The following is a 144,179-nucleotide window of genomic DNA, read 5'->3' as shown; positions in this document are numbered from 1 at the left end:
TCAGGACTTTTTGCATCTTTTATGAGCACTAAATTAGCACTTTATTGTATACATATACACAAATTTTTATGAGCACTTTAATTTATTATGAATGCTTATATATTTTTAGTATTTTTCCATATTTATCACTGACTATTATATGATTGTTGATTATGCCTTCACATGAATTTCTATTCTCTGGTTAATGTGGTTGTAAAGGCGGAAGGTATTATTTATCTTAATGCATTCTATGCATTAGGATAAAAAACCTTGTGCAGCAGCCCCCCTAATCAGCACCTATTACTTACCTGAGCCTCATCTCGATCCAACAATGTTGCACGAGGAACTCAGCTGTCTGGGACTCTCCCTCCTCATTGGCTAAGACAGTAGCGAAGCACCATTGGCTCACGCTGCTGTGTATCAATGTCAGTGAGCCAATGAGGAGAGAGAGGGGGCGGGGCCGGGCCGCAACACGCCCCCCTTGTCTGAATGGACACAAGGAGCTGTGGCTCCGCTCAAGTGCCCCCCCCCATAGCTTGCTGTAGGAGCACTCAACAGGAGGGCGGGGCCAGGATAACAGCAGACGGACCCGAGAAAAGGAGGATTGGGGCTGCTCTGCTCAAAACCACTGCAACAGAGCAGGTAAGTATAACATGTTTGTTATTTTTAACAAAAAAAAAACCAGGACTTTAGTATCACTTTAAGCATTTTACATTGTGAACTTATTGACCGCGCAACACAATTTTATTATGGGTTGGTTATATCAAGGTGTGGATATATTGTGATTTTGTTACTTTTTTTGATTTTTCACAGATTGACACTTTTAGCACAAATTCCTTTTGTTTTTGTGCTATATAAATCCTGTATAATAATAATAATAATTGGCAACAGAGTTAGGTGATTTATGTGGCACCCCTGTGCTTGCTTTCAGCCATAGAGATGCTTATGTGTGTACAGTGATGTATTTGTACATGTTGATCATACCCCCCTTAATCTCTAAAGATTCCTCTAATCTTTCCTCATAGCTGAGCTCCTCCATTCCTCTTATCAGTTTGCTTGTAAAAACTAAGTTCCTCAAAAAGTGGGACTTTAATGGACCAGGAATGCTCAAGGAGTAGGGAATTTTATAAAAATACAAATTTATTACAACATGTCAGCAAAATTTATACAGTTGACACACATGATAGTGATGAGAATACACATGAAACACAAACAATACAAATAATAGAAAAAAGGATAAGGAAGGCCTAAATCAACTGTCAGAAAGACAGAAGAAATCCAATGCGTTTTAAGGAATGAGGTAGAGGTCTTCTTCAGGGTAAGTGGGCTGACATTTTCCAGATCAATACATACAATCTATAATAACAATAGATACAAAATTAAGAACATATGTCAAATTTCATAATGTAACATAACTTATATCATAAAAGTTATAACAAAAGAACAAAATGTGCATGCAGGTATCCATACTGACCTCACGTGTCTTATGTGTCAATCAAAATAGATTCCTAGCTCAACAGATAGAAGGAGACTAAAACGCCAGTAAAATGCCATGTAACCAAAGCAGGAGGAAAAACTGAGCCGTGATCCCATACAAGATCCCCCTCTTGTGTTCGCCTGAACCTGCCTCCCAAAAGGGGGCCTGAGCAGCGTCAAAGGAAGATCCAACAAAAATCTTGGTATATAAAAAATATAAAATATAAAAACGTATATAACAAAAACAAAAGACATAGACCAATAATGAATAGATTCTACAATAAAAAGTCATACTATAAAAACAAAAATTTAATACACCAAAACAATGGACGCTCAATAGTGTCGTCCAAACAGGTGATAATGATAACCATACCTATCATTTAGAGGTTTGTAAGATGAATCTATCACCATGGAAGTTGCTCCATAGTGCAAAGACAGATCCCACTGTAGAAGGCCACTGGTAGTCAAACAAGGCTTGGTTTGAGAGCAAATAATGCTCACCAGTATCCAAAAAAGGCTGAATAAACAGCAGCCAGACCTACATTAAAAAATATAATACATTTGTATTGTACCAGGCAGGGCTTTTTTTCTCAAACAATAGGTGCTGGAACTCAACCACGACCCCCCCAAATCCCCTCCACCCACACACACCCTCCAAATCACATCGAATAGTGGGTGTGGTCAGTCAAATTTCACGAACAGGAAACCCTACTGGCTTTGAAACAATTAAAGCCGGGCAAGACCCTGGGCCCAGACTAACGGTCAGCTATTATAAGGCTTTCCCCGATACACTTATCCCACAATTACTTAAGGCCTTTAACAATTTGACTCCCTCCAGTATAGCCAACAAAGACCTCTTAGAGGCACATATCACCTTTATACCGAAACCTGACAAAGACGCTACGCTAGTATCCAACTATCGCCCCATTTCTCTTCTAAACGTTGACATAAAACTTTACCCAAAGGCGCTGGCCAATCACATTCTTCCCCTAATCCCCAGATTAGTTTCCTTGGACCAAGTTGACTTTGTCCCCAGCAGGGAAGCCAGGGACAACACCACAAAAGCACTGAATGTCCACCATTGGCTGTCCACCACCTCGACTCTGGCTTTTTCTTGTCCCTGGATGCGGAGAAGGCGTTCGACAGGGTAGACTGGGTTTATATGGAGGAAACACTTCGAGCAGTGGGTATACCACAACACTTCCTACAGATGATTCTAGCTTTGAACTCCTCCCCCACAGCAAAAATGAGGGTAAACGGTCGCCTGTCGGATGCCTTCTAATGGTACTAGACAGGGATGTCCCCTGTCACCCTTACTCTTCATATTCACCATGGAACCCCTACTCTGTAAACTTAGAGAGAATACGGATATCAAAGGTCTCAAGATCAATCATAAAAACTATAAAGTAGCTGCTTACGCAGACGATATCTTGCTCTTCCTCACTGACCCGATCAATACTATCCCCAATTTGCTTAAAGACTTCTCACTTTTCAAACCTCTCTCAAACCTACAAATACATTTTTCCAAATCTAAAGCCCTGAACATAATATTACCAAACACACTGGCCACACAATGCAAGAACAACTTTCCATCCTAATGGGAACCACATGCCATTACATATCTGGTCATTAAAATACCTACCAAACTGACTGATTTATACACTCAGAACTTCCAACCCGTCCTACAGACCATCCAAGGAGATCTGCACAAATGGCACACAGGTCCTTTCTCATGGTTTGGCAGGACAGCTATTTTGAAAATGAATGTCTTGCCCAGACTGCTATATCTTTTTCAGGCTATACCCATCAAGCTCCCATCATCCTTCTTTTCAACTTACGAAAGACTGTGCAGGACTTTCATATGGTCATTCAAAACTCCCAGATTGAGTTGGGAGAGGCTGACGCTTCCCAAATTACAGGGAGGCTTGAGTCTACCTGACATCCAGAAATATCACTGGGCGTGTCACTTGACCAGAATGATCGACTGGCACATACATGGATGTGACAAGGACTGGATTCAACTTGAGAACGCTTTTTCCCGAATTCCGCTGACACACATACTTTGGCTCAGTCATTCTCACGTCCCTAGAGAACTTAAAGTACATCCCTTAATCAACGCAACACTGCTACACTTCAGAACTGCATGCACAAAATTAAACTTGAGACCCACCCATAGACCCATGACCCCCCTAGACGACAACCCAGAATTCCAACCGGGCATAACCTTGAGCTCTCTGATGACGGACCCACCCAGACCACATCTTAGAGCTCATCAACTGTTTCACAACAAAGCAATCCTCTCACACCAAGCTATGACTTCTCAAATCCCGAATCACCATATACCGTTCTATAAATATCTACAAATCCGACACTTTCTTCAAAACTCGACACCTAATACTCTTTGGTCCCGGGAACTCTCACCTTTGGAATCCATATGTAACAGCAAAGAACCCCAAAGACGCTTAATATCGGCTGTATATGCGCTCCTCTTCTCAACACACAACATCAAAGACGACAAGCTGGTCAAACAGTGGGAATCAGATCTCCAGTTGGACCTAAACACGGAGGAGTGGGGGCGCATATACAGTCATATATACAAAGGCTCACTTAATGTCTCCACACAAGAAAGCAGATTTAAAATATTTTGAAAATGGTACAGAACTCCTGACAAGATTCACAAACTCCACCCCAGTGTGCCCCCATTATGTTGGAGATGCAATGCAGCCCATGGTACACTACTTCACATCTGGTGGGAGTGCACACTCATACAACCATTTTGGACAGAAATCCACGGCCTACAAAAAATCCCTCCTACTCCACCTTATAAACGCTGCCAACCAATGCATCCTGGTACACTGGAGAATCCCCCCCCCCTCACAATCACAGAATGGATACAAGGTGTTGACAGGACAGCACAAATGGAATGCCTCATACACCAATCCAGAAATCAGCCAACAAAATATTGGGAAATCTGGGTATGCTGGGCACACTTTAAAGAGAAGCTGACAGAAACCACCCCCAATGGAACCTCTTCTTCCACATCACAAAGGCAACACGTAGATATTTTTGCTAATCATACCCCACTCCTCTGCCTTCCTACTACTTGTACCACCCCATCCCTCCATCCCCCATTACACAACTACCTTATGCTGAGTATATTACACAATGCAATCCGTACACTCTCTGAAACTACGACTCCCAGAGCTCACACAGACAGACGCACATTGCTGAAGGGCTCTCTGAGATAGTCTATAATTCACATATATAGTCCTCTACTGCTTAGGACCCTACTACCTATACATTGGGCTCTTTCACACAATACAAAATACCGACCCTACTCACACCATCACTACACATATGTATACTCCCAACTCGGCCACAGTCAAGAACCCCTTCGGGAAGGGAGTTGATATAGTTGGGAAGTGCACATATCTTGTACAGGGCCCATCACATGAACAAGATATCACGGCTTGTTATAGAGCATTATATCTCACTTCTTACCTATACCATTCTTATCTAGATCATTTCCCATACACAACCCAAGGGAATAGATATGTCATATGCTTGCAACATCGCATTGACTAATAACAATGTATTTGTCACAGTGGTTCGATGTAATGACATTGTGTTATACGATATTGTTGTATTCCTTGTAAAACTGTAAAACTTCAATAAAATTCCTTTAAAAAAAAAAAAAAAAAATTCACGAACAGTAGGAGGGTCTTATAGGGGCATTAAATACCAAGATTGCATTACATACAGAGTGCAGAGTTCAGGGGGGTTACACACAGAATGCAGAGCTGTCACTTGTAAACACAGAAACCGGACTTCTGTGTTTACAAATGATTGTGGTGAGAAGGCCCCCCTCTGAGCCAGAGGTAGTGGAACTGAGTTCCACCAAGTTCCCCCTAAAAAAAACCCTGGTACCAGGGGACCAGAGAATTAATCCGAGTTAAAGTTAAAGGATAATAAGCCCCAAACATCGGAAAATATCACAGACCTTGTAAGCCTTATTGATGTCATAGGTGTGACAGTTCCTCGTGTCTCCAAAGAGCTGCCAGGAGCATATGAGGTTGCCTGTTTTTAAATGGTGGCCATAATGAGAAAGGGAGGTGTGGTGAGTAATGTCATCAAAATAGGCCTCCCAAATGCAGCCACACGATTGCCCCCCCTGAGCCAACGGCGCACCGCATTACAGCGCCGACACAGGTGTACCTGATCACGGTGACGCTGGGTCATGGCGCCGCCCGCAAGTCACATCATCGTAAAGAACTGACCTGAATGACGTCATTGTGGGCAGACGTCGAATTGGATCACATGACGGCACGGCAAGCTGCGCCGCCTGCCCACTGACGCATGAAGGACAAAGGTGCATGGAAACAGACCATGCACCAAAGCCGCCATCATAACCGTCACTCCAGGGGGCGGTCCGTGCGGCCTGGGTGCGGCAGCTGGGAAAGCAGAACCAACAAACACAAGGGGAAGGGGGAAAAAAAGGGCTCAGTTAGACTGTGGACAACCATGGGCAAAGATGTATACAAATACATAAAAAAAAAAGGCAGCCATTGGAAATGGGATTAGATTAGCCACATTGTGTGCCAATAAAGAAAAAGATACAAAAAATAAAAAAATAAAAAGTAATGGCAATTGACACGTATGGTCCAAATGGAAACCCAACCACATTGATGACAATATAATTGGTCAGATAACTGAGTAACTACACATGGTACAACACAATTGATGGACCAGCAAGCCAATACCGTATATACTGTCAAAAATAGTATAAGTCATTATTACAGAAATTACACACATGGGGGACTATATAGTAACAAATAAATCTGAAACAGAACGGCTAAGGGAGTTGGTCATTTTCTGGACCACCCGAGACAAATCCTTCCAAAAAGGGCTTATAGGATATCGTCTCGTTTAGGCTAGGAAAAGTAGTGGCATTGAGTTTAAAGATCCAGCGTTGTTCACAATGCAACAGTGTCTTATTCCAGCCCCTGCCTCTAAGGCCTGGGTGTACTCTATTAAGTATTAAAAATTGGATCCGTTGGAAGGAACCTCCATGGAATTGAGTCACATGTTGACCAAGTGGCAGATCTGGATTGCATAATTGCATGCTACGAATATGACGGTATGCTCTCTGCCAAAATTCCATTTTGGTCTTACCCATGTAGAAACAGGAATAGTGACACTGCAACAAGTAAACAACGCCTTGTGTTCGGCAATTAGCATAATGCCTGGGTGTGAATTTAACCTGATTGGGAAGATCTGGGTGCGTGGAGGTGTTCATATATTGACAGTACCCACAGCCCCCCATATCGAAAAGTACCCAGCCTTTTGCATGGATCCCTACTGCCACCTTTAAACTCACTTGAGACCAGTTTGTCTCTCAAAGACCTAGCTCTCAGAAATGTGAAAGCCGAACATTCAGGAACACAAGATCAAGTGTTAAAATGTGACAATATTTGTTTATAATTTCTTTGAAATGTTCCTGCTGGTTAGAAAACTGAGTGATAATCCTAAGAGAGTTGGTGTCAAGTTTCTTGGTTTTGTTTTTATAGAGCAATTCTTGTCTAGTCTAGCTTTTTTAAAAGCTCGCTTTAGACACTTATTAGAGTAGCCATGGGCTAGCAATCTTGCCCACAGTTTGTCTGCTTCCTCTTTGAATGTATTTTCATTCGAACAGTTTCGTCAGATCCGAAGATACTGGCCAAAAGGGATGGATTTAACCAAATTGCTGGGATATAAAATGCCATTACCGGCAGTTGGTTTACAGTAAAGACTACTAGGCAAAAAAACGTCCTGATCAATGTGAATATACACATCTAGAAACTCAATTTTAGCTGGATCACAGGACAGGGTGAAACTCAGATTAAAATTATTGGTGTTCAGACACTGCACAAAAGTATGTAGCAACTCATCGGGGCCGCTCCAGACCATGAAAACATTGTTGATGTAACAAAGCCAAAGAACTACATGATCAAGGAATGGAGCCAGGTAATTTTCAGTTTGCTTGCCCTTCTCTGCACTTTCTCCAGTTCCCCAATATCCTAAAAACACTCCTCTAATCTTTCTTCATAGCTGAGCTCCTCCATGCCTGTTATCAGTTTGGTTGCCCTTCTCTGTACTTTCTCCAGTTCCCCGATATCCTTTTTGTGAACTGGTGCCCAAAACTGAACTGCATATTCTAGGTGAGGTCTTACTAATGATTTGTAGTAGTTAGTCACATTCAACTGGACTTGTTCTGTAATGTGGAAGCTTTTTTGTAGTGTAGTGCTACGCCGTTAAAAAGATGCCCAGGGTTCCTCTTTCCCAACAGTTGCCTTGCAGCCAGGCACACCGTCACAGTCACTTTCCGGCTCAATAAACAGTCCAGGGATTTTCCTTTTGGTGTTTTTGTTTTTGGGAAACTTGGGGTTAGGAAATTGAGTGGGATACTCCAAAAACGAACTTGAGGAGATTTATCTTCCTCTGGTGAACATTCCAAGCAAAGTCCTTTCACAGGGAATTAAATAGACTAAACTCCTCAGGACACTGGACACTATGTCCCCTCTACGCACACAGCTGCCTCTAACACACAAGGGATGGCCTCAGCCCACAGTCTCTAGATCTCTCTCCAGCCTGCACTCACAAATGTCCTTGGAAAATTGGTTCCCTCCTTCCAATATCCTTGTGACACTCTCTCCAGTGACACCAGACTAGATCCTCAGATGACAGTCCCTCAGTCAGCTCTATGCAGCTTCCAGCAAAGCAGACCTCCAGGTAGCCCACCTGAGACATCGGCACCCCGCAGGTACATGGCAGGATGGCCTAAGGAGGCAAGCAGCCCCCCTTAGGCTATCTCCTTCTAAGGAAAAAGACCTGAATGCTTTATGTCTAAAGTGGAGTTCACACAATAAGAAAATTGGACAAATATTTGTCGAATGTTCCTCGTTGTTTCACAGCAAATGGGAACCGATGAAGGAAAATTCGTACTAAAATTCTCGTACAACAGGCTTTTTTTGTTGTTGTTTATTTCTTCTGATCATGCGCAGTCTTTCTTTTCTGATTTTTCTTGTATGAAAATCATACAAAAATAATACACATTATTCTGTTCCTGTTCGAGAAAATTTTTGAAGTTTGTCCCTTTGGGAATTTTCAGTACTTATAGTATGTACGAGGCATTAGAGTATTTATACAGACTCCCAGCTGCCATCTGGGTGACTCTCTCCAGGGATTGGCCAGGGCTGTATGAATAATTAGTTGCTGATTATACTCTTCCTGCCCATTAATTTCCAAAGCTATCTGGACTAATCAGGGGGAAGAATTCAATCCTGCAACTACTGAAACATAAAACAGACCAAAACAATCAACACAACCACACTTTTTACAGTGAGACATAAATAAATTTACCTAATCCTAGCACCTATATAGGAGGGTGCTGCAGTAGCTCCCCCAAACCAGTTCTTCAGTTCCAAAAAATGTCAGGAAAATACTCCAACGTTTATATTCAAACAGGTATGCTGGAGAAATTTCCTGACACTCAACACAGAACTGAAGATTTGGACAAGCTATGAAACATCTTCAACTCTACAGAAGAAGTCCAGTTTAATGTGACTAATTGGCACTAGATACAGTACAAGCAATTTATTGTGTTATGTTAAGTGACTAGCAAACATATCACCGCTTCTTGGCAGATGTGGGTTTCCAAATATTTATCTCACCAGCTTTGCATGTAATTGTGGCTACAACATTTAGGGCTATGCTAGGACAGTGAAGCAGGACCAGGAAAGGAAAGGAAGGAGCAGAAGGGACATGTTCCCTGGGCGCAGAGTTGATATTTGGAAGGGGGGAGACTGGGAACTTCAGCTGGCACGTTCTCCTGCATTTCTTGAAAGGGGCCACACCTTAAAGGCTCTGCAGCCCGATGCAATGTGTGGATCCGCATTTTAAAGGTGAAAGCAGGAGGTTAGGAGGCCACATGTTGCCTCTGTACTGTCAAATATCCTCTGACAAGCGATCCACCACAAATCGCTTTTCAGAGGGGCAGCAATGATAGCCACACATCTGATCGAGCCCTTTCAGCCCTTCAGTCTCCCTCTATGCCACCCACATTACCTAAATTTCACTGTACCGCTATTATCCCCATCCCTTTCCACCCTCCTCCTCCAGTTTGCCATTTTCACTGGCACTGGAAATGGATGACCAACACTCAGCACTGGTCTGAAGTACTCAATAATGCTCACAGAGATTTCCCAACTTGTTAGACCCGACTCATACCTCCCAAATTTTTGAGATGGGAATAAGGAACACCTATTAGCAAAAGTATATAGGCATGAGACATGTACGGATGCAGCAATTTAGAAATTGGATGAAAGGTTTGGCACTGGGAAACACTTTTTAAAAGATAAATAGTGCATTTTATATACAACTATATAGATCAGAGCAAAATGAGGGACAAATGAAGAGGAAAAAGGGACAGAGGGACTTTGTTCTAAATCAGGGACAGTCTTCGAAATCAGGGATAGTTGGGAGCTATGCCGACTCGTGTAGGCAGGTGCAATCTATTTTCTCCACTGCAGGTGGCCCACAGCAGCATTGCAGATAGGGGAGGAAGTTGAGAGAAACTTGGTTCCTCTATGTTTTCCTTGGTCGCAGGGAGGCAGCTATCCGATTGGATGTTGTGGTGGCCATCTTGGGTCAGGCAGAGTCTATTTAAGAACCCTGGCTCCCGGGCTTGGTGGGATACCCATCTGTCAGGGACAGTGCTTAGAGTCAGGGAAATATTCTGGAGGATTAGGAAAAGCGCAGGGACTACACCAAGCTGTCAGGAAGCCTCCCCTTTGGCTTCAGACTGGCCAGGCCACATTTTGCTCCCTGTGGCAGACACGGTCGGCATCTTCAGGTCTCCAGTCAACTGTCCAATCGCTGTTACACTCAGTAAGTGGCTCCGTATGAGTTGCCTCCCCAAAGGGCCTGTTTGTGTATGGTTGAACATTCTGCAGTATACCACTATTGCTGAACTTACTGCCCACCGCATCACACTGAATCTAACCCGCATGCATACTCACACTGTGAAAATCATATCTCCTGCTTGCCATTATCTTCTTTGCCTGTATATAACAGGTACAAGAGGTATAACTAATATTATGTAGCTAACACTAATGATACAGCTGAATGGTTGCTTTAATTTAATATACTCAACATTCAATATTTTAGTATAGTCCATTTTTATTTCAGATTCCCAGATAAATTAGGTCCATATTGTTAATATCATGCATGGCAGTGAAACAGTTACAAATGTCTGGTATATGTGAGGAATATTGCTCTAGCGTTAATAAGGTCCCTGGTGACTGCTAGAAGCAGTAGACACTGGATTGACTGGTCTTAATTGTGTTACATTGGATTCTGTATTGAATTATTAGGTGGGGGGTGGAATATCACTGTGTAAATTCAGTTAAGATTTATTGCTGAAATTAATTATTTCGTAGAATTGATGTGTAGTACAAATGTTCAAGTCCCTAACAAAATGTAAAATCTTATGTGATTAAAATATGGTTAAATGTATGATTTTTGTTAACCCTTAAAAATGTATTATCAGTCACTGATATACAGTCACAGACCAGTTTATACAGGTTGGGTGGATTACAGATAAATGGAAAAGTGCAGCCATACAAAATTCAGTTTGCACTGGGGTCCTCGTATTGAATCTTGGTCAGGACACTATCTGCATGGAGTTTGTATGTTCTCCTCAAACTTGTATGGGTTTCCTTTGGGTACTCTGGTATCTTCCACACTCCAAAGACAAGCTGGTTGGGTAATGCAGTAGTAATACATGTGAGATGGGGAACTAAGGCCCCTTTCACATAGCCATTTCCAGTCTGATCAGCAGAGATCCATGAATAGATCCCCTGCTGAAGCAGAGCAAGACACAGCGGATGTTACTTTTGTGACATCTGTGACTGCTCAGTTTTTTGCTGCATGAACTTTCAGGACCCATGTAAGATCCAGGGGGTCCATGTTAGATCTAGGGGGCCTATGTTAGATCTAGGAGGTCCGTATTAGATCTTGGGGGTCCATTTTAAATCTAGGGGGGTCAATGTTAAATTTAGGATGACCCTATTAGATCTATGTTAAATCTAGGGGGGGATGTTAATTCTAGGGGGCCTTTACAAGTGCTCCCTGTCTCTTCCTGTGTCTCGATACTTCAGCTCCCGTCGGGGACATTCTCAGTGGTCCTCACCCTCTGGCCGCACATAATAAGCCAATGTAAGTATCAAGGAATGCTATTCATTCTCTGCATCCATTATCCCCCTTTCCCTGGGTCAACTACTAGACTAGTCCTATTTATTTTTATGTTTTAATATAGACTCATGCCACATCCGCCCCTGAAGAGTGGGCGTATATCCCTCGAAACGCGTCGGGCATACACAGATGCTACATGCCCTACTGTTGGTCCTATTTTTTAATTGCAATATACTTCAGACTTTACCATAATATATTGTCCCAAGTGATCTGTTGATGTGGAGGGCAGTTTCTCTTATTGTACCATGTAATATGTTATGATATGATCGACTTTGCTATACTACGCTTTTCCATGCTTTTATCCATGTATGATATTACTGTTATAATTATTTGCCATTCATAGTTGTAGAAGAATAAAATGTATTTTTTCTACATTGACTGCTTGCCAACCTTGACTTCATGCCTCATTTAAAGTCCCAAACCAGACTTTTTCTATACAGAACCAGGGATGGAGATGCATGTTGTCATGCATCTCATTTAAAGTCCCACCCTTTTTCCTTGTTTAGATCTAGGGGGCCCATGTTAGATCTAGGGGGCCAATGTTCAATCTAGGGGGGCATGTTAGATCAAAAAGTCCATGTTAGAGATAGGGGGCCCATGTTAGATCTAGGAGGTCTATGTTAGATCTAGAGGGCTCATGTTAGATCCAGAGGCTCCGTGTTAAATTCAGTGAGCACATGTTAGATCTAGGAGGTCCACGTTAGATCCAGGGGGCCCATGTTAGATCTAGGGGGGGCCATGTTAGATCCAGGGGGACCATGTAAGATCCAGGTGGTCCATGTTAGAACTAGGGGGTCCATGTTAGAACTAGGGAGTCCATGTTAGAACCAGTAGATTGACTTCTGTCCAACCAGCCTGCCCATACACAGATCAAAATTTAGTGAGTCCCTGCTGAACCGGCCAAATTTTGGTTCATGTATGGCCACCTTTAGGCTAGGTTTTCCTGTAGCTGCGTTGCTTGTGCACAGCAGCCCATTCATTTGAATGGGCTGCTGTATCCTCTAAAAACGCAGGGAAAAGGTCTCTGCAGCTTTTTTGAAAACACAGCTGCAGAATAAACCACAGAGTACAGTGTTCCAGTGTGTGGGGGTGCCCTTAGATTAATGGTATTCCCACACATCTCCTGAGTGGCAGCGCATTTTTATGTGCAGGTGGATACAGCTGCAGGTCCAGGTGTGGTCCCGCAGCGACAAACGACAGCGCAAATGTGAATCTAGCTTCAGATTTAGCACAGGGACTGATGCGAATGTGCAATATGTAAATTGTTCACGCTGTATAAATGCCTTTAATAAATAAAACCAGAGACTCTTATAAAAAACAGCACAACTGAGTACTCGCCACAATCATTTATTACTACAAAAAGAATATATAAGATAATTCTAATAAATGAAAAATGCAGCCATAATCCCCCTACAGCGTAAATCAGCACTCCACCAAATGAAGCCTACAATATCCCACAAAAATATTAAAATGATGCAATAGGTTCAAAATAATTCTATCTTATTGAGGAACTGGTAATCCCTTGCTGGATGCAAAAACTATAAATAGTTTTGTGGTTCTGTTTTATGACAGCCTCTCAATCATAATGGGTAATCATATAGTAGAAGGTTCAACAGAACTGATAACTAAAAAAGGATCATAGACACTGTTGAGAAGGTAGACAGGCAGGCATGACATGGCCACACCCAGGATATCAGATCTTCCTAGCACTGCAGAACGCTCATTAACTACTTCAGCCCTGGAAGATTTCACCCCCTTCATGGCCAGGCCATTTTTTGCGATACGGGACTGTGTCGATTTAACTGACAAATTGCGCAGTCTTGCGATGCTGTACCCAAACAAAATTTTTTCCCACAAATAGAGCTTTCTTTTGGTGGTATATGATCACCTCTGCAGTTTTTATTTTTTGCGCTATAAGCAAAAAAAAAAGGCCGACAATTTTGAAAAAAAAAACAATATTTTTTACATTCTGCTATAAAACACATCCAACAAAAAATGTAAAAATAATCAAATTTCTTCATCAGTTTAGGCCAATATCTATTCTGCTACATATTTTTTGGTAAAAAAAACCCCCAATAAATATATATTGATTGGTTTACGCAAAAGTTATCGCATCAAACTATGGGATAGTTTTATGGACTTTTTATTTTTTATATTTTTTATTTATTTATTATACATTTTATATTTTTTTTCTAGTAATGGTGGGAAATCTGACACTGTGACACTTTTTGGGGACCAGTGACATCAATACAGTGATCAGTGCTAAAAAAAAAATGCACTGTATAAATGACACTGGCTAGGAAGGGGTTAACATCAGGGACGATCAAAGGGTTAAATGTATGCCTAGGGCAGTGATGGCAAACCTTGGCACCCCAGATGTTTTGGAACTACATTTCCCATGATGCTCAACTACAATGCAGAGTGCAGGAGCATCATGGGAAATGTAGTTCCAAAACATCTGGGGTGCCAAGGTTCGTCATCACTGGCCTAGGGGATGCTTGTTAACCGTGTGGGGGATGGTTTGACTGGGGGAAGAGAGATCCATGTTCCTGCTTAGCAGGAACACAAGATCTCCCTCTTCCCCACTGATAGAACGGCGATTTGCCTTGTTTACATAGGCAGACCGCCGTTCTGCCTCTCTATGAACGATCTCTGGGTTCCCGGCAGACATTGCGTCTGCCCCAGAACAGGAAAAAGCAAATGACTCACAGGTACGTTGTTTCACGCAGCCAGGCCGCTCTGCCGCAGTATATGTGCGGTGGGCGGTCCGGAAGCGGTTCAGCATGCAACCCGAACTCCCCCTCCCTCCCTACCTTCCTAATAGATCCCAGATCTTTCCATAAAGAGGGCCTGTCACAGCCCATGCGATCACAAGAGGTGTTGTAAAAATAAATTATTAAACAAAATTCTAAATTTTTTAAAGCACCCAGCCCCCTCGTGCTTGCTCGTGTCAGTCCTACGCGCATATGTAAACGGCGGACGCACCACACATGTGAGGTATCACCGCAAATGTCAGAGCAAGAGCAATAATTCTAGCTCCAGGTCTCCTGTATAACTCTAAACTTGTAACCTGTAAAGGCTTTTAAAACGTTGCTTGGGAAGATTTTTAGGCACTGTACTTTGGCTCTATTCCATGGATGAACGCAGTTTTAAAGCGTGACATTGTTGGCAGTTATTTATTCGGCATAACATTATCTTTTATATTGAAAAGAGATTGCTTGTGCGCTACTCTAATGCCCTGTACACACGGTCGGACTTTCCGACGGAATATGTGCGATCGGAGTTTGTTGTCGGAAATTCCGACCGTGTGTGGGCTCCATCGGACTTTTTCCATCGGAATTTCCGACACACAAGGTTTGAGAGCAGGCTATAAAATTTTCTGACAACAAAATCCGATCCTTTAAATTCCGATCGCGTGTAGACAAATCCGATGGACAAAGTGCCACGCATGCTCAGAATAAATAAAGAGATGAAAGCTATTGGCCACTGCCCCATTTATAGTCCCGACATACGTGTTTTACGTCACCGCTTTCAGAACGATCGGATTTTCCGACAACTTTGTGTGACCGTGTGTATGCAAGACAAGTTTGAGCCAACATCCGTCTGAAAAAATCCATGGATTTTGTTGTCGAAATGTCCGATCAATGTCCGACCGTGTGTACGGGGCATTAGTGTGATAAACAAGGCACTATAGAAAAAATGTATATAACTGCTGGAATCCTAAAGTGTCACCAACACCAGTGTAAATAATATTATAATCAAAATGGAGGAGCGCTAAATGCATATATCATTATAACATTAAAAATGAAATATAATGTAATCTTCTCAAAACCAGCTCATAAAGTGCACAGCCGAGACCGGAAGTATCTGATTTACACGCTACTGATTGTTGCAATTTTAAACTCTGAGTTACTACGTTTAATAAATTGATTTTTTACTTGATTACTACACAGTGGAGGTTTCCTTTATTCCTACATAATGTTTACTACCCGGAGGGGATCTGGAAAGACGTCTTAAAAGACGTGGATTACACAGGAAAATATCTTCTTTCATTCATAACAACTGTTGTCTCCCTGTTCCATTGGGTCACCTCCAAACGGAGAAGAAGGTGATTGGATATTGCCATTAAGGAGTATTTGGAGACTAGACCTATTGACTTGAATTGAGGTGAGAGGCTGGAACACACTGGTTAAGGATTACCAAAGGGGTCTACTATTCTGATGACGTTCACGTTCTAAATCTTTTTGCACTTGGTCACTTTTTTCTTCATCCTCTTTTTTCATCCTTTTTGCACATTTTGGAGAGACTATTTTTTGTTTTTTGCATACATATGGTACAACATGTCATAACAGTATGCATATCTCCATGGGAGGGGAGATTTAAAAACAGTGAACAGGTGTATCTCCAGAGATCATAGCTCCTTGAACTGTTTTGGCTTCTAAGTCCACCAGACAAAGTATGTCATACATTCCACTTCCCCATGAGAGCATGTCTGACTACATGATCATAGAACGAAAAGTTTTCCCATGGGTCTCGTCTCTTACGATTTTCCTTATTTACGTTGATAAGAATAGGGAGGAAAAAAAAGAAAATAAGGATATAGACTAGAAAAATTAGAGAAGATAAGAGACAAAGGTAAAGAGAGGAAAGGGGGGAGACCATAAACATGGGCCCACAGAGTGTCCAGGGTATAGCTTGGTATAACCTGGTTCAGGACATTCGTCGCATTGCAGAGATACAAAAGGAGAGGTGCCTTGAAATTTAGGCATCTGTGTCGTTTACCAGGAGGGACTGGCCCTCGTCAGAGAATACAAACAGGTTCCACAAGGTCCAGGTTTTGGAGTATTGGTCTCTCTGATGTCTGGCAGTGAGGATAAGGTCTTCCATTTTGTTTATGTTTGCAAATTTTCTAAGCCATAGGTCAATGGTTGTAGGTGTGGGGATTTCCAAAGGAGGGGGATACATGCCTTGGCAGCATCAAGGAGATGCAGGTCACGGATTTCTTATACACTTTCGCCAGGGTTTCTGAAGCATGTAGGAGAAAGAAAGCCGGGTCATCTGGGATAGGGCCTTCTGTAAACTTTTGCATGTTTTGACATACTTTCTTCCAAAAGTCTGCAAGTTTGGGGCATGACCAGAAGATGTGTAGGAGGGTTCCTCGATAACTCTGGCATCACCAGCAGAGCTTGGAAGTCGAGGAAAAGTATTTATGTAAACTAGACAGAGAGGGTTCCACCACTCAGGTAGGCTCAAATCAGTGGGAAAGAAAAACAAGCAAAATCCTTCAAAAGGAGAGTCCCAGGTGCTGGCTGATACAAAGTAAGGCAGAGAAGAACGGAGGGATCTGGAAGCTGCACACCGGTCTGATGATAAGTGCCTTTATTGATAAAAAAGCTGGATCATGGAGATATACAAAACACTACAGCAGAAGTGTATAGGGATCAGTTGTGAAGTATTTATGTAGTTGTGATGGGGTTCTATACCATTGCGACAACATTTTAAAGTTAGTCTCCTGTGCTTTTGTACAGATGGAAGATTTGTGTACGAAACGGATGATGTGGAGTCGCTGGCTTGGGTTAAAGTGGCAATCTAACTCCTGTTCCCACCTGATCAGACCTGGGGGTTGGAAATCATCTGGGGGCATAATCAACAGGTTGTAAGCAAGTGAGAGTGTATGTGGTAGAGCACCAGTGTCTGAGCAGTATTCCTCAAAGGTTGTGACAGGTTGGCTAGAGTCTCTAGGGTGTGGTATGGATTTTAAGAAATGACCTAGCTGAAGCGCTCTCATAAATCCAAGCGGAAGAGGCCCGCAGGGTCTGTGAGTTCCAATATGGACACCCATCTTCCTATGGTCCGGAAGTGTGAGGCCTGGTAATGGCCTGATCTGATCAGAATCTGAAAAATCGCAGCATGAAGTCCGTGCATGAATTGTGGGATACCCAAAATAGGGGCGAGTTCCTAGACGAGATAGGGGCCTGGGAAAGTAGATTAGCGCAAATGCGTGAAGTGGGACCAATGGGGGGGTGGCATTTGAGACAGGTAGGAAGCGATGTGTAACACCACGGTGCTCTATTGAGAGGTATGAGACTTTGTGCCTGTTCCAAGTGAGGCCACAGTTTAGCATTGTGGTGTTGGCACCAGTCTATGAGCCTACTGAGATGTGTTGCATAATAGTAGGTGCGTATGTCCGGCATTGCCAAGCCTCCGTGTTGTTTGGGTAGTGAGAGTAATATCCTGCTTAGACATGGTCGTTTGCGGGCCCAGATGAACTCTATAAATAGTGAGTGCGTCAGTTTAAAGTAACTTGCAGGTATATGGATAGGAAAGGCCTGGAGAATATATAGAAATTTAGGGAGGATGCTCATTTTCAGTATGTTACAGTGGCCGAACCACGAATGGATATAAATTAATTTTGCACTTGCACTTTGATAAATTTTTATGCACTTTATGAGCTGGTTTACATTATATTTAATTTTTAATGTTATAATGATATATGCATTTAGCACTGCTCGATTTTGATTATAATATATCTTTTATATTGTACCATATATTGTTTTTGTGCATTAAAATTCATGAAAGTGTTTTTTTTCCCAAAAATTTCCCAAAAATTTGCACAAATATCGTGTGACATAAAATTAAGCAACAGCATTTTTATTCTGCATTGACTAAAAATGTCTAGACTCCTAAACCATTGGTGTGGTGCTTTTGTTTTCTCCAGCTCCTGGATTATGCTTAAGGCGCTTTTAGAGGCCCTATTTGGTTAGAGCCAACCAACCAGATCTATTGTGTTCTACTGTACATCTAACAATGAAACTTTTGGATTTGTGGCCCTGAGGAAAGGGTTGTTCTGGCCCCAGAAATGTGAGACATCTTGTGGCTGTAAAGAGGTTGTATTGGGGGGGGGGGGGGGGGGGCAGCAGCTCCAGATTGCAGGTACAGCTGCTTTCTTGTTTTAAAACCAACATAAAAAACTGGAGTTGCACCTTAAGAGAAACGGTACTTAGATGACCCATTGAGCAATAAAAGGATTGAAGTAGATTTCTGCGCTATAGCATTGTCTGGAGAAAATACTGGAGCCCTGAACAGATAGCGTGTACCCCCTGTATGGATTATAGGGCTTCATTTACATTTTTTACTTTTAAAGCCTGACACCAAACAAAATGTTTAATTTTGTTTTGGATAGAGCATAAGAGGAGGGAAAGCCTCTGTCAGGTATTAATTGCTATATTTGTCCAACTAGGAACATTTCTTCTCTTCCTGTCCAGACAAGGAAATCCCTCCAAAAGGGGCACATGCAAAAATAAAAAAATAAACATTTAGAGTGTAGCACCCTCCTAGGTTAGAGTAGGTTGTTAGGTAAATTTAGTTTTGTCTCCTCTGTAATTAGAGGAGCAGGGCTCGATTGATTTTGGATGGGTTTCCGAGGATGCTGCTCTGCTACTTCCCTGTTTTCAGTGTATTCTGGAACACAGTGTGAATGAGGGCACAGTATGCAGCCCGAATATTTATGGGCCTTCAGCTAATCCCTGGGGAGGTGTACTCAGGAGGTGGTGAAGAGCCAATAAATAGTCAGAGGCCTGAGCAGCAAGGGAGTTCTTGCAGCATATGTGTGTAGGGCAGTGTACCTGATTCCAGTCTGCCGGAGGAGACCCTGTTGAGGGGCCTTACCCTCCTGGGCAGAAGCCAGGGAGGAAGCCAACCTGAAGACACCAAGGTCCCAGCTAGGGTTAGGGGTCCTATTTACAAAGCCAACCCAAGAATCCAGAAGATCAGGAGAGAGCTTGTGGGATAGGGCCAGGAGGAAGATGTAGGAGAGATCCCAAATTGTCCAGAGGTTGTGTGAGTTTACATCTCCCTCACTAGGAAGAGCCTGGAGGGATATCAGCAGGAGGCAACTGTTGATCCTTGTGGCTAAGTGGGTACAGGACCCCAGTGTTGCAAGGGTGTCAGAGAAGTATTTAGGATTATTAGTGAAGTACAGGTCACAGGCAGCTGGAGATTCTAAGGGACTTTGTTGGGAGTGCAGCCAGAAGTTGTGCAGTACAGCCAAGCAGTTGTGCAATACAACCAAAGTTGTGCAAGGCCTACAGGTGTTCACAGCCAGAAGTCCTCAAGTTGTACATTTTTTTTAAGTTCTGGGGTATCCCATTCTCCCCATCCTTATCCAAGTTCATCCTTCTCCAATAAAACACAAAAAGAAACCCCTAGACTGATCTTTCGAGCCAGAGGGAGAGGAGTGCGGGGGGATGCTGTGTGCCTGGCTGTGTGTGCTCTAAGGGGGAAATAGGCCTAAATTCACCAGCGGCTCTTTAGGGGGTGCGCTACAAGAGTAAACAAGAGTTAAAACCAATCCTTCCTGTCCCAGTAACAGTGACATTTCTTGCATGGGCATCACATAATGTTGGGAAAATGTTCCCTAGTGGAGTCACAGACAAAAATAAAACCTGACAAAATACTGTCGGGAGTTTGGCTTTAATATATTTGTTCGCTTGCTTATTTCTTTCTACATAAATTCTTGAACGTCATAATGTTAGATTTCAAGTGATTTGGTATTTTCTCATCTTGAGTTCAGCGTTTTTTCAGTCCGGGATAAGAGAAGACATCAAACATAACCAAATATGGAAGAAACAAAGAGGAAACTGACCAGGCTGATCACTCAATCATATTGTCCTGGAAACCGATGTCTTATAAAGAACAGCAGTTCTCTGTTAACGAGAAAAGCACTTATTATTTAATCAATAGTCTACTTCAATCACCTTTGTGCTCAACTCATTAGAAGATCCATCAAACCCTTCTTCACGTAATGTGACAATTACCACCTGTGATTGCGGTCAATGGAAAGAAGTAGTTAACCCATTGATGCACATGACAAATTTGCTGTTAGACAGATAAGATGGAACAAGAGCCCTTACGGAAACCCTGGTGTATTTAGGACATATAAAAACAAGAAGTTACATTGATGTACTTATTATAGATGCAATCTAATTACCTAATGTCTCTCAGATACAGTCTACTGTCACCTGATCCAGACCATTTTGTCTGCACTGGATGGTGGTCATCCTGAGAATACAGTAGCTGAGTCCAGTTTTATTTCTATTATTTGGCTAGAAATCTGTCTGTGTTTGTTAGCTACATGGGGCGTATCTTCCTTCCACAAACATTAAAGCGGAATTTCACCCAAAATGGGATTTTGGGCGAAGCCCTAGCTTGATGAAGGTGCTGCCTTGCAAACAGGTTGCGGCCCGAACCCCCCTCTACTTGTTGCGGCTCCCTGGAATCGGTCAGAGCGAGGGCTTCTAAGGCCTCTTTCACAGGCGGACCTGATCGGACAGCCCATGTGAAAGGTCTCTAACACCGCTCTTCCATCCGTCATGAGCGGGGTTTTTTGCCTGTGTGTTTAGACAGCTGTTCATCGGTCCTGCCAGAATGCCACCTACTTGTTGCTGCACATTCTGCCTTGATCACTGTTTATGAGTTATTTACATGCGAGTGAGCTACATTTCTAAATTGTGGTTTTTTTTAATCTATTCCTAACTTGGCACACATTTTTAAAATGCATGACACAACGTCATTCGAGGGTCACACATGCACACACAGTTATAGCGCTCTATGTGTGGTTTGCTTGAACCGCCAAAATTCCTTTTTAACTACTTCCCACCCGGCAAATATACATAAATGGCCGGGTGGGAGCTTCACAGTTCTGAGTGGACATACCCGCGAGGCCACGCAGCGGCACAATCCTGTGATGGCTGTGATTACAGGACACAGCCAAGATGGGATCGGGATATAGGCGCTGTGAGGAACCTGATCACGTGAGGCTGTCTCCAATCACAACCTTCACACTGTAAACAGAGACACGTGTCTCTGTGTCAGTTCTCCCCGCTGAACTCAGTGAGAGCTTGGGGGGGGGGGGGGGGGGGGAGCAGGGGAATCTGCAACCTCTGTGTGACAGCTCTGTGTGTAAAGATAATTTTCCCCACACACAGTACACCAAGCACCACTGTCCCCATAAACATCTGTCACAGTGCCCTCAAACATCTGTACGAGTGCACAAAACATCTGTCACAGTGTCCCCCATCACACCTGTACCAGTGCACAAAACATCTGTCGCAGTGTCCCCATCACACCTGTACCAGTGCCCCATCACATCTGCACCAGTGCACAAAACACTTGTCACAGTGTCCCATCACATCTGTACCAGTGCACAAAACATCTGTCGCAGTGTCCCCCATCACATCTGTACCAGTGCCCCATCACATCTGCAGCAGTGCACAAAACACTTGTCACAGTGTCCCATCACATCTGCACCAGTGCACAAAACATCTGTCGCAGTGTCCCCATCACATCTGTACCAGTGCCCCATCACATCTGCACCAGTGCACAAAACATCTGTCACAGTGTCCCCATCACACCTGTACCAGTGCCCCATCACATCTGTACTAGTGCACAAAACACCTGTCACAGTGTCCCCCATCACATCTGTACCAGTGCCCCATCACATCTGCACCAGTGCACAAAACACTTGTCACAGTGTCCCATCACATCTGTACCAGTGCACAAAACATCTGTCGCAGTGTCCCCCATCACATCTGTACCAGTGCACAAAACATCTGTCACAGTGTCCCCATCACACCTGTACCAGTGCCCCATCACATCTGCACCAGTGCACAAAACACTTGTCACAGTGTCCCATCACATCTGTACCAGTGCACAAAACATCTGTCACAGTGTCCCCCATCACATCTGTACCAGTGCCCCATCACATCTGCACCAGTGCACAAAACATCTGTCGCAGTGTCCCCATCACATCTGTACCAGTGCACAAAACATCTGTCACAGTGTCCCCATCACACCTGTACCAGTGCCCCATCACATCTGTACTAGTGCACAAAACACCTGTCACAGTGTCCCCCATCACATCTGTACCAGTGCACAAAACATCTGTCACAGTGTCCCCATCACACCTGTACCAGTGCCCCATCACATCTGTACTAGTGCACAAAACATCTGTCACAGTGTCCCCATCACATCTGTACCAGTGCCCCATCACATCTGCACCAGTGCACAAAACATCTGTCGCAGTGTCCCCATCACATCTGTACCAGTGCCCCATCACATCTGCACCAGTGCACAAAACACTTGTCACAGTGTCCCCATCACACCTGTACCAGTGCCCCATCACATCTGTACCAGTGCACAAAACATCTGTCACAGTGTCCCCATCACACCTGTACCAGTGCCCCATCACATCTGTACCAGTGCACAAAACATCTGTCACAGTGTCCCCATCACACCTGTACCAGTGCCCCATCACATCTGTACTAGTGCACAAAACATCTGTCACAGTGTCCCCATCACACCTGTACCAGTGTACAGAACATCTGTCACAGTGTCCCCCATCACATCTGTACCAGTGCACAAAACATCTGTCACAAAGCCCCATCACGTCTGTACCAATGCACAAAACACCTGTCACAGTGCCTTATCAAATCTGTACCAGTGTACAAAACACCTGTCACAGTGTCCCCATCTACATCTGTACCAGTGCAAAAAACATCTGCAATAGTGCTCCATTGTGACATCAACATCTGCTAGTGTCTGCCGGTGGACGATCAACATCTGTCACAGTGTACAAAAACATCTGTTAGTGTACCAGTATCCGACCAATAAATAAATAAAACATTGAAAGCACCCCCATCCCCCTGTGCTCGCGTGCATAGGCACACGTTGGTCCCGTACACATACGTAAACATTGATCGCACCATACATGTGAGGTATCGCTGTGAACGTCAGAGCGAGAGCAATAATTCTAGCCCCAGACCTTCCTGTGTAACTCTAAACTGGTAACAATATGGAGATTTTTTTAAATACAGAAGTTTAGTGCCATTTCACAAGCATGCACAATTTTAAAGTGTGATATGTTTGGTATCTATTTTCCCGGTGCAACACCATATTTTATGCTTTTCCAAAAATTTGGGTATTATATTGCCTCCGTGTGCATTGAAATTCATTAAAATGTATTTATGCATTACTGTGTAAAATTGCGTTCAAAAAACTGCTGCGCAAATACCATGACATAAAAATTTGCAAAACCCACCATTTTATTCTCTAGGGCCTCTGCTACAAAAATATATAATGTTTGGGGGTTCTAAGTCATTTAGCAAAAATACAGATTTTTACGTGTAAACAAAACAGTATAAGGTCTGGTCTTAGGCCTGGTTCACACCTATGCCTTTTTTAGTGCGTTTTCAGTTTTGCAGAAACACACTACAGTCCACTTAACCTGGTTTCCTATGGATGTAGTTCACATCTGTGCATTTTATGAAAAGGGCCAGGGACAAGGGTGTGAAAAAGTCCCACACATGTGGTATCGCCATACTCAGGAGGAGTAGCAGAATGTGTTTTGGGGTGTAGTTGCACGTATGCCTATGCAGTGTGTCAGAAATAACTTCTTAATATGTGAAAAAAATTAAAATAAATATTTTTTTCATTTTCCAAAGAATTGTGGGAAAAAATTACAACTTCAAAAAACTTTTCATACCTTGGACTGTCTACTTTCCAAAAAGGGGTCATTTGGGGGGTATTTGTACTGTCTTGACATTTCAGGGTCTCAAGAATTTAGATAGGCCATCATTACATCAGGTGTGATCAATTTTTAATGATTGGTGCCATAGCTTGTAGACTCATAACTTTCACAAAGACCAAATAATATACACTGATTTGGGCTATTTTTTATCAAAGAAATATATCAGTATAATTTTTGGTCAAAATTTATGAAGAAAAATTACTAATTTGCAAAATTTTATATAACAGAAATGAAGAATAATGCATTTGTTTTACAATTTTTAAAAATAAAAAAAGCTACTGGTGATTAAATACCACTAAAAGAAATTGTGTGGAAAAAAATGATAAAAATGTAATTTGTGTACGGTGTTGCATGACTGAGTAATTCTCATTCAAAGTGTGACAGCGCTGAAAGCTGAAAATTGACCTGGGTAAGAAGGGGGTGAAAGTGCCCAATACTGAGGTGGTTAAGAACTATACAATATACCATACCTCCCAACTGTCCCTGATTTGGAGGGACTGTCCCTGATTTGGAGCAATGTCCCTCTGTCCCTCTTTCCTCCTCATTTGTCCCCCATTTTGGTCTGATCTATATAGTTGTATAGAAAATGCACTTTTTATCTTTCAAAAAATGTTCCCCAGTGCTAAACCTTTTCTCCAATTTCTGCATTTGTACATTTTAAAAGCCAATATAAAGGAATAGTAGTGGTAAAAAAAGCACTTGTGGATTTAATTAACCTTTTTTTTGGGTTAATTCTCCTTAGAGGGGGCGTGTCCTATGGCTACAAACATTTGCCAGTAGGTGTCCCTCATTCCCATCTCAAAATGTTGGGAGGTATGCAATATACCAGTTCAGAGTAAAAACTTTTACAGATGATAACCGGCAAAATATTACTTCCGAAGATACAATTAATAAAGGAAGGTATTTTTTTATATCTTACGTTTTATATTATTTTATTATTTATCCACTTCCAGACCGGTTCACGAAGATATACGTTGGCACTTTGAAGAGGAATATTGTTGTTATGGCAGCAGCTAGCTACCATAACCCCGGTTTCCTCTTCTTCAGCGGGCGGTCTGCCTTCTGATAAAAGTGGTCTCTGCAGTGGATTTGCCGCGAGATCACTTTTATCAGAGGGGGGAGAGGGCCCCCCCCGCCGCGCTCCGGGGGTCTCCGCCGCTTACCAGACCCGCCGGTAGCAGCAGAGGCGATCGCATCCTTCCCCCTGGTGGCCTGGCTGCCGATTGAGGGGAAGATGGCCCCCACTCAGCTCCATGGCATTGACGTCACTTCTGCCCAATGCACTTAAAGGAGAATTTTTTTTTTACAAATGACATTATTTTTTATTTTATTTATTTTTATTGCATTTTAGTTAAATATGAGATCTGAGGTCTTTTTGACCCCAGATCTCAAATTTAAGAGGTCCTGTCATGCTTTTTTTCTATTACAAAGGATGTTTACATTTCTTGTAATAGGAATAAAAGTGACCCAAATGTTTTTTTTAAAGGGACAAAAAAAAGTAAAGTGTCCCGTCAAGCTTGTGCGCAGAAGCGAACATATATGTGAGTAGAGCCCGCATATGAAAACGATGTTCAAACCACACATGGTATCGCAACGATCGTTAGAGCGAGAGCAATAATTCTAGCCCTAGACCTCCTCTGTAATTCAAAACTGGTAACCTATAGAAACTTTTAAACGTCGCCTGTGGAGATTTAAGGGTAAAAGTTTGTCCCCATTCTACGAGCGGGCGCATATTTGAAGCGTGACATGTTGGGTATCAATTTACTCGCCGTAACATTATCTTTCACAGTATAAAAAAAAAAACTTTAAACTTTACTTTTTTTTAATTAAAAAAAGTGTTTTTTTTTTTTTAAAAGAAAAGTGCGGATGTAAGACCGCTGTGCAAATACGGTGTGATATAAAGTATAGCAACGACCAACATTTTATTCTCTAGAGTGTTAGAAAAAAATATATAATGTTTGGGGGTTCTAAGTAGTTTTCTAGAAAAAAACCCCTGATTTTAACTTGTAAGCACCTAGTCTGAAAAATAGGCCTGGTCCTTAAAGCGGTAGTAAACCAGCTGACTTTTTTTTTTTCTACACCTGTAAGGGAAAAGACATAATGAGCTAGTATGCACCGCATACTAGCTCATTATGAAATACTTACCTTAGAACGAGGCGCCGGTATCTCACCCGGTCCACGCCGAGGGAGCTGACATTTTCCCTCGGCGTGTCTTCCGGGTATCGTGGCTCCGGCGATGTGAGTGGCCGGAGCCACGATGTCATCATTCCTGCGCATGTGCGTGGGAGACTTCTTTCCGGCAAGGTCCGGCATCTGCCGGACTTTCAGCCGAGAATCCCCGGAGCGCTTGTGCCGCTGAAGTCATCGGCTCATTGCGAGGGGAATATCTCCTAAACCGTACAGGTTTAGGAAATATTCTTTTTACCTATAGGTAAGCCTTATTATGGGCTTACCTGTAGGTAAAAGTAAAAAAAAATTACTTTACTACCGCTTTAAGTGGTTATTGTCTAACATTTTAAATAATTTTATTGTTTTAGTCAATTTTTGTATGGGTGGGGGGGCTTCTGCCAATAGGGCCCAGGACAGTTGCCCCTTTTGCCCCCTAATAAATCCGGCACTGGGGGAAGTGCTTGTATTCCTAATCGGGAGAGCAACCCAGGGCGACTCCATAGATACAGTTCAGTTTGTGAAAGCTGTCACCCTATGAGAGGTAATGAGTCCAGTTGAAATTAAAGTTAAAAAAAAAAATAAATAAAAACCAATGCAGCTACTTCATCTAAGGATTTGTAAGCTGCAATATGTTGCATTTTGTTCTTAGATTTAGATAAACTTGAATGAGCTACTAAGAAAGATAGATTGAATGAATCCCTATAGCAGGGACAGCAACATAAACTTGACAGGGTTGCTTCTTATCTCCACGCTATTCAAAACTAAAAAATAAGAAGTTTTGGCTTTAGGTACACTTCAAAAAAATGTAAAATGGTACAGCAAAAACACCCCACATTCCCCACCATCCTTTTATACCCCAGTAACCCTTAAAATTTAGGGATATACCTGCAAATATACACAAAATGATAGGAGTACAGCTAAATACACACATTGCAATCGCAGTGTACAATCTGCCTGATTGGATGCAAACTGGATGGATGGTAAGGGAGGTCCTCATATTACAAGGCTTTGGAAAATCTATAAAGAGGATTAAACAAAGATTGTACAGATTTGTACATTAGTGGTGAGCTTTTAATGGAAAAAAAGTTGTCAAGTGCCAACATAGCCGCCTCCTTATTTATCTCCTTATCTGGAATTTTTTTTTTTTTAAGAGACCCACTATGTTTACGCATTTTTGGCATGTTGGTGCTACCATCAAACTGTTCTGCCAGTGGGCAATTTTTACCCACCCAAACCAGAGGGCTGTAGTTTTTTAGGCAGACGCTTCCCCATAGCTTCTCTCTGTGCTTTTAAATCTGTTGATGCTTTAGGCCAGGGGTCTCCAAATTTTCTAAATAATCTTTAGAGGAGCCAGCCTATGGGCAGTAGGTGTTAAAAATGTCCTGGCGTTAGTAACAATGTCCCTTCATTGGTCTCAGTGAGAGGAATAGTGCCCCATCAGTGGTATCTGTGAGATGAATAATGCTCCAATTGGTGTCAGTGGGAGGAATAGTGCCTCCTCATTGGTGCCAGTGGGAAAAATAGAGGCCTATCATTAGTGTCATATCATATCATATCATTGAGAGGTATAAGGCCCCATCATTGGTGGTGTTCATGAGAGGAATAATGCCCCATCATTGGTGTCAGTGGGAGGAATAGTGCCCCATCATTGGTATCTGTGAGATAATAGTGCCCCAATGTTGGTGTCAGTGGGAGGAATAGAGGCCTATCATTGGTGTCTGTGAGAGGAATAGTGTCCCATCATTGGTGTCAGTGGGATAAATAGTGCCCCATGGTTGGTATCTGTGGGAGGAATGGTGCCCCATGGTTGGTGTCTGTGGGAGGAATGGTGCCCCATGGTTGGTGTCTGTGGGAGGAATGGTGCCACATCATCAGTGGGAGGGATATTGCACCATCATTGGTGCCAGAGGGAGGAATAGAGCCAGGGCCGGTGCTACCACTAGGCAGCCGCCTAGGGCGCACTGCCACCTAGGGTGCAGCCATGGCTGCGGATTTCCCTGCTTTCCCTACCCAAGACCAGCACCAGCATAATCCTGGTTTCCCGCAGTCCTACCGCAAGTCCTGGAAGCAAGAATGCAGGCTCCAGTACCCGATGCTGATAACAGAACTCTCTCCGCTACGACTCCCCCAAGCTACATCACGGATCTCCAATTACTGTTAAATTATGACAAAATAATCATCCATCCCCATGTGTCACTTTCTAAACCAGACCTCTTCAATTGTCACTGGTCACCTGCCTCATGAACATGCTGTTGCCATTCACTGGGTCCACCTTCCTCCTGCAGCTCTTCATCCACTTCACACCCTGGCATACAGTATGTAATCTCTACAAATTCACTCCACGTGCATTTTTTCTCAGGATCCTCCCCCAGTGTGTACAGGAAGGAGGGGGTGAAATGTTAAAGGGGGACAGTGTGTGCAGGAAGGGGGTGTAGAATTAAAGGGGGGCAGTGTGTGCAGGAAGGGGGTGTAGAATTAAAGGGGGGCAGTGTGTGCAGGAAGGGGGTGTAGAATTAAAGGGGGGCAGTGTGTGCAGGAAGGGGGTGTAGAGTTAACGGGGGCAATGTATGCAGGAAGGGGGTGTAGGGTTAAAGGGCACAGTGTGTGCAGGAAGAGGGGCAGTATGTGCAGGAAGGGGGTGTACTGTTAAAGGGGGCAGTATGTACAGCAAGGAGGTATAGCATTAAAGGGGGGCAGTGTGTGTACAGGAAGGGGGGGGCAATAGCTGGTCTTGCCTAGGACGCAAAATAGTCTAGCACTGGCCCTGAATAGAGCCCCATCATTGGTGTCCTTGAAAGGAATAACACCCCATCTTTGGTGTTCATGAGAGGAATAGTGCCCCATAATTGGTGCCAGTGGGAGGAATAGTGCCCCATCATTGGTGTCAGCGGTAGGGATAATGTCTCATTATTAGTGTCAGTGGGAGAAATAGAGCCCCATCATTGCTCTCAGTGAGAGGGATAGTACCCCATGATTTGTGTCCTTGAAGAGGAATGATACCCCATTATTGGTGCCAGTGAGAGGAATAGCACTCTATCATTAGTATCAGTGGGAGGAATAATGCCCCAGCGTTGATGGCAATGAGAGGAATATTGACCCACTGTTTGTGCCAGTGGCAGGAATTATGCCCCATTGTTAATGTCAGTGGGAAGAATAGTGCCCAATGGCCACATAAAGGAAAGCAAAGGGCCGTAGTTTGGAGACCACTGCTTTAGGCAAATATCCAAGTCATCAAAATTGGATTTTGGTAAATTGGCCTATTACTAAACGTGATTTGGTAGGAAACCAATGCTCCTGATGGAAATCCACACAGACAAGAGGGAAAAAAAGTTTATTTTTTGCATGGTCACATTAGTATTAGTATACATATGCTGTACCTGGAGTTCATCGATTAGTTGAGGTGGAGAGGTGAAGTGGTAACAACATGATGTCCATCTCATCAAATCAGAAAATTCCTTGTATTCATTGATTGAGATACAAGGCGTTCGCTGAATCACACCTGTGCTGAGTGGTTTGGTTACTATGTTGCAGGGACACTTGGCACAGGACCTGGAAGACAGCAGGAATCATGGATCACAATAGGGTGCCACCTCATCCCTTTAACCACTTCAGCCCCGGAAGGTTTTACCCTCTTCCTGACCAGAGCACTTTTTACAATCTGGCACTGCGTCGCTTTAACTGACAATTGCGCGGTCATGCAATGCTGTTTCTAAACAAAATTTACAAATAGAGCTTTTTTTGGTGGTATTTGCGCTATAAATAAAAAGATAGTGACAATTTTGAAAAAAAAAACAACATTTTTTAGTTTTTGCTATAATAAATATTCCCCAAATGTTTTTTTTAAAAAACAAATTTTCTCATCAGTTTAGGCCAATATGTATTCTTCTACATATTTTTGGTTAAAAAATCCCAATAAGCGTATATTGATTGGTTTGCGCAAAAAGTTATAGCGTCTACAAACTATGGGAAAGATTTATGGCATTTTTATGGCGTTTTTATTATTATAATTTTTTTTTACTAGTAATGGCGGTGATCTGCGGTTTTTAGCGGTATTGCAACATTACGACGGACAGATTGGACACTTGACACATTTTGGGGACCATTGACATTTATAGAGCGATCAGTGCTATAAATATGTACTGATTACTGTATAAATGTCACTGGCAGGGAAGGGGTTAACACTAGGGGGCGATCATGGGGTTAACTGTGTGTTCCCTCACTGTGTTCTAACTGTGTGGGGATGGGACTAACTAGGAGAGATGACAGATCGCTGTTCCTACTTTGTAGGAACACACAATCTGTCTCCTCTCCTCTGACAGTACAGGGAGTTGTGTGCTTACACACACACAAATCCCCATGCTGGCTCTCGTGCACGCAATCGCGCATGGCCGGCAGCCACGCGCATTGGGTCCCCTCTGTGCAGCGAGCTTTTCCCCCCTTCGGCAGTGCTCGTGCACCCTTTGGTGGCTCTCCTGGGCAAAGCCGTATATATACAGGATTTCGCCAAGGAGAGCCATTCCGCCGCAGTATATCTGCGTGATCCAGTCGGGAACCGGTTAAAACTGAACACATATGAATTACACAGGTTCTGTGGCTGATTAAGGTGGTGATAAAACTCAGTTGGTGCCTTATCTGCATTACATTAGCCTCAGAACCTGTGTAATTCATATGTGTTCGGGTTTAAAGGGATGAAGTAGCACTGACTGCGACAGTGATTTTGCACTTTCACCAGGTAAGTTCCTCCAGGTATGGAATGTGCATAACTTACACTATAATACCAAAAGTATTGGGACACCTGCCTTTACACGCACATGAACTTTAATGGCATCCCAGTCTTAGGCCCCTTTCACACTGAGGTGTTTTTCAGGCGTTTTAGCGCTAAAATTACCGCCTAAATACCGCATGAAAAACGCCCCCCATGTATCTCAGTGTAACCTTTCACACTGAAGCGTTGTGCTGGCTGTGCGTTGGAAAAAATCCTGCAAACAGCTTTTTTGGAGCATCTTTGGGGCGCATAAAATAGCGCTGTAAAAACGTCTATCCCAATTGAAATGAATGGGAAACGCTGTAAAGCCGCGGTAAAACCGCGGTAATAACGATTTAAAAACGCCCAGAAACTGTGGGGAAGATCACATGACCGCATGGTCACATGGTCAGGTTTGCTGACGCTAACGCTTAAAAAATGCTATAAAAACGCAATTAAAACGCATGGGCATTAGCGCTATTTTTACCGCTAATGCAGTAAAAACGCTGCAAAAACGTGGCAAAAATGCGGTAATAACGCTCATCGTTTTTACTGCGGTTTTGCAACCCCTCAGTGTGAAAGTAGCCTTATGTAACTACGTTTTTACGTCACAAGGGGACGGGTTCTCTGGGTGATGTCATCGGATGGCTACGCCCAATGGCTATATAAGAGGTGTCAAACAGCGAGGGACTTCACAACAGGGGAAGACAGCCTCAGGACAAGAGTGGCCTTTTTTTTGTTTTTAGCGGGTAACCGGCAGAGAGGAAGAAGACAGCTCCAGGAAAAGACGGCAGTGGGAGAAGACGGCTCGGGGAGAAGACAGCACCGGGAGAGACGGCGGCGGGAGAAGACGGCTTGGGAAGTAGACAGCTCAGAGCTATTTTTTAATAAGGGACTTGTCAAAAACTGGCTCCTTTTTTTTTTTACATTTCACTGTTAAACTCGCAGTAATATCGAGCTAAAATCGCAGTACTTGTGTTTTGGATGCGGGTCCATTGAAGTCTATTACATGCAAAACGCTGCATTTTGTGGGAAAAAAAAAAGTCCCCAACCCTTTCCAAAAACGCAGAGGGTACAAAAATGCATTGATGTGAACGTGTTTCATAGGAACCCATGTTAAAAGAAATTCCCTGCATTTCTGCAAAATGCAAAAAAACGCATTTGCGTGAATCAAGCCTTTAGCCATAGGGTTCAATATTGAGTTGGCCACCCACACAAACTGGCGTATTTGTGTGACTTGGAGCTCCCGGTGCTGCGTCCTGTCGCCCATAGACATGAATTGTTGCAGGCAGCTGTATGAAGATGGGTACTGCTACCTGTGCAAGGCTGCACACAAACGTAATGCAAATGTTCTGGGTTCAGGATCTTACACCTGTGTGCAGGTGCCGCTTTAGGAAAGTTGTGCTGCACAGGTTCATGTACACTATATTACCAAAAGTATTGGGATGCCTGACTTTACATGCACATGAACTTTAGATTTTTTTTCCTTTAGATTTACCAAAAACCATATAATATGAGGTCAAACCTAAACACTTTCTATTTATATACAATCAGGAAGGCCCTTGCACTACATAGTTGACGGTAAATCTAAAGGAAATCGAACAATAAAAGTTCTATAGTGTGTATCCAGCCTTAATCCATAGGATTCAATATTGAGTGGGCCCACCCTTTGCAGATATAACAGCTTCAACTCATCTGGGAAGGTTGTCCACAAGGTTTAGGAGTGTGTCTATGGGAATGTTTGACCATTCTTCCAGAACTGCATTTGTGAGGTCAGGCACTGATGTTGGAGAGAAGGCCTGGCTCACAGTCTCCGCTCTAATTTATCCCAAAGTGTTCTATTGGGTTGAGGTCAGGACTCTGTGCAGGCCAGTCAAGTTCCTCCATCCCAAACTCGTTCATCCATGTCTTTATGGACCTTGCATTGTGCACTGGTGCGCAGTCGTGTTGGAACAGGAAGGGGCCATTCCCAAACTGTTCCCACAAAGTTGGGAGCATGAAACTGTCCAAAAATGTCTTGGTATGCTGACGCCTTAAGAGTCCCCTTCACTGGAACTAAGGGGCCAAGCCTATCCCCTGGAATACAACCCCACACCATAATCTCCCCCCCCTCCACCAAATGACCTGGACCTGTGCACAAAGCAAGATCCATAAAGACATGGGTGAGCGAGTTTGGGGTGGAGGAACTTGACTGGCCTGCACAGAGTCTTGACCCTAACCCGATAGAACACCTTTGGGATAAATTAGAGACTGCGAGCCAGGTCTTTCCCTCCAACATCAGTGCCTGACCTCACAAATGTGCTTCTGGAAAAATGGTCAAACATTCCCATAGACACACTCCTAAACCTTGTGGACAGCCTTCCCAGAAGAGTTGAAGCTGTTATAGCTGCAAAGGATGGGCCAACTCAATATTGAACCCTACGGACTAAGACTGGGATGCCATTAAAGTTCATGTGCGTGTAAAGGGCGGTGTCCGTGTGGATGAGCCATTGACTACCTTCCGACATTCTGGCTGAAGTGAGAATGGCGCACTCCCCGCAGCCACCCCAAGTCAGGCATTTAGAACACTGTGACCTCAGTCATTGGGTGGGGGGGCTACAAGAACCACAAAGAGACAGTCAGCTCCTGGTACATCAGCAGAGATGATGGCGGCGTGCCACCCACCATTCAGCGAGCGATTACAGCAGGAGGACGCTGGTTTTGTTATTTTATGAGCATTTATTTCAGCATATCACAGAGAAAAATATATAAAAGATAAATTATGGGGGGGGTGGTGAAGTTTCTCTTTAAAAGTAGTAACTTGACAGATTATATGACATAAGAATACAATGACGTCAGCTGTGATCACAGAGGAGACCAGTGACCTCCCCCCTCCGATCTAGCACAGCGGCGCCGCTGATCGCCACATCTATGTTGCTAAGTGGGAGTAAAATCTCTAAATTTTCTGTCTCCGTTGCTATGGCACATCTCCAAGGCGATGCTGCCCCCCCAGTCAAGGGTTAAAGAGCCGCGCCTGCGCACTCAGCCCGCAATTGCTGAGACAGCAGCCTGTCGCGCGCCAGTTCAAAAGGCACCGGGGAGTGATGGAGAGCGGACCGCCAACCTAGACCATGGCGATCTACTACTTCTCATCACCGGGACACGGGAACTGAGGAGGATGGAGGACACTGGGGGGACAAGTACGGAACACACAGGCCTCCCACCGCACTTCTACAGGGTAAGCCGAGCTTTCATCACTCCCCTCTTCATAGTACAGACAGATGTAGAGGAATTCTTCCCATGGACCTCGCACCTCCTTCCCATGGACCTCACACCTCCTTCCCATGGACCTCACACCTCCTTCCCATGGACCTCACACCTCCTTCCCATGGACCTCTCACACCTCCTTCCCATGGACCTCTCACACCTCCTTCCCATGGACCTCACACCTCCTTCCCATGGACCTCACACCTCCTTCCCATGGACCTCACACCTCCTTCCCATGGACCTCACACCTCCTTCCCATAGACCTCACACCTCCTTCCCATGGACCTCTCACACCTCCTTCCATAGACCTCACACCTCCTTCCATGGACTTCACACAGACCTCACACCTCCTTCCCATGGACCTCACACCTCCTTCCCATGGACCTCACACCTCCTTCCCATGGACCTCACACCTCCTTCCCATAGACCTCACACCTCCTTCCCATAGACCTCACACCTCCTTCCCATGGACCTTCCATGGACCTCACACCTCCTTCCCATGGACCTCACACCTCCTTCCCATAGACCTCACACCTCCTTCCCATGGACCTTCCATAGACCTCACACCTCCTTCCCATAGACCTCACACCTCCTTCCCATAGACCTCACACCTCCTTCCCATGGACCTTCCATGGACCTCACACCTCCTTCCCATGGACCTCACACCTCCTTCCCATGGACCTCACACCTCCTTCCCATAGACCTCACACCTCCTTCCCATGGACCTTCCATAGACCTCACACCTCCTTCCCATGGACCTCACACCTCCTTCCCATGGACCTCTCACCTCCTTCCCATAGACCTCACACACGTCCTTCCCATAGACCTCACACACGTCCTTCCCATAGACCTCACACACGTCCTTCCCATAGACCTCACACACGTCCTTCCCATAGACCTCTCACACGTCCTTCCCATAGACCTCTCACACGTCCTTCCCATAGACCTCTCACACGTCCTTCCCATAGACCTCACACACGTCCTTCCCATAGACCTCACACACGTCCTTCCCATAGACCTCACACACGTCCTTCCCATAGACCTCACACACGTCCTTCCCATAGACCTCTCACACGTCCTTCCCATAGACCTCTCACACGTCCTTCCCATAGACCTCTCACACGTCCTTCTCATAGACCTCTCACACGTCCTTCCCACAGACCTCTCACACGTCCTTCCCACAGACCTCTCACACGTCCTTCCCACAGACCTCTCACACGTCCTTCCCATAGACCTCTCACACGTCCTTCCCATAGACCTCTCACACGTCCTTCCCATAGACCTCTCACACGTCCTTCCCATAGACCTCTCACACGTCCTTCCCATAGACCTCTCACACGTCCTTCCCATAGACCTCTCACACGTCCTTCCCATGGACATCATCACTCAGCTCATAGCTTACTACAGCTTCATTGTCATCATTGCTTTCATATAGATTTATGTACTGTACTGTTATCATTCATTATATAACAGAGGATGGAAGAATCAGGGTGATAGCGCTTCCATGGAATTGTTGGATTAAAAAAGTGACATGTCCAAGGTCATGATTCCATGTGTCCATCCCAAACCTCTGGACAGCCCGGTGTGAGACTTTACAGCAGTCTTTCTCATCCAGGACTCTGTGTATTCCTAGGAAACCTAGAGCAGCCCTTCCAGGATTTAGTGGAATCCAATGGATCCTCCAGAGCAGCCTTTCCATGGATTCCTAGGGATCCTCCAGAGCAGCCTTACCAGGGTTCCATGGATTCCAAGGGATCCTCCAGAGCAGCCTTTCCAGGATTCCAAGGGATCCTCCAGAGCAGCCTTTCCAGGGTTCAGTGGATTACTAGTGATCCTCCAGAGCAGCCTTTCCAGGGTTCAGTGGTTTCTAGGGATCCTCCAGAGCAGCCTTTGCAGGGTTCAGTGGATTCCTAGGGATCCTCCAGAGCAGCCTTTCCAGGGTTCAGTGGATTCCAAGGGATCCTCCAGAGATTCCAAAGGATCCTCCAGAGCAGCCCTTCCAGGATTCCTTTGATTCCAAGGGATCCTCCAGAGCAGCCTTTCCAGGATTCAGTGGATTCCAAGGGTTCCTCCCGAGCAGCCTTTGCAGGGTTCAGTGGATTCCTAGGGTTCCTCCAGAGCAGCCTTTGCAGGGTTCAGTGGATTCCTAGGGATCCTCCAGAGCAGCCTTTGCAGGGTTCAGTGGATTCCTAGGGATCCTCCAGAGCAGCCTTTGCAGGGTTCAGTGGATTCCAAGGGATCCTCCAGAGCAGCCTTTCCAGGGTTCAGTGGATTCCAAGGGATCCTCCAGAGATTCCAAAGGATCCTCCAGAGCAGCCCTTCCAGGATTCCTTTGATTCCAAGGGATCCTCCAGAGCAGCCTTTCCAGGATTCAGTGGATTCCAAGGGTTCCTCCCGAGCAGCCTTTCTAAGGTTTTTTTTGGATTCCCTGAGATCCATCAGAGCAAGGTTCCATGGATTCCCAGTGATCTATCAGAACAACCTTTCTCATCCTGGGTTCCATGGATTCAGAGGGATCCTCCAGAGCAGCCTTTCTCATCCTTTGTTCTGCAGAGTCCCAGGGATCCTCCAGAGCAGCCTTTCTCATCCACAGTTCCTTGGCTCCCCCAGAGCAGCCTTTCCGGGGACCCTTGGATTCTTATGCTTTCTCCAAAGCAGCCTTTTAAGGAAACAGTGGATTCCTATGGATCCTCCAGAGCAGCCTTTCCAGGATACAGTGGATTCCTAGGGATCCTTCAGAGCAGCCTTTCCAAGGTTCCATGGATTCCCAGGGTTCCTCCAGAGCAGCCTTTCCAAGGTTCCTTGGATTCCTAGTGATCCATTAGAGCAGCCTTTCCAAGGTTCCATGGGTGCCTAGGGATCCTCAAGAGCAGCCTTTCCAAGGTTCCCTGGATTCCTCTTGATCCGTCAGAGCAGCATTTTCAAGGTTCCATGGATTCCTAGGGATCCTCCAGAGCAGCCATTCCAAGGTTCCATGGATTCCTAGTGATCCATCAAAGCAGCCTTTCTCATTCTGGCTTCCTTGGATTCCCAGGGATCCTCCAGAGCAGCCTTTCTCATCCAGTGTTCTGCAGAGTCCCAGGGATCCTCTAGAGCAGCCTTTCTCATCCAGGGTTCCTTGGATTCCCAGGTATGCTCCAGAGCAGCACTTCTCATCCAGGGTTCCTTGGATCCCCTAGAGCAGCCTTTCCTTGGATTCCATGGGTTTCAGAGGATTCCTATGGTTTCTCCAGAGCAGCCTTTCTTATCCAGGGTTTCATCCAGACTTCTGTGGATTCCTAGGGATTCTGCAAAGCAGCCATTCTCAGCTAGGTTTCTACAAACTCTTAGTGTGCCTCCAGAACAGCCTTTCCCAATACTGTCTCAATGGATACCTAAAGTTCCATCAGACCAACCTTTTCAGAGTTCCATGGATTCCTAGGGTTCCTCCAGAGCAGCCTTTCCTTATCCAGGGTTCCTTCAGAGATCGCTAGGGGTTTCTTGAGAAATGAACAATTTTTGCTTCTTAGCTAAGTAGCTACTAACCACTAAAAACAGTTATCTGTAAGGGGTGGATTATTCTGAATGACCACAAGAGTAAGCGGTTTCTGCTCACTGACCATCACGGTAATCTATTGTGAGCTGCAGATAGTAATTATTAGCAGGGGTTCCCTGGGATCAGGGAGTCCTCCATGTTAAAATGGTTGAAAGAGGCTGCTCCAGAGGCTGGGGTTCTTTGAGCATTTTCTGACTTTCAGATAAGTGACTATAAAAAAAAAAACAATGATCCATTTTAGCTATCTATAAGGGAGGATTCATCCCACTGACACAAATGTAAAGAGCATTCTTCTCACTGACCATCGCGTTAATGGATTGTGAGCTGTAGATACAGTAATTAGCAGAGGTTCATTGAGCCCAGAAAGTTATTTCAAGGGTTCTTCTATGTTAAAAAGGCTGCTTTAAAGTGTAACCACGCCTTTGTGTGTTATGTAAGGCAGTAGGGCAGTAAAATAATACTGAGGTTTTATAATTTAATATGTGGAAACCTCGAAGCTCTTTTGAAAGCTTATTTTTTACAATATGAGGAGAGAAATCTATTTACAAAGTTGATTATATTGCTGCCCTGTATTAGAAGACCAATTTAGCCATACATTTTACAAAGGCGGTGCTATCGGTGTGTTTTTTTTATTTATTTTTAGGGTCCATGATTTCAGTATATTTTCAGTATGTTTTTGAGTTGTATACATTTTCTCGGATTCTGTTGAGAATCATACCTTTACTTTATCCCATAGCCCTCTGGCACCTGGTGCACTACCAACGAAAGCATTCTGCACTTCTGATTTAATGGCCAAATATTATAGCCAAAACCTTTTTTACAGTTTTGGATAGAGTAGGGAAGGATTCAAACTTCTATAAAGTGTATACTGCTCTCTCCCCATGAGAGATTCGTTCTTTTTTTGTCACTAGGACAGGAAGTTAAGGGAATTCCAAAATTTTAAAGTTGTCACTAGAACAAAAGGGTATCTTTTAGAAGACAGTCAGAAATCAGTTCATGTGACAACTCTAACATCTCCTACTTTTTAGAGCTTTCCCCTCACTTCCCATTAGGCGTTGAGGATGGGAAGTGAAGGGAAATCTCCTAAAAGGAGTAGTAGGGACAAAGCTTTTTTGGCCCTACATCTCCTATGGATCACAGGAGTGCACTTAGTTCTGCAGTCCTGTGACCTGTTTTCAGTCAACAGCTGGCTAAAGTCCACGGTCAGCTGATGTCACGGAGCTGGTCCAGGTTCTGAAAAGATCCCAACGATATGGTCAGATCCACCCAAAAGCCTGAACCGGCACCTGTCTTGGACTCTCAATGCGCTCAGAGACTGAGCCAGCCCCTTCCACCCCCTCCACAGCCCAATGCTGCACTGAGTGCAGGAGGGGCAGAGCAGAGAGCCGGAGACTGACAGTCATGGCTCTCTGCTCACTGAAGACTAATCCCCTAATATCGGCAGGGGACAGATGCATCTTAGACCAATGCTGCATCCACCTTGGTGAGTATAATGGGTTTTTTAAAAAAAATTTTCTAACACAATACTTATCTCTTAAAGCGGAGTTACAGTCTGAAAAAAATAATTAAAATACTGTAACTGCTGACTTTTAAGGACACTTGCCGTCCAGGGATCCCGCGATGTCGGCACCCCGAGCCAATTCGTCCCTCGGCTTCGGGTGCAGACACTGACATTGTAAGTAAGGGAAACCGGCAATGAAGCCTTCAGGCTTCACAGTTGGTTTCCTACTGCCCGAGTCACGCTTCGTTTGGAAACGTTCCTGTCTTCTGGGACATGCACAAGTCCCAGAAGGCAGGAGGGAGGAGAACGCCGATCTTACCTAGAAGTGGGTACTTGTCGCCCCTTCCCAAAAAAGTGCCAAATGTGGCAATGGAGGGAGGGAAGGGTGTTAATAAACCGTGCTTCCACTTCTGGGTGGTGCTCCGCTTTAACAGGACACACATATACTTTATCTAAAACTTTAAAAAGTTTTGGTTATATGTACACTAAGTGTCAGCTCAACCAAATGTGATAAACAGTACAATGTATAAGTGGCGCAAAGAAGGTGGATGCCATTATTCTAAACGCTAGGAAGGTTTGGGGGTTTCTGCCTACATTTGCCTGCAGGGTGGATTTGATTTAAATCATAATTTTTAAAGAGCAACTGTCATATATGTCCCGCAGCGCCTCCTCCTCTAACCCCCTGTTGACTCGCCAACAGTCCCATTCACTTTAATGGGACAGCTGGTGATGCGGCAGTGACACAACAAGGTAAGGGGTGTGGTGGATAGATTTTTACTCCAAAAGCATTTTATTAAAATAAATTTGATAAAAATAAAAAAAATAAGATTTAAATAAAAAAAAAAAATGTTTTTTTTTTTTTTTTTATCATTGATTTTTATCTACCCTGTTTGCCTGTTCCAGGATCCCCCTTTTTGTATTCCTCCTCATATGAAAAAAAAAATCAACAGGTAGGATGGGAATACTTATGAGCACAGCTATGTAAAACCAAAAACGTAGGTTAGGATTTCACCCGTTGAGTTTTCAAAGATGTAAAAAACTATCAGTTGGCTTAAAGAAGAACTCCCATTTTCCTTTTTTTTTTTTTTTTTCTTTCGGTGTTGTGCCCCCCCCCCCAGGGACCAAAGTACATTTAGTACTTTGTCCCATATTCCAATGTGCTTTATAAGCTTAGCTGCAAAGCTTAGACACTGTGCCCCCCTCCACACCCACAGCCATTCGACAAAGAATTGATAACCAACACTTCTGTTGGTTCCAAGAACTTGCCAGAGACAAGTGACGGCAAGAGGAATTCAGAGAGACAGGCTCGTGTCTGCATTCCTCTTGCTGCCATTTATCTTGGGCAAGTGGGTGGAGTCGAGACAAGCACTAAATAGCACTCAACTAGCCAGCTCCTTGCTAGCTTTGTTGTCGGATGACTGTGGGGGGGAAAGGGAAAGGCATCCTGTTTGACCTTATAGCTAGGCTTACAAGGTACATAGGAATATGGGACCAAGTGGTACAGTTGTTCCTTGGGGACAGAAAACTGAGAAATTGAAATGGGAATTCTTTTTTAAGGACAACTTCACAGCCCTCCCAGCCTAGTGCCTTACCTAATCTATCCTTCCCAGTACCACCTAGTGTTTCCAGGTATAGAAAAGCATGGGACTTCCTGTGTGCCAATGCTCATGTGTAACAGCCAATCCCTAGGCTTAGGCAACATCACATGACCACGGCAGTGGCGTCACTGCACCCCTTAGCATCCGAAACCTGTGCAATAGGGATTTTAGTAGCAGTTGTGATGTAGGCAGGTGCTATGGTGGCTCTCTGACAAGGTAAGTATTGGCAGATAGGGTTTGGCCATTTACAAAGACAATGTCACTTTACCCTAAATGGGCAAGGTGACAGTGGGGTTTATTTACTAAAACTGGAGAGTGCAAAATCTGGTGCAACTGTGCATGGTAGCCAATCCGCTTCCAGGTTTTTTTTGTCAAAGTTTAATTGAAGCTGAAGTTAGAAGCTGATTGGCTACCATGCAGAGCTGCACCAGATTTAGCACTCTCCAGTTTTAGTAAATCAACCCCTATGTCTCTTTAAATGTGCTAGCCTAATTCTTCTTATAGGTGAACACTGCTCACAAATAAAAGGGCTGCAGTCCACATATTTGCGAGACTACAGTGTGTGTATATATATATATATATTATATTATTACATACATTTTTTTTTTTTTAAATGTCTAACTTCTCACAACTTTCACGCCTTGTGACATATTGAAACAAGCAAGTCACATGCGTAGTTGTGTTTGATATCCTGACGCTCTTCCTCAGTGTGATACTTACACAGCTCACAGTCATTCTATTATATTTCAGGTTCCACCAATGGCTTGGGGATTTGTCTGGTGCCAGCAACTGTCGTAGAATTTGAACGTTTGCAGGTCAGCCTGTAAATGAATGTCCAGTTTGATGTTTAAGTCGGGATTATCAGTCTTCCTGCACAAAATGAAGAAGCAGAATATAAGGACTCTCTCTCTGATTCTGTGCATGTTCTCCTATCTCTTGGTGGGAGCTGCCGTCTTTGATGCCCTTGAATCAGAGTCTGAAACCTCTAGAAAACGGATCCTGGAGGAAAAAAGAACTGACCTGAAAAAGAAATATGATTTTTCTGACGAGGACTATCGAGAGATTGAGCGCGTAGTTCTGCAGTCCGAGCCTCACCGTGCAGGCAAGCAGTGGAAATTCGCTGGCTCCTTTTATTTTGCTATTACAGTAATCACTACCATAGGTAAGAGTTTGCCTCCTTTATTCAATCACATTTATTTCAGAGCACAACCTATATTCTTATTCTTCATGTAGAAGATTGTAATACATGTTGCATTATGTCCTGAAAAGAAACATTTTACTTTTCATACTGATTGCATGCTGTTCAGCCTTTGAAAGCTTTTACCTTATTAAAAAAAAAAAAAAAAACCCCTTTAAAATAAAATCTAATGCCGCATACACACGATCGGAAAGGCTGCCAGCAAAACTCCGATGAGAGCTTTTTGTCGGAAAATGCGACCGTGTGTATGCTCCATCATTTTGCTGGCAGAATTGAGAGCATGTTCTCTATTTTTCAGTCAGGAAAAGTTCCTATCCGAAAATGCTTTAGTCTGTATGCAATTCGGACACGCAAAAATCACGCATGCTCGGAAACAATTTGACGCATACTCGGAAACATTGAACTTCATTTTCTCGGCTCCTCGTAGTGTTGTACGCCACCGCGCTCTTGACGGTCGAAAATTCAGAGAACTTTTGTGTGACCTTGTGTATGCAAGGCAAACTTGAGTGGAATTCTGTCGGAAAAACCATCCAAGTTTTTTTTTCTCACGGAAATTCCGATGGTGTGTACGCGGCATTAGCCTTAAAGAGGTGTTCCAGCTACCCCATGAAAACTTTAAAGTCAGCAGCTACAAATACTGTAGCTGCTGACTTTTAATATTAGAACACTTACCTGTCCAGGGAGCCCACGATGTCGGAACCCCGGCTGTCGGGTGCTGCTGCTGCCTTTGAAGCCTTGCGGCTTCTGCGCATGCGCGAAGCACGCTGCGCTTTCTAATTGGTCTGGCGGCGGAGGAAGGAGGAGGGGGGCCGAACTTCCATGGCGCTGCTCCTGGAAGCGGGATATGGGTAACTGTCAAAAACAGGTGTAGGTAAATAGTGTATGACACCGTGAATTCCTGTGCTAAACAAGTGATTAAAAAAGAATAATTGGTGATAGGAATTACTTATATTTATATTTAATTTTATTTCTAACATTCAAGGTTGCTGCTCTCAAAGTGCATGTGCCTTTAAAAATGTGAACCGGATAAGAGCGTTACTATACACTATACTAATACATCACCAAATAAATCATAAAAATCTCATATAAAATAACAATATATAAAGTCCATAAATTCCAGTGAACAAATTAATAAATATATAAAGTTGTGAATCTAAGGAGGTTTTTCCAGTGCAACTTCAACTTAATCGGATGCATTATAAAGTGCCAAGACAAACATCGGTGCAAAATTTGTGCTCCCCTCTGTGTGCCCTCTCACTCACCAAAGATCCAAGACTCCCATAACAGAAGTCAAATGCGCTTTGAGAGGGTGGCTGGGCTTAGTAGTCCCACTGACTGTATCACTGCAGCTTGCGTTGTTCTCACTGAGCCATCAGAAATCCCGGAATCCCATTGAGAAGTGTGTAAACATTATGAGGACTGCTGGGCTCTGTGGTCCCACAGGCTGTAACTCCAGCTACAAAAGGTTTTGTCCTCAATGAACCTCCAGGGATGGGTACAAATGGCAAAATAAGCTATATAGTGTAATTCTGTATATTTATTGTATAACATCCAAAATTCCAGGTACTCCACTCATATAAAAACAATGTAAAACCGAAACCCGAAGTAGCTGGCCGGAAATGATGTCACCACCTATGGTCACCTGACCGGTTTCGTCCCGCCCACGGGTCGTTTTCAAAGGTACCCCTCCCCCCTGAAAGTTGCCAAATGTGGCACCAGAGGGACGAAGGAGACAGATAAGCGTAAATTCCACTTTTGAGTGGAACTCTGCTTTAAGTTGTTGCCATTGTTCTAAACAGTTAAAATAGTTTGTCTTCGTTTTTTATTTTTATTTTTGCTTTTTATTAGTTGTTCAAAAAATAGTCTATTATAGAGGAATTTAAATGTTTCTAAACCCAGTAAAATCAGTCTGTATATGCTGTATCTGTTTTAACCTGTCTTCTCTGATCCTCCCCTTCTTCCACTGTCCCCAATCCATCTCCTGATAGAACAGAGCCTTGGGGGCAAGCTACACATGGTCAGTTTGGTGTGTATTGCTAGAGTTTTTTTTTTTATTCTTGGGAGGGTGCATGTGATCAGTACCGGGCCAATCAGCAGTGTCCAAATGGGGTCATGGGTCCTGCAGCCTCATAGGACAATCAGGGGAGAATGAAGACTCCTCCTACAAGCTTTAAAGGAGAAGTTCAGCCTGGGCTCGTTTGGCTGGGCTTCTCCTATAGATCGCAGGAGTACAATTTGTGTTGCACACCTGGTACCCATTTTCAGCAGAGAGCGGGTTGAAGTCTGCTCTCTGACGTCACAGAAATCAGTCCAGGCACCGCGTCATCATGACAATGGGAGTCTGGATCCGCCAGGTACCTGGATTGATACCCGTCTCAGCCTCTCATCGAACCACTGTGAAGCTGAGACGGCCACTTCCCGCCCCTCCACAGCTCAGCACTCCTGTGAGTGCAGGGGGGTGGGCAGAGCGAAGAGCTGTGATTGACAGTCTGCAGCTCTCTGCCCAGAGAGCTGGGAGAACTGAGCCATCGGCAATGTTCGATCGCTTGGTTGTCAGTGTAGAGGTGCCGGGGGACAGATGTAGCATCAGACAGATGCTGCATCCACCTAGGTAAGTATGAAACTGAAAAAAAAAGAAACCCCTTTACTTCTCTTTTAACCAGACACTGATAGAAGTCACTGCTGATGTAAAAAGGTATGTAGCAGTTTAAATTTTCTAAAACTATTGCATTTCCATGTATTGTGTACTGTGGGAGACCAGATATAGTGAATGCAGGCTCCTGGGTTTAGTTTATTGTGGCTCTGCACTGGCGCTGCCATTATTGATAGTCCAGCAGATACGCCGAGGGCTGTGCCCGACCTTTGGGATTTGGCAGAACCCCGTGCTGCATCTGCGCACATGCTAAGCAAGAGAAGTGGAAAGGTCTCTGTGGGTCCCAAAGCCTGGCAGAGACCTTCAGCACATCTGTGTGTGCAATGTCATTCTTGCCCAGGTGAGAATGGTGCCAGTACAGACCTGCAGCACCAAGAAATAAGAAAGCAATGGAAAAAAAAATAAAAATATTTAGTTGTGGTAGAGCGAAGGGGCTGGAGCCAGGTACATCCGCATTGTTTTTTAGGGTGAAGATTCACTTTAAGGTGGTACTAAATGCTTGGCAAATTAACCTTAATGCATTCTCTGCATTAAAGTGATCGTAAAGGATGTTTTAAAAAAACAAACATGTCTATACTTACCTGCTCTGTGCAACGGTAGTGCACAAAGCGGCCCTAAACTTCCTCTTCTCGGGTTCCCCCGACAGCGCTGCTGACTCCTTCTCCTTGTTCAGTGTCCCCATGGGAAGTGACTTCTCATGGGGGCACTTCTGATCCCTGCTGCTACTCCCTTCGCTCCCTTGTCACTGGCTTTGATTGACAGCACTGGGAGCCAATACTAAAGGTTTTTTTTTTTTAATAATAAACATGCAATAATTACCTGCTCTGTGTCGTGGTTTTGCACATAGCATGCCTGATCCTCCTCTTCTCAGGTCCCCCGCCAGTGCTCCTAACCCCTCCGCTGAGTGCCTCCATAGCACTTGTGCAAGCTCACTCCTGAGCCCCGCTGTAGACAGAGTGGGGCTCGGCCTCACTTCCGCTCATGGCTGTGATTGACAGCAGTGGGAGCCAGTGGCTCCTGCTGCTGTGCCTGAGGCAGCAAGAAGGGAAAGAGTCGGGAGAGCAGCTGCTCTTGTATACATTGCTGGAACAAGGTCAGGCTCAGGTAAGTATTAGGGTGGGGGGGGGGGGGGGTTAGCTGCACACTGAAGGTTTTTTACCTTCATGCAGAGAATACAGTAAGGTGAAAAACCTTCAGCCTGTAGAACCACTTTAAGGTAAAAAAAAAACTACCAATGACCTTTTAATGCCCCCCCCCCTCCTCAAACACTTACTTTTAGTATCATGGTGCCGCCACTAGGTCCTCCACAATTTACACGCTTTCCTCCACTGCTTCTGGGTTATAGAGGGGGCTGCCGTGAGTAAAATTGCTAGGTGTAGGGAGCAGGGGCGTGGCTAAGGAGACACCCGCAATCAGGCAGGGGAGGCCAGCGTCTTAAGGGACTGTCCAATGGAGAAGAATAGCAATAATTATAAAGAAACAATCTTCCTCCAATGTAGTTGTGGACGTCCTCTTCTTCCCCTTTTTTTTTTTTTTTTTTTTTTTTGTTAAGGTTTATTACAACTGTAATAAAGGTGTCTGGGCTGCTTACAGTAGCCTTCAGAATTCCAATTCCAATATGCTTTGGGTATGGATGGACCTTTTCTCAGCCTGCACCTTCACTAGCCAGCATCATCCAACTCATCAGACCCTGACAGCCTGAGCGGGGACCGTTAAGCATTTATCATGGGTCACTTTTGGAATTCCAGTTCATAGTTTTCTCATGCAAGTTATGCTGGCACACTTCACAAACTGATTTTACAATTTCCTCTATGGCTTGTGATTGAACACAGTAATCACTTGAGAACTTTCAGGTACTCTTGAGATGCATTGACTCACATTTGAAATGGTTTGGCTTCTCTTTCAGTTGCTCAGAGAGATGCTTTAAAGCAGTGGTTCTCAACCTGGGGGTCAAATGATGATTTGCCAGGGGTCACCGAATCCTGGGCTGTTCCTGAAGCCTGTACCGCTCTCCCAGCCTTTTTGTGGCCGCCTGTTCCTGGAGCCTGCGGCCACCCACTCAGCCTCTTCGCAACCGCCCATTCAGTTCGCAACATGGCTGGGGGGCGGAGACTAGAGGTCAGCTGACTGGTGCGGAATATTAAGAGGGAGGGGCTGGAGGAGACCCTATCTCCTGATTTTGGCATAGGTGTCACTGCTACGAGACACCACAAAGTCTGAGACACAGTGAAGCCGGAGACACAGTGAGTAATACTACCTGTGATTAGAATTGCCATTAAAAGTCCCCACTACAGCAGATGACCTTGATCAAGAGCACCAAAAACTCCCCCAGCACTGCCACTGCCCCCTTAATGACCAGGCCATTTTTTACGGCACTGCATCGCTTTAACTGACAATTGTGCGGTCGTGCAACACTGTACCCAAACAAAATTGATGTTATTTTTACCCACAAATAGAGCTTTTTTTTGGTGCTATTTGATCACCTCTGTGGTTTTTATTTTTTGCGCTATAAGCGCTATAAAAAAAGACACACAATTTTGAAAAAAAAAACATATTTTTTTTACTTTTTGCTATAATAAATATCCCCAGAAAAAAAAAATTCTTCCTCAGTTTAGGCTGATATGTATTCTTCAACATCTTTTTGGTAAAAAAAATCGCAATAAGCGTATATTGATTGGTTTGCGCAAAAGTTATAGCGTCTACAAAATAGGGAATAGATTTATTGCATTTTTATTATTTTTTTACTAGTAATGGCGGTGATCAGCGATTTTTAGCGGGACTGCGACATTGCAGCGGACAAATGGGACGCTTTTGACACTTTTTGGGACCATTGACATTTATATAGCGATCAGTGCTATAAATAACCACTGATTACTGTATAAATGTCACTGGCAGGGAAGGGTTTAACATGGGGGGGGGGGGATCAAGGGGTTAAATGTGTGTCCTAGGGAGTGTTTCTAACTGTGGAGGGGATGGGACTGCCTGGAGGAGACTGACTGATCGCTGTTCATAATCAGTATGAACAGCAGAGCTGTCTCCTCTCTCCTGACAGAACAGAGATCTGTCTGTTTGCATTGACAGATCTCCGTTCTGTCTCTCTTAGGAGCGATCGCGGGTGCCGACGAACATTGTGGCCACCAGGCACGCGCATTGGCTCCCTCATCGCGCTGCGAGCACGCACGCGCCCCCCCTAGTCTAGTCGTTGACCAACTGATCTCATTAGCACACAGCCTACATCATCTACCTTCAGCTGGTCAACTCCTTCCTGTGTCATGACCTAAAGTCTGTCCAGGAAGTAAGGCAGAAGTAATCGAGCAGCGTGTTTAAACATCCATGAAGAGAGTGAGGTAAGCGTCTGTACAATTAATGGAAAGCGTTTTTATTTTTTGCAAAATAGGTACATTAATGCTATATTGGTACATGGGGGAGCTGGAATTTAGAAAAAAAAAGTGAATAAATTTGAACTTAGCCTTTAAGCTACTTTTTTATTTTCTTTGATCTACTTGGAGTTGCTTTTGCATTCACATTGGTTTGCCTGGGGAAACTCAGAGGCAAACAAGTGTCCATGTACATGAGCCTTATAGGGTTACCATGATATGTGTAACTTGAAGCCCAAACGCATTACCACATTTTGTTTGCATCTGGGTTACTTTTATTGCTCAATAAATAAATGCTAAAGCAGTTTTTATTCATGTGAAGAAAGTGTTAACCCCTTATCTTTTAAGGAACTATTACCCACTTTGTTTTAATGGTGGCCATGTAAGCTTGGAAGGGTGGGGGCTGAGACTACTAATAACCATCAGTTGGGCCATGTAGGGGGACATAGACATGGAGTCCTGTGGGTCCAAGAGAAGAAGGGATGTATCCTGACCCGACTAGCACTGATTTTTTATTTATTTTTTGTTTTGTTAGAATGGTCAAGAACCAATAGAAAGTCCAAGAAGGCTGACAGGATCACCAGGTATTTACAGGTGGTCCCCAACTTTTAAAATGTCGGTTTACATACACTTTAAAGAAGAATTTCAGGTATGGCATTTTTACATAGTTACATTATTCTAAGTTGGACCAATGTACCAAAGACCGGCCATAGACAAAGCGAAAAAAATGCCCGATTCCCTCCATCAATACTGACTGACTGTCTTGATGGGGGGGGGAATCTCTCTCGCTGAGCCATTGTGTTCCCTCCCCCCTGCTGGGAGAACACTGTGATTTTTGCTAGTGGATATATTAGCTGCTAGGAATAACCACATGTAAAATCCGACAGGCTGGTTGTGCCCAAGTTGATCAACTTGGATATGTTCAGCCTGCCCATACATGGTTCAAATCTTGGCCAGTTCCTGCTGAACAGACTGAGATTCGAACCATCTATGGCCGGCTTAACTATGCATATACCATACCTGTGGTATCTGTCTAGAAGCTGGAAAACATTGTGGTAGAGGACACTACTCCAGTGTTCTCCACTAGCTTCCAGGTCCTGTGCTGAGTGGCTGCCCTGCTGCAGTGTGAACACAGGAGGTTGGCCGCTTAGCACATGCGCCATTTAGAAGGAGCTTTCCATTATCTCAATGAATGCAAAACCTTCTCTAATTGGGCAAGGTGGAGAGACAGGTCAGTGACATCATACTCCCCATCTCATCCATGCAAAGCATTCTCTGAATGGTGCATGTGCGGAGCGACCAACCTCCTGTATTCACACTGCACAGGACCCTGAAGCTAGTGGAGATCACTGGTATAGTAGTGTCTACTTCAGTGATTTCCAGCTTCCAGTGGCGTTAGCTAACTATGGTATATAAATAGTTACCTTGGTCCAAGTGTGAATGTTGTAACTATGAAAAAATTGCTATACTTAGAATTCTTCTTTTAGCCCTCGTTCACATTGAATGTGGCTTTGAAATCGTGCGACATCATCTGAAATCGCACAATTTCAAAGCCGCATGTCAGTGCGGCTTCATACACAGATGTCTATCCAAGTTACACCTGAAATCAGCAAAAGTATTGCAGGAACTACTTTTTCAAATTGATGCGGCACCGAAGTCAGCGTTGCATAGATTTGAACATTGCCATTACCAAATGTAGGGTGCGCCTTGTCATGGGATTTGACCTGTCAAAATCGCTCCAGTGTGAACGGGGGCTAAAGGTCAACCTGTATATCAAAGCAAATCATTTGTGACGTCAGAAGTATCAGTATCCGATACTAGTATTTGCCCGAGTACTTGTACTCGAGCAAATGCCCCGATGCTTGATCCAATACTTGGGCAGTCAGGGATGATCGGTGCAGCAGTGGGGGGAGTTACAAGCACCTATCCCCCTGTATAGATTTCAATATAGCAGCTGACAGCCACTTCTCATCTCCCCCCCCTCCCCCCGTGGCCTTCAGCTGCTACAGTATATTGAAATCTATACAGGGGGATCGGTGCTTGTAACTCCCCCCACCTCCGCACCGATCACTCCTGACTGTCCCTGTATCCTCCTCCAGTCCCCCTCTGCTCCTGCCTCCGTGCTCCGTTCCCTTGTCCTTGCTCCATTCCCCTGTCCTTGCTCCGTTCCCCTGTCCTTGCTCCGTTCCCCTGTCCTTGCTCCGTTCCCCTGTCCTTGCTCCGTTCCCCTGTCCTTGCTCCGTTCCCCTGTCCTTGCTCCGTTTCCTTGTCCGTGCTCCTCCGCCCCCTTTGTCCTGGATCTTTCAGGATGGAGAGCGGAGGGAGAAGCCGGTAAATCTGTAATTTACCGGCTGCTTCCTTTTCCAAATGTGTTTACTATGCTTCAGTTTATGAATGGAGAGGAGCCACTGTCTCTTGTCCATTCATCTCCAGTGCAGCTGAGGCTGCAGAAAAAGGGACTGGGGAATCTGTGTCCTCAGTCCCTTTCTATGTCTCAAAGGGGAGATGTCAGGGGTCTGTTTAGACCCCTGATATCGCACCAAAGCCCCCCAACAGGGCTGATAAAAAAAAAATTAAAAAATTGTAATAAATATTTAAAAGGTTAAATTGTAAAAAGTGAAATAAAAAAAAACACAATGACACGTCCACTTCTCTCTCCCCCCCCCCCCCCCCAAAAAAAAAGATTGTAAAAAAAAAAACTGAAAATAAATTGTATAAAAGAAAATTATAAAAAAAATAAAATAAAAATGTAAAACTACTGACAGTCCACGCGTCATCAGTGCTGCATATTAGTGCCACTGTCACATGAGGTTAAAAAAAAGTATCAGTACTTGTACTCGGTCTTAAAGTGGTATCGGGACAACCCTAGCCAGAAGCACCTAAATGCATTTTGCATTTGACTCGCCTTTGAGTACGAAATGTGTCTTCACAAGCTGTTAAAGCAGAACTCCATGTTGACAAAAACCCCCAACATGCACACACAGACTTTCTGAAAGTTGATATTTGCATATACTTGGGCATGGTCCGCCCCTATGTTGCAGCCCTGGCAATATGTGTTTTCACAGTGCATGTTGTATTCCGGGATGGAGAAAGGGGGTGTTGGGAGTTGGGACATTTTAGGTAAGTCTTGTGCTGTAGTCTGCAGGCTGTTTTAATATAGGGGCAGATCTGGCACCTTGTGACATATTCTATCCATCACTTGCCATGTATTGGCTTAATACCTATTTTGCATTGTGCAGCTCTGCTTTAACCCTTTGTGACCAGAGACGATTGCTTTCCCAGGCTAAATTTTGCATCATCAGAATGCATCAGTTATCATAACAATCTTCCCATGACTAATTTACACCCTTAAATAATTTGTATACATATTTATTATTTACTAAGGACATTTAAGGTTTTTTATTTGGTACACTGCTCTGTTTTTATTATAGGCTCTTATAAGTTCTATACGAAAATGTTCATTATTTTTAATAGTGTACTTGTATTTGACAATTGCTCTATTAAATACATGACAGTGTTTGAAGGTGATGATGTGTCATCTGCAAGCTAAAAGCTTTCATTTTTGTTAGGAGAGCCCCCCAGCCTGCATGCAATCTCTGTGCTAGAGCTGACCTAGTAGTCATATGATTAGAAACCACTAGGGATGCACCGATATATCGCTGGCCGAAAATGGGGTTAACTGCGCTTTTCTGGTAGGAAAAAAGGTGCCGATAATGGTCACTGAAAATGCACGCGATTTTGACGTGATTTGCAAAGGTTATGTGACTCACAAACCATATCAAAAATGCAACATGGGTGCGTTTTTGATGTGTTTTCAATAGGGAGGTGTGTTACACCGCAATGGAAGCGAAACGGCCCAGTGTGAAGACATACATAGAATTTAAAGGGATGCATTTTTTCTTAGCTGTTTTGTGTTTTTTTTGTTTTTTTTTTTTAATGCAAAAGCGCTTCAAGAACAATTAATTAAAAAGTCGAATATAATACAATTATATATAAAAAATATATATATTTAAAATCGTCTATTTTGATTTCTGGCCAAGTGCATCCTGAATTTTTGGTTTCTGTCCAGAATTCTCATTTTGGTGCACCACTAGAAACCACGCTGATTGGTCAGTGGAGACCTTGGTTTGTTGGCAGTCAGGATTGGAAAACTACAGCAGTGTAAAAGTCAGCTGCTAGGAAACATTTATTAACCCTTTCTTTCGCATGGGGCATTGTGATTGGGAATGTTAATTTACAAGTTGTGGGCAGGAGGGCTATAGGTGTTTTTTCATTGAGACTACTGAATTTAGTGAAGTTGGGCTACTTTTTTTTTTTTTAAAGTAATCGTTTTTATATTATAAAAGCTAAATAATCATGGATGCACTAAAATAGAGATCGTATTCTATAGTTCAGCACTTGACAGCTGACCATGTACCATACAATCTGATTGTACAATCTCCTTTAGATCTTCAATCAACTATGTAGTGGAAGGGCCGGCCTAATGCAGAAATTCACTGTAGTATCCTGTGCTATATACAGTCGGTGCCTGTTTTTTCTAGGTGCTGCTCAAGCTATTTTTTTTTTTTTTTCCCAATAAATACAAAGCGTTCTCTGATTAACCGAGGCAAATAGATCATGACGTCATTTGCTGCGCCTCTCTATCACATTTAGGCCCCTTTCACACTGGTATGACACGACAGTCGTATGACTGTGGATCCGACTTTGCCCTGCGACTTGAAGTCCGACTTCAATGAATAGGGATCCGTCTTTGATCCCCGACAATACCAGGCACTGTCTCTGGTATGAATCTTTAGGGGGAACTCCACGCCAAATAAAAAAAAAAAAAAAAGGGGGGCATGGGTTTTCCCTCCAAGAGCATACCAGGCCCTTCGGTCTAGTATGGATTTTAAGGGGAACCCCCATGCAGAAAAAACTGCGTGGGAGCCCCCCAAAATCCATACCAGACCCTTTATCGGAGCACACAGCAAGGCAGGTCAGGAAAGGGGGTGGGGACGAGCTAGCGCCCCCCCCCCCCACTCCTGAGCCTTACCAGGCTGCATGCCCTCAACATGGGGGGGGGGGTGAGTGCTTTGGGGCAAGGGGGCCCTGCTCCCCCCACCCCAAAGCACCTTGTCCCCATGTTGATAAGGACAAGGGCCTTTTCCAGACAACCGTGGCCATTGGTTGTCGGGGTCTGCGGGCGGGGAGTTTATCGGAATCTGGAAGCCCCCTTTATCAAGGGGGTCCCCAGATCCCGGCCCCTACCCTATGTGAATGAGTATCGGGTACATTTTACCCCTACCCATTCACCCAAAAAAAAAAAAAAGTGTCAAAAATAAAATGCACTACACAGAAGAAATCGGAAGCGACGCCGGAGCTGCCTAATAAATTACTTTAAAAACCTGTGTACTGTGTTTTATTTTTGACACTTTTTATTTTTAGGTGAATGGGTGGGGGTACAATGTCATACTCATTCACATGGGGGGGGGGGGGATCTGGGGGCCCCCTTGTCATACGACTTTGCAGTCCCAAGTCACAGAACAAGTCGTACAAGTGTGAAAGGGGCCTAAATCATCGAAAACCTTGTATTCAAAAAGAACAAAAAAACAAGACTTTCTCTAAATTGCGGAGGTTCTGAGCAAGCAACCTTCTGTGTTCATACTTGCCTAAGCCCCATCTCGATCCAGTGATGTTGCACAAGAGCCTCAGCTGCCTGGGACTCTCCCTCCTGATTGGCGGAGACACAGCAGCGGGTGCCATTGGGTCATTTAAAGTCAGTGAGCAGTGGCGGTCCATCCATTAAGGGCGCCTGGGCGCCGCCCCCTCTCTCCTCGCCAACCCCTATATGCAGTGGATATATTCATGCATAGCATGAATGTATCCTCGGTCGCCGGGCACATGAATTACAGCGGCCACGGTTTTTTGCCGCCACTGTCAGTGAGCCAATGAGGAGAGAGAGGGGAAAGGGCTGAGCCACAGCTCAGTGTCTCAATCCGCATGCTCCCATAGCAAGCTCCTTGCTGTGGGGGCAGGAGGGAGGGGCCAGGAGCGCCAGCAGGGGACCTGAGAAGAGGATCCAGGCTTCTCTGTGCAAAACCACTCCACAGAGCAGGTAAGTATGACATGTTTGTTATTTGTAAATGAGGAAAAAATGTAAGACTTTAGTATCACTTTAACTTAATGACCACCCACCTAATATTGAGGAGGTCCCCCTTTTGTCCCTGAACCAGCCCTGACCCATCAAGGCAAGGATGTCACTAGATGTCTGAAGGTATGCTCGTATCTGGCACCAAGCCCTCCCATCAGTAGCAGATCCTTTAAAACAACATACCTGTACGTCATTTCGTGCACTAGATACTGTGTGCGCATGTGTCACTGAACGGCGTGGTAGCCAATCCGTGAGTCCGGCGGACCCGAAGTAGGCCGGCCACCCGTGATCGCTCTACAGAGAGGCAGAACAGGGATCTGCCTATGTAAACAAGGCAGATCCCTGTTCTGACAGGGATGTACACTGAGATCTTCTGTTCCTAGTAATCAGGAACAACGATCTGTGTTCTTCCTGTCAGTCCATCCCCCACACAGTTAGAAAACACTAGCAGGGAACACTGTTAACCCTTCTATCGCCCCTGAGGTTAACGCCTTCCCTGTCAGATTTGTCCGCCACAATGTCACAGTCCCGCTAAAAATCACTGATTCTCGCCATTGCCAGTAAAAACAATACAAATTTTTTTTAAAAATCCCTAAATCTATCCCATATTTAACGTGAAATTGTGTAAATGCATCAATGCAGTGCATGTTATATCAGCTTGCAGAGCTTTTATTCATTGAATGAGTTTACCAAAAATGTAAATATTGCAGAATATACGGCCTCATCTACATATCTAAGCTCCATTTCATGCGGAATAAACAAAACTATTAAGGTATCTCAAATAGAAAACTATCTTTTAGATAGATTTTTCCTCCAAAAGCATTTTATTAACATAAATTTGATAATCTAAAAAATCGATTTAAATAAAAAATATCAGATTTAAATTTAAAAAAATCCAATTTTTTTTATTTAAAAAAAAAAAAAATCATTGATTTACATCCACCCTGGGGTGCACTTGGTCAGCAACAATATTTAGGTAGGTGGTAAGAGTTGGTCACATCCACATGAATGGTAGGAGTCAAGGTCTCCCAGCAGGCCATTGCCCAAATGATCTTCATGCCGCTGTCAAGCTTTATTTCTTTACTGCATCCTGGTGCCATCTCTTCCCCAGACAAGTGACACACGTGCACCTGGCCATCCACATGATCTAAAATAAAATGTGATTCATCAGACCAGGTCACCTTCTTCCATTTCTCCGTGGTTCGGGTCTGATGCTCACATACCCATTATAGGTGCTTTTAGCTGTGGACATGGGCTAGAATGGGCACTCTGACCGGTCAGTGCCTACGCTTCCCCATACAATAACGTGAGATACCCTTTTTTTTTCTGCTTTCAATACATCAACTTCAGGGACAACATGTTTACTTGCTGCTTATATATCCTACTGACATTTTGGATGCCATTTTAACGAGATAATCATAAAGTTATGTCTGATCAGTGTACAGTATATAGTGCCGTGCAGTCCTGAAATCCTACTCCCTTCATGCTACCCCCCCCCCCCTCCAAATAATTAACCGAGATGTTGAGATAAGTGGAATATACTAGACAGAGCGGGCGCTATACTATTTGATCGTGGTTCACAGAGCTGTCACCACAGCTACAGTACAGTATATAGTAACGGCATTGACAGATCCATTTATATACACCCTTAATGCCGCGGGAAATTAGGTTTTATGTAGACTTGTTTGCCCATTACTTTGTGTAGCTATAGGAAAAATCTACCATAAAATATGGATGAAGGTTATCTTGTTATTTTGCAGTGATGAAAGTTACGTGACCATGGAAACAAACCATGTCTTTGTTATCCTATATCCTTCTGGTTCTCGGGCTCCCAGAACGCTAACATTTAATGTGATCACTCAAGATATGGAAATCCAAGATCCAATACAAGGATGGTCGTTAGTCGCCTTCCTCCCAATTAGTCCATCTGCCTGCAAAGAAACAGCGTCACTGCCCAGCTTTAAATGGCAGCCTAGCCCTGCGCCAACGGTGATGGACAGTGTTACATTAGTACGGCCTTTAAAGGGGCAGTTTGTTGTTCACCCCTTATGTAATTGTACGTACTCTGTATCATCCCATGATGGACCTCCAGTTTATTTTATGCCTATAATGAAAGTATATGCCTATATTTAACCCCTTCATGACCACGTTATAGCTGTACAACAGCTACAGTGCGCCCGCCCCCTGCGGCCTGCATCGGCAGTGATCTATGATTACTGTGTCCTTCAGACTCAGCTGATCCCAGATCAGGGTAAAGAGCCAATTAAGGCAGCTATTTAACACGTGATCAGCTGTGTCCAATTATGGAGGTAAACAGGATTTGCCAGTTATCGGCAATCCTCCCTTCACGCTGATGGGGCGAGAGGAGAGCTGAAAACCGGCAAATCCACACAGGGGACATCTGCACTGACAATCAGGGCACTGATCATCCGTATCCTTATTATCAGTGCTGCCAATCTGTGCCCAGCAGTGCTGCCAATCTGCAAATCTGTGCTGCCAATCTGTGTCCAGCAGGGCTGCCAATGCTGCCAATCTGTGCCCAGCAGTGCTGCCTCATCTGCGCACATCAGTGAAGTTATTTACAAACTTTTATAACTAAAGAAACTAAGAAACATTAGTTTTTTTTAAAATTGTCGCTCTTTTTTTTTAATTTGTTTAGCAAAAAAAAAAAAAACCCAGCGGTGATTAAATACCACCAAAAAAGCTCTACCTGTAAAACATGATAAAAATGTTATCCCGCTCCTTGGGATAACAGCCGAGTGGCTGTCTGGATCTCTATTTGCTTTCAGTTCTGAACGGTAAGGCAGGGAGAAATCCAGCCAGATCTGTGTGTTGTGTTTACTAACACACAGATCTCTGTGCTGTGATTTGGCCACAGCCGATCAGCAGGTATACACCAAAAATGATTGGCTATAGCCTGCTGACAAATTTGTGCTTTGTCCAATCACAGCACAGGTCAGCAAGGGGCGTGCTCATGCACGCCTCTAAACCAGGATGCATGAGGTTAAAATATGTACACATTGGAACTAGCAGTAAAAGTGCATTAAGCCTAGCCCTCATTCACCTCTGTAGCTTTTGTGGGGAAATTCATCATCTTCAAAGTTCACAACAGAAGCACTGAAATCTTAGATTTGTTCTTATTAGTGTTACTAAACCCAGGACCCTGCATTCTCTATATCTGGTCACAGAACATGGAAATGCAATCGTTTTAGTAACTATAAACTGCTAAATACCTTTTCTCATCAGCGGTATATAACAGTCTTGTGACTTCTGTCAGTGTCTTGTTAAAGCTTGTAGGAGATCTTTTGTGTTTTTTTTTTTTTTTTCCTTGGACTGCCCTATGAGACTGCAGGACCCCTGACCCTCTGTCTGCACAGTGCTGATTGACCCTGTGCTAATCACGTGCACCTTCCCAAAAAAACCCCTCTCTAGCAATACACACCAAACTGAGCATGTGTAGCTTGCCTCCAAGGCCCTGTTCTATCAGAGGTGGATTGGGGACAGTAGAAGAAGGGCAGGATCAGAGAAGCTAGGATCAAAGTGATTGTAAGGCTTTGTGTTTTTTTTTTTTTTTCTAAAATAAGAAACACATCATACTTACCTCCACTGTGCAGCTCGTTTTGCACAGAGTGGCCCCGACCCTCCTCTTCTGGGGTCCCCCGGCAGCTCTCGCGGATCCTCTCCGCCTCAGATATCCCCCTAGGAGAAGCGCTCTCCCGGGGGGTTACCTTGCAGGCGCGCTCCAGCATTTGCGTCCATAGACACGAATGCCAGACTCGGGCCCCGGCGCCCGCGTCATTGGATTTGATTGACAGAAGGGAGCCAATGGCTGCGCTGCTATCAATCTATCCAATCAAGACCCTCTGCAGAAAGGGAGAGCGCCGGGGAAATTTACGGGGCCCAGATAAGTGAAGTTGGGGGGTCGGTCACTGCCAGAATTTTTTTCACCTTAATGCATTGGATGACTTTTTATACAATGCGGAGGATTAACCCCTTAGGTTCCACATTGAGTATACCAAGCATGTGTTACTGCATATACACACTGATTTTACTGTTGTGGTTTTATTAACACTTTAATTTCTATTGCAGTAGAATCTTACCAGCCCTGTTTTGTAACTATACAGCTGGTGCTCCTTAGCTGTTAGGCCTAGTTTACACTGTTTGGGGGGGGTAAAAATTGGTGGTCGTGATTGTGGACACAGCAAAAATTATACCCCCATAGTGTCCGGCGGGCAGTGCTGCAGCTAAACGCACCATTCCAGTGAATGAAGCTATGCTGCTACCACCCTGCAACTGTGTGCAATACATGTGTTTGTGGTGTGGGGGTGCGGTGAGGAAGGGATATATCTCCTCCCAGCGGCCTTGCAAATGCCCTCTGATCGCTTTTCAGAGGTGACAAGGTATCCTACAAGTGTAAACCTTAGAAAGGTTGTGATATCTAAATGTGAAATTTTGTTGTGATCATTTGATCCACTTCTAGCCTGCTCAGTAGACAATGAATCAGTATCATGACCTCTGTTCAAAGACCAGAAAGGTGATACAGGGAACAGTAATGCGTAACTAAAATGTAATGCCGCGTACACACGATCGCACATTCCGACAACAAAATCCATGTTTTTTTTCCGACGGATGTTGGCTCAAACTTGTCTTACATACACACGGTCACACAAATCTTGTTGGAAATTCTGATCGTCAAGAACGCGGTGACGTACAACACGTACGACGAGCTGAGAAAAATGAAGTTCAATAGCCAGTGCGGCTCTTCTGCTTCCGAGCATGCGTGGAACTTTGTGCATCGGAATTGTGTACACACGGTCGGAATTTCCGACAACGGATTTTGTTGTTGGAAAATTTGAGATCCAGATCTCAAATTTTGTTTGTCGGAAATTCAGACGAAAAATGTCCGATGGAGCCTACACACGGTCGGAATTTCCGACAACAAGCTCCCATCGAACATTTCCCATCAGAAAATCCGACCATGTGTACGCGGCATTAGAGTGATTTTTCTGGACATTTATTATAGAAGAGGTATGCCGCGTACACACGGTCGGAATTTCTGACAACAAATGTTCGATGGGAGCTTGTTGTCGGAAATTCCGACCGTGTGTAGGCTCCATCACACATTTGTTGTCGGAATTTCCGACAGCAAAAATTTTAGAGCTGGTTGTCGGAAATTCCGAGTGTGTGTACACAATTCCAACGTACAAAATTCCACGCATGCTCGGAATCAAGCAGAAGAGCCGCACTGGCTATTGAACTTCATTATTCTCGGCGTGTTGTACGTCGATGCGTTCTTGACGTTCGGAATTTCCGACAACATTTGTGCGACCGTGTGTATGCAAGACAAGTTTGAGCCAACATCCGTCGGAAATAAATCCAGGATTTTGCTGTCGGAATGTCTGATCGTGTGTACGCGGCAGTACTGTATGGGAATCACAAGACTGAATACTCATATGTGTATTTGCCTAGAGTTCCACTTTAGACTTGGGTTTAATATTTTTTTGCAGTGGTGGCATATTTCACTTTCTTTTTTATGTTTGTTAGCTTCAGGCTATATTTTTAAACAAACAAAAAAAAGACCGAAATTAAAAAAAAAAAAGTCTTTTTGTTTGTTATAAAAATTTGTTCTTCTTCATTGATGGGCACTGATGATCAGTATAAATGTCCCCTGTCACAGGATAGCCAGGTATGAGCTTTCCTTTCCTCACAGTGACAGCGCTGAGGAAATGCTGATATCCAGCTTTTGTTTACATGGGATCAGCTTTGATTGAACACAGCTGATCACTAGGTAAAGAGCCAATGTCCTTGGCTCTTTAACCTAAACTGTGATGCGCTGTGTCTGAGTGATATGGCTCACCACCCATTGCTACACAGCGCCCCCCCCTCCAGGGTTGCGCATGAGCGGTGCTTTTGGGAGGACATCATATGACATCCACCCAGAGGGAGAAGAGTCCCACCCGGCCTCAGTCTGCTATAGGCCGGGCGGGAACTGGTTAAAGTTAAACTTTCGTCAGAAAATTAAGTCCCACTAGATGACATCAGGCTGGCCCCTTTTGCAGGTATAGCTATGTAAAACATTAAAAATAAGTGGCTATACTGTGTAAAATCCAGTAATACACCATCTCACCCTGCTCTGCACATGCTGAATTGCTCTCCATTTTTGGTATTGTGCTCAAAATCACAGTCATTAGAAGCCAAACTGCTGACATACTAAAGATTTACTGCTGCTCAGGGCTCTGGGCTTCAGCAAAATGGCAGCCTTCTGCAAGAAGAAACTGGAGTATGCTAAAGGTAATTGTGAAATGTTTGTTCTGCAAGTTTCATCAAGTTGTTATGGTTAAAGTTTGGCTTTAAGGGGTGGGAGGTTGTCTTTGGAAAGAATTTAGAATAGGTGGCAATGGGATTTTTTATCGTACACAAAAAGTAAGGATCGTCAAGGCAGGTGGGAATATTAGATTTCCAAATAAGGAGGTCATGTGACCATGGATGGAAGAAAGCCCTGATTTGAAGTGGATGATATGGCACGTGTCTGAACTTGTGGTCAGTCCACAGGGGGGGGGGACACCAGTAGACCATAAGGAGATATGGTCTACTGGTCCAAATGAACAGGCCCTAAGGAGATAGATCCTGTTCCATTTGGACCAGTAAACCATAAGGAGATAGAGCCTGTTCCATTTGGACCAGTAAACCATAAGGAGATAGAGCCTGTTCCATTTGGACCAGTAGACCATAAGGAGATAGGACCTGTTCCATTTGGACCAGTAGACCATAAGGAGATAGGACCTGTTCCATTTGGACCAGTAGACCATAAGGAGATAGGGCCTGTTCCATTTGGTCCAGTTGTTTAGTAGTCTGGCAATGAAAGCAGTCTACCAGTCTTGTGGAGATGTGCATTTCCTTTTTTTTTTTTTTTTTTTTTTTTACCGAATACATAACTGCTTCAGTTGGTGTTTTATAATATCCGACCAGACTTAAGCTTTAATAAATAATATAAGTTCTGATTTATGCAGATCCTACTTCAACCTTCTTAAATCATCTGCCAGGCACACCAGTACACCTCATACGTCTTATAAAGTCTGTGGGTTTTCATTTTCATCCATAATAATGACATCCCTCTTCCTTTCCAGAATCCACATTCCTAATATGGTTAACATTTTATCGTAAGATTTTCTAATTTTGCTAAACGAATTTTTAGCTTTGCTCCCAAACATCCTTTTATGGTCCCATCTGTTCAATATGTCTTGTGACATCAGAATAGCTTAGCGTTGCAGGCCAGTCATACCCCATTTCTATTTATCTCTTGCTGCGTGTCAGAGGGTAAGAGAACAACTATTTTTGGACAGAGGAAATAATGTGGAATAACAGAATGCATGGCTTTAGTTGTATGTGCACCCGGGCACTTATAAAACTCTGGCTTTTTCCTGTTTTTTTTTTTTTTTTTTCTGTTGAAAGCTTATAGGGGTTGTAAAGGTATTTTTTGTATTTTTTGTATTTTTTTAAAATAACAAACATGTTATACTTACCTTCACTGTGCAGCTCGTTCTGCACAGAGTGGCCCCGAACCTGGTCTTCTGGGGTCCCTCGGCGGCTGTCTCAGCTCCTCCCCGCAATAATTAACCACCTTAATGCGAGCTCCCTCGCATGGTGGTTAGTTATTGCGGGCGCGCTCCCGTGATACAGCCGGCGGCTATAGCCGCTCGCTGTATCACTCGGCCCCGCCCCCCCCCGCGCGCCGCGTCATTGGATGTGATTGACAGCAGCGCGAGCCAATGGCTGCGCTGCTTCCAATCCATCCACTGTAGCCAATCAGCGGCCAGGCTGAGCAGCAGGATCGAGGACGTGAACGAGCAGCCGAATTTCGAGGGGTCAGGAAAGTAAAACGGGGGGGCTGGGGACAGCGGTATGGTTAGTAGTTTTTTCACCTTAATGCATAGAATGCATTAAGGTGAAAACATTTTTACCTTTACAACCCCTGTAAAGTTTACCCTGCTAGAATAGCATAACAGATGCTATAACAGAGGCAAGGGAATCCACAAATGAGCAGGTATTGTACAATACAGACATTTTACTTGCACTACTGTATTAAAGCTGAACTCCGGATTAAAGTGGTTCCAAAGCCATAAAGTAATACTAATCTCGTGTTTTTTTTTTTCTTTAAAAATAACAAACATGTTATACTTGCCTGCTCTGTGCAGTGGTTTTGCACAGAGCAGCCCTGATCCTCCTCTTCTCGGGTCCCTCGCTGGATCTCCTGGCCCCTCCCTCCTATCGAGTGCCCCCACAGTCAGCAGCTTCCTATGGGGGCACTGGAGCCGAGTCACAGCTCCGTGTGTCCATTCAGACACAGAGCCCCGACCTGGCCTCGCCCCCCCCCCCTCCCCTGATTGACTGACTTTGACAGCTGCGGGAGCCAATGGTGCTGCTGCTGTGTCTCAGCCAATCGGGAGTGTCCCAGACGGCTTAGACATTCGTGGACATCGCTTCACACAGATGGTTTTTTATCTTAATGCATAGAATGCATTAAGATAAAAAACCTTCTGCCTTTACAACTCCTTTTACCACTTCAGTCCCGGAAGATTCCCTTAATGACCAGGCCATTTTTTGTGATACAACACTGCGTCGCTTTAATTGCGCGGTCATGCGGCGCTGTACCCAAACAAAATTGATGTCCTTTTTTTCCCCACAAATAGAGCTTTCTTTTGGTGGTATTTGATCACCTCTGCGGTGTTTATTTTTTTCACTATAAACAAAAAAGACAGACATTTTTGAAAAAATATTTTTTACTATAATAAATATAAAAAAAAAATGTCTTCCTCAGTTTAGGCCAATATGTATTCTTCTACATATTTTTGGTAAAAAAAAAAATCGCAGTATTGATTGGTTTGCGCAAAAGTTATAGCGTCTACAATATAGGATATATGCCATTTTTATTATTTTTTTACTAGTAATGGCAGTGACATTTCCCAGACAGAACAGGGATCTGTCTATTTACATTGACTGATCCCCATTCTGACTCTCTGTGGAGTGATCGTGCATCAGCACCCCCACTGTGGAGCGGGCTCAGGCGCGCGCATCTTCTATAGCTGTTAAAGGGACCAACGTACAGCTACGGCGATTTGCGGGATCGAGCCAACCTGCAGCCGTTTAATGATGGCAGCTGGTCGGCAAGCGTTTAGGATGAAAAACCTTCTGCCTTTACAACCACTTTAAGGTTTTTCACCTTAATGCATTCTATGCAATAAGGTGAACAACTTTCTGTGCTGCAGGACCCCCCCCCCCCTAGCCTCCCCCCCTTTTTCTTACCTAAGCCCGATCCGATTCAGCAATGTGCATGAGAGCAGCGGCAGATTGACATCAGCTGGAGCCATTTGCTGAGCCGAGCGAGCAGAGGGGAAGGCCTGAGTCGACCACTCTGTGTCAATAGACGTAGACAGGGTGGCTAGGGAGCAAGCAAGCACAGACTTTCCATGGGGGCACTGGGCCGGGGGGGTGGAGCCTGGAGCCCGAGCGGGGGACCCCATAAGAAGATCTGGGCTGCTCTGTGCAAGACCTTTGCACAGAGCAGGTAAGTATAACATGTTTGTTATTTTAACCCCAAAAATAAAGCTTTAATGTCGCTTTAAGTTATAAAGTCACCCTTGAAGCATGGACCAGTAGAAGTATGTATGTGCCATACCTGTGGGATCCCCCAGAAGCTGGAAATTACTGTAAGTAGGCACTGCTACAACAGGGATCGCCATTAGCTTTCGGGTCTATGCCACTTGCTTGGCACAGGTGCCTTTCAGGGAACACTGCATTATCTCAATGAATGCAAAGCATTCTCTGTTTGAAGGAGGTGGAGAGGCGTGACTGTGGCTGCACAATCTCCACCTCCAATCAGAGGTTACTTTGCATTCATTGATAAATACTGTACAAAGTGTTCTATGAATGGTACCTGTGCTAAGCTTGTGACCTCCTATGTTTTACTAAACAGCAGGACAGCTGCTTGGCACAGCACCCAGTTGCTTACGGTGATCACTGTAGTAGCAGTGCCTACTACAGTGATTTCCAGCTTTCAGGAAGATCCCACAGGTATGGCACATACATACTATTTGTAAAAATTGGCTTAGCTAAACTTCAGCTTTAAATGGTAATTACATCTTGGGAGAACTGGCGAGGAGAGATTTTTTTCTCAGCTGTGTCCTATGGTAAGTCCGAGCTGAGGAGGAGCCTAGGGGTTCCTGTAGCACTACTACTCTCATCTGAGGTCTGGCAGGGAGAAGGGTACTTTGCTGTTATGTGGGAGTCCCTGCATAGTAACGGGCAAAGTGATCCACGGCTGTGCAGAGACACCTGTGTGGGGCATCGCTGACCTGTGACCCTGGCCCCAGTGCCCAATGAGCGTTGCCCATGGAATTGCCTATTGGCTGTTGAATTGTTCTTTGATTTCTACAGTCCATTTCAGAAAAAGTGATTATAGAGTAATATTATTCTGTCCCCATACTGTATTTTTGTATGTGTTGTATTGAAGCGCATGAGGTTTTTATTGTTCTGTAGTATGCTGATATCTAGAGACGGTTTTGGGTCATTACAACTTTGTTACTAATGTGTAGTTTTGGTTTCTCCCTCTGCCCGCCCCTCCTGCTAGTTACTGGTTAGCCCTAGTTAGACCCTCTATTTCTTCCATGTTTCCTCAGTCAGTGTTAGTGATTTGCAGAGACAGGGCTTAGGAAATTCATTGTCTTCCTAGGGCCAGTTCACACGAGATGCAGTTCCGTGCGCCTTTTTTCTGCACTAAAAATGCATGCACAGTGTTTGCCATGTATTCCAATGGCTCTAGTTCACACCAGTGCAGTCAGTTCCAGTCAATTTCGAGTGCAGAAAAAAAAACACATGGAACTGCATCAGGTGTGAACTAGCACTAATGCCCCGTACACACGGTCGGACTTTGTTCGGACATTCCGACAACAAAATCCTAGGATTTTTTCCGACGGATGTTGGCTCAAGCTTGTCTTGCATACACACGGTCACACAAAGTTGTCGGAAAATCCGATCGTTCTAAACATGGTGACGTAAAACACGTACGTCGGGACTATAAACGGGGCAGTGGCCAATAGCTTTCATCTCTTTATTTATTCTGAGCATGCGTGGCACTTTGTCCGTCGGATTTGTGTACACACGATTGGAATTTCCGACAACGGATTTTGTTGTCGGAAAATTTTATAGCCTGCTCTCAAACTTTGTGTGTCGGAAAATCCGATGGAAAATGTGTGATGGAGCCCACACACGGTCGGAATTTCCGACAACAAGGTCCTATCACACATTTTCCATCGGAAAATCCGACCGTGTGTACGGGGCATAACTCTTCAAAAGACATCCTCTATATTGCAATTTGCTGAAATAAAATTGCATTTAAAACTGACCTGATCTTGGTGAAAAGTTTAGGTGCCTGTGGATGGTGCCAAGTCACCAGGTGACCATACTAACAGATTGGGTCTAGGAAGGTGTATGTCTGTGTATAAAACAGCATTTGAAGCAGAACAGTAAGAAGACAGATTTGAGATTTTGAAAGAGAGGTCATTACACACTTAAAACTCCCAAACAGAACAGTGTTCAAAGCAATCCTCAATAATCAATAATTCTGCAGGTGATGTGAGACTAAAAGAGAGAAATGCTCCAACAGTGCAGCAAGATATTTTATTAAATTCACACACCAAAAATTAAAAGTGTAAAAGCTGGCATAGAACACTATACATGGAATGGTGTCACCAAAAGAGAGCACGTAGCATCAGTAATCGACGCTCCGCCCTATGTGTTTCATCCTACAGGACGTCATCACGGACTCTGTTCATTTTTGTGAATTAGCTTAAAGGGTTAGTTCACCTTTTCAGACAAAGAGGTGAGCATTCTGCACCCTCCCCACCCCTCTGCTAGTCCCTACTTTTGTGTATGAGGATTTAAAAAACCCTCACGCCTCTCCATCTTCGCTGTGTGCTGGCGCTGAACCAGTCAAAATTGATGTGATCTGTCTTGGAAGCCCTGCAGAAAGATGGGGGGAGAAGAGCAGGGATTTCATGAATTTTTTTCTGAAAAGGGGAACCTACACTTTAACTGCTTCATCAGTTCCACCATCCGTTCCACCCATCAGTGCTGCATATTAGTGCCTCCTCATCAGTGCCACCTCATCAGCGCACATCAGTGAAGGAGAAAAATTACTTATTTACAAAAACAGGAAGGGGGTAAAAGTGCCCTGTAGGGAAGTGGTTCCATTGGAGCCTTGTAGCTTTAGGTTGTCATGCTGACAGTAGGTCCTGGCTGGGGCACACATGGGAACACACTCAGTATAGAGGGGAATTGACTATTTCCCTTGAAGTGTCTCAGAGATTGAAGTGAAATCTCAGGATGTTTCTGTACTGTAGAAGGTCCTGAAATGGTTAAAGTCTGTCTGCTTCTTCAGTTTGTCCTTCACCATCGTCTGATTTGTTCTTGATCCATAAAACGGGTTGACTTTTAGCAAGTAAGATTGCGTCTGACGACAGAGACTGAAAAATCTAACACATCACTTAGTATGATGTTCGCTGATCTCAAGCATGAATATGAGAAGTTGACAGTGTATTAGAGAAGGTCCTTTGTCAGCAGCTGTGTTGGCCGCCTTTTGATAAACTGGTGAGTCAGTCTGAATAATATCTCGTAGTTCCATTTGTATTTCATATCACTGTGACTATTACATGCACAGATTTCACACAATGCTGCTTCGTTTTTTTTTTTGTGTTTTTTTTTTGCTGTAGTTTAATAAATGGTAACAAATGTATATAAAATGTTATAGGCTATATATGTTTAAGGCAATTTGGCAGGGTGAAGGGCTTATTCACATGGGTGATCCTTGCTCTACAGTACAACAGATTGGCTGCTTGTGCTGTTCATTGGCTGTTTGTACTGTTTCTCTGAGCTCTGTTGTACAGAGAATACAAGAAGCTGATATCAAGTCAATCCCAGGTTCTTAAGGCTCGTTCTCACATGCAATAGCCTTTGCTGCCACTCTGAAAAGCGATATACTGCGGGCATTTCATAAGCAGTGGGGAAGCGAAATGTCAACCTCCTCACCACCTGTTTTAACACTGAAAATGCCAACCCACCATGCCCGGTGGTTACGGCACAGCCTAAAGGGGTCGTGTTTGGTAGTGGTACTGCCTGGCTAATGCAACATGCCGGTGTATTAATGAAAACACAGCTGTAGTCTATTAAAAATGTCTAAAGTTCAATTTTAGGGCTTATTCACATGGGTGCAAAGAGCCATAGAGCGTAAAATAAGAGTATTTCTGTACTCTGGAGGCAAAGGTGTTGCATACAAATGACTTCATAACTCAATGCGGCGGCTGTATGCTGGTAACATCTAAACATTTACATGTCTACACTCACCAGCCATTTTATTAGGTACACCTTGCTAGGACCGGGTTGGACCCCCTTTTGCCTTCAGAACTGCCTTAATTCTTCATGGCATAGATTCAACAAGGTGTTGGAAACATTCCTCACAGATTTTGGTTCATAGTGACATGATATCATCACGCAGTTGCTGCAGATTTGTTGGCTGCACATCCATGATGAGAATCACCCATTCCACCACATCACAAAGGTGCTCTATTGGATTGAGATCCGGTGACTGTGGACGCCATTGGAGTACAGTGACCTCATTGTCATGTTCAAGAAACCAGTGGTGAGATTATTTGAGCTTTGTGACATGGTGCATTATCCTGCTGGAAGGAGCCATTACACCGTCACCACCAGCCTGGATGGCAGGATGGATCCATGCTTTCATGTTGTTTACACCAAATTCTGACCCTACCATCTGAATGTCACAGCTGAAATCAAGAGTCATGAGACCAGGCAATGTTTTTCCAATCTTCTATTGTCCAATTTTGGTGAACCTGTGCAAATTGTAGCCTCAGTCTCCTGTTCTTATCTCACAGGAGTGGCACCCGGTGTGGTCTTCTGCTTCAAGGTTTGATGTGTTTTGCATTCAGAGATGGTATTCTGCATACCTTGGTTGTATTGAGTAGTTGCCTTTCTATCATCTCAAACCAGTCTGCCCATTCTCCTCTGACATGAAGGCATTTCCATCAACACAACTGCCACTCACTGGATATTTTCTCTTTTTCGGACCATTCTCTGTAATCCCTAGAGATGGTTGTGCGTGAAAATCCCAGTAGATCAGCAGTTATTGAAATACTTAAATCAGCCCGTCTGGCACCAACAACCATGTCACGTTCAAAGTCACTTAAATCCCCTTTCTTCCCCATTCTGATGCTCAGTTTGAACAGCAAGTCGTCTTCACCATGTCTAGATGTCTAAATGCATTGAGTTGCTGCTGTGTGATTGGCTGATTAGCAATTTGTGTTACCAAGAAATTGAACAGGAGTACCTAATAAAGTGGCTGTGAGTGTATAGGGATGTATGAACCACCCTGGATACAAACTGTCTGCGTTCCAGGGGAGCACATGAAAACTCTCAGCCTGTCATTGGCCCCCACACTGCAAGGATTAAATGCTTGTTAAAGGAGACGTATAGCCAAAGCTATTTTGGCCATACTTATGCATCAGAGGAGTGGAGTCCATTCTGCACTCCTAACGTACTAATCCCAACGCACACGTTCCTGTTGAAATGGCTCTGCATTCTGCATTCCTGTGACCCTTTTTTAGCCAACAGTAGCTGTTGGCTGATGTCACTCAGCCAGTCCAGGCTTGGGAAAGATCCAGACTTTACAGTCGGGATCCACCCAGATGCCTGGACCGGCAACTGGCTCAGCCTCTCACTGCCCCTTCCGCCCACCTGCACAGCCCAGTGCTCCAGTGAGTGCTGGAGGAGCAGAGCAGAGAGTGGTGACTGACAGTCACCTCTCTCTTCTCAGAGTGGAGAGGGAGAACTGAGCGATGTTAGATTGTTCAGTTCTCTGAGCAGAGCCGGCAGGGGACAGCTGAAGCCATCTAGGCAAGTGATTTTTATTTTTTGCTATTCCCATACTTCTTTTAACTTCAGGGCATGAGGGGCGTCTTACCATATTTCCCACTTCAGCACTCTCCTCTTCTCCCTAAAGCTCTAGACTGTAGGCAGTCCCCTGGCAGGACTGTTCTCCATTGTATATGATGAGATAAATGTGCAACCACAGGCTGGAGCAACTTAGAGAGGAGCCTGCAGGGGACTGGTTGCACAGATGGAGGAAGCCTTTTGCAGCGAGGAATAAAGTAGGTATTATATCTTATTCCTCTACTCCTAGACTTGAGGTGCATTTAACTCTTGCGGGGGGGGGGGGGGGGGGTTCTGTTTCTTTCTTGTGCCCAAAGTTGGGCTTTAAGCTGTTGGTGTATCGGCTTGATCCATTCAGTTGTTTTGCTGGTTACAATTACCTAAAATTACATACTTAAAGTGTCACTAAACCCACATCATAAAAACTTTTAATAAATGGTGTATTACATGCAGTTCATACTCAATAACTATGAGATTCATTTTCTGTATTCTGCAACAAACGTGGTTGATCCTGCTGCTCTCTATCTCCACCTTCTGTCCAAGTCCCCAAATCAGCCAGGGATTTTGCAGTTGTGGTGGCAACTATGCACATGCTCCGTTTTCAGTGAGCATTTCCTCCCTATCGCATCTGAGCAGCCTATGTGACTATAGAGTCACACATGTGGGCATACACACAGTGGTAAATGACAGCTCACTCCTTTCCTCCACCTCCATGCCAACTAACCAGCTAAACACAATGAGGGCGGGATATGACATGTAGATTAGTGGAGGAATCACCTCCCTGTTATTCTAGGGCACAGGCTGGAGGGGTGTGATACAGCCTGTGACTGGCAGAAATCCACCCACACAGTGTTATTTCCATAAAATAAGAAAGATTTGATCTCAAATGTATACAGTATGTTTACTCTATATTACAAAGCCTTTTTTTTTTTTTTTTTTGAACATGTGACCAGCAGCAGAGGACTAGAAGCTTCTCCTGCTTACACGAGCATACCAATCCATATGCCTGTGCGAAAGGGTCATCTTCAGCTTCTCAGGATGCCCAAGTATCTGCCTTTTGCACGAGCGTACAGATCGTTGTCTCCATGTTCTTTCCATCCCTTCTGATAGGGACACATGGCAGTTTTGTCCCATTATTTACCCGGCTGGATTCCAGTAGTTCTGGTTTTCTTGGGGCCCGAGGTTTTCTGGGAAGTGGTTGCCTAGTAATCATGGTGGTGCTGGAGAGTAGGCCTTCTGTTCCCTTGGGCTATGCCTCCAGCAGAGTGAGGTAGATATCATGGATTATGATGTTGCCCATCACTGGAAATAATGAAATTCCAGACTCTTTCATCTCTATACTATAAGGGGCCCATATTTGCCCTTGATCTGCTCAATATTGAGTAAGCGCTGTACCCATGTGGTTTTGTTGTCGGAATGTCCGATCGTGTGTACGCGGCATAAGACTTTTCACACCTCTTTATTTTAATTGCCCCTAGAAAGTAATGAGGTGATTTTAAAAAGTTCAGCTGGGCTTTAATGAGGCCCTGCAATAGATATCAAAGCTCACTAACAAAAATGACTACTTTTTGATGATAATTAGGTCTGTCTAGAAGAAAAAAAATCATTTCAGACAGAGATGTGGAAATCCCTATAAGGTTTTTTTTTTTTTTTCCATCTGTGTCTAATTGGGAATATTTTTCCTTAACATAGGGCTTGTAAACTTGCAGTTGGATGGTGTTGAAAATGCACTGTTAAACCTCATTTTTACCACCCCCACTTAAAGTGGAACTTTAGTCAGAAAATGAAGTCCCGCTAGATCACTTCAGGTTGGCACCTTTTGCAGGTATAGCTATGTAATTATTATTATTATTATTATTATTATTATTATTATTATTGTTATTCACGATTCATATAGCACCATCAGTTTATGCAGCGCTTTACAATGTAGAGGGGGGGCAGCACAATGACAGTACAGTTCAATACAGAAGGGACAGGAGGGCCCTGCTTGTAGAGCTTACATTCTAAATGGAGGGGGTAGTGGTACAAAAGGTAATAGTGTCATGACTCTGCAGTAATACTTTCATGACCTGTCTGTCTCTTTCCTGGTCTGTGTATCAGCCTTAGGGCTTGCACTCTCACACCTGCATGGTTAAGTGATTTTCCTCAGTGTGGCTCCACCCTAGCCTCAACAGGAACCACTTTTTAACACTGTGTTCTCCAAGCCTGCCTTGCCAAGCAATATTGTGTGTTTGGTTTCCTGTCTCCTGCTTACCGTGTGCTCCATGTCTGTCTCTGTTATCAATCTTGGATTGTTCTTTGTCTATCCCTGCCTGCTTGTTACCCTGACCTTTGGTGTGTTCTCTGTCTATCCTTGTCTGCTAGTTGCCCCGACCTTTGGCTTATCTCCTGACTATCCCTTGTCCTGGGCTGCTGCTTCCTCTCTATCCTCCTGTAGCCTACCGTGAGTGTGAGCTGGAAGACCCTGGGGGCCGCGACCTGGAGCCAGTTGCAGCGCAGTCCATCCTCACCACTTGAGGCTCTAGTGAACACCTGCTGTCTCTTAGACTCCGTGCCCTGGGGAATCTATGCTCTAGCTCCCAGTGGGATCCGTGTTGGTGCTCCAGTGGACCTGCCTTCCTGCCTTGCCTAAGGTAGGGTCCACTACCTTAGCGCTCCTGACTCCAATAGTGTGCATCTGTTACCTTGACTCAGGTGACCCGACAAATAGGGATGCACTGATCCTTTTTTTTTTTTTTTTACTCGCCGATACCAATTACCGATACCTACCGCAACTGTTTTGTTTACTTCAGCTGTCAGCAATGGTACAAAGCATTGAAAAGTGATTTACAAATTTAAATACATTGTAGTTTTTTTACATTTTGTGCATTTTTCAATGTGAAACGTGTAAATATATGTTAAAGGTGTAAAAATATTAACAAATAAAGCAAAAAAAAAAAAAGTTTTAATTAATAATAGTTTATAAAATAATATTGAAGTGAACAAAAAAAAATCAGCAGGGAAATAATAATTAAATGGAGAAGGAGAATAAGGAATTAATTAAGGCTGATTAGCGTAAATTAAGGGTTTATAAGGGGGTTAAAATAGAGAAACATTTATTAAAAAACAACTTTTACTTGACAGGTTGCTGTAAACTGACTTCATCTGCAGATGGAAATTCCATCCCTTTGATCTGTAGATGAAGAAACAGAAAGATACAAAAAACAATGTTTCTTTGTATCTTTCTGTTTCAGCTATGCAATGGTGTGTTTTTTGTTTTTTTTTGACAGCTCCAATGTTTACACTTCAGCTGTCAACAGGGGAACCCCACTGACATCTGAATGAGTCATCAGTTGTTAAGGACGCAGCAGCCCCGCTCCTTAACCGTTTTCCAACCGGCTCACGAAGATATACTGCGGCAGAATGGTTCTCCTGGTCGAAATCCCGTGTATGTATGCGGCTTTGCCCAGGAGAGCCACCAGAGGGTGCGCGAGCGCCGCCGGAGGCACGCGCGCTGCACAGCGGGGGACCCGATGCACGTGGCCGGCGGGCGCGATCGCCGCCAGCCACGCGCGATCGCGTGCACGAGAGCCAGCACGGGGATTTGTGTGTGTGAACACACAAATCCCTGTGCTGTCAGAGGAGAGAAGACAGATCGTGTGTAAACATCCCTTGTAATAGGAATCTATGTGACAGGTCCTCTTTATGGAGAGATGTGGGATCAATAAGACCCCACATCTCTCCTCCAGGCTGGAAAGCATGAGATTGGGAAAAAAAAATTCACCGATCTCATGCTGACAGCCGCGATCACAGCTTCGTTTATTTCCGGGTACCCGGGCGTGACGTCATAACGTCGTGCCCGGGCCTCCGACGGTCATAGAGTCACCAGTCATCTCTATCGTCTTCATCCGGCGCCGGCTGATTCTTTCTCCAGGCCCCCGGTGGCACGGGAGAGCCCGGAGAAGCTCCGAATGGCGGAGGGAGGGGGGGGTTGTCCTCTCCCGTTGCCTATAAGAACGATCAAGCGGTGGAACTGCCGCTATGATCATTGCTTATCGTGCACAGAATCGCCAGCTGCAAAGAATGATATCTGAATGATGCATCTAGCTGCAGGCATCATTCAGATATCACCCCACAAAGTAGAGGATGTCATTTGACTATAGCCGGGTATTGAAGTGGTTAAAGCAGAATTAAACCTTCCTATCCTTTACAGCCAAGGAAGTTGCTTCTGTTTTGATCTGCAACTGCCATGGTGCTGCACATGTGTTCAGTTATGACCTAGGGATGTGCTCAGACTTGTTCGGATCGTAGTCCGAACCCACCTGAGCAATCCTGCCAAGAAGCCCTCACTGCACACCACCAATCATAGGCAGTGAGGCATTTCCCAGCCCGCAGCTGCACATACACACACTGCCTATGGTTGGCTGTGTGCAGACACGGCTTCCTGGTGTGATTGCTCGGATGGGTTGAGACTACGATCCGAACACGCTTGAACACCTCCCTAATTATGACACCAGCCATATGAGGGTTTGACAGTTTGGTTGAGGACACAGGCAAATGTGACAGTTAGCAATCCTGGCATTTCAGAAATGCATCTGTTTTTTGAAGCCGTTAAATCGATGAATTTACTTCCACTATATGAATTACTGCTGTTCAGGGGCTCTGGGCTTCAGCGAAAAAATCAGCCTCCAGCAAGAAGAAACAGGAGCAATGTTGGAGGCAATTTACAGCACACACTACGTTTATTAACCAGTTGCCAACCGGCCCATAGCCGAATGACGGCAGCAGGGCGGTTGGATAACTCTGGGATCACGTACTATGACGTGATCCCGGGAAACCGCTCCCGCGCGCCCAGGGACCCGGCGCAACACGGATCGCGGTAAAGGGCCAATGACAGCGGCCCTTTACCATGTGATCACTCCGTTCAATGACGGAGCGATCACAAATGTAAACCAAGCAGGGAAAGCAGGGTCATCAGGAGTTCACAGCTCTCCTCACACCGATGCAGCGTGAGAGGAGAGCTTTAGGGTGACATCTGTGAGTGTTTCAATCTTTATCAGTGCCACAACAGTGTCATCTGTGCCATCAAGTGAATGGGAAAGTACCACAAGCGCCCTGCAAACACATACACTGCATTGTTTGTTGTGTGTTGGTGGAGCGATAACAGGGTTAAAACAGGCTGTGAAGAGCCATCACATCACCACCATGCTGATTGAAGTAGAAACCACCGCGCCTCTAAAAGCAATTTAAACCACAATATAGACAACAACATGTGAGAGGAAATGTCTCCAAAGTGAGGTAAATCCTTTCTGAGATGGATGTCCCCACTGGAAGATTTCCATTCTATTCCTGGCCTGGTGAAAGCTCAAAATTTGGGATTTTTGGATTTTAATCTCCCCAGCAGGAGAGACAAGAATATAAACCTGATGGCGGTTTTAACCCTTTACTCCAGCATCGAAAACTAAAAAAAGGTTTTGCCCTTAGATACACTTAAAAGATATATTTGACAGTAAAATAGAAGCTTCTTTTAATAGGTCCTCCGAGACAGCTTCAGCATCTCTTTGTCTGCTACATTCATTACTAGAGCATAAAAAGTCTGGCTTAGAGAACTGGTAAATAGAATTCTGATGGTACTTTCTGAGAGAGGATTATGGTGTCTATTCTTGTCCTTTCCTAGCAGCTAATGGTTTGACAGCTTCGCTTTAAAGTCAGAAATATGGAATTTCGAATACAGCCAGGAAGACCTTTATATCTGAAGGCCTGGGATGGACAGATTGGCTCAAAATCCATATTATATGTTCTTCCCTTTGAAAGTGAATTTCTTTCTTTTTAGATTTTTATTGGTATTTCGGGTTTTTAAAAACAGCACCATGATGCATGAGGACATCTAGACCAGTGATCTCTTAACTCCACTGCCTTTGTAGCTTAAAGTGGAACTCTGCCCATAACAACCTTATAAAAAAAAGAATGTTCTTTAGCAAGGAACATGCATTCCACATTAATAAACGTAGTGTGTGCTGTAAATTGCCTCCAATATTGCTCCTGTTTCTTCTTGCTGGAAGCTGCCATTTTGCTGAAGCCCAGAGCCCATGAACAGCAGTAATTCATATAGTCCCAACCCACCTGAGCAATCCCTTTGCTTGCCTTTAGCTGGCCCTTGGGGCACCATTCCTCTTACTGATATAAGACACTATTCATCCAACTGACACCAACAATGGGGCACCATTTCTCCCACTGACACCAATATTAGGACCACTATTCCTCCCAATGATACCAATGATGGGGCACTATTCCTCCCTCTAATACCAAATTTGGTGATATTTATGCCCACTAATGCCAGGAAAATCTCCACTGCCACTGGTCACAGTTCAGCCCCCCTAAAGTCTGAAGAACAATAAACTTCCCCTTTGTTTAGAAGGTTTGGAATTTGTATGCATCTCAGCCTAATTTATAATGATTTAGCGGTAACTGCAATATCATTGTTGACATGGGTGAAACTAAGGTAAAAAGGTACAGAGGTAGCCAATTAGTATATAAAATAAGTGCTAACTACACAAAGTTTAGGACGAACAAAAAAAAGGGTTCAGATGGAATATCTCAAAACATTCTGGTGCTCAAGAAGAAGTACTCTTAGACCCCTTTCACACTGGAGTGTTTTGCAGGCGCTATAGCGTTAAAAATAGCACCTGCAAACCACCTCCGTTTACTCCAGTGTAAAAGCTAGAGGGCTTTCTCACTGGAGCGGTGCGCTGGCAGGGCGTCAGAAAAAGTCTTGCCAGCAGCTTCTTAGGAGCAGTGAACTCGCCGCTCCTCCACTGCTGCTCCCCATTGAAATCACTGGGGCAGCGCTGCGATACCGCCGGCAAAACACCCCTCCCGTAGCCGCTTTGCGGGCGGATTTAACCTCTTTTCGGCCGCTAGCGGGGGGTTAAAACCCCCCCGCTAGCGGCCGAATAGCGCCACTAAAACGACAGTAAAGCGGCGCTAAAAATAGCGCCGCTTTACCGATGACGCTGGTGGCGGCACAGTGTGAAAGGGGTCTTAATGGTGTCCAAACATAATGCTCCATCCAGGGCAGCCCTTAACAGATTGGGAAATCTTCAAGTAACAGCAAAAACATACACAGGAGGGTGCAAACGCCTAGTGCATTACTACCATACAACTTTAATATTCACAAACAAAAGCAACAACAGGTGTATCATGTGTAATCTGCATGTGTAAGTGATGTTATCTACGTAGCCATGTAACGCACGGTTAGAAGACAAACACGTTTTGGTAGATATACCCGCTTCCTCGGAGCTAAGGGGGCTCTAGGAAGGGGGCATGTCCACGTCAGCCTTCCAACCTTGCATTACATGGCTAGATGAGATCGCTTATGGCTGGAGATTACATGTGATACCCCTGTTGTTGCTTTCGTTGGTGAGTATGCAATTGTCTGTTGGTATTTAATAAAGTGTGACAGTCTTGAATAGAATAATGGATAGTATCTAAAACTACTTATGTACTTATTGGAGTGCCCATTCTTATGGTTGGTTGGGCTCACTGAGAGTGACAATTTAAGGGTATGGCCCATGGTACGGAACAAAGTATGTAAAAGCTTTTTTATGCTGTTAAGGTATAGGTGGAATACCTATACAGTATAATAGGCATATTGAAAGTGTTAAAGTTACAGGTTGGCCTGCTAGTTGTGCCACCATAAATGTAACACTGTGCTGTAAAGGTTAAAGCAACCTACAACTCCAGAAGATATGTTCAAATCATTTCTGTAGAGAGACAACCCCTGAAATTTGTGTGGGACCCTCAAAAAGATCGTGTGAAGGCCCCCAAGTTTCTAAGGGGTCAGATACCATCTTGTCCAGTTTGATAGCCATTTCTCGAACTAGTGAGCATTTCATCCCATTGTTGGGTGGAGAAGAGTTCACCACAGTCCATTTCCCATTGGGTGATCTTGGGTGTTTTCTCTGGAAGGTGAAGGTGGTTCCGATAGTTCTGAAAAGCGAAAAGAATGAGCGGACAAAGCCACAGCAGCAAACCTCCATCCCTAGTATCATTGATAAAAACAAAAAAAAAAAAAATAAGTAGGACTTGGAGGTGTGCTACTGCTGGAATGTATAGAGTGTGTGTGTGTGTGTGTGTGTGTGTGTGTGTGTGTGTGTATATATGTATATATATATATATATATATATATAATTTTTTTTTTTTTTTTTTTTTTTTAAATAAAACCTTTATTCTGTCTGATGCAGCTCCTTGGGTCTAGAGCTGCATGACATGGTTTACTAATGTGCATAGGTTCAGATAGTAGCATAAGGTGGAATTAACACCTTTACTTCTGGGAAAGGAGTGGCAAATCTATTCAACCTGTTCCTCTAAATCTCTTGGAATTAGATGGATATGTATGGCCACTAGTATTTCTTGAGCGCAAAAGCTATTGTGGGGTAGATGTAGCTAAGAGCTGCATCAATCTCTGCATGGAGGTGCCTGCAGTATATACTGTATGTAGATACATTAATCAACCATAACATGATCACCACCATAACGCGTCAAGGCATGGACTTCACTAGACCTCTGATGTGGTATCTGGCACCAAGCAGTCTGTAGCAGATCCCTCAGTCCTGTAAGTTGTGAGAAAGTGACTCCTTGGATCAGACTTATTTTTCCAGCACATCCCACAGTTTGTGTTGAGATCTGGAGAATTTGGAGGCCCAAACTCGTTGTGGGTCTCAAACCATTCTTTTTTTAATCAAATTGCTCTTTCAATGTATACAATAGTTGCATCCAGTGAGTGTAAGAATAAACATGTTATACAAATTGCATCGAGTATCCATAGTACATGAGCAATATTAGAGGGCAATACAGATATTGTGATTTTTCAACTAAAACACCAACTAGCACTTTCAGTCCAATTTATTAGAACAGTATTAATCATTTCTTCAACTAGCTGATCATGTGGATTCTAGTGCTTTACCTGCACACATGACCTAACTTGTTTCTCCTACCTCCCTCCTCCTCTCTCTCGTCAACCCCCCCCCCCCCCCCCGAAATCAATGGCGGGTCTCTAATGCAGAAGTCTGTCCATCACCAATTGTGGTGGGGCAAGATTGGGATCATCCAGCCATGGTTGCCAAATGAGCTCAAATCTTTTCACTGCTTTCCTGCGGCTATAAGCTAGTCGCTCCCTGAGAAGAAGTGAATTAACATAGGTAATCCATTGGTAGGGACTGTAGATGCCATCCAATATCTAGCTATAAGTTTTCTAGCCAGGTATAACAGCCTGGTTATCACGTGATACATTCCCCTCGGGTACATCTCCTCGTCAATTGCCCCTAGTAAGTACACCAGGGGGTTTAGGGGTTCCGTTACCTAAGCTAGTCTAGAGACGCATTGGGATGTTTCTGCCCAATATCGGTAGAGTTTGGGGCATCTCCAAAGTAGATGTATAAAGTCCCCCGGTGTACTTTACATTTTGGACATTAGAGGAGAGTCCCTCCTGCCCCATCCATGAAGTTGTATGGATGTTCTATAGGCTCTATGTAGAATAAACAGTTGCGAGGGTTTGTGAGAGGCTGAGACAGAGGTTGCATGTATTGATTCCAAAGCCATGTCCCATTGATCCCCATCTATATCTCCAATATCTTCCATCCACTTGGTTCTACATTTGAAAGAGGCGTGATCTTGGATAGAGGACAGCAACTCCGCATATATGTTAGATATCAGTCCCTTCCGGGTGTCCGCCCGGAGGACTTCCATCAGCAAAGAAGAGGATGATACAACTAAGGAGTGTTTTGCTGCTGTGCCCTCAGGGCATGTCTAAGTTGGAGATATTTATAAAAGCCCCTTGAGGTGAGCTGGAATTCTGTGCATAGCTGTTCGTATGTTTTCAGGATGGTCCCCTCATAGAGTTGAGGGAAGAACCATATCCCCCTCTGTCTCCAGGGAGAGAATCCTTGCAATTTTAAGAGTTATGGATACCTGAGATTGTTCCACAAGGGTGTAAAGGGCAGTGGGCCCCTAATAGTCAAGGCTTTTAGGAATCCCTTCCATATTTTCCTAATGAGGTCACTAGTCGGGGCGGGGATGGGACACTGGGTAAATCCATCTCCATATGGGAAGCGGCCTTTAATGTGGGGTAAGACATAGTCACCAATTTAGCTACAGGGTCCTCACCTGCATCCTGCCCCCACCCCGCTAGTTGTTGAATTTGTGCAGCTAAAAAGTAAATTTTGAGGTGTGGTACTTCCAGTCCTCCCCGGTCCTTCCCATATTGTAAGGTGGTCAAACTAATTCTAGCCTTCTTTTTTTTTTTCCATATTGGGCCTCGCATTAAAGAGTCAATGCGTTTGAACCATTTATTTGAGTTCCACATAGGGGAGTTGTGAAAGATATACAGGAGTTGAGGTGCCCATACCATTTTAATTAGGTTCACTCTGCCTACCACCGACAGAGGAAGCTTACACCAGCTAGTGCGTTTGGCTTTCTGTTTGTCTAAGAGTGGACCCAGGTTCAGCTGCAAGTAGTCAGCCGGATCTGGGGTAACTATCACCCCCAATTATTTAAAACTGTTTGCTATGGCAATTTGGCTTGCTCCCGTGGGTAATGGTGCTGTCAAGGGGTCTATGGGTATTAATATTGACTTGGAGCAGTTTATAGTAAAGCCCAAGAACCTGCCAAAATCTGTGATAATCTCCATCACTGCTCACAAACAGGCCGCTGTGTCTCCCTGGTAAATGAGTGCATCATCTGCATAAAGGGATATTTTGTCTTCCAGCGGACCTCTACGGAACCCCACAACCTCAGGTGTGTTACGGATCAAAATGGCTAGAGGCTCTACTGCCAGAGCGAACAGCAATGGGGATAATGGGCATCCCTGATGGGTGCCCCTGTGCAGATTGAAAGATGGGGAAAAATTGTTATTAATGCAGAGTCTGGCTCTAGGCTTTGAGTATAGGACCTTCACCCATTCTATGAAAAGACTCCCCAGACCAAACCTTGCCAGGATCTCCAGAAGGTAGGGCCACTCCACGCTGGCAAAAGCCTTTGCGGCTTACAGCAATAGAATGGCCCTCCCTCCAGGATCATCCACTGGTATCTGTAGATTCATGAACAGTCGCCGTATGTTGTCGGCCGTGGAACGGGTGGGAATAAACCCAGATTGGTCTTTATGAATTAGTCTGCCTATCACCCCAGAGAGTCTAGTGGCCAAAACTCGCGCCAGTAGCTTAACGTCCGAGTTCAACAAAGAAATCGGGCGGTATGAATCCGGCAGGAGCCTATCCTTACCTGGCTTGGGAAGCACCACTATAATGGCCTCTTGCATGCTATCCGGCAAGTAACCTGTCTCAACAGCTTCGGATAGGGCCTGCAGCAGAGGTGGAAGAAGGATTTCACCATAACATAAGTATACCTCAGCTGGCAGGCCATCCGAACCCTGAGATTTATGGTGCGGGGCCCCCTCTAATGCTTCCGTTAGTTCCGCCAGGGTAATTGGAGAGTTCAGTGTGTCCCTCTCAGCATCAGACAGTTGGGGAAAAGGACAAGCCTGCAAAAACAGTGTTAGATCATATGGAGCATATTAAGCTTTAGAGGAATATAGGTCGTCGTAAAACTGCTGGAAATCATTCAATATGTCAGGGTTAAGAGTGTGTATTTCCCCTGTTGTGGACCTTATAGCTGTGATAATAGAAGGGTCCCGTTGCTCCCTGGCCACTAGTGCCAGGAGATGCCGGTGTTTCCCCCTCTTCAAAATAGCTTTGTTGGAGAAAGTGTCTCCTCTTCTCTGCTGCGGACATTATAACGGAATAATACAAAGATTGAGCCTCAGTCCAAGCCTCATGATTGGACTGGGAGGGGTCAGTGATCAACGCCTGTTCCCTGCTCCGAATCTCATTCCGTACTCTGTGTTCCCATTCCCTAGAGCCGTTCTTGATACCTGTAATCTCCTGAATAAGGCAGCCCCTCAGGAAAGCCTTGCGTGAGTCCCATATCACTGCTGCACTGGCAGAGTGTCTATTAAAAGTCAGGAACTCCTTCAATGCACCTAGGATGCCGTCCGAAGGCGGAAATAGTGTCATCCAAAAGGGGTTCACTCTCCACAGTGGGCGGCCCAAGAAATCAGTAACATCCAGTCATGCCCAGAATGGGGAGAGATCAGACAGGTGCGGCTCGTAGGACGAGTCCTGAACCTGTTGCAGAAGCAGTCCATTACCCAGACCCAGGTCAATATGTGAGAGTCCACCATGTGTGGCCGAGTAGCAGGAGTAGCATTGGTCAGCGGCATGTCTCTCTCGCCACACATCGTGGAGTCTCAGTTCTGTAAGCAAGGACGCAAAAGCAGTCTTACCCACAGTGGGTCTAGTGGATCTGGGCGTCATGGACATACTGTCTAGGTGTGAGTCCAGAGTGTTATTAAAGTCCCCCAAGGCCAGTACCAGTAAGTCAAGGTGCAGTGCCATAAATTGAGCTAGGCTCTTGAGGGAGACCGCAGAAAATGGTGGGGGGATATATATTGCAGCAATAATACATCTGAACCCATTTAGCTTGCATAATAAGAAGACAAATCTACCTTCTCTGTCAATCTGCTGTTGAATGCATTCAAAGGAAACGTTGGCTGAGATCAACACACTGACCCCCCCTAGAGTAGGAAGAATGTGTGGAATGAAATTGCGTTGGGAATTTGCGGGAGCGCAGCAGATGGACAGAGTCAGCCTGTAGATGCGTCTCTTGGAGACACACCAGGTGGGGTTGCAGTCTACTAAAGTACTTAAATATTGCATTTCTCTTAACTTTGTCTCCCATACCTCTTATATTCCATGACAGGAGTAATAAGACCTTAGCAACTGTATTTGTCATTTTTTATATTGTTAGATAGGGAGAGGAAGCCTGCAGCCCCCCTCCTCTATTTAATATATGCAATACAATAAACATGGTAAACCTTGGGTAAATGAATATGTAAAAAGTGCTTAAGCACAACCTCTGTACCAGACAGTCAGAGGTAGAGCTCTTACACCATCTATTGGGTGCTTGGAGAATGATCAGCAATGTCCAGATCATCAAATGTTCCACCTGTGAAGAGAGAGGTTTCAAGGGGAGAGAGAGTATGGCACGGATTAGGTCTGAGTTAGTGCAGTTTGTGGCCAACAGGGCCCAAATAAGAACCCAATAACACCCTCAGGACCATCTTGTGGGGGCACAATAGCAGCCTCGGGGGTAGTAACCAGTTTGTGCTGTAAAATCTAAACCGTTAGAACAGTGTGCAGTAACTATGTACAATTTGGGGAAGTTAAGCTGCTAGAGCTGTCCCCGCTGGGTAACATCAAAAGCACCATGAAGAAGAATGTGAGGAGCGTGGTTCGGCCCAGCCCCCCGCTCTCTCTTCGTTGGCTCACTGGCTGTGATTAACAGGAGCAGGACCCGATTGCTCCCGCTGCCGTGTGAGCCAATGAGGAGAGAGAGACCCGGGAGAGCCGCTGCTCTCATGCACATCGTTGGATCGAGATAGGGCTCAGATAAGTATAAGGGGGTGCTGCTCCCAGAATGTTTTCACCTTAATGCATAGAAAGCATTAAGGTAAAAGACTTCTGCCTTTAGAACCACTTTAAATCATTTCCTTCTCCTGTTCAGGACTACAGTATGTGTCCCACGAGGCATTGCTTCTCACACATTCACATTTACAAGTTCTCAGGAACTTACTGACATGTACAGACGGTGTACTGAGCTGTATGTGTGCTGCACTGTGTATACTGACATGTATGGATGGTGTACTGAGCTGTATGTGTGCTGCACTGTGTATACTGACATGTATGGATGGTGTACTGAGCTGTATGTGTGCTGCACTGTGTATACTGACATGTATGGAGGTGTACTGAGCTGTATGTGTGCTGCACTGTGTATACTGACATGTATGGATGGTGTACAGAGCTGTATGTGTGCTGCACTGTGTATACTGACATGTATGGAGGTGTACTGAGCTGTATGTGTGCTGCACTGTGTATACTGACGTGTATGGATGGTGTACAGAGCTGTATGTGTGCTGCACTGTGTATACTGACGTGTATGGATGGTGTACTGAGCTGTATGTAAGCTGCACTGAATTTCTGCATATGCAAACAAATAATGCATTCTGTATGCAGGCCAACTAATCAACTGACCAACTAATCGATTATGAAAATAGTTGACAACTATTTTTATAATCGATTCTGTCGATTAGTTGTTTCAGCCCTAATGGGCACCCTGACCGGTCTGCAGCTACGCCGCCCCATGTGTACCACCTCTCTATAGGAATTACATGAACTTTTTCAGCAGTTTGAGCTACAGTAACTCTTCTGTTTGGATTGGACTACAGCCAGCCTTCGCTCCCCACGTACATCAGTGAGCCTTGTTCACCCATGAGCTTGTCGCCAGTTCACTGATTTTCCTTCCCTGGACCACTTTTGGTAGGTCCTGACCACTACAGACCGGGAACATCCCACAAGAGCGGCAGTTTTGGAGTTCCTCTTATGCTGGTCATACACGGGTCGAATTTCGAAAGAACTTTCTTTCGAAAATCCTATCTAAGAATTTTCGTTCGTATTTCGCACCATTAGTGGGCTGCAGCAATGGCCGATTTTCGTGCGGCCATCAAATTCTAATAATCGGATATGTTGGAAATTTTTTGAAACAACGAACGATTTTCTAATCAATGATGGGAGAATCGTGCGAGAAATGTAATTGAAAAAGAAATGCGCATGTGCAAGAAAAGAAAATTCCTGGAAAGAAAAGAAGATTCCCAGGCACGAAAATTCTTTTCTGTAGTAATTGAGGTGAAATTGAAGGTTTGGTTGGTCGAATTTCGAAATCAATGGTGGCACCATCGGATCACAAAACGCACAAATTTTCTCGACCTGTGAATGGCCAGCATTACTCAGTCATCCAGTCATTACAATTTGGCCTTTGTCGAAGTCGCTCTAATCTTTATGCTTGCCTATTTTTTCCGCTTTGAAAACATCAACTTTAGGGACAACATGTTCACTTGCTGCCTAATACATCCCACCCACTTTAACCTCTGTGGCAGATCACGCACCTGGTAGGTGATCTTACACTTCCGAGTCTGGGGCGCGAGCCGTGATTGGACACAACGGGAGCCAATCAGAGGGTCAGGAGAAAGGCAGAATGGCAGTCTACCTATGTAAACAAGGCAGATCTCCGTTCTGTGAGAGGGGAATGTGCTGATCCTGTGTTCCTGCTAAGCAGGCACATGGATCTTTACATTTCCCCAATCTAAGCACCTCATCACTCCCAGGGCCACATTTAACCGTTTGATCACCCCTGATGTTAACCCCTTCCCTGCCAGTGTCATTAGTACAGTGACTGCATATTTTTTTTAGCACTGATCACTGTATTAGTGTCACTGGTCCCCAAAAAGGGTCAAAAGTGTTGGTTGGGTGTCAGTTATACTCGCATGATTAGTTCCAGTGTTGTATTGTAGGAAATTACATTGGGAAGAGCAGAAAACCAGTGAGACAGTGACAAAAGCAGGAAATTGCATATCTAGTGAAAGTTCTGTACAGGGAAGCCATGTCTGAATTTTTTTTGCTGTTTATTAAATCATATCTGGCAGAAGATTAAACCAGAAAGGTATTTTTAAAAAAAAATTAAATTCAGTATAATTCATAAAAGGCTTGTGGTTTGATTTTACGTTTTGTTTAATTGAATTATGACTACAGTTAGAATTAGAATGACAAAAAAAAGAATTTTGTAGCAATTTTATATGTTGTATAACATATAACCGGGATGTGTGTGCGGTTTTCTCAGGGGAGAAGAGAGAGATGCCAGTGACATTTATACAGTAATCAGTGCATTTTTATAGCACTGATCGCTGTATAATTGTCAATGGTTTCAAAAAAGTGTCCAATTTGTCCGCCGCATTATCGCAGTCCCGCTAAAAATCGCTGATCACCGCCATTACTAGTAATAAAAAAATGCCTTAAATCTATCGCCTATTTTGTAAACTCTATAACCTTTGCGCAAACCAATCTATATACGCTTATTGCTAAATTTTTTTTTTTTTTTTTTTTTTTTTTTTACCAAAAATATGTAGAAGAATACATATCGGCCTAAACTGAGGAAAAAATTATTTTTTTAACAAAAAAGTTGGGATATTTATTATAGCAAAAAATAAAAAATACTGTATTTTTTTTTTTTTCAAAATTGTCACTCTTTTGTTTATAGCGCAAAAAATAAAAACCACAGAGGTGATCAAATACCACCAAAAGAAAGCTCTATTGGTGGGGAAAAAGGACATAATTTTGTTTGGGTACAGCGCCGCATGACCACACAATTGTCAGTTAAAGCGACGCAGTGCCGTTTCGCAAAAAATGGTCATTGAGCAGCCAAATCTTCCCGGGGCTGAAGTGGTTAATATAAAGCTGGAAGAATATTTACGCTTTTATACACGTACACGAAAATGCGCACAAATATGTGCAAGTGCTATACAGCCCATCGTTGCATTTTTTTCTGCAAGGAATGTCTAATGTTCTAACATCATTACAGTGTGCAAGTACCCTAAGGCTACGTTTACACTAGCCTGCACGGTAAAACATAGCATTTAACCATGCAGGCTAGGGCAGTGCTAGCTCTGGCAGGGAGCATTGCGATGCACATGTGAGTGCATCACACTGCTTGTGGTGTTTATTTTTTTTCTTATGAATGAACTTTATTTATATCATAGCACAGCAGCTTAGGGACATGGGTGCCATTACATCACACCAGCGTTGCCTTGTGAATGTGGTGCATGGAAGCAATTGTTTTCTATGTGCCCCTGTGGTGATATGCATTTATTCAGTGTGTCAAAATGCAGGTCACTGCAAATAGAGTTAACAAGCCTTAAGGCTGAGTTCCAAGAAAACCGCTTAAGCCTGGGTTCACACCATACCGGACTGCGGATCGCACAGGAGCGCTGTGCGTCCCTGTTCCCCGTCTCAGGGACGAATCAGGGCCGATTCTATGCCTGAATTCGGCCCTGAAACGGAGCCAAAGACGCACAGCGTTTTTGTGCAGTGTGCTCCGCAGCCACCCCGGAGATATGTGAACTGGCTCCATAGGGAGTCAGTCACATTCTCCTACTATGCAAATTAGATGTGGGGAAACGCACATCTAATTCGCATAGGTGTGAACCCGGGCTTAAACTGTACTCAGCTCCCCCTGTTTTTTTCCGTCTTACATGCACACTTCAAAACGCATACTCGCCCACACAGCAAATCCAGCATTGTCCCATTTCAATCAGCTGTTCAGCTCATGTGCAACCGTCTTGGTCCTCTTCAGCTTGGCAGCCTTTTCAGGTGCAGGCAGCCATCTAATGATGGCGTACCCTACAGCTCAACCCTGGCCGTTCCGTGTGTCCGATCTCAGGAGGCCGCAGGACCATGTATGTCATTGTTGCAAAAACAGGGGTGCTTTATTTCCAAATAATCAATACAGCATAATAAAATACAAACCAAAGCCCAGTACAATGTTAGATAAGGGAACATACACACATAGCCTTTCTTGACAGGCAAACGTGACCACCACAGAACCACTAGACAGTGAAAGAAAGTTAGTTGTAACAATTAGTACAGTACAGTACATGCAATACTACCCAAGAGGACCATACCTTTTCAAATTTCAATGGGCATCCCCTGTTTAAATACGTCATTTTATACAGAGGTAGAGCCACGTCCACCATAGCCTCTGAAGAGGACACTTCAGGAGGGACCGAGCACAACCACCATTTTATCAGAATTTCTTTCTTGGCATAATAATGGAGATATGATATTAGTAGTTTAGAATGATGAGAGCGCTGCTCATCATCTGGAATCCCCAAGGGATTCCCGAAGGGCCAAGGAAGGAGTGGGCGATAAGGTAAGTTGTAACCTAAGATTTATCTTATCACAGATAGCCTTCCAGTAAGACACAATAGAAGGGCAATCCCAAAACATATGTAGGTATGATCCCAGTTGGAGTCTACAATGGGGACAGAGAGGGTTGCGCTCAGGGAACATTTTGTGGAGCCTTGAGGGACTAAAGTACACCCAGGGAAGAAATTTGACTTGAATTAATTTATCCTTACCAGAAATTACAAGTTTTGGTCCCTGTTCTATACAGTCTTCCCAGGCCTCCCTGTCCAGAGAGGAGATCTCCCCTATCCAGTGCTCCCACAATTTTTCAATTGTGGGTGAATCAACTGAAAGAAGGACACTATAGAGTGTTGAGAGAGGCTTATCTAAGTCTCCAGGGGCCAATAACTCCTCAATTGGATCAGCTTGAAGGGTAGATGACTGCGGGAACTGGGACCTAACAGCATGTTGTAACTGAAAGTACCGAAACAGCATCTAGCCCGGCAAACAAAACCTCTGAGACACTTGTGAATAAGTAAACAGGGTGCCGCTAGGCATTATGTCCCAAATGGTATGTCATTCTGGCCTAGGCCAGAATGACGGTGGGGTCAAGGTCAAACGAAAAAATAAATAAAAAGTTGATAAGAAAATGCAACTCTGCTTGGGGGAAGAGGGAAGGGAGTTTTTAAATGAAAACAACTCCCTTTCAAGCGTTAAGTTCCGTTTTAATACAGTTACGTTAAAATATATTCAACCCCAATTCCAAAAAAGTGGGGATGCTGTGTAAAATCTACACAAAAACAGAATGCAATGATTTGCAAATCTCATATTCCCATATTTTATTCACAATAGAAAATAGAAAACATATCAAATGTTTAACCACTTGCCCACTGGGCACTTAAACGCCCTTCCTAACCAAACCAATTTTCAGCTTTCAGTGCTCTCACGGTTTGAATGACAATTACTCAGTCATACAACGCTGTACCCATATGACATTTTTGTCCTTTTTTTTTTCCACACAAATAAAGCTTTTTTTGGTGGTATTTAATCACCACTGGGTTTTTTATTTTTTGCGATTTATAAATGAAAATTTTGTAAAAAAAAATGCATTTTTCTTCCTTTCTGTAATAAAACTTTGCAAATTAGTAATTTTTCTTTATTTATTTTGGACAAAATCTATACTGCTACATAAAAGTTATGTCTACAAGCTATGGTGCCAATCATTGAAAACTGATCACACCTGATGTACGGTGACAGCCTATCCCATTTCTTGAGACCCTAAAAAGGCAGGGCAGTACAAATAATAAATACCCCCCGCCCCCCCATTACACCTTTTCAGAAAGTAGACAGTCAAAGGTATTTAGTAAGAGGCATGGTGAGTGTTATGAAGTTGTAATTTTTCCCCACAGTTCTTTGCAAAATGAAGATTTTTTTTTTCCTTTTTTTTTTCTTTTTTTTACAAAATTGTCATATTAACAGGTTATTTCTCACACATTTATACCACAAATTACACCCTAAAATACATTCTGCTACTCCTCCTAAGTATGGCGATACCACATGTCTCACATACCTGGTGGAGTTCGAGCTGTAGAGAGGGCTTCTCTTGCATCTCTTGTCCAACTCCCCTGATAGAGATGACATAGAGTGGCACGAGGGCCGATTGAGCAGGTGGCACCAGCTGAGGCTTGACAGGAACCCGATGGCCGTAGATCAACGGACAGGTACTGGAAACCGGAATTCCGTGTCGCTGGAGCAGGTACAGGAACGTGATGCTGAAGCAGAGACAGGATACAGGCCAGATTTGGTACACAAGCCAAGGTCACAGGTAGGCAGGCGGAAGTCCAAAGGAAGGTACAGGGGAAGCCGGGTCAAACACTGGTAAATGGAACAGATCATGGCACAGGTTAACAGGAACAAGCTGAAAGACCACTCGGCAATGTGTGTGTTTCAATGCTTGGTTTAAATAGGCTGACTGGCGCAAGTGCGTGCACGTGTGTGCGTGCTCACGCATGCGCCAATACATGCTTCTCCTTGTGCATATCCTAGTATGCCCATGCCTGCGCGCCAGTGTGCACTTGCCAACTGGGCTTCTCTTACAACATGTGTGAGACTTTTACACAGCCTGGCCACATTCAGAGGCCCAACATGCAGGGAGCACCATCAGGTGTTCTAGCGACATTCTAGGGTCTACACATATAATTTCTTGATGACCTCTTACACTTTTGAAGGCCCCGGAGCACCAGAACAATGAAAACGCCCAAAAAATGACCCCATTTTTGAAAGTAAACACCCCAACGTATGATCTATGAGGCATAATGAGTCTTTTGAACATGTAATTTTATTTTTACACAAAGTTGTCCATTTATAAGATATTTCTAACACATAGCATGTACATAGCAAAAATTACACCCCAAAATACATTCTGATACTCCTGAGTATGGCGATACCACATGTGTGAGACTTTTACACAGCTTGGCCACATACAGAGGCCCAACATGCAGGGAGCACCATCAGGTGTTCTAGGGACATACATTTCAAATCTAATTTGACTTCCTTTTACACTTTTGTGAGGCACTGTAGTGGCATGGATGTGGCACGGATGAGCACTGATGTGGCACGGATGAGCACTGATGTGGCACGGATGAGAACTAATGTGGCACGGATGAGAACTAATGTGGCATGGATGTGGCACTGATAAGAACTGATGAGCACTGATGTGGCATGGATGTGGCATGAATGAGCTGATGTGGCACGGATGAGCACTGATGTGGCATGGATGTGGCACGGATGAGCACTGATGTGGCATGGATGTGGCATGGATGAGTACTTATGTGGCATGGATGTGGTGCGAATGATCACTGATGTGGCACGGATGATCACTGATGTGGCACGGATGATCACTGATGTGGCACGGATGATCACTGATGTGGCACAGATGATCACTGATGTGGCACGGATGATCACTGATGTGGCACGGATGATCACCGATGTGGCACGGATGATCACCGATGAGGCACGGGTGAGCCATGAATGAGGATGGATGAGCCAGGGAAGGAGCATGGATGAGCCAGGAATGGAGCACGAATGTGGATGGATGAGCCAGGGATGGAGCATGAATGTGGATGGATAAGCCAGGGATGGAGCATGAATGTGGATGGATGAGCCAGGAATGGAGCATGGATGTGGATGGATGAGCCAGGGATGAGCAAGGATGAGCATGAATGAGGATAGATGAGCCAGGGATGGAGTATGAATGTGGATGGATGAGCCAGGGATGGAGCATGAATGTGGATGGATGAGCCAGGGATGGAGCATGAATGTGGATGAATGAGCCAGGGATGGAGCATGAATGTGGATGGATGAGCCAGGGATGGAGCATGGATGTGGATGGATGAGCCAGGGATGGAGCAAGGATGAGCATGAATGAGGATAGATGAACCAGGGATGGAGTATGAATGTGGATGGATGAGCCAAGGATGGAGCATGGATGAGCCAGGGATAGAGCATGAATGTGGATGAATGAACCAGGGATGGAGCATGAATGTGGATGGAGCATGGATGTGGATGGATGAGCTAGGAATGGAGCAAGGATGAGCATGAATGAGGATAAATGAGCCAGGGATGGAGTATGAATGTTGATGGATGAGCCAGGGATGGAGCATGGATGAGCATGAATGAGCTAGGGATGGAGCATGCAACTAATTAGGTTAATTGGCAACAGGACGACTGTTGATATGCTTTTGTTAGAGAGAGTAAGGCCTCATGCACACAGGGCGTTAAAAAAAAAAAAAAAGCTGCAAAGCCAGTACCGATGCTTTTAGAAGCGTTGTGCATTGGCTTTAATGCACATTTAGCCGCGTTACCATTTAGCAGCGTTTCTCTGCCCTTTTCTATTTTCCACTCCCAAATCCAATAAACTACAGCTTAAAAACACTTCATGCTGCTTAATGCTGAATGGATAGACGGAGCTGCAGCTCAGCTCGGGTGCCCCCCATAGCAAGCTGCTTGCTGTGGGGGCACTCGACAGGGAGGGGCTGAGAACTCCAGCCAGGGACCCGAGAAGAGGAGGATCTGGGCTGCCCTGTGCAAAATCAGAATGCTTATTCTTCCAGAAGCGCATTTGTGAGGTTAGGCACTGATGTTAGACAAGAAGGCCTGGCTCGCATTCTCCGCTCTAATTCATTCCAAAGGTGTTCTATTGGATTGAAGTGCAGGCCAGTCAAGTTCCTCCACCTCGCTGATCAATGTCTTTATGGACCTTGCTTTGTGCACTGTTCCAAATCATTTGGTGGACGGAGGATTATTATGTGAGGTTTCTCTTCAGGGGTTGGGCTTGGCCCCTTAGTTCCAGTGAAGGGAACGCTTAAAGTGATTGTAAGCCTTGTTTTTTTATTATTTAAAATAACAAACATGTCATACTTATCTCCACTGTGCAGCTCGTTTTGCACAGAGTGGCCCCAATTATCGTCTTCTGGGGTCCCTCTGCGGCTCTCGCGGCTCCTCCCTGCATCAGATAACCCCCTAGGAGAAGCGCTCTCCCAGGGGGTTACCTTGCGGGTGCGCTCCCAAGTCCATCATTTGGCGTCCATAGACACGAATGCTGGACTTGGCCCCGCCCCCCGGCACCTGTGTCATTGGATTTAATTGACAGCAGCAGGAGCCAATGGCTGCACTGCTATCCATCTATCCAATCAAGAGCTGGGACCCCGTGCAGAGATGGACAGCACGTCTCCGCCGAGGGAAATACGGGGCTCAGGTAAGTAAAACGGGGGGAGGGGGCTGGGGGGCCATTCACTGCTAGAAGTTTTTTTACCTTAATGCATAGGATGCATTATGATGAGAAAACACGAGGGTTTACAACCCCTTTAAGGCGTCAGCATACCAAGACACATTTTGGACAATTTCATGCTCTCAACTTTGTGGGAAAAGTTTGGGGATTACCCTTTCCTGTTCCAACATGACTGCACACCAGTGCACAAAGCAAGGTCCTGACCTCAACCCGATAGAACACCTTTAGGATGAAGTAGAGCAGAGACTGCGAGCCAGGCATTCTCATCCAATATCAGTGCCTGACCTCACAAATGTGCTTCTGGAAGAATGGTCAAACATTCCCATAGACAACCTTTTGGACATCCTTCCCAGAAGTTATGCCATGTACACACGAGCGGACTTTTCAGCATCAAAGGTCAGACGGTCTTTTTGATGGAGTTATGGCGGACTTTCGAACGGACTAAAGTCAGTTCGAAAGTCCGTTCGTTTGAATGTGATGACGTATGAAGGGACTAGAATAGGGAAGTTCACAGCCAGTAGCCAATAGCTGCCCTTGCGTCCTTTTTTGTACGTCGGACTAGCATACAGACAAATGGAATTCTCGATCAGACTCGAGTCCGTCGGAAAGATTTTAAACGTGTTCTATTTCTAAAGTCCGTCTGATTTGTCGACAGCAAAGGTCCGATGAAGCCACACACATGATCGAATTGTCCGGCGGATTCGTTCTGTCAGACCTTTGCTGTTAAAGGTGATTATAGCTGCAAAGGGCGGGCCAACTCAACATTGAACCCTACGGACTAAGACTGGGATTCCTTAAAAGTTCATGTGTGTGTGTAAAGGAAGGCGTCCCAATACCTTTGACAATATAGTGTATACTGTAGGTCAGTAACATGATTGGCTATAAAGAGGGCATCTTAGAGAGTCAGAGTGTCCCAGAACCCACCTCATTGTAGCATGAACAGGTTACAGTTGTTGTCCTTGCGGTGACTGGCATTTATTGGTAAAGGAAAACGGCATGAATGTGAATGAGCCTCAAGACCCCATACACACTATACAACTTTTGTTGTTTGGTTTCCTTTAGATTTACCAAAACCACGTAGTGTGAGGGCCTGCTTGATTGCATACAAATTGAAACCATTAAAACGGAGGTCTGCCCACCCCTGCACAAATTAAAAGCCAGCAGCTACACATACTGCAGCTACTGACTTTTAATAATAGGACACTTACCTGTCCTGGAGTCCAGCAATGTCTGCACCACAGCTGATGTTTCCATCGTCTGTTGGGTGCTGCTGCTGCTGCCATTGCCAGTGAGGGATCCTGGCAGTGCAGCATTTTGGCTTCACGCCGGCTCTCTACTGTGCATGTGCGAGGCACCGCTGCGCTCTCCTACGGTCCAGTGGGGGGGATGAGAGGAGGAGGGAACCGAGGCGCTGATGTAATTCACCGCGGCCCGGTCTCCCGGAAGTGGGGACAGGCTACCTGTCAAAAACTGGTATCCGCTCCCCCCCGAAAGGTGCCAAATGTGGCACCGGAGGGGGGAGACAAATGAGCGAAAGTTTCAGTTTTGGGTGGAACTCCACTTTAAGGTTTGACCTCATATTACGGTATGTGGTTTTAGTAAATCTAAAGGAAAAAATATAAAGAAAATTGTATAGTGTGTATCCAGCTTAACTGCCATAGTCTATTTTACTCTGTAACCAGAAATCACTACCGGTTGCAGTCCTGCTGCAGGTGCTCAGCACTTTTATTAGAGCGTAACAGAGAAATAATATTTTCTTAGCCCAGTTCATGTTCCTCGCGACGAAAAAATGATCAACGAGTCACGGATGATGTGTGTATTGATACACCTGTTTTTAGAAGCCCTTATGCTTCCACCATCTGTCACAGTGTGACATAAGTGCTTGGTATGACTCGGACATTTATGACTGTGCTCGCATGAAGAGTCTTTAAATATGCCACCCCAGCATTAAAAGGCGCTAGCTGTGCCTATCTACATGACTGATTTCTCTTGAAGTGGACACAAGTAAATGCTTTTTAGCTGTGTACATAAAAAGGAGAGAGGCTTTGTAAATTTGCACATGTAAAAGCTCCATGCTCCCTTAACAAGTGCTTACTTATTACAACAGCCTACGCTATTTAACAAGGTATTTATATTGTTCATTGTCATTGGCCCTGATTGTCTGGTTGCAGAGATCACAGATGTTCTATGGATCGGATCTGTTTAGTATTATCCACAGTCGACCAGGGTTCCTCCAGAGGTTAGGGGTTCCTTGAGCTGTGGCTGATTGACCTTCTATCTGGTGGTGCATCCATGGTTTTAAAACCAACGCAACTTGGCAAAGCCAACGGCATGACACCAGTGATCATTTTAGCTTTCTGTAAGGCTAGCATTCTGACCACCACTTTAACCACTTGCCCAACCGTATACATTAAAAATATGGTGGCAAAATGGCACTGCTGCACCGAATCACGTACCTTATACGCGATCCAACACTTTTGGGCTTGGGGCACACATGTGATAATACACAGGGGGAGCTGATCTGCGGGTACCGTGGACTTTATGTCTGCCAGCACCTGTTGTAAACCTATGTAAACAAGGCAGATTTCCATTCTTTCAGTAGGGAAGGCATGGCTCCTGTGTCTTAGCAAAGCAGGGGCATAGATCAATGCCTTCCCCTAGTAAAAGCACCTCCCACACTGTACAAAAACACTGGCTAGGCACACAGTTAAGTCTTTGTTTTTGTTGGGGGGAAGACTAGAGCTCCTTTTTAATGTTCTACGATGGTGCACATAAAAAGACACCAAGCAACTTGAGGATTAATGAGATTATGGCACTATTAAAAGGGTAAGCAAATGCAATGCATAAAACAAATAAACAAGACAACAGGGTACATTAGATAATCTGACAGGCAGGCTACCCTCACCCACGACCATTAACTTACGCCGCAATAAGGGTAAGGCCCATTACACAAATCTACACAGCATCTATAAATGTAGCATCAATCATGAAATGGCATAAAAGAAACCTCACTGTATTTCTTGGCAATAGGTACTCAATTCTATTTCTTTTGGTGGCGCACGTGTCCCTGTAAGACTGTACACAAAGGATGGCCGATGGGCTGTAAAATAAGGGGTAATCTCAGTAAGCATTAACTGTGGGAAGGGGAGAGGGATGTGAAAGGAGAGAGGCACATTTAATCAGCAGTACACCTACTTCTAATGTATATATCACTAGCTTATTGTGCAGGGCATCATGGAATGCAGTACCTACATTGTCTAAGGCCCCTTTCACACGGCCGGACCGTTCAGGTCCGCCTGTCAGTTTTGACAGCGGACCTGAACGGGCACTCCATGCTAGTCTATGGAGCGACTGATGTCAGCGGGGACATGTCCGCTGACATCCGACTCGGTCCGATCCGCTAAAAGCAGATGGATGCCTCTACGTTCAGATCCATCGCTGGCGGATCGGATGAGATCTGTTGAAAACGGACATGCTGTCCGTTTTCGTCCGATCTCTCCATAGAAACCAGCGGCGCTCGACAGGCCCCTCCCCGCTCAGTGAGCAGAGAGGGACCTGTCATCCGCCGGCTCAGCGGAGATCAACGGAGATCAACTCCCACTGAGCCGGCGGATCGAGGCGGACTCCGTGGAAGCGGATCTGCCTCGTGAGAATGAGGCCTTAAGGTAATATTAAGTAAGGCTACAGTTGTACAGTAGGAACCATCGTGTGATGTATAAGAGCCCTTGCACACTGGGGCGGGGGGCGGCGTCGGCGGTAAAACGCCGCTATTATTAGCGGCGTTTTACCGTCGGTATGCGGCCGCTAGCGGGGCGGTTTTACCCCCCGCTAGCGGCCGAGAAAGGGTTAAATACCACCGCAAAGCGCCTCTGCAGAGGCGCTTTGCCAGCGGTATAGCCGCGCCGTCCCATTGATTTCAATGGGCAGGAGCGGTAAGGGAGCGGTATACACACCGCTCCTTCACCGCTCCGAAGATGCTGCTGGCAGGACTTTTTTTACCGTCCTGCCAGCGCATCGCTCCAGTGTGCAAGCCCTCGGGGCTTTCACACTGGAATGAAAGCAGCGGCACTTTCGGGGCGGTTTGCAGGCACTATTATTAGCGCAATAGCGCCTGCAAACCGCCCCAGTGTGCAAGGGCTCTAATACATTTTGCTCTCACATCTCTTGCTCTCCCATAAGCTGTGCCAAAGCCCCTTAAGATCCTATATTCAGAGGCTCATTCTCCCCATACCTAAATGTTCTGATATTCTGGGATTTTTCTAGACGAATCAAGCTGGGAGAGGTAATTAACCACTTGACTACCGGAAGATTTATCCTCTTCATGACCAGGCCAGTTTTTGCAATATGGCACTGCGTTACTTTAACTGTATTTATGTGATAGACCAGCAAAAACAGGCATATAATTGTGAAGTGGAAGGAAAATGATAAATGGTTTTAAAATTTTTTAACAAATAAATATGTGAAAAGTGTGGGGTACTTTTGTATTCAGCCCCTCTGAGTCAATACTTTATAGAACCACCTTTCGCTGCAATTATAGCTGCAAGTCTTTTTGGGGATGTCTCTACCAGCTTTGCACATCTAGAGTGACATTTTTGCCTATTCTTCTCTGCAAAATAGCTCAAGCTCTGTCAGATTGGATGGAGAGCGTCTGAACAGCAATGTTCAAGTCTTGCCACAGATTCTCAATTGGATTTAAGTCTGAACTTTGACTGGGCCATTCTAACACATGAATATGCTTTGATCTAGACCAGTGATGGCGAACCTTGGCACCCCAGATGTTTTGGAACTACATTTCCCATGATGCTCAACTACACTGCAGAGTGCATGAGCATCATGGGAAATTTAGTTCCAAAACATCTGGAGTGCCAAGGTTCGCCATCACTGATCTAGACCATTCCATTGTATCTCTGGCTGTATGTTTAGGGTTGTTGTCCTGCTGGAAGGTGAACCTCCGCCCCAGTTTCAAGTCTTTTGCAGACTCTAATGCCCCGTACACACGAGCGGAATTTCCGTCGGAAAAATCTTGGATGGTTTTTCCGACGTAATTCCGCTCAAGCTTGGCTTGCATAGACACGGTCACAATTTCTCTGAACTTTCGACTGTCAAGAACTCACAACGTACAACACCACGACGAGCCGAGAAAATGAAGTTCAATGCTTCCGGGCATGCGTCGAATTGTTTACGAGCATGCGTGGTTTTTTGCGTGTCGGAATTGCATACAGATGAACGGAATTTCCGTCAAGAACTTTTTCCGTCGGACAAATAGAGAACCAGCTCTCAATCTTTTGCTGGCGAAAATTCAGACAGAAAAAATTGGATGGAGCATACACACGGTCGGAATATCCGACCAAAAGCTCCCATCACACTTTTTTTGAGGGAAATTCAGCATAACAGGTTTTCTTCTATGATTGCCCTGTATTTTGCTCCATCCATCTTTCCATCAACTCTGACCAGTTTCCCTGACCCTGCTGAAGAAAAGCATCCCATCAACATGATGCTGCCACCACCATGTTTCACGGTGGGGATGGTGTGTTCAGGGTGATCTGCAGTGTTAGTTTTCTGCCACACATAGCGTTTTGCGTTTTTAGGCCAAAAAGTTAAATTTTGGTCTCATCTAATCAGAGCACCTTCTTCCACATGTTTGCTGTGTCTCCCACATGGCTTCTCGCAAACTGCAAACGGGTCTTCTTATGGCTTTCTTTCAACAATGGCTTTCTTATTTCCACTCTTCCATAAAGGCCAGATTTGTGGAGTGCACTACTAATAGTTGTACTGTGGACAGATTCTCCCACCTGAGCTGTGGATCTCTGCATTTCTTGGGCCATTGGGTGCTTCTCTTATTAATGCTCTTTGCTCAACCTGTCAGTTTAGGTGGACAGGCATGTCTTGGTAGGTTTGCAGTTGTGCCACACTCTTTCCATTTTCGGATGATGGAATGAACAGTGCTCCATGAGATGTTCAAAGCTTGGGATATTTTTATATAACCTAATCCAGCTAACCACTTGCGGCCGTCATTGTACGTCGGTACTTTGATGCCATAACTCCGGTATCCTCTTCAACGGCAGACGGTCTTCTTTCAGATAAAAGTGGTCTCCACGGTGCATTTGCCGCAAGATTTTTTTCTTTTATCGGGGTGGGAGAGGTCCCCCCCCCCCTTCTGCCGCGCTCTGGTCATCTCTGCTGCTTACCAGGGCCGTCGGTAGTGGCGGAGGCGATCGCATCCTTTTCTCTGTGAAGCTGTATGCCGAGGGAGGGAAAGATGGCCCCCCCCCTCTCGGCTCCATAACATTGGATGACGGAAGCGACGTCAAACGTCACTTCCGCTCAATGGTCTTAAAAGGGAAATTTTTTTTTGCAAAAAAAAAAGACATTACTTATTATTTTATTCCATTTAAGTGTAAATGTGAGATCTGAGGTCTTTTTGACCCCTGATCTCATATTTAAGAGGTCCTGTCATGCTTTTTTTCTATTACAAGGGATGTTTACATTCCTTGTAATAGGAATAAAAGTTATCCCATTTTTTTTTTTTTTAAAAGGACAGTGTAAAAAAAATAAAATAAAATAAAACAAAAAATTAAGAAATGTAAAGCGCCTGTCCCGTCGAGCTTGCGCACAGAAGCAAACCCATACGTAAGTGGCGCCCACATATGAAAACGGTGTTCAATCCACACATGTGAGGTATTGTCACGATCATTAGAGCGAGAGCAATAATTCTAGCACTGTGCCTCTGTAACTCAAAACTGGTAACTGTAGACATTTTTAAACGTCGCCTATGGAGATTTTTAAGGGTCAAAGTTTGTCGCCATTTTATTCTCTAGGGTGTCTGAAAAAATATATATATAATGTTTAGGGGTTCTAAGTAATTTTCTAGCAAAAAAAATTATTTTAACTTGTAAACACCAAGTCTGAAAAATAGGCTCGGACCTTAAAGCGGAGTTCCACCCAAAAGTGGAACTTCTGCTTTAAGCACTCCTCGCCTCCTTACATGCCACATTTGGCATGTAATTTTTTTGGGGGGGAGTGGGTAACTTCTTTTTAATGGGATTTCATGTCCCACTTCCTTCTTCTTCTTCACGGCTGCCTAGGCAGCTCCTCCTCTCGTCCTAGGCGGCCCCTCCCTGCAAGCAATTTTCTGGGACAAGTCATAGGTCCCAGAAGATTGCCTGGCCAATAGCAGAGCGCAGCCCGCCTTGCGGATGCATAGTACGCACCTGGCCATGAAGACGTAAGCTCTCACGGCCGGGTGCCCACATTTGCTATGACGACGCCGCTGAGAGGAGGGCAAGAGGAGCGAGGCTATGAGCACCGCATCACTGGACCGTGGGACAGGTGAGTGTCTGTTTATTATAAGTCAGCAGCTACACTTTTTGTAGCTGCTGACTTTTAATAAACTAAAAAACGGGTGGAACTCCGCTTCATCTGGTTAAACTTCTCTACAACTGTATCCCTTACCTGTCTGGTATGTTCCTTGGCCTTCATGATGCTGTTTGTTCACTAAGGTTCTCTAACAAACCTCTGAGGGCTTCACAGAACAGCTGTATTTATACTGAGAATACATTACACACAGGTGGACTCTATTTAGTAATTAGGTGACTTCTGAAGGCAATTGGTTCCACTAGATTTTAGTTAGGGGTAAAGGGGGTTCAATACAAATGCACGCCACACTTTTCACATATTTATTTGTAAAAAATTTGGAAATCCATTTATAATTTTCCTTCGACTTTTATGAGCCCCTTTGTGTTGGTCTATCACATAAAATCCCAATAAAATACATTTACGTTTTTGGTTGTAACATGACAAAATGTGGAAAATAATTTTTCAAGGCACTGTAGAGCTTTCTTTTGGTGGTACTTGATCACCACTGGGTTGTTCATTCTTTGTACTATAAACAAAAGAAGACCGACAATTTAGCAAAAAAAACAAAAAATATGTTAGACCAAATAAAATTAAACTTGGAATACTTCTTTAAGCTGATCTGACCGGTCTATATTGGTAGTAGCTGGCAGTTAAGGTGAAAGAACATTTAAAAGCTGAAGAGACAAAAGAGTAGAAGACTATGACCTATTTGTCATTTCCGTAAATGTTTTCTTGAAATGAGGACGTTATTAGTGTAGTTCACCTTGATCACATCCTCCCTTTCTTATGTGGAATAAAAATGAAAAATTACTTAGCCCAGGAATAGAGTCAACCTCATCTTCTCATTTTGACTTTAGCATAGCGAGTTCATACTATGGGTCACTGGTCATCGGAAACTATCTCTACCCATCACTGGGTAGCGGGTTTCATCATAACTCATTTCCTTTCCATCTCTTAAATGCACCACCAAATATAAGCTTCCATTAACCTGCTTCAGAATCACAGAAACTATCTTCAGTCTGCCTGCCCTGTCCTGTCTGTCTGTCTATTCTTACAGAAATGACTCCCAATGAAGGCTTGTCACTCCCACTTACTGTTCGCACGTGGGTACTATAGCGGAGCCAGTTTGGTTATTAGTTATGTGTATTTTTCAAAAACTGAAAAAATAATATTTTTAATTCATTTTAAAATTTAGAAATTATTTTTAATGAATACATAACTGCACGTTTGTTTTAAAAATTATACATTATAAATGATACATTATAATGATCCTAATACATGTAATAAATCAGCAATATATGCAACACTCTTATTAATCCTGGGGAAAGCTTAGCAGGGTGACATAGTACCACTGCTGCAGGCGTGGCTAATTTAAAAAAGGGTGTGGCCAATTTAAATATTGGTCCCAGTATCAGTGGTCAATGGCAAAAAAAACAGCACCTCTTCCCTTGTTACACCGCTCTTCTCCTATTCCCGACCCATAACAGCCTCAGAGATAGCTAAGATGGATGGGTCTGTTCATCTTCTGACCTATTCATAATGTTTGAATGGGTTTGAATATAAACAAAGCCCATTATAAAATTGCGATCAAGCAAAATGAGAACAATGGTGACTTTCAATTGTTCTCACTTCACAGCTCAGGTATTTGAATGGATTTGTTTCCAACACAAACAAATTAACTACTTGCCTACTGGGCACATTTACCCCGTTCCTGCCCAGGCCAATCAGCTTTTAGACAGAAATCGCCACTGGGTTTTTTATTTTTTGCTAAAAAACTAAAGACCTAAGATTTTGAAAAAAAAAACGTTTTTCTGTTATAAAATTTTGTAAATAAGTAAGTTTTTTTCTCTGTTAATTTTTCATTGTGCACTAATGGTCACTCGTAGGCTGCAATGATGGGCAGTGATGAGATGGCACTGAAGGACAATGATGGGGAAACATTAATATGCAGCACTGATGGGTGGCACTGACTGGCCTCACTGCTGGGAACTGATTGGCATCACTGCTGGGCATTGTTGGGGCTGCACTGATAATCAGCGGCATTTCCTGTGAGGAAATGCCGCTGCTCAGCTCTCCTCTCCTCACACTGTCAGTGTGAGGGAAGGAATGCTGATAACTGGCATTTCCTTGTTTACATGTGATTAGCTGTGATTGGACACAGTTGATCACATGGGTAAAGAGCCTCATCATCAGCGGTTCGGTGATGCACCGTGTCCCAGGGACAGAGCGCATTACTGAATGCCACGCTGCGCACCCCCGCAGGGGGGTAAACGCAGCGAGAGTGGGACGATGTCGTGTGGCGTAATTTCACAATATGGCAGGCGGGAGGTGGTAAAAAAAAGAAAAAATTATTGTTAGACACAAGTTATAGAGTCATTAAATAAAAAAAAATAAGGTCCTAACCTTCCAATTTCTTTGTCTGTTTTTGGTTATTTTAATAGTTAAGGTATTTTACACAATGAGAAAAAAAAAGTCCAAATAGCAATTTTATAAATTTTAATAGATACCATCACATGCATGGATCCAATGTTAAAAAAGCAAAAGTTGCTATTTTCGACTCTCTGTTGTCCTAATTTAGTAAATTACCTCTTATAGCAAATGCCTGTAATAAAAATTACACCAAATAATATGCAAACAATATCAGAAAAAGGGTATATTTTTTTTTACAACTCTAATGCCCCGTACACACGGTCGGACATTGATCGGACATTCCGACAACAAAATCCTAGGATTTTTTCCGACGGATGTTGGCTCAAACTTGTCTTGCATACACACAGCCACACAAAGTTGTCGGAAAATCCGATCGTTCTGAACGCGGTGACGTAAAACACGTACATCGGGACTATAAACGGGGCAGTAGCCAATAGCTTTCATCTCTTAATTTATTCTGAGCATGCGTGGCACTTTGTGCGTTGGATTTGTGTACACACGATCGGAATTTCCGACAACGGATTTTGTTGTCGGAAAATTTTATAGCCTGTTCTCAAACTTTGTGTGTCGGAAATTCCGATGGAAAATGTGTGATGGAGCCTACACACGGTCGGAGGGGGAGTGCAGCGCTATAAACAAATAAATACCAGGAATGTAATTGTGGACAATGATGTCACAATAAAAGAAGTGAAATAACGGAACGTCCATCCAGACGCTGTATTCCATACATTGAATTGGTGCCTCATTGGTTACCTTCCAAGCTTGATTGGCTTGTCAGGTGTACACCTGTACAAGTCCAATCTTTCTGGTAAGAGACTAGTACTGGTGGTCTTTTCACGGTTATTCACCATTCACTTTGATGTCTGCTCAAGATTTTAATGATCGTCACATGCTTGTTTTGGATCACTCACCACAGGGATTCACCATTATACGTGGTCCCTTTTCATCACATATGGACATTTATTTTTATTGATCTTTATACTGGTCATATGTCACTTTATTTACTGTATATTTATGTCACTGTTCACATATTATTTCACTTCTTTTATTGTGACATCATTGTCGACAATTACATTCTTGGTATTTATTTGTTTATAGCGCTGCACTCCCCTTCCTTTTTTTTGACCATTTTATTTACATTGTCGTGTTGGCTGCTTTTTCACGTTTTTTTTGACAGCGCGGTACTCTTTGTGATTTTTTTTTTTTTTTTTTTTGGATCACCAGTGGCCTAACAATTTTTTTGCTAAAATCAACATACAAAGGGGATATAAGTGGCAGTGCATTTTCCCTTGAAGCACTGAATGCTGAAACTTGCTGAGCCCATGTTAGTACTTCTTTCTTTCTTTGTTCCTCCACAAGAGCTTGAATGGTCAGTAGGTGATCATTTAAATGGCCTCCATTTTGGTTGATTTTAGCAATTAACCCAAATCCGATACTGGATGTGTTTGATACTGTGTCACCTCCCACCTGCTGTAGTTCCACCCACCAGCCTCTACGTGACTACTAGAATTGTTGGATTCCAATGTTGGCTTTAGCCATAAAAGAGAGCAAAGATTGGAGTCACCACCTACCAGACCAGTAAGTATTAGTAGTCTTCCTTTATGGGCCATCACCATCCCATGACTCTGCTAAATATTCCCCACTCAGGCCATGCTTTACAGCTGTAGGTATCGGCCCCACTTTGGTCCTCATCTCCTTCTACCATATATGTAAAGAAAAAACTTTAAGGCTGTGTACCCACATTTTTTCTCTGCTCAAATAAATATATTTGAGCAAGTAGTGAGGACACTGCTACCACCACTACTGCTACTTCCGTAGATGTGTTTAGCACCTTGTTGGGGTTTAAAAGAGAAGTATGGGATATCACTGGGCTGTGGAGGGGGTGGGAGCAGCGAGCTCAGGCTCTCAGCAACTCGCTGAGAGGCTGTGCTGGCCCAGAAATGTGGGCAGATTTGGACCATATGGTCGTGATCTTGCCCGAGCCTGGACCGGCTTGTGACGTCAGCCGACAGAGTGCTGTCTGCTGAGAATGGGTCACAGGAGTGCAGAACGATCTGCACTCCTGTGATCCATAGGAGTACAAGCAGACAAGCTTTGGCTGTACTTCTTCTTTAAAGTGAAACTGAAATAAAAAAAATATGATTTGCTGTATTATAGGGAGCATTTAGAATTGTACCTAAGCAGTACCCTGAACATTTTTTGTGTGGAATTCCTCTTGAAAAATAGCAATGAACTTCCTGGTAAGTAAGTGTGCCTAGGCACTCCTGTGCCTACACCCTTATTGCTGTTTATTCGCAGTGTAAGGTCTAAGCTTCCCTTGCCTCTGAACCGAGCCTAAGATCTAAGTTTTTCTTGCCTCTGACTGTCAGTCCCAGGAGATTTGTTGATATCACTTTACAGCTCACTGGTTTTCCTTGCTGGGAGACTGATATGAGGAAGTAAAGCCCTGCCTCTACCTAGATGGCTGCCTCCACACAGTGCAGAGACAAGGTGCACAGTGCAGAACAAGGCATGGAAAGTCAGTAAAGGAAAAAGATCAGCTACTGGGAGACCACAGGCAATACTCATAACTAGTCCTTTACCCTCTGGCTGGCTTTTTTTGTGCACAGTTTCTTTTTTAATTTACTAGGGTGAAAACCCCTTTAAGCTGCTGTCTAGCATACACTAACGCCCTTTAAGCTGTTTTATTACATACTGCGCCATCAGGAATCTAGGCTAAAATGTTGCTACCTTTAAACCTGCATGGTATTCAGCTTTCATGCTGTTTTCTTTCATAATTTTGATCTTTATTTTTACTTTTTTTTTTTTTTTAGCACCCTCTGAAATGTTGTCTGTAAGTGGAATGCACTGTAAATAATGAATGAACCTCTCTGCTCACATATTTCTGTAATATTTAACAACGGCATTCATTATGCATTAAGTAGAATTGCTCTGTGAGAGATTTATAGGAAATGGTTTTCCATTTGCATTTTAAGTAATAGGAGGTTAAAAGCAGAGATAATTTCATCTAAACACAGGACACTTATCTCCAGTGTCTGGTACTTACACCGATCACTTATAATGAGAATGGTTGGCACCACTCGTGTAGTAATTGTGACTCCAGAGGAATGATAATTCTCTTTCATGAGCAAACCAGTTCTCTTTGGAGTAATGGTGACCATAGACCTACAAATGTCTCCCCAAGATTAATGGGAGGGGAGACCTCTGCCATTTCTTGGTTGCTCCACTTATACTTAAAGCCTAATGCTTGGTTCGAATGCCAACAAATTTTCTTTCAAAAATCAGAAATTTTGTGCATTTTGTGAACTGATGATGCCACCATTGATTTCGACATTCGACCAACCTCATGTTGCTACAGAATTTTCGTGGCCTGGAATCTTCTTTTCTTACCAGGAATTTTCTTTTCTTGCGTTCTTGCGTTTTCGATTATATTTCTTGCACGATTCTCCCATCATTGATTAGAAATGAGTTTGTTTTTCAAAAAACTTCAAACATGCCCGATGACTCAAGGCTGCACAAAAATCGGCCATTGCTGCAGCCCACTAATGATGCGAAAATCAAACGAAAATTCTCAGATGATTTTCGAAAGAAATTTATTTTGGAATTCGACCCGTGTATGGCCGGCTTAAGTTTAATCAAAATGATTTTTAAAAAATCAGCACAAGGGACACTACTTACAGTCCTTTGTATTGCTGTCTACAGTTTTAGTAGAAATCTTCAATAGTCTCACCCACCCCACCATATTCTTCCAGTGCTGCAGAGTTATTAGCGCTAAGGGTCCTGTCATATAGACTTGTCAAGAGTGCCGACTATGCCCACCCTTTTCACCCCAACTCCTCCATTCACACCAGCTGTACTGGATTAAAAAACAATTTTATGAATTTAGGAGGTGGACCTTTCATTCATCTACCTGTCCTCCATTCGTAAAAAAAGAGAAAACACCAGCGCTCAAAGGGTTAAAAAAGCAGTCCACAGTTGATGGATATTGTCTGATCCATTTCCACCAGTTATGTTTTCTCCAGCTGCACGGGGTATAGACCCTCATCCATTGATTTTTTTTTTTTTTTTCCCATATTTTGACTGTTCCCACTATTTTAGCGCTGGTATTTTGTGTGCTTTTATAGTATGTCCTCCATTCATAGATCATTTTTCATTCATAAAAGCTGTAGTGCTGCTTCTACAAATGGAGGAGGTGAGCAGAAAGCGAGGACATCGTCGGCACTCTTGATGAGTGTATATGACAGGTCCCTTGGCTCTATTAACCACTTGACCTCCGGAAGATTTCCCCCCCTTCATGACCAGGCCATTTTTTGCTATATGGCACTGTGTTACTTTAACTGACAATTGCGCGTGCGATGCTGTACCCAGATAATATTTATGTCCTTTTTTTTCCCCCACAAATAGAGCTTTCTTTTGGTGGTATTTGATCACCTCTGCGGTTTTTATTTTTTTGCGCTATGAACAAAAAAGACAGACAATTTTGAAAACAAAAGCACAATATTTTTTACTTTATCCAATAAAAAAATTGAAAAAATCTAATTTCTTCGTCAATTTAGATCAACATGTTTTCTGCTACATATTTTTGGTATAAAAAATCCCAATAAGCGTATATTGATTTGCGCAAAAGTTGTAGTGTTTACAAACTATGAGATATATTTACTTTTACTATTTTTTTTTTTTTTTTTACTAGTAATGGTGGCGATCAGTGACTTATAGTGGGACTGCGATATTGCGGCGGGCATTCTGACACTATTGACAGTTTTTTGGATACATATTAGTATAGGGCTGATTTTACACCAATGCTCTGCGGTTTACTCACACCGCGGGTGCAGTGTACCTGCAGCTTTCCTGTGGGTTTGCTACACTTAGCCATAGCCCAGTGATCTTTGACTACTCCCATATTGTTCAGTTAGATCTCCACCTCTTGAAGGCTGTTTATCCCTGCTGTAGACTCTTCTGTGAGACACAGTAAGCCCCAGCTGTCAAAATGACAGAGCAGCAGCAGTGAAACAGAAGTACAGTATTCACCCAAGGTGCTTTTGATAAAGTTTGTTAAAGCCCAAGTTGTGAAAAAAAATAAAAAATAAATAAATGCATCTTTTGTGCTGGAGTCTGCAGCTTTAGTGGAAACCCTCAGTCCTCTTATCCCCTTCACCCCTACACCCGTAATCTATATTATAGGGAAAAACCCATATAAGAGAGATGTATGCACTGCACACCCCGAAGCAATATAATAGCAAAAAAGGACAGTTTCCCCAATGGGGCTTTAGACAGCAATATCTTTATAGTCAAGAATTATCTAGAATATATACCCAATATATGCATTTATTAAAACAATAGGCAAATATCATATTGTAATTCAATTAAAATCATAACATGGGGCTATGGGGCCCTCTGAATCAATCAACGATTTCTTACAGTTCTGGCCATGGGATTATTCCCTCCACTCTTTAGCGGTAAATATATCGCCATTTTAGTCCCATAATGAGATTCATGTTGATATGTTCTTAAATTCTGAAGTTGTTTAATGTGTTTTATAGAACCAATTATCCCCCTGAGGATGACCGTCCATATGTCAAAACGCATCGGGGATTTTATACCTTCTACAGTCCGGATATGTAACAATGTATACACTTTCGTGTAAATCTGCTAATTCTTTATTGTGGAATATGTTATTGTACTATTTGGCCAGTCCTCCTATATGTTATGATTTTAATTGAATTACAATATGATATTTGCCTATTGTTTTAATAAATGTATATATTGGTTATATATTCTAGATAATTCTTGACCATAATGATATTGCTGTCTAAAGCCCCATTGGGGAAACTGTCCTTTTTTGCTACACCCGTAATCTTCCAGTGCCACAAGGGGTTAAAAGAGCCAACAAAAATTTGTTGGTGAAAAATTTGAGAACCTGCTAGCCAACATTTGTTGGCGGAAAGTCCGACAACAAATGTTTGATGGAGCACACACATGGTCGGACTTTCCGCCAACAAGCTCACATCCAACATTTGTTGGCGGAAAATCCGATCGCATGTACGCGACATTACAGAAAAGTTTCTGTGTCTGCAAGTTTCTTTGAGAAATGCAGTGTCTTGTTACATCATATTTTTTTTCTCATAAATTCTCTTTATTATAAATAAATAAAGCAACATATAAGCAACAAAAAATAGCAACATAAAAAGGCAACATAACAGCTAGCTGCCCAAAGAATAAACCCAAAAGTAGCTCCACTTTGTTTCTTAACCAGGTGCCTCTACTGCCGCAGAAGTAAGACAGGAGTTCCAAAACAGTAGTAGATGCCTGAAGCCCATGAATACTATCATACAAACAGGTTGTTGCATTTACCATGCTCCTACACTGGCAGAAGATCAGGAAAAAGGAAAAACTTTAAAGATGCCATGAGGGGATCCGCGTCAGAATAAGTCCTCTCCGTAGAATGGAAAATACAGGAGGGGTCTACGTTTACCAGGGAATCGTACCAAAGATCAGAAATCCGATCCTCGGCCATTCTAGGCAGCCTAATATATATGTAGTGCAGAATTAACAAGAGATTTCTATTTGTGCAAAGAAAGGGGAGCAGCCGATTTCAAGGACAATGGCTTTCCTAGCATTATACAGTGATATGCTGAGAAGTACCCTCTTCTCCTTTTTGGGAGCTAGTGGTTCAACCAAGCCCAAGAAGCAGACCCCCACATCCTGCGGCACCGGAATAGTGGTCACTGAAGTAATGAATTGTAAAACATGTGACCAATACGTAGCAATCACTGAACAGGAGCACAAAATGTGAATAAAGTCTACTTGTGGATCTGTGTAGTGCCAACAGCCCAAGGCGCTAGCTGGAGAGAATTTTTATATCTGATTGGGCATAAATTAAAGATTGTGAACATTTTTTAATTGGATCAATCTGTCCCTCACAGAAATGAAATATTGGAAGGGATAATCTCAAACATCATTCCAATTGTCATTGTCCAAGGATGGAACATCCAGCACCCATTTTTCTCTACATCTACCTAAACTTGAGGGCAAGGAGGGAAGTATGGTTTGGTACAACGTGGAATAGACTTTGGTAAGAAGTTCAGTGCAGTGTAAGGATTCCAAATCAGTTTCTTGAAGAGAGAGAACTGCCGAGCCCAAATGTGAAATGTAGACATGATGTAATTGCAAATACCGGAAAAAATACCAATAAGGCAGAGAGAACTTGCAGAACGGAAAATGAGCAAAGGCGCCTGTTGACAACTATACCCCCCAATTTTTCATGCCCCTTGTTGCCCATATGACTGGCTCCAAGACCCTGAAGAACTGTGGAAGAACTGGACTGTTCAACGAAGGGAAATGAGGGTACCATACCTGCAAGGCCAAAGGATGTAACACCCCAACCTTATTCCATGCCCTGATTGTAGTTTTCATAGTACAAGTGAGAGGATAAGGAGACTTACAACCCCTATAAAGGAGGGATTGCAATGCCTCGTAGGAGCCCAACACTGCAGCCTCCACCACCACGAAGCAGTACCCTTGTTCAATGTGAGCTATGTATGAGCATGTACCAACTGCCCGGCCAGAAAGTATTAAAAAAAAGTTAGGTAGGGCTAAGCCTCCCATGGGCATGTTACATCAAATCTACTGTGTTTAAGTTAGATGCAGATGAAAGGGGTGATCTGCATAATATTTAATTTGAAACAACTTTGCAAAAAAAAAAAAAAAAAAATCATACATTTTTAACACCGAGGGGTGTGGTTTTTTTTGTTTTGTTTTTATTACATATCAATTCACCCCGTGACAATGCATGTACATTTGTTTTATGCAAATGGGGCAAAACATGTTATTAGGCTATTTCCTGTGCTAGTCAAATGTTTTTTTTTTTCTATTCAAAACAGAAAATACTGCATTTGGTTACTAGATGGGGCTAAGTATCACTTTCCAATGATACTTAGTGCCATCTAGTGGCCAAATGCAGTATTTCCCTCTGAGCTTTTAGTCGGATAAAACATGTTTTTATAATACATTCATCAATAAACATTAGTTTCCTAATGTTTCCTCCTTCCTTCCCTCAGCTATTTTTCAGCTTTGTTTTTCCTTAATTCCTGTTTTTTTCCCATTAAAGTGATTGTAAACTACTTTTTTTAAAAGAACAAACAGGTTTATACTTACCAGCTTTGTACAATGGCTTTGCACAGAGCAACCCCAAAATTCCTCTTCTCAGGTCCCCTGCTAGTGCTCCTGGCACCTCTTCTCAGTGTGCCACCATAGGAATCCGCTTTTGGCACTTCTTGTTCAGCCCTCAAGGTAGGAATAAATGAATATAGAATGTGGAAGGATTATAGAACATTTATAGTAGGTATTTTTATGCATTTGTAATATTGATGAATTATTGTACAAATGATAATGTATGAGTTCTTTTAAAAAATTCAATAAAGAGAAATTGAAGACATTCCAGGCATGCCGGGAATGCTACCTGTCAAAAAAAAAAAAAGCAAATGTACATATTTAATTGTGCCATTAACCCCTTCCTGCTGGATGCCTCCTGGCCGTTTAAGGGTTCTAAACACCCGGCGGTGGAGGTGGAAATTCGGGTCATGTGACCGATGTGATTGGCTGTCACATCGGTCACATGGTCAGAAAGCTCCCAATCGCTATTATGCATCGGGAGCTTTCTGCCAGTCCCGCATCCGTCCCAGTGAATCCTGTTCCTGTGTACAAGGTGGCGGTGCCGCCGTATTCTCATGAGAATACAGTGGCGCTCATGTGACCAGGCATGTCCGCCTCTCTCCTCGCTGACGTCAGCTCCCCCCCCTCAGCCCCACCCGCTGCGGCCTCGAGGGAAGAGCGAGAGATGCGAGAAGCAGCCGTGATATAAGGTAGCGGCTGTAGTGTATACAACAATACTCAGTCAGTATTAATACATACATTGTGATTTGTGATGGGAGGTTTTAGTGCCCCATCATTGGTGTTCTGGGGGGTGGGTGGAATAGTGCCCCGTCATTGGTTTTCCTGGGGGGGGATAATGTCCCATTGGTGTTGCTGGGAGGGGGGTGGGGAATAGTGCCTCATTGATGTTCCCGGGAGGGGGAGAGGGGGGAATAGTGCCCCATCATTGGTGTTCCCGGGAGGAATAGTGCCCCATCATTGGTGTTCCCGGGAGGAATAGTGCCCCATCATTGGTGTTCCCGGGAGGAATAGTGCCCCATCATTGGTGTTCCCGGGAGGAATAGTGTTGCCCCATCATTGGTGTTCCCGGGAGGAATAGTGCTGCCCCATCATTGGTGTTCCTGGGAGGAATAGTGCCCCATCATTGGTGTTCCCGGGAGGAATAGTGCTGCCCCATCATTGGTGTTCCTGGGAGGAATAGTGCCCCATCATTGGTGTTCCTGGGAGGAATAGTGCTGTCCCATCATTGGTGTTCCCGGGAGGAATAGTGCTGCCCCATCATTGGTGTTCCTGGGAGGAATAGTGCTGTCCCATCATTGGTGTTCCCGGGAGGAATAGTGCCCCATCATTGGTGTTCCTGGGAGGAATAGTGTTGCCCCATCATTGGTGTTCCTGGGAGGAATAGTGCTGCCCCATCATTGGTGTTCCTGAGAGGAATAGTGCCCCATCATTGGTGTTTCCGGGAGGAATAGTGCTGCCCCATAATTTTCATTATTGCTTTACTTATTTACAAAACTTTATAACAAAAACAAAGAAAACCTTTTTTTTAAAACTTTTTTTGGTCTTTTTTTTTTTATTCGTTTAGCTAAAAAAATAAAAACTGCAGAGGTGATCAAATACCACCAAAAGAAAGCTCTATTTTTGGGAACAAAATGATAAAAATTTAGTTTGGGTACAGTGTAGCATGACCTCGCTACAATGACCGCGACAATTTTGTAATTGTCATTTAAAAAGTGACAGCACTGAAAGCTGAAAATTGGCCTGGGCAGGAAGGTGCGAAAGTGCCCGGTATTGAAGTGGTTAAATAAACAAAAAGAATTGCATATTACATTTTTTTAAATGATTTTATCCGATTAATCGAAACAATAATCGCCCAACTAATCGATTATGAAAATAATCGTTAGTTGCAGCCCTAGTGCTGTGCGTCCTCAAACATCTATTGCTATCATCCACTCAAATGCTGCTAGTCTCCAGATATGAATGACATTTCAAATTTAAACTTCTATTATTATCCCCAATTATAAACAATATTTTAGGATTTGACACCAATATTGCATACTGTATATATTTACAGTGGATATAAAAAGTCTAAACACCTGTTTTAAAATGTCAGGTTTCTGTGATGTAAAAAAAAGAGACAAAGATAAATCATTTCAGAACTTTTTCCACCTTTAGGCTACTTTCACACTGAGGCACTTTACAGGCGTTATATCGCTAAAAATAGCGCCTGTAAAGCGCCTCTCCTGTCACTCGCTCTGTTGATCCCCGTGGAGTCAGCTGATGACAGGTCTGTCTCTACTCACTGGACCTGTCAGAGCCCCGCTGTTCTCTATGGGAAGGTCGGATGAAAACGGACAGCATGTCTCCGCCTGCTCATACAAGTCAATTGGTGGCCCGCTCAGATCCGCCTGGATAAGGACAGGCAGATTTTTGCCGGCCAATCGTATAAAAGGGGCCTAAGGGTGTGCACACTTATGCAACCATATTGTTTTAGGTTTTTTTATTTTTACTTCCCTCCACCTAAAAGATTTTAGTTTGTTGTTCAACTGAGTTGAAGATTGAGGCTGGATTCAGAACGGTGCGGTCAGAAATCGCATGTGATTCACACCGCACTGCTGTGCAAATCACATGCGATGCAAACTCAAATTTGCATCGCATTCAGACCAAACTTGTGCAGGACCTTTTTTTTGTCGATATGTGAACCAATCTGGGGGTGTCATTAACTTTGTATTGACACTCCCAGCGGTTCGCATAAGGCAGTGTGATGCAGGAACCCGCAGTGGTCTCGCAGGGTTTCCACATCGCACCAATAAAAACCGAGTCTAATGCCCCGTACACACGGTCGGATTTTCCGACGGAAAATGTGTGATAGGACCTTGTTGTCGGAAATTCCGACCGTGTGTGGGCTCCATCACACATTTTCCATCAGAATTTCTAACACACAAAGTTTGAGAGCAGGATATAAAACTTTCTGACAACAAAATCCGTTGTCGGAAATTCTGATCGTGTGTACACAAATCCGACGCACAAAGTGCCACGCATGCTCAGAATAAATAAAGAGATGAAAGCTATTGGCTACTGCCCCGTTTATAGTCCTGACGTACGTGTTTTACGTCACCACGTTTAGAACGATCGGATTTTCCAACAACTTTGTGTGACCGTGTGTATGCAAGACAAGTTTGAGCCAACATCCGTCGGAAAAAATCCATGGATTTTGTTGTCGGAATGTCCAAACAAAGTCTGACCGTGTGTACAGGGCATAAAAGTGGAAAAAGTTCTGAAATTATTCATCTTTGTCTCATTTTTTTTTTTTACATCACAGAAACCTGACATTTTACCAGGGGTGTGTAGACTTTTTATATCCACTGTATACCACATTATTAATGACATTGTGTTCTATATTTGGTTGTAGCATTTATATGTCTGGCAATTTTGAAATGATCCCTTCAGCACTCCTATATGCAATTTTTGCCGTTTTCGGCTGGGTATCATGGTATTTACAGAAATAAAAAAAATCAAATGATGAGAAATTGGTTTCACACCTGCTTACTAATGGGCTATAAATAGAAAGAACATGAATGCGTGTTTTTAGGTCTTGAAATAAGATTTGCTGGCGGCAGCAGGTTTCGGTGTGGGCGCTGGGAATTGGACGTTTGGTCTGCAGGGAAACACATGGGAGATATGTGTAGAACTCATTACTGGCACATTTATATGTGGCTTCCTTGCCAGCAATATTCTAGCACTATTCTGTTTATTTTGGGTTATGATGCAAGATTCCTGTAATGTACTTTGATAAAATCTATGCGAACTTTGAGCATTTGGCTGGCTTAAAGGAATTTGCCAGTTTGACAACACTCCTGGTTGAAGATCACTGGCTGCTTATGGTTGGGGGGGGGGGGGTCGTTTTGTGATTACAGAAGCAGGGAAATAGGGCTCATTGACAGTTTTTTTTTTTTTTTTTTTTTATTACGTTGTAGGGCATTAAGGTAAGTTTTTAGGTTTTTTATTTTTTGTTGCATGTTTTATTTTATTTTTTTTGCATTTTGTTACAACATCAGCGATAAAATGGCACCATTAAAAACAAGCTTATTTGCCTTGAGCAGTGCAGCTTGAGGCAGGTGGTGTAAATGAGCCTTTATGGGATAGAGTGCATCATCTAAATTTTACAAAGCAAGTGTGATGCAGGGGGATTTGCCCTATTTGTCAAGCTTTCCATTTAACCACTTGCCTACAGGGCACTTTTACCCCCTTCCTGCCCAGGCCAATTTTCAGCTTTCAGCGCTGTCATACTCTGAATGACAATTGCGCGGTCATGCTACACTGTACCCAAATGAAATTTTTATCATTTTTTTCACACAAATAGAGCTTTCTTGGTGGTTTTTAACCACTAGCCCACCTGCTCACGCACTAGCCCACCTGCTCACGCAGATATACTGCACCAGGTCGGCTCTCCTGTAAAATCGATGTACCTGTACAGTGGCTCGCGTAGTGGCGGGCGCGCTCTCGCTCCTGCTGCACACTGCGGGAACGTGACCGTGGGTCGGGCCGACTCGATGTCCGCCGGCGACCCGCGATCACCATCATATTACAGAGGCAGAACGGGGAACTGCCTTTGTAAACAAGGCGATTCCCTGTTCTTATAGGGGACATGTCAGATATTCTGTTCCCAGTGATCGGGAACTGTGGTCTCTGTCATGTCCCTGGTAGCCCATCCCCCCTACAGTTAGAACACGCTGAGGGAACACAGTTAATCCCTTGATCGCCCCCTAGTAATAACCCCTTCCCTGCCAGTGTTATTTTTACATTGATCAGTACAATAATGTCACTGGTGCTCAAAAAGTGTAATTTGGGGTCAGATTTGTCTGCGCAAAGTCGCAGTCCCGCTAAAAATCGCAGATCGTCGCCATTACTAGTAAAAACGATAAAAACAATAAAAGTCCCTAACTCTATCCCATAGTTTGTAGACGTGATAACTTTAGCGCAAACCAATCAATATACGCCTATTGCGATTATTTATTAATTTTTTTTTAACCAAAAATATGTAGAAGAGTATATATTGGCCTAAACTGATGAATAAATTTGGGTTTTTTTTTTATATATTTTGGGGGATATTTATTATAGCAAAAAGTTGAAAAAAAAATGTTTTTTCCTTTCAAAATTGTCGCTCTTTGTTTATAGTGCAAAAAATAAAAACCGTAGAGGTGATCAAATACCACCAAAAGAAATCTCTGTTTGTGGGAAAAAAAGGATGTCAATTTTGTTTGGGTACAATGTCGCACGACCGCACAATTGTCAGTAAAAGCGATGCAGTGCCGTTTCACAAAAAATGGCCTGGTCATTAAGGTGCCAAATCCTGAAGTGTTTAGTCACTGCTGTTTTTTTTTTTTTTTTTTTTTTTTTTTGCTGTCAGTAAATTTTGTAAATAAATAATTTTTCTCCTTCACTGTTAGGCAGCACTTTTGGGCACTGATGAGGCTGCACTGATTAGGTGTCACTGATAAGGAGGCACTAATATGTCACACTGATAGGCGGCACTGGTGGGCAATGATAGGTGGCACGGATGGGCAGCACTGATGAGCAGGCACTGAAAGGCAGCACTGACTGGCATCACTAATGGGCACTGATTTGTGGCACTGATGGGCACTGCTGGGGCTGTACTGTAATCAGGGCACTGATTGCTTGTACAGGTCTCCCCTACGATGAGATGCCGCTGATCGGTTCTCCTCACTACACACTCTGTCAGTGTGAGCCGAGGCGAGCCGATAAACGGCGCTTCCTTGTTTACATGTGACTGGCTGTGATTGGACACAGCCGATCACATGGGTAAAGAGCTGCGTCATCGGCTTTTTACCGAGATCGGGGTCATGCCATGTCTTAGAGTGGTGCTCCTGGGCGCCGTCATATGATGTCGTCCCAGAACGAGAGCGCATCCTGCCCACCGTCATTTTACTATACGGCGGACGGGAAATGGTTACGTTATTTTTGTATGAAATTGGCAATTTTAAAAACCATGTCTAAAGGGTTCAAAGAGGTAATCCAAGTGACGTGTTAACTGTAGGCTGAGTACAACTTCTTATACAGTATATACCCCTAGTGTGTTGTGTTTGCATAAAAAACACAGAACACGATTATATTAAAAATGTGTTTTGTAGCTAACTGCCACTTCTTCAGACATGTTGTAAAAAAAAAAACTCTATAGGAAAAAAGGGTAAATAACATAAAATGGGGATAGTTAGATCAACTTCTCAAGAACAGGAATGGCCATAGACGGATTGCAATTTGGTTGGTCCCTGAACTGGCCAAATATCAATCCTTCTACGGCCAGCTTTAACTATTTTCAGCCTGCTCTGGTCCAGTCATGTGATACAGCTTCCTTGTGTCAGCCAGCAGCTACAGGGGAGAGGAGGGAGTCGCGTCAATGGCTGGGGCATTGGAACAAATGAGTGATGTCACCACTCCTAAAATTCCCAGCCATTGTTGAGCACTCTTTCCTTTCCCCTGCTGCTGGCTGACACAGGGGATCATGTGACCAGAGTGGGCTGAAAATAAGAATGTACATCTTTTTTGCACAGGTTAGTCAGCATGGGTGTTGGGATGAGGGAGGGAAAATTTTAAGACTTTGTTTAGGCTGGAATTCGACTTTAAAGCTGAACTTCAGCTTTTGATACACTTTACATAAAACTATGTCCCTCACTAACACGTGATGCCGCTGGATGTGCTGTATAAACTTTATGTAGCTGAGGCTGCATACACCACACTGTGTTCCTGGTTTGGGACGAGACTTACTGTCTTATACCCAGAACACAGTGGAGTCTATCACAGCGGCGCTCAGCCATACAGAGAAAGTGATGTATTCTAGCAATGAATACCAAGCTTCCTCTGACTGGCTGAGTCAGAGAGGCAGACTGATGATATCACAACTTCTCATTCTCTGACTCAGCCATTCAGAGGAAGCTTTGTACTCATTGATAGAATAGACCGCTTTCTCTGAATGGCTGTGATACTCTACTGTGTTCCGGTGTTCTGCCGAGAAAGTTCCCCTCGGCGGATAAGAACCGCCCTCTACTGCGCAGGCGCAGCGCTTGCGCAGTAGGAGCCGACGGAAATAGCCGAAGCCGAAAAGAATACAAATCAGCTGTACACGGCGCCTGTAAGAGGGCCCCTCACGGGCTCGCTTCGCTCGCCATGCTTCGGGCACGGCCTCGCTTCGCTCTGCACTTTTTTATTCCCCCTCTAGGTCCACTTGGATGGTGGGGCTTGAACCTGGACCTAGGGCGCAGGCGCCATGTACAGCTGATTGAAGTTTCTCAGCTTCGGCTATTTTCGGCGGCTCCTAGTCTTTCGTACTGCGTAAGCGCTGCGCCTGCGCAGTACACGGGGGTCCTTATCCACCGGGGGAACTTTCTCGGCAAGAAACCGGGTATGAGCTAGGAAGTCTCGGCTGGAACCCAAAACACAATGTGGTATGCTGTATGTTGCCTCAGCTACATATAATACAGTTTATACTGCACAACCAGCGGCCTCACATGTTAGTAAGGAACATAGTTAGTTTGGACCAAGATGTAAAGTATATCAAAAGATGGAGTTCTGCTTTAAGGCTTGTTAAAGTGACGCTGTTGCTAATAAAAGTACTAATTATTTCTAATAAAAGCACCTTGCAATAGAAGACTCTCATACTTCTCCAGTAAGAGGCGAGTCCAAACTTAGTCCTGTTGAAAAGGTGGCGGTGAAAAACTCTGCTATAATAAGTGTTTTGTTTTTTTTGGCTGTCCCACTACCCATTGAAGAGATTTTGTAATACCTTCTGTCCCTCTGGCAGCTTGTCATCGGGACAGGAAACAACAGGTAATTTTAAAAGGAACACAGGTGGCAATAAAAACAGAAATACAGAAAGAAGTACCAGACCAAAAGCGGATGAAGGAGTCCTAAAACCCAGATGAAGGGAGAGTGGTGGTACCCCCGAAACGCATTGGCTGCTTTATACAACTTTTTTACCAACAATTAAAGTTATCTTGAACTCTTTCATCCAGTTTTGTTCTGGTGTTCCTTTCGGTATTTCTATGGCTTGAGCTACTGTTAGGTGACCATCAAGGAAAGCTTTGATGTGTGGGAGCTGCCTTGCCAGAGCTATTTAAATTGTTTAAAGTTTTCCTTCATCTGTCTATGCATGCGAATTTCCCAGCACCTCTTTGAGTATGTCGTTCTAAAGGCAATGAAAACCTGATAAAGCTTTGTTATAACCCTTTCTTTCTCCCTTAAAAATTATTTTAAGACATTGATAATCATGCTCTAAATCTACCATGATGTCTCATCACAGCTTTCTGTGTTCTCTTCCAGGATATGGTCATGCTGCTCCCGGTACTGATGCTGGAAAGGTCTTCTGTATGTTCTATGCAGTCCTTGGGATTCCACTAACCCTGGTCATGTTCCAAAGTCTGGGTGAACGCATGAACACGTTTGTCAGGTTCTTATTAAAGAAGCTGAAAAAATGTTTTCACATGAGGAAGACTGAGGTGTCTATGGAAAATATGGTCATGGTGGGCTTGCTGTCTTGCATTGGTACCCTTGGCATTGGAGCAGCTGCCTTCTCCTATTTTGAAGGATGGACATTTTTCCACTCTTACTATTATTGTTTTATTACTCTTACAACCATTGGGTTTGGAGACTTTGTTGCCCTCCAGAAGAATGAGGCTTTGCAGAAGAAACCACCCTATGTAGCATTTAGCTTCATGTATATTCTTGTGGGACTGACCGTTATAGGCGCTTTCCTTAACTTGGTAGTCCTCCGCTTTCTGACCATGAACTCTGAAGATGAAAGACGGGATGCAGAAGAAAGGGCTTCATTACGGAGAGTACAGAACACCATCGGTCTTCAGTCAAAAATGGATGCCAGAAGTCGGAGTTCCATTTTTCTTCCTATAGGAGATACAACAAGCCAGATAAACCTCATACCTCTCATGCAGGATGACCATGACCGGGGCAGACGAAGATCTTCAAATGCAACCTCTAGAGCAGGTTCATTTTGCGCATGTATGTGTTACAGATCCCCATTCTGTAACAGTCCATCCATATCTCATCATGAAGCATTGAGCTGCCACACAAACCCGGTTTACTACAACTCAATCTCTTACAAAATTGATGAAATTTCACTAAGCACTCGAGATAACACTGGATTCTCCTCACCCAACAGCATTTTTTCACCCGACACACAGCATTACACAGATCATTTCAGAGTGAGGAGAAAATCTATTTGAATTTGATGTAAACCCAAGAACAAAAATGTAATATGTTACAGCTTACCAGCCCTTAGATGTGGTAGCTGCATTTTACAGTATGCAAGTATCGAAAATTCCTGTTGATCTTATGATATATTACATGCGGTTCATACTAGCTCACTAAGAGATTAGTTTTCTGTATTCTGCAAAAAACCTGGTTGATCCTCTGCTGTTCTCTATCCCCCCCCCCCCCTTCTGTCCAAGTCCCCAATGCAGCTAGGGATTTTGCAGAGCTTTGTTGGCAGCTCTGCACATGCTCAGTTTTCAGTAAGTTTCTATGCTGAGTATTTCCTCGCTATCACATCTGAGCAGCCCATGTGACTATAGAGTCACACATGTAGGCGTATATACAGTGCTAAATGACAGCTCACTCCCCCCTCCTCTTCCATGCCCACTAACCAGCTAAACACAATGGGGGGGCCGGATATTACATGTAGATTGATGGAGGCTTCACCTCCCTCTTATTCTAAGACATAGGCTGGGGGGGGGGGGGCTGTGAAACAGCCTGTGACTGGCAGAAATCCATCCACACCATGTTATTGCCAAAAAATAATAAAGATTTGATTTCAAAGATATATTTGTATGACCATATAAAACAGTTTATTGATATTATTTATTTTTACTCTGTATTCCAAAGTTTGTTTGTTTTTTTTTTTTATTTTGAATGTGACCAGCAGCAGAGGACTAGAAGATCCTCCTGCTTATATTTCCCTGCAGACAGGCTGGGAAAGAGCTAGGTCATGTGAAAGGTGTGTATTGATTAGGAAAAAAGGTACTTGGATGTTTTTGTTTTTTTTTATTAAATAATTACAGTGCCATCATCCACATACAGAAATGGAAGGGACAACGTAAATTAAACAGTGTGTGTTTAGTATCACTTTAAAGACATAAAGCCTAAAAAAAATAGTTTAATACAGCCACCACATATAAAGACTGGAAAGCTACTTCATTTTACTTTTTTGTTTTGGGCTTTAAAATGCTGTAAGGCACAAGAGACTATATTGAACTAATTAGGAGTTCATGTTGCCTGTCCTGTAGGTCTCAATATTCTACTACTGTACTGGACGGAAAAGCCTCAATGGAACATGGAAGTTCTCAGTGACTTACCTACACAAGGACCAGCGTGCTCTGTTTGCCCTTTGCATGTTGCCTTGTAAAAAAAAATGGGTGTACCTTCATTTTTATCTTCCTATGTAAATAATTGAAATTGATCAAATTTATTTATAAGAAATTTGTGCTTCAAAGAAAAAGTGACCATGGTTATTGTAGTAAGTTGGAAAACATAAAAGATATATAAATACAGTAAAACCTTGGATTGCGCGTAACTTGGTCTGTGAGTGTTTTACAAGACTAGCAAAATTTCTTTTATAAAATTTGATAAAGTGCGATGTCTTGCAATACGAGTAGCAACTAAGTAGAAGCCTGGTGCGATTTAAAGTAGTGCGATTTAAAGCCCGACTTCACCCACTACTTCAGCACTACTTCTGTGAGATTTGTAACGATTTGATATGACTTCAGTGCTACTTCAGTGAGAGGGGCTGTCCATGTCACAGGGGGGAACAGTGATGGTATGAACAAAAGTTTAACTAGCAAAGGGTTAATATTAAACTTATTTTAGGCTCAAGTAAGAGAGGTGCCTCTAAGTGTAGCATTATGGTTACATTTAATGAAGGTACAACATTTAGCAGCTCACCTGGTTGATGATGACAACAGGCACATCTAAGTATGCAGGCATCTGGGTTAAAGCTGTCCACATAGACCTTCCTCTGCACTGCCGGCTCTCACTGCTGTCAGTCTGCAATCGTTACCGGGAAGACTACCCGGCTGTAGAGTGATCTGAAAGCGAGGCTTGAAGTGCTTGCGGAGCGCAGTGTGGAAGGGATGATGTTGATGGCAGTGCCGAGGACAGCTTTACACCGGATGCCCCCATAATTGGATGTGCCTGTTTTAATCATCAACTATGTGATTTGCTAAATGTTGTACCGTTATTAAAGGAGAAGTCCAGCCAAAGCTCGTTTGGCTGGGCTTCTCCAATGGGTCACAGGAGTACAAAACGAATTGCGATGAAGTCCGCTCTCTGCTGACGTCATGGATTTCAGTCCAGGTGCCGCATCATCGCAACAATAAAGTCTGGATCCGCCAGGTGCCTGGACTGACACCCAGCGAGCCCCTCCACAACTCAGCGCTCCAATAAACGCAGAGGGAGAAGAGCAGAGAGCTTTGACTGACAGTCTGCAGCTCTCTGCTCACGGAGCTCAAAACCGAGGGATCGGCGATGTTCGGGGACAGATGCAGCATCAGACCCATGCTGCATCCACCTAGGTAAGTATGAATGGGGGAAAAACTTTTTTTTTCCACACTTCTCTTTTAAATGTAATCATATTGCTACACTTATGCCCCATACACACGATCAGAAGTTCCACCAGCAAAAGTCGGATGTGAGCTTTTGGTCTGAAATTCCGACCATGTGTATGCTCCATCGGACTTTTGCTGGCAGAATTCCAGCCAGCAAAATACTGAGAGCAGGTTCTCTATTGTTCGGTCGGAAAAAGTTCCTATCCGAAAATTCTGTTCGTCTGTATGCAATTCGGACGCGTAAAAAATCCCGCATGTTCGGAAACAATTCGACGCATGCTCGGAAGCATTGAACTTCATTTTCTCGGTTCGTCGTAGTGTTGTATGGCACCGCGTTCTTGACGGTCAAAAGTTCAGAGAACTTTTGTGTGACCGTGTGTATGCAAGCCAAGCTTGAGCGGAATTCCGTCGGAAAAACCATCCACATTTTTTCTGACAGAATTTCTGATCGTGTGTATGGGGCATTGGAGGTGCCTCTCTTCTCTTTCAGGCTGGGTTCACACTATTGCGAATTGGATGTGGGTTTCGCCGCATCCAATTCACATAGCAGGAGATTGTGACCGGCTCTCTATGGAGCCGGTTCACACATCTCCAGAGCAAATTGCACAGGAGTCCTGTGCATCTTTTGGTCCATTTCAGGTCCGAATTCAGCCCAAAATTTGGGCGGAAATCGGACCTAATATGGTGAACCAGGACGCACAGGACCCCCTGCCAGGACGCACAGGACCCCCTGCCAGGACGCACAGGACCCCCTGCCAGGACGCACAGGACCCCTGCCAAGACACACAGAAACCTTGCTGTGAGCCGCTGCGTTCTATAGTGTGAACCCTGCCTTATACTCCATAGCTCTTGCTGGATTTTGCTTTATATGCATTCCCTATTGACTTTTTTTTTTGTGGTTGTGGAAAAAATTATCTGAGTTATTTATTATTTCTTATGGGGAAATTTGCTTTGATATACGAGTGCTTTGGATTACAAGTACATTTCCAGAACAAATTATGCTCACAATCCAAGGTTTTACTGTACATATTCCAGTATGGTGACCGTTGTTGCAAATCCATATAAAACAGGGTCTTCAATAGAAAATAATCTGTTTTTAACGGGAAACTAGCATGTACTTATTTTGAGGAGTTATCGTAACATTTAGGCCTTATTCATGCAGGCGCAGAGGCCCGTACACCAGGAATGAGGTGTTTGTTTATGTGCCTGGAGCATTACAGGTAAGGCCCCATTCACTTGGGTGCAGAGGCCTTCACACCATGAAAGAGGCAGTTGTTTATGTGCCAACAGCTGCCCGGAGCTGCATGCAAGCAGCCTTTGTCAGTGAATGGACAGGCATCTGCTGTACAACCTCATCTGCACAGTCAGGTTTGCCAGACATACTGGTGTGAGTGTGTGGCCCCAAATGCACACTGTCTGCGCTTGGGGCCATGCACACCTATCAGATTTAGCTCTGTGGTTAAGTCTGCACAGCCATAGTATGTCCGTTCATTACCAAAAGCTGTCTGCATGCAGCTGCAGGCACATAAACAAATGCCTCTTTCACATAGTGCAGGCCTCTGCATGAGTAAATGAGGCCTTACCTGTAATTTTTGATGGTTTGGATTATTGTATTTCATACAATATGCACACATTTGTAAATGCTCCCTCTATTTATATCCTTTATGTCGGGGATGTGGCTATCACTGCCTAAAATGCACATGAACTCAAGAAGTGAATATTTGCTATGTTATAGGAAACATCTAGAAGATTTAATTGTGCCTAAGCAGTACCCTAAGCAGAAAATTCCTTCTGAAAAATACCAGAGCACTTCCTATACCAAGGTGGTCCTACGCCTGCAGCCTCATACAGTAGCTGCATACCTGTATTGTCCATGTGTACCCTCTCTGTTCAATGAAAGCCGATTGTTAGACCGGCTTTTGTTGAACAGTCCTGCTGGTAAAGATGCATTTGTTCAGCTGCTGCTGCACTGATCAGTGTATTCTGATGTCAGAAAACAATAGCACAGCAGGGGAGATCCCTGCATCCACATCATTGTGTGGATGTAGGAATCTGGGAGGTCTTTTTGTTCAACCCCCTAGTTAAATAAAAAAAAAAAAACTCCTAGCGTGTACCCAGTTTAAGGCACTGGGGTTGACTTACTAAAACATGGAAAGTGCCAAATCTAATGCAGCTGTGAAATGGTAGCCAATCAGCTTCTAATTTCAGCTTCTTCTATTAAGCTTTGACAAAAAAAAACTGGAAGCTGATTGGTTTCCAAAATTTGCATTCTCTAGTTTTATTAAATCAACCCCTATGTCTGTACCTGCTAGTCTTCTTAAAATGTCATAATATCAGTACTGAGTTGCCTACTGTTCTCCTTGTTGGAAGGAAAGCTGTACCTGTAGCCCTGTGATGCAAGGATCTCCCTGCCCTCTTCATTATTCTGTATATTTGTGCTTTCTGCACCTTTCCTGCTGCATCTTGATTATTCCTCCATCAGTCATCAAATCACTAGTCGTGTGTGTGTGTGTGTGTGTGTGTGTGTGTGTGTGTGTGTGTGTGTGTGTGGGGGGGCAGCTTTGACATGAGGAAGCAAACCCCTACCTCTACTAAGATGATTGCCTCTACACAAAGAAACACTGTGGATCAAGGCATTGTAAGTTGGTAATGAGAACAATTGTCTGCAGGAAGACCACAGACCTAGTGACTTGTCCTTTGTATTTTTGGGCACAGCTTTCTCCCTCCAGGTTCTTTTTAGTGACTGTTGAGAAGCCTTATAAGCGTGGGCGTGAGTTTTTTATTTATATAGCAATCATTGCCTAAAATCACCCACAATTAATTTCTTCCCCTGCACATGTGATTGCATGTAGTCATGATCCATCCCCCAAAATTGAAGCTGTGTGCTACTGTTAGTGATTTGTTGCTACTACATGCTACACTCCTAGCGAATAGAAATTAATCATGGGGGGAGGAGGGGGATAATGGATAATGATCACTAGAGCTGCATGATTATTCGTTACAAGATTGCGATCTTGATTCAACCCCCAACATGCTCTTAATCCAGCATTTCCACGATTCATGTAAAACATGCAGAGTAGTTCCCCTGCTCAAAGCTGTCAAAAAAAAAAAAAGCAGCCAGCAATGTTTATCAACAACATTGCTCAGCGCTGAAAGAGACGGATTAAAGGAAACGTATCTTTCTGTTTATTCATTTACAGATCAAAGGGATGAACTTCGGTCTGCAAATGAAGTTTAAAGCAAAAAGTTAAAAAAAAAATTGGGGGGGGGGTTAAATTAACTTATAATTTATTAATTAATTGTTACTCTGTTTAACCCCTTATTAACCCTTCATTTACTCTAATCAGCCTTATTAACTCCTTATTTTCCTTCTTCATTAAATTATTATTTTCCTGTTGATTTTTTTATTTTATTTACTTCTATTTTTTTTTTTTCTATTAATAATTGAAACTTTTTTTTTGTTTGCTTTGTTCATTAATATTTTATACCTTTTAACATATATTTACACGTTTCACATTAAAAAAAAGTGTAACATTTAAAAAAAAATATATTTCATTTGTAATATAACTTTTCAATGCTTTGCACCATTGCTGACAGCTGAAAGTGTAAACAAAAAAAGTTGTGGTAGGTATCGGCAAGTACTAAAAAAAAAAAAAAAAGACCTGAATATAATGGGAATTTTTTGTACACATTATATTATTTTTCAGTATATTTCTTTACATTTGATTGAAGCAAGAGTACTATGTCTTATTTTATTGCCATTTTGTTTGATAACGTAATGTTCAGGGGTTATAAATCTTTACAATAAAAAATGTTCTTAATCAAAAAAATTGCGATTTTCATTTTATCCAGAATTGTGCAGCTCTAATGATCACTATAGCGAAAATCACCCAGATGTAGTGTTCTGTTTTCTGTCGAGTCAAACCTGACCTGTAGACATGCTCTGAAAGAGTGGAGCAGAAAAGCACAGTCTTAGTTATAGTTTAAACGTAGTCTCCAACATTTTAAAGAATATATGGGATGTTAATGTCCTTTCCAAAATCTTTATTAATAATTTTAGATCTGCAGCTTTTAATAAAATGAATACTAGGTGATTTTGCCATGAAGGTCCTTGTTTAGGTACTTCCTATATACTTCTGTTTATCCCTGTCTCCCAGTGCTCCGGCTTTGCCACCCTGTCATGTGGACCTCTGGTAGAGACTTCAAGGGCCATGCTGTCACACGTTACGCAGGTATGGTCTACTATTTTTTTATTTTTCTTTATCATAAACATTTTATCGAAACATTATATATGCATTACAAAGTGCGATAACAATGAAGCTTCCATTGACATCATGTTCCAAATTTAGAATGGTCTACTATTTTAATCATCAGAAAGGCCACTCTGAAAAATGTCTTGAAGCTGCCTCTGGAGTGCACATAGAAGGTTTTAGATATACAGTGCAAACTAAATATATAGTTAGGGTTTACATCTACTTTTACCGGTTCCCGACCAGTGCACGCCGATGTACGTCGGCAGAATGGCACAGCTGGGCAAATGGGCATACCTGTACGTCCCTTTAAATATGCCGCCGTGCCACTGCGTGCACGCCGGCCGGGAGCTCCGTGAGTCGGGTCGCAGGTCCCGCAGACTCGATCGCTGCGGGGATACCTGCGATCGCCTCACGGAGAGGAAGAACGGGGAGATGCTAATGTAAACAAGCATCTCCCCGTTCTGCCTAGTGACAGTGTCACTGATCTCTGCTCCCTGTGATCGGGAGCAGAGATCAGTGACTTGTCACACGTAGCCACGCCCCCCCCCACAGTTAGAATCACTCCCCAGGACATAACCCTTACACTGCTCCCTAGTGGTTAACCCCTTCATTGCCAGCGTCATTTACACAGGAATCAGTGCATTTGTATAGCACTGATTGCTGTATAAATGAAAATGGTCCCAAAAATGTCCGCTGTGTCTGCCATAATAATCACGATAAAAATCTCTGATTACCGCCATTACTAGTAAAAAAACGCTATAACTTTTGCGCAAACCAATCAATAAACGCTTGTTGCGATTTTTTTTTTTTTTTTTTTACCAAAAATATGTAGAAGAATACGTATTGGCCTAAACTGAGGAAAAAAAATGTTTTTTTTTATATATTTTTGGGGGATATTTATTATAGCAAAAAAAATGCGTTTTTTTCAAATTTGTCGCTCTTTTTAGCGCAAAAAATAAAAACCACAGGGGTGATCAAATACCACCAAAAGAAAGCTCTATTTATGGGAAAAAAAGAACGTCAATTTTGTTTGGGAGCCACGTCACACGACCGCGCAATTGTCAGTTAATGTGACGCAGTGCCGAATCGCAAAAAGTGCTCTGGTCTTTGGCCAGCAAAATGGTCCGGGGCTTAAGTGGTTAACCACCTCAATACCGGGCACCTTTACCCCCTTCCTGCCCAGCCCAATTTTCAGCTTTCAGTGCTGTCACTCTTTGAATGACAATTGCGTGCTCATGCAACACTGTACCCATATGAAATTTTTATCATTTTTTTTACACAAATAGAGCTTTCTTTTTGGTGGTATTTAATTACCAATGGGGTTTTTATTTTTTGCTAAATAAACGAAAAAAGGGCAATTTTTTTTTTATAAAATTTTGCAAAAAAAAATCTTTCTTCATAAATGTAGGCCAAATTGTATTCTGCTACATTTCTTTGGTGAAAATAACCCAAATCAGTGTATATTGTTTAGTCTGTAGGAAAGTTGTAGAGTCCACAAACTATGGTATACAGTGGGGAAAATAATTATTTGATACCCTGCAGATTTTGTAAGTTTGCCCACTTACAAAGAAATGAAGGGTCTATTATTTGTATCATAGGTGTATTTTAAATGATAGAGACAGAATATCAACCAAAAATCCAGAAAAAGAAACACAACACAAATGTTATAAATTGAGTTGCAGTTCAGTGAGTAAATAAATATTTGATCCCCAAGAAAAACATGACTTAGTACTTGATGGAGAAACCCTTGTTGGCGAGCACAGAGGTCAGACGTTTCTTATAATTGGTTACCAGGTTTACACACATCTCAGGAAGGATTTTGGTCCACTTTTCTTTACAGATCTTTTTTAAATTCCTAAAATGGATGTAAACCCTCACATATACCCAGTGAAGTAAATAGCCTCAGATGATACACAGAGATGAAACAAAGCTCCCTACATAAGTTTTACATGTATATCTGCTGTCTTCAGCTTTCTAGACTCTTTAGAATGTACACATCGTGTTAGAAATTTTTCTTTCTGTTTCAGAAGTGGGAGGGGAGTCTGGGCATACAATGTGTAAGAGCTGATTGGAGAAAAGGCACCCCCCCTCCACATAGGGAGAGGAACGAAGAAACAAGCAGAGCTGTGCTGTGAATAGACAAGCTCTCTGCTTCTCTGTCTCTAAGTTACCTCCCCAACACAAATTTCTAGCTGATAACAGAGGAAAGGAGCAGCAGAAAGACACGGGACTTAGGGCTTTGGAGAGAGATAAGAGAGATTTTTGTGCCCAGGTCAGATTTCATGAATGGGGTTTACAATCACTTTAAGGTTTCTTGGCTGTCACTTGAAGTTTCAGCTCCCTCCATACATTTTCTATAGGATTAAGGTCTGGAGACTGACTAGGCCAATCCATAATCTTAGTGTGCTTCTTCTTGAACCACTCCCTTGTTGCCTTGGCGCTATGTTTTCGGTCATTGTCATGCTGGAAGACCCATCTTCAGTGTTCTGGCTGAGACAAGAAGGCTCTCATCCAAGATTTTACAATACATGGCCCCGTTCATTGGCCCCTCAATGCAGCAAAGGCAGCCTGTACCTTTTAGCAGAGAAAATGTTTCCACCTCCATGCTTGACTGTAGGGATGGTGTCCAGTTAATGCCAAAGAGCTCAATTTTGGTCTCATCTGACCACAGCACTTTCTTCCAATCCTTCTCTGAACCATTTAGATGTTCATTGGCAAACTTCAGACTGGCCTGTACATGTGCCTTCATGAGGAGGGGGAACTTGCGGGCGCTGCAGGATTTCAATCCATGGCGGCGTATTGTGTTACCAATGGTATTGTTTGGTGATTGTGGTCCCAACTGCCTTGATCATTCATCATTTACAAGCTCCTCCCGTGTAGTTCTGGGCTGATCCCACAGTTTTCTCATGATCATCCTTAACCCATGAGGCGAAATCTTGCATGGAGTTCCAGACCGAAGGTGATTGGTTATTTTGTATCTCTTCCATTTGGGAATAATCGCTCCAACAGTTGTCTCCTTCTCACCAAGCTTCTTGCTGATGGTTTTGTAGCCCATTTCAGCCTTGTGCAGGTCTACAATCTTGTCCCTGAAATCCTTTGACAGCTCTGGTCTTGCCCATGAAGGTGAGGTTTGAATGTAAGAAAGAGATTCTGTGGACAGGTGTCTTTTATACAGATAACAAGTTGTTGTTAGGAGCACCTTTTTTAACCACTTCAGCCCCGGAAGGATTTACCCTCTTCCTGACCAGGCCATTTTTTGCGAGAGGTCACTGCGTCGCTTTAACTGTCAATTGTGTGGTCGTGCGACGCTGTACCCAAACAAAATGTATGTTCTTTTTAAAAAAAAAAAACGAATTTCTTCCTCAGTTTAGGCCGTTATGTATTCTTCTACATATTTTTGGTAAAAAAACATTGCAATAAGCGTATATTGATTGGTTTGCACAAAAGTTATAGCGTCTATAAAATAGGGGATAGATTTATGGCATTTTTATTTATTTATTTATTTATTTCTAGTAATGGCGGCGATCTGCATTTTTTATTGTGACTGCGACATTGCGGTGGACAGATCAGACACTTATGACACTATTTTAGGACCATTGACATTTATACAGCGATTAGTGCTTTAAATAGTCACTGATTACTGTATAAATGTCATTGGCAGGGAAGGGGTTAACACTAGGGCCCAATCAAGGGGTTAAATATGTTCCCTGTCTGTGTTCTAACTGTAGGGGGAGGGGACTGACTAGGAAAGGAGACTATATACTAGGAACACACGATCTATCTTCTCTCCCCTGACAGGATGTGGATGTGCGTTTTTACACAAACACACAGCCCCGCTTCTGCTCTGTCAGGAGTGATCGCGAGTGCGCTGGCGGACATCGTGGCCGCCGGGGATGCGCACGGGCTCCTCTGACGCGGCGGGTGCGCGCCCCCTAAACCCCTTAAAGCGCCCGCCATGCAGCTATGCCGATTCACACAGGGGAGCCATTCTACCGCCGTCAATCGACAGCGGGCGGTCTGGAAGCGGTTAACCACTTGCCGCCCGCCCAACGTCATATGACATTATCGACTTTGAGTGGAGATATCTGAATGATACCTGCAGCTACAGGCATCATTCAGATATCTTCTTTTAGAGCCAGCGATTCCCTTCACCGCAAAAACAATCATAGCGACCGTTCAGCCGCTTGATCATTCTTACAGGTGGCGGGGCAACCCCCTCCTGCCACCCTCCAGTGCTTCTACTGACTTACCCGTGCGATGGGTGAGCCAGAGAAGGAACTATCCGGTGCCGGATGTTGACAATAGAGATTTCCGGCGGGCTGGAGGACTCCTGAAGTCTCTATGATCGTTTGGAAGCCGGACGCGATGTTATATTACGTCATGCCCGGCCTCTGCATTTGAAAAAATGCCGCCGCCTCGGCTGGGAAGCGGAGATGGTTTTTTGTTTTTTTTTTTTTTGTTTTTTTGTTATTTCAGGCTTCCCAACTTAGAGGTGAGATCTGGGGAGTTATACTCCCCAGATCTCACTGTAAAAAGGACCTGTCATGCCACATTCCTATTACAAGGGATGTTTACACTCCTTGTAATAGGAATGAAAGTGATAAAAAAAAAAAAAAGTAAAAAGAAAGCATCAAAATAGAAAAATAAAAGTAAAATTAACAATAAAAAAAATAAATATTTTTAATTTAAAGCGCCCCCGTCCCCACGTGCTTGCTCGCTGAAGTGAACGCATACGTAGATTGCATATGCAAACAGCATTCAAACCACACATGTGAGGTATCGCCGCGAATGTTAGAGCAAGAGCAATAAATCTAGCACTAGACCTCCTCTGTAACTCTAAATAGCTGACCTGTAAAAAAATCTTAAAGAGTCGTCTGAGGATTTTGAAGTTTGGCGCCATTCCACAAGTGTGCGCAATTTTAAAGCGTGACATGTTGGATATCTTTTTACTTGGCATAGCATCATCTTTCACATCGTGTTAAAAAACATGGGCTAACTTTACTGTTTTTTTTTTTTGTTTTTTTTTAATGCATGAAACTGTTTTTTCCCCCAAAAAAGCATTAGAAAATTGCTGCGCAAATACCATGCGAGATAAAGTTGCAAGGACCACCATTTTATTCCCTAGGGTCACTGCTAAAAAAAAAACATATATAATGTTTAGGAGAGAAGTGTCAGAATATGCCCGGTAGGCAAGTAGTTAAAATGACAGGACTACCACATGAGCACATACTGTAGCCAGACTATGGGAGTCAGAATTATTGTTGGTTGGATGCGGATCAAATATTTTATTCACTGAACTGCAACTCAATTTGTAGCATTTGTATGAATGGGTATGAATGGGCTGTGAGTGGCCCTGTTTCTACCATGTGATCCCTGTGACCAATCACAGCTAGCAACACAATTGTATTCAATGAAAGGAAGCCATGTGGTCTGCTGTGATTGGTCACAGCAATCACATGACACTGGGTAGAGTGATTGGTCATCTGCAGTGTCAGCCCGCCCACCCAATTTTACAATGACACGGATGGAAAGCAGTTAAAGTATAACTAAAAGCAAATAAATTTTTTTCATTTTGAATAGAGTGGTGAGGGATTAGAACACCTGTCAGTTTTTATTGCTGTCTGTGCCCCCCCCATTAGGGAAATTCACCCTCTCTATTTGTCCTGTTTACCATTTTCAGTGAAAGTAAAATCACCAATTTTGTGTTGTCAGAAAAGTAATAGAGGGGGAATCTTCCAATGGGAACACTAGTTCTGGTGAGCTGGGGGTCCCCAAGGGATTCCTTTAATTTTCAGAGATTTCCTCCCACTTCCTGTTTGGCTATAGGACAGAAAGTGAAGGGAAATCTCTACAATGGGATGCAGATGGTGAAAAAAAACTTACAGTGGTTATAACTCTATTAAAAATTAAAAATAAAAATGTTTTAAGTACTACTAAGAAGGTATCAGAGGCCTCTGCCTCTGACTGTGTACACCATCTTGTAAATTTCTCAAGGCAGTAACTGATTGGACAAGTTGGATATCATGATATCACCACCCCTCCTTTCTACCTCGTCCAATCAGAGAACATCTTGTATTCATTTAAAAAATACAAGGTGTTCTATGAATGGCGGCAGTTTCAAGCAAGCAACTCTTTGGTCAGTATGCAGCAGGGAAGCAGAGAGGAGAACCGGGAAGACTGTAGCTATCACTATAGTAGCACCAATTACTACATTGATTATCAGCTTACCCAGCGGCCCCTCAGGTATGAGATATGCATACTTCCTTTGTACGAAGCTGGACCAATGTAAGTATGTAATACAAATAATTCCTGGAGTTCAGGTTTAATTGAAGTAAAGAAAAATGAGGTCTCCTGCCAACGATCAGCAGTACCTTCTGAGAAGTAGGTATGAAGAGTGCAGTAGGAGTGAGAAGTCTTTAGTTTCAGCCAAACCTTCACAGTCCACCAGTATCTTCTACTTTTTGGTAGAGTGCTCTTTTAAGGAAACTCTGTGATGTCAAGTAGATATATTCTCCTTGTTGCCTTAACTTTATCCTTCATCCTATGTTGGATGTTGATTTCACATTTCTTGTATTTCTAGGGATTTCAATATAGCTAAGACTTGGCCAAGCACTTTATTATTCCAGTGCTGATTAAAAGAGAGATGAGAACAGGAGATTAAAAATCAGTGTGAATGAAAAATGTAATTTTAAAGGCCCTTTAGGGGTCTTATTATTAAAAAGGCTGCTGGCTGCGGGAATATGGCCAACCGCTCTAAAGTTATTAATAAATAGGATATTTCTGAATTTATTCATTTGCCTTTTAGAAATCGATACCCGTGCGTTACATCCCTTTCCTTTCAAAGCCATTTTCAGTGCTGCCTTAGTTTGACTGACAATTGTGTGGGCATAGAATCTCAAAAATTATATAATTTTTGCCACAATATTTTTTGGAATGAAGACACATGCTGGTGCTGAGGTTGTTAAGGTGTGCTTAGCCTTTAAGTCTCTCAATGATGCCAAGTGCAAGTCTTCCATTACTAGTGGAAGTAAGTTCCCTGGAGGATGAAGTTGCATTGTGTGCAATGGCTAGATGTCATAGATAAACCCAAATCCCACAATCATTGATGGTCATGGCACTTTAACACCCCCCCCAACACAATTCAACAACCGTTGGTGGCCAGTGACACTTTAAACCCCCACCCCTCATCAATGGTGGTCAGTGGCACTCCAAACTTTCCTACCCCCATCATTGGTGATCAATGACATTTTGGCCCCACCAACACAATCCCACAATCATTGATGGTCATGGCACTTCAACACCCCCCCCCCCCCCCAACACAATCCAATAACCATTGGTGGCCAGTAGCACTTTAAACCCCCACCCCTCATCAATGGTGGTCAGTGGCACTCCAAACTTTCCTACCCCCATCATTGGTGGTCAATGACATTTTAACCCCACCAACACAGTCCCACAATCATTGATGGTCATGGCACTTCAACACCCCCCCCCCCCAACACAATCCAACAACCATTGGTGGCTGGTGACACTTTAAACCCCCACCCCTCATCAGTGGTGGTCAGTGGTACTTCAAGCCTTCCTACCCCCATTAATGATGGCCAATGGTATTTTAACCCCACCAACACAATCCCACAATCATTGATGGTCAGTGACACTTTAAAACCTCCCACCTTGATTGTATAGTGTTGCTAAATAGAAGCAGTGTTTACATTTGTGACTGCTATGATTGACCATCACAGTGATAACAATGCACAGAGCCAAACTAACTGGCTCTGTGCATGTTGCCTGAGATCTGCCTAATAGCAGGATGGTCACAGGCAACAATAACACATTTTGCAATGTCCATTCAGAATAACAGCTTCCCTGACCAGCTGTTTAACTACAGTGGCCAGTCAGTAGGTGGAGGAGCTTTGCTTTACTACTTAGTGGGTCCCTGAACCCGTGAAAGAGAATACACACAGAGGCGTGTCAGGGTACATGATATGCAAATGCTAGTTCCAGGTCATTTATTTTTGTATAATAAGAAAAGATAAGGATGATAGCCTTGGAGCCTGTACATACCATTTTCAATTTAGATTCTTTGTTATTTAGTTTTATGCATGGAACGTGTCAAGGCAGATGTTGATTGTCCTATAACAGAAAGGGAAGTTCTTGGACATGTCATATTCTTGGACAATCAGCATCTGCCTTGACCCAGTCCATGGTGTTTATTGACTGAATTACCTATGTGGCTATGTTTCTGACACTCATTTGAGCCCATGAAGCTACTTGGATGAGTGGTGAAACATCTTAGTTGAAGACCAGACATTTTATGGCACTTTATGTTTACATGTGAAAATCAGTTTTTTTATTTTTTGCTAGAATATTAGTTAGAACCCCCAAACGTTGTATATATTTTTTTAAAGCAGAGGCCCTAGAGAATAAATTGGTGAGTTTTGCGATTGTTTATGTCACACATTATTTGCGCAGTAGTTTTTCAAACGCAGTTTTTTGGAACAAAATAAAAAAAATTACACTTTTTACAATTTTAATGCAAAAAAATACATAACCCAATTTTTTTGTAAAAAGATGATGTCACGCCAAGTAAATAGATACCAAACATGTCACACTTTAAAATTGTGCACGCCTGCAAAACGGCAACAAGCAATGTAAATTTTACTAACCATAGGCAACGCTTTAAAAGCCTTTACAGGTAACCGCTTTAGATGTACAGAGGAAGTCTAGTGCTAGAATTACTGGCCATGATCTGATGTTTGTGGTTGTACCTTACTTGTGTGGGACCATCGCGGTTTGCTTGCGTTTATGACCGACACACGCATTCGACTTGACATGCGGTTTGACATGGGCCAGCTGGTCGCTCAGGTTTTAGAGCCCGGTGAGCCCACTGCTTGTAATAACAGCCAAGTGGCTGATTAGCCGCATCGGTTGTTATTACAAGAAAGACGACCGTCGGCTCTAAAAAACTGTACCCCGGTGATGCCTGCAGCTGCATATCACTCTGTACAACCACTTCAAGCCAAATGACGTACAGGTACGTGATTTGGCCGAAAGTGGTAAGTCCAATGGATTGTGTCTAAAGACTACCAGCTATACCATGGACTGGATAAATGGGAACATTCACAGACATGTATTATTTTCACATGTTGTTTCAGCAGTGGGACAAACATAGATCTACAGTATACTCTGACAAAGTTAAACAAAATTCATTAAAAAAGTCAGGCTCGATGGACCATTTGGTCTTTTTTTGACATTGTGCTTCCAACCTTTGGCACCCAAAGCAACATACCTCTTTTAGGATCCCATTTTTTACATAGACCATTTCTGGTTTTATTGATCCAAACCTGCTGTAGAATTTTGTGATGATGCAAATAATCTTGTATGATATGACTATTTCTACTGATGATGGGAAAATTGTGTGTCCAGTAACGATATAGAAAAAATCAGTTCTTGGCCTATGATGCACATGCCTTTTGTCCTAATGGTGAATCTATCTATCTCTTATTATGTGTCTACATTCTGCGCTTCTGTTAAACCTGGTCATTTGAATTGATGCAACTTCATTAAAATTTTTAAGGTCATTCTTAACCAAAGTGTTGTGATATTTTCTCAGACGAGTGTGTTTCAGCATGGAGAGCTTGGTCCTGCAAATTCTCAAAATACAAGTGTTTCTGCACTACCCAGTAAGGCCACATGCACAATGGGTGTCCAGCCCCTGTGCCACCAATCCTGGCATATTTATGTGCCAGGTGCAGTGTCCTGCTGTGTCAAGCTGAAATACACTGTGACTGGATGCTGTACCAAATGACACTTGCATTTGGGGTCCTATGCATTTAGAAACATGTCCAGAAAACAAAAATACCTGCGTACCTGTGAACACATAGGGCTCTAAATCCATGAAGCCTGGCTGGATGCTACACTTGTGCCTCTCCACTAAACATCAGGAATGAACGCTCAGGGACTAGACGTCCAGTGTGCATGGTGCAGAATGTCACCAGGTTTCTTTGGGGTGCATCGGCAGCCTATTCAGATGAATGGGTTGCCTTATTACAATGCAAGTTCACTTGCAGCAAACACATGGTAATTAACCACAAGGGGGGATAGATGTGCATGAGCTTAGTTTGTTTTCTTTAGAAAGCAGCCACAACCTCAGTAGTAAAGCTCATCCATTGGAAATAGAATAAAAAGATATCCCTGCGCCAACCCAAAAACTGAGATGTATACTGCTGCAAACACTGGAGGTAATATCAGAACCCTAGTATAAATATGCAATAAAAAATAGTGCTGCGCTGTAATAGAACAATATGATAGAGTAGTGCAAATGTGCAAAATAAAGTGACCAAGTGCACAGTGCTAATAACACATAAATAGAGTCATTTCCTGTAGCAAATCAAAAATAGGTGTCCTTAAATTGTTGATAAGAACAAAAGGTATATAGAAGGAAAGATATCATGTGCTATCCTAGTACTTTTCAGGTGAAAGCAGTGATAATCTCAGACATCAATAAAATAATTAAAAAAATAATAAACCCCATATAAGTACTATGTACATGCAAAATTATCTTTTCCATAAAATGTAAACAAGTGAACTAAAGTGCTGATGTACACGTGATAGTCTTTTTATATATAAAAGTGCGGCGTAGATGGTGACTGTATATCTTCAGTGTTAGCAAAAGAATATAAGGTGCTGGTGACCACTCTCTTGAATGGAATGAAAGTAACTGGTGACTTCCTGTCTTCAGTGTAACGTGGTATATAGATGTCCCCTTGCCTTACTGCTGTAAGGTAACAGCATATAAGTATATCTTTATAGGTAACCAGTGTGTTCCCTGTGAATGTAGATGTCTGTCAGCCTCCCATTTTGGCCTTCCGGATCTGCTGGTGTATATCTGTATCTGCAATCAGAGTCCCCTTTCTTGCCAAGCACAGCTATATCAGGTAAGCCTTGTAAGTGGGCATGGGGAGATGAACAGGAGGAATGCTCGATAGTGTAGTAATTTTTTTAAAGATTTATTGGTAACAGCAAGTTACCAATAAAGGTACTCACATTAAAATATTTAGGAACAGGCAAACAAACAAACGAGCAGCGAGCTCGCCGACGTCACTACCGGTATTTTTGGTACAATCGTAACTATTATTAGCAGAAAACGGGAGTCACCATGGGAGCAAAACTTGCTCCCAGCGTGGCAGGCCTTTTTATGGCACAATGGGAAGAAGAAAATATTTTCTAACCCTCCAGAAGGTCTGTTTATCTTTAAAAGATACATTGATGATATTTTTATCTTATGGAAGGCCGAACAAGAACATCTATCTAATTTTTCTCGAAGAACTAAACAAAAATGATAGAAATATAAAGCTGTCCTGGGAAATTAGTGATAAAAAGATCACATTCTTAGATTTAGACATCTTACAAGAAGATCATGATCTTATTTCCAGAACACATTTCAAGAACGTAGACAGAAAGAGTTATTTGCCACTTGAGAGTTGTCGCCACAAAAATTGGTTGTACAACATACCAAAAGGTCAAGTAATGCGCTTAAGGCGGAACTGTACCCATACAGATTCCTTTATGACCCAAGCTAAAAGTATGGGGCACAGATTTATAGAAAAAGGTTAGGACAACAATTTCATTGATAAAAAAATAGCAGAAGTGGCAGACATGGATCGTGGTGAACTGATCAAAGATAAACAAAAACGTGAAGTCTCAAAAGATATACCGATTATCTTTGATTACAGCATTCAACACAAATAAAAAAAATCATCAAACGACATTGGTGTATCCTATTGGCCGATAGACATCTGCAAGACATCCTTCCCATTATTCCAAAATTTGTATACAGAAGAGCTCCCTCTATCCGGGACAAAATTGTAAAGAGTATCCCTGACCCTCCAGGTAGAGGTTTGACTTTCTTCACTGGCAAAGGATTTTATCCCTGTAGATGGTGTTTCGCATGTGTTAAAACAAAACACCCAAAGAAAAGAAGAATAATTTTACTTCCACAAGTACAGGAAGTTCCTATGAGATTAATGAGTTAATTTTCTGTAACACAGAGGGTGCAGTATATGCCCTTGAGTGCAGTTGTGGGCTACAATATATAGAAAGACCCCTTTAAATACGCAAAGGGAACATGTGCAAAACATACTTAAAGGGTTCGATAAGCACAGCGTATCCAAGCACTTCGCCACACATCAAAATAAAGATCCTACTCAATTGAAGTGGGGGTCACAAAGTAAGAACACTGAGTCAATAAGAATCAATTAGAATCAAACGTTCGCACCTCGGGGCCTTAACATAGAACCTCAATTGTTTTATTAGTGATTTTTAATTTTTTCGAGATATTTGGATATTTACGATATATTTTTATATTTTTAAATTGTCTCTTTTCTTTCTCTTTCCTGCACTTATTCTCATGCAGATTAGGCTTTATGTATTTACCGACGCCAATTCCGGTGCATACTCAATATATTGTATTGGGTTTTACTTTCATTGCCTCTTATCCATATTTTCTCTGTATAATTTTCCAGATTGCGGTCGCAGTTGTTTCTTATTTTATGTGTGTTTTACCCATCTTGGTATCACACCTTTTTAAGATAAAGATTTATCCATTTTATATATATATGTTTTTTTAGGTTATAATATATATATTATAATTATAAATATAAATATATAATAATTATAAATATACATTTTTCACTCTTTGTTATATTGCAGCCATTTGCTAAAATCATTTAAGTTCATTTTTTTCCTCATTAATGTACACACAGCACTTCATATTGACAGAAAAACACAGAATTGTTGACATTTTTGCAGATTTCTTAAAAAAGAAAAACTGAAATATCACATGGTCCTAAGTATTCAGACCCTTTGCTGTGACACTCATATATTTAACTTTAGATGCTGTCCATTTCTTCTGATCATCCTTGAGATGGTTCTACACCTTCATTTGAGTCCAGCTGTGTTTGATTATACTGATTGGACTTATTTAGGAAAGCCACACACCTGTCTATATAAGACCTTACAGCTCACAGTGCATGTCAGAGCAAATGAGAATCATGAGGTCAAAGGAACTGACAGAATTGTGGCAAGGCACAGATCTTGCCAAGGTTACAAGAAAATTTCTGCTGCACTGTTCCTAAGAGCACAGTGGCCTCCATAATCCTTAAATGGAAGACGTTTGGGATGACCAGAACCCTTCCTAGAACTGGCCGTGCGGCCAAACTGAGCTATCAGGGGAGAAGAGTCTTGGTGAGAGAGACGAGAAGAAGAACCCAAAGATCACTGTGGCTGAGCTCCAGAGATGCAGTCGGGAGATGGGAGAAAGTTGAAGAAAGTCAACCATCACTGCAGCCCTCCACCAGTCGGGGCTTTATGGCAGAGTGGCCCGACGGAAGCCTCTCCTCAGGGCAAGACACATGAAAGCCTGCATGGAGTTTGCTAAAAAAAACACCTGAAAGACTCCAAGATGGTGAGAAATAAGATTCTTTGGTCTGATGAGACCAAGATAGAACTTTTTGGCCTTAATTCTAAGCGGCATGTGTGGAGAAAACCAGACACTGTCCAATACACTCCCAACAGTGAAGCATGGTGGTGGAAGCATCATGCTGTGGGGGGGTTTTTCAGCTGCAGGGACAGGACGACTGGTTGCAATCGAGGGAAAGATGAATGCGGCCAAGTACAGGGATATCTTGGACGAAAACCTTCTCCAGAGTGTTCAGGACCTCAGACTGGGCCGAAGGTTTACCTTCCAACAAGACAATGACCCTAAGCACACAGCTAAAATAACAAAGGAGTGGCTTCACAACAACTTCGTGACTGTTCTTGAATGGCCCAGCCAGAGCCCTGACTTAAGCCCAACTGAGCATTTCTGGGGAGACCTAAAAATGGCTGTCTACCAACCTTTACCATCCAACCTGACAGAACTGGAGAGGATCTGCAAGGAGGAATGGCAGAGGATCCCCAAATCCAGGTGTGAAAAACTTGTTGCATCTTTCCCAAAAAGACTCATGTCTGTATTAGATCAAAAGAGTGCTTCTACTAAATACTGAGCAAAGGGTCTGAATACTTAGGACCATGTGATATTTCAGTTTTTCTTTTTTAATAAATCTGCAAAAATTTCAACAATTCTGTATTTTTCTGTCAATATGGGGTGCTGTGTGTATATTATTAAATGATTTTAGCAAATGGCTGCAATATAACAAAGAGTGAAAAATTGAAGGGGGTCTGAATACTTTCCGTCCCCACTGTGTGTGTGTGTATATATATATATACCGTATATTATAATTATTATACCTATTATCATTTTTAATGTATTTTGCTTTTGTTGGTTACTCAGTTAATGACCGCCATGTAAATCTACCATTTGAACTCCGCTTTAATGGCCGTGAAATATCTATTGCTTATATAGCTCCAGCTGCCATTATAAGAAGGTCATTGTAACTATACAGATTGTTTACCTATCACGGCTAGACATCTATAAGAAAATGGCCGCCACCCCCATTTCCGGCTATTTGAGCTATGGGAAAATGGCCGCCGAACGGATGTTTACCTATTATGGTTAGATATCCACAAGAAAATGGCCACCATACATACAAATTAACATGTATGTTTAAAGACACTTCCAGTGCCAATAGTGAACCCCTGATGAAGTCACGTGACTGTGACGAACACGCGTCGGGACGCTTTACTGGGAGTGACGTCAGCGAGGTCGCTGCTCGTTTGTTTGTTTGCCTGTTCCTAAATATTTTAATGTGAGTACCTTGTTTTAACTTGCTGTTACCAATAATTCTTTAAAAAATTACTACACTATCGAGCATCCCTCCTGTTCATCTCCCTACGCCCACTTACGAGGCTTACCTGATATAGCTGTGCTTGGCAAGAAAGGGGACTCTGATTGCAGACACAGATATACACCAGCAGATCCGAAAGGCCAAACTGGGGCTTGACAGACCTCTACATTCACAGGGAACACACTGGTTACCTATAAAGATATACTTATATGCTGTTACCTTACAGCAGTAAGGTAAGGGGACATCTATATACCACGTTACACTGAAGACAGGAAGTCACCAGTTACTTTCACTCCATTCAAGAGAGTGGTCACCAGCACCTTATATTCTTTTGCTGACACTGAAGATATATAGTCACCATCTACTCTGCACTTTTATATATAAAAAGACTATCACTTGTACATCAGCACTTTAGTTCACTTGTTTACTTTTTATGGAAAAGATAATTTTGCATGTACATAGTACTTATATCGATTTCTTATTTTTTGTATTATTTTATTGATGTCTGAGATTATCACTGCTTTCACCTGAAAAGTACTATGATAGCACATGATAGCTTTCCTTCTATATACCTTTTGTTCTTATCAACAATTTAAGGACACCTATTGTTGATTTGCTACAGGAACTGCCTCTATGTGTTATTAGCACTGTGCACTTGGTCACTTTATTTTGCACATTTGCACTACTCTATCATATTGTTCTATTACAGCGCAGCACTATTTTTTATTGCATAAAGCTCATCCATTGCCATCATGCTGCTGAGAAGGACCCTATGTCAGAGCAGCGGCCTCCCTGCAGAGACATGCCCTTTGCTAAGTCAGAACCAAAGCTCTCAAGTCAGCTGGGTAGCATGAGATTTGCTGATTGCAGACCTAAAGTTCTAACCCAGCAGTAGGTGTGTTGGACCTCTGCAGAGAGACCACTGTTTCTATACAGAAAGAGCAGGAGTCCTTCTCTACAGCATGCTCGCAGGAGACAGACGTTTCTGCAAAGGGAAAAGCGCCTCTAAGTGCAGACTGATAAAAATATTTTATTAGGACAAAAAAAAGCCAAAACTGACTACTCACATGTCCGGGACAATGAAACAGATGTCAGCTGAGCAGGGTCAGCTCCTGTGGGAATGGAAGCACGAGGTAGCCAGCTGTAGTCTTCCAAGATGCATGGGAGAGTGCGTCTGAGGGGTGACATCACCTGGAAAGGAGCATACAACGCGTTTTAGAACACGCGCCATGCCACAAACGTGCATGCGTGCTCTTTCATTAGGCTTTTGCCTTCTGCTGCTATTTACAGTCTGCTTCTGCTCACTGGAAGCCTGCCCTAGTAAACAAACAATTTTGGACTTTTTATGATTCATGTCAATTTGTGGACTTTGTATAATTTTTATTACCTATATATATGGATGTTATTTGGTTGTAAGGTACCCTGTACCTGGATGTGCCTACATCTTTTCTTTTTTGCTTTTCTGCTAAAGTTGTTACTGTTTTCTAAAGAAAATGAACTGTGTGAATTTGTACACCTTTTATTGATACACCTGGAATATGTATGGCTTATTTAAACTGAGAATTCAGTTGGGCTTTAAAAGTTGTGCAATTGCTCAGACTACACTTTATTACCAAAAGTATTGGGACGCCTGCCTTTACACACACAAACGTTAATGGCATCCCAGTCTTAGTCCGTAGGGTTCAATACTGAGTTGGCCCACTCTTTGCAGCTATAACAGCTTCAACTCTTCTGAGAAGGCTGTCCACAAGGTTTAGGAGTGTGTCTATGGGAATGTTTGACCATTCTTCCAGAAGCGCATTTGTGAGGTCAGGCACTGAAGTTGGATGAGAAGGCCTGGCTCGCAGTCTCCGCTCTAATTCATCCCAAAGGTGTTCTATTGGGTTGAGGACTCTGTGCAGGCCAGTCAGGTTCCTCCACCCTTAACTCACTCATCCATGTCTTTATGGACCTTGCTTTGTGCACTGGTCCAAATCATTTGGTGGAGGGAGGATTATGGTGTTGAGTTGTTTTTCAAGGGTTGGGCTTGGCCCCTTAGTTCCAGTGGAGGGAACTCTTAAGGTGTCAGCATACCAAAACATTTTGGACAATCTCATGTTCCCAACATTGTGGGAACAGTTTGGGGATGGCCCCTTCCTGTTCCAACCTGACTGCACAGGCTACTATATTGCTCACGTGTCCTAATGGTGGCTGTCCTAGGCCTAGACTGGTTGAGGGAACACAATCAGTGATAGCATAAACGACCAAGAAAAAGGGAAATTATATTTTAGCAAGAGCGGCAGTCTTTAAGAAGGTTCTTCTGCTGGCTAATGTTGAGGCCCTTTGGATGACTGTTGGTGCACTAGAGGTGGCGTTTATATCATGCGGGCAGTAAGCTGCAGTTTATCTAGGTAACAAAGAATAAAAAGAATAAAGAACACTCGTTAAGCAGGGGGTGCATGGTAAACTAGAATATAACTGCACCCTGTAGTTGCAGTAATGTGAGATCCAACAATAGAAATCTCAACTGGTGGGTTTTGAGTACGGGGGGGGGGGGGCTAATGGTATTTTGCACTCAGCAGGATGTCTGGTATTAAATTACAGATGGGCCAATGGCTCGCTCACCATCTCCTAGTAAGGCTGTAGAGTCTTGTGGTTGAAAAGGGGCCTCCCCTGGGGCTGGTCCCAAAGTGGCCGTGTCTCGATTGACAGTTCAACTGTTCTGGAGGATGTGCAGATGCATTGATCCCATGGCTGCAGCCACAATCTATGCATAGTGTGGGTAGCACTTCCAACCCCTGCAACTGAGGCCTACTCCCAGGCCTTGATTCACTCGTTCTAATAGGTCTGTACTGTTCACATCCCCACAGCACCAAGAGAGCAGGCTTTTTTGGGCAAAGAATATAAAGCCCTCTTGGCTCCTCCTGTCGCTCACATGTCATAGGGATTTGTAGCTTAGAAAGACAGTCTCCCAGCGTTCTGTATCAAAGTCTTTAAGCTTGGAGTACCTAGCTCCCCCCCTGCTGGTTGGAGGAGAATGCAGAACAGCATAACAACTCAATGAAGGACAACAAAACAGATGCATTTTGGAGCAAGGTCTTTGTCTCATACTACTGTATTCCAGTACCTGGCTACAGTTACAAATATTTTTTTTTTAAATGGCATAGCATAAAAAATTGCCAAATGTGCCATCTTGTATTTAATGTTTTTAAAAATTGCCTTTCCAATTCAATCTGAAGCAGCTGTAATTTTCTGAAACTGTCAAAAAATTCAATGCAATGTGACCACCTCTCCCATAGTGATTAATGGGCGGCCATTTTCTCGTAGCCACGCCGCCCATTAATCACTATGGGAGAGACTATTTAAGACCACAATAAGCCTATTTTGCTCATCCCCTGAAGAAGTCACGTGATCGGTGATGACACGCGTAGGGACGGAATAGGCTGTTTCACATTGCTAGACACAGAACGAGTTCGCTGCTCGTAGGAGAGAGGTTTGCTC

General features: G+C 43.5%; 1 protein-coding gene across 1 annotated transcript; it reads left to right on the top strand.

Moving 5' to 3' along the window:
- The first annotated feature begins 34,101 nt into the window (after positions 1-34,101).
- Positions 34,102-119,939, top strand: LOC141114397 (potassium channel subfamily K member 9-like). Its single transcript, XM_073608046.1, has 3 exons — positions 34,102-34,461; positions 41,875-42,286; positions 118,371-119,939. The coding sequence occupies exons 2-3, from the start codon at positions 41,956-41,958 to the stop codon at positions 119,285-119,287; spliced, it is 1,248 nt and encodes a 415-aa protein (XP_073464147.1). The 5' UTR covers positions 34,102-34,461; positions 41,875-41,955; the 3' UTR covers positions 119,288-119,939.
- Positions 119,940-144,179: the final 24,240 nt, after the last annotated feature.

Source organism: Aquarana catesbeiana, linkage group LG12 (genome assembly GCF_042186555.1).
Source record: "Aquarana catesbeiana isolate 2022-GZ linkage group LG12, ASM4218655v1, whole genome shotgun sequence".
Classification (NCBI taxonomy): Eukaryota; Metazoa; Chordata; class Amphibia; order Anura; family Ranidae; genus Aquarana; species Aquarana catesbeiana.
The sequence above is the reverse complement of the archived record's forward strand: the minus strand, read 5'-3'. Positions and strand labels throughout refer to the sequence as shown.

Bases quoted from the DNA above. Each gene is read 5' to 3' on its own strand.
- LOC141114397 (XM_073608046.1), top strand. From the start codon at position 41,956: ATGTCCAGTTTGATGTTTAAGTCGGGATTATCAGTCTTCCTGCACAAA. The intron at 42,287-118,370 runs GTAAGAGTTTGC...GTTCTCTTCCAG, and splicing joins TACAGTAATCACTACCATAG to GATATGGTCATGCTGCTCCC.